At 45.4% G+C, this 108,768-nt stretch overlaps 1 protein-coding gene across 5 annotated transcripts; it reads right to left on the bottom strand.

The window, feature by feature from the left end:
• Positions 1-11,010: 11,010 nt before the first annotated feature.
• Positions 11,011-95,919, bottom strand: Itga6 (integrin subunit alpha 6). 5 transcript variants are annotated; one of them, XM_063282995.1, is made up of 28 exons: positions 95,258-95,919; positions 90,174-90,321; positions 82,510-83,239; positions 49,881-50,005; positions 48,086-48,165; positions 46,463-46,718; positions 44,067-44,198; positions 42,049-42,165; positions 40,562-40,772; positions 39,610-39,803; positions 39,385-39,473; positions 38,251-38,369; positions 33,760-33,858; positions 33,458-33,519; positions 29,389-29,549; positions 29,108-29,251; positions 27,107-27,222; positions 26,822-27,011; positions 26,647-26,730; positions 26,469-26,548; positions 26,242-26,319; positions 26,052-26,154; positions 24,697-24,870; positions 22,060-22,158; positions 21,858-21,968; positions 21,674-21,772; positions 19,518-19,643; positions 11,011-13,537 (listed from the first exon to the last, which is right to left on the bottom strand). In XM_063282995.1, the coding sequence occupies exons 3-28, from the start codon at positions 82,689-82,691 to the stop codon at positions 13,379-13,381; spliced, it is 3,390 nt and encodes a 1,129-aa protein (XP_063139065.1). In that variant the 5' UTR covers positions 82,692-83,239; positions 90,174-90,321; positions 95,258-95,919; the 3' UTR covers positions 11,011-13,378. The 5 variants fall into 5 exon arrangements, with proteins under 5 accessions (XP_063139065.1, XP_038960024.1, XP_038960023.1 ...); XM_039104097.2 differs by lacking the exon at positions 42,049-42,165 and adding an exon at positions 15,783-15,912 and having other exon boundaries at positions 13,518-13,537; positions 95,258-95,913; XM_039104096.2 differs by lacking the exon at positions 42,049-42,165 and having other exon boundaries at positions 82,510-83,350; positions 95,258-95,914.
• Positions 95,920-108,768: the final 12,849 nt, after the last annotated feature.

Here is a 108,768-nt window from a genome sequence, read left to right as displayed (position 1 = left end):
ACCCCTGCACTCTCCTTTACAGGAAAACCCAGAGTGCATGGTGATCAGGATTTGTTTTAGGGGAAACGTTATTTTTGTTTTGTTTTTGAGACAAGAGTCTCACTATGTGGTCCAACTGTCCTGGCTTTCACTTTGTAGACCAGGCTGGCCTCCAACTCACAGAGATTCACCTGCTCCAGCTGGGATTAAAAACAAGGACTTCTGGATGTAGATCGCTCCTGAGAGACACAGCCAGAATACAGCAAATACAGAGGCGAATGCCAGCAGCAAACCACTGAACTGAGAATAGGACCCCCATTGAAGGAATCAGAGAAAGAACTGGAAGAGCTTGAAGGGGCTCGAGACCCCATATGTACAAAAATGCCAAGCAACCAGAGCTTCCAGGGACTAAGCCACTACCTAAAGACTATACATGGACTGACCCTGGACTCTGACCTCATAGGTAGCAATGAATATCCTAGTAAGAGCACCAGTGGAAGAGGAAGCCCTGGGTCCTGCTAAGACTGAACCCCCAGTGAACTAGACTGTTGGGGGGAGGGTGGCAATGGGGGGAGGGCTGGGAGGGGAATACCCATAAGAAAGGGGAGGGGGGAGGGGGATGTTTGCCCGGAAACCGGGAAAGGGAATAACACTTGAAATGTATATAAGAAATACTCAAGTTAATAAAAAAAAAGAAAAGAAAAGAAAAGAAAATATGTCGCTTTCCAAAAAGATTTGCATTACACTGGTTATGTGCTTGGCTTTACATTAAGCATGAAATGAGGAATAAAATAATGGGAATAACAAAACAAAAAAAAACAAAACAAAAAAAAAAAACAAGGACTTCTAAACACCTGGCTTTGGAAACAATGTTCTTTATTTGGAGAAAGTACTTTGAAGCAGGAGGGGAGATTCCTAACCCCTATCCCCGACTGCTTCCGACATACAAACTGCAAGGCTGCAGGAAGCCAGCCCCTGAGAAGAATTCACTTCTCTAAACAAAGGGGAACAAAGGGAGACAAAGGTCAGCAGATGGGTCGGTTCTGTAGTGTGCAGTCCTTTTGTTTTGGTTTTAGAGACACCTTCTATGTAACCTTGGCTGACCTGGAACTAGATGTGTAAACCACTACCCAGGACTATGAGCAGTCCTTTAATGTCCACATTGAGTAGTTTAAAAATAAATCAGTTGTTGAGACTAGATCTTTTATGCCTTCATAGATATTGAGAGGAAAAAAAGATGAATTAACCCCTAAGAATTGGAGCCAATAGGGACAAACATGCACATGAGTCTAAGTGTAGGGAGGCAGAGGGGTAATAATTTACAGCTGGTCATAGACACTGTGGACTCTGAATTTAGACACTGGGATTGGTACTGGGAAGAGATACTTTGCGGGGCAAGCACAACACTCAGTGAGTACTGGTCCTTGCTGTCAACTTTGATGAATCCGCAGGATCCACTTCGTGAAAGGAGACAACTGACCCCTGAGAGTTATCCTCTGGCCCTTCTCACGTGTGTTGCATGTGCGCCTGCATGTGTGCACACACTCACACACACAAATAAATAGGTAAATAAGTAAATACATTCAATTTAAAAAATAAAAATGAATACGCTGTAAGTTTGGGCACATTACAAATGTAAAACTTGAGCTGGTAACAATTATGTACTGGACAGCTCCATTAAACGTGCGGCTCCAGGCTCCACAAAAAGACAGAAAGCAAGAAGATATTGATTAAAGTGGAATGCCGCCCTATTCGGTTAATTCCAGGGGAGAGTCTCTAGCTAAAGGTTAATTGGTAGTTATTTTTCTGGACCAGGCCTACCCTTTGTCTTGCTGTTTATCCTGGGTTGGGTTTTGGTTGGCTGCTGGACTTAGGGCTTCCATTGCTGTGCTAAAACAGCAATGTGGAGAAGAAAGGGCTTATTTCAGCTTTCACATCTGCATCACAGTGCATCGCGAGGGGAGCTGATACAGAGGCCATAAGAAGGGTGCTGCTTACTGGCTTGTTCCTCGTGAATTGCTCAGCCTACTTTCCCTATATCACCGGATACCACCAGTCCACGGTCGGTACTGCCCACAGTGAGCTGGCCCCTCCGACATTGACCATCAGTTCCAGGGGATCTGACACAGTCACACAGATACCCATGCAGGCAAAAACAACAATGCACATGACATAAAAAGGAATTTTAAAAATGCTTTACTGTAATTGTCTGGAAGGTAGGTTAGACAAAGATGGGGAAAACTCTGCTTTAGGCCTCAGATGCTGGCTAAGGACACTGTGTAGATTTAGAGTGGGTAGAAGTTGGGAGGTCTGTTCCTGTGTTCCAGAAAGATTGGAATTAGTCACTGGATATCATATTACACTTGGAGGTGGAAATTAAGTAGCTATTTGGGGGGCTAAAAAAATAGCCCAATAATCAGAAGGGTAGCAGGCTGGGGAGTGAGGGGACTGGGGGGAGGGGGTGCATGCCCTTAATCCCAGCCAGGGCTACACAGAAAAATCCTGTCTTGAAAACAAAGAAACAAAACAAAACCTCAAGGTCTTTGGCTCTGGACCTGCAATTTCCACCCTCTCTCCATCACTGTGGTTCAAACCAATCATCTTTTGTAGAGTGCTCAACGAGGGGCGGGGGGGGGGGGGGTCATTTCTTTTCAGGGGATTTAATTAACAGCAGTGAGATCCCATCTCAAAAATACCAAAATAATAATTTAAAAAAATCCAAGTTAAACATACAAAAAAATACGAGTTTGTCCTGAGCCACTAAGATTGCCCATGGCCTAAGAATTTGAGTTCACGTTACCTTTGATACAGAAGTAGCCCTGGAGGCCACTGTAAATGGACCTCACCTCCTGTTTTCCTGGTGAAACTAGAAAGGGAAGCTCTACTACAATTGCCCCTTTATACTATAGGGGAAAAAAAAAAAAAAAAAGGAAGTACCAGGGCTTTGTTGAGGCTAATGAAGGGAAGGCTACCTGGTAAAATGGAAATCTTAGTTCTACCTCTTGCCCTGGGTAGAGACATGACATACTACTGTCTCCTTTAAGAGTTAATTCAGTGGTGTCTCTCTATTACCTGGTCAACAGTCAGACCCCATAGGAAGGCTGATTCACCTGAAGATAGCTAAGGAAATGGGGGAAAAAAAGAAAAAAAACCATTCCCTTAGGGAGTGTACTGGCTGGTAACTTGACACAAGCTGGAGTTATCACAGAGAAAGGAGCCTCCCTTGAGGAAACGCCTCTATGAGATCCAGATGTAAGGCATTTTCTCAACTAGTGATCAAGGGGGTAGGGTTCTTTGTAAGTGCTGCTATCCCTGGGCTCGTGGTCTTGGGTTCTATAACAAAGCAAGCTAAGCAAGCCAGGGGAAGCAAGCCAGTAAGTAACATCCCTCCACGGCCTCTGCATCAGCTCCTGCTTCCTGATCTTGAGTCCTGACTTCCTTCAGTGCTGAATAGCAATGTGGAAGCATAAGCTAAATAAATCCTTTCCTCCCCAACTTGCTTCTTGGTCATGATGTTTGTGCAGGAATAGAAACCCTGACTAAGACACGGAGCTAGTGTACTCATACTTTGAAGATGCTTCTCCCGTGAGGCAGCTGCCTCCAGAGCTCCTGCCATATGGCACTGCTAAGCCTGCCTGCTTTTCCTCATTCTAACTCAAAAACCATAACTTTTCATTTTCCTTTTCATTTCTTCTTCAGCTACTGACCAAATGCCTAAGCATGCTATCCCTGCTGCTCTGGGCATCCTACTTCCGCTCAATCACCTTACTCTCTTTTCAACACACAACTGTTTGCCAACCTCCATGGTGAACCTGCCTGCTCTTTCAGACCTTAACTCAGAAGGCGCGGCCTTTTCCCTTCCTATGTCTCACATCGTCAGCGTGAAATCTTCTGAGGTCTGAATTACCTAGCAGGTAGGACTAGAATGTTTCTCCACGGGGTCAAACAAAACAATCTGCAGAGTTATGAATTATGGAAGAGTGTAAGGCTAGAATATGCTTCCCCATAAAACGATGGAGTGCTGAATGGAAGAAAGCAATGCACCAAGGCCATCCATGTGTTTGCCTAAGGAGGAACGGATCTCAAAGCCATGGCTCCCTTCGCCTTCTCCAGGGGAGAACAAAGGTATGAACAGAAAACACAACTTTGACCCAAAGGGAGCAAGAGTTTGTTTATTCTGAGCCAACTATGAGCTTTCAAGGTCCAGAACATGGATTTACCGTGCCCCTGAGTAAAGTACTCCTCTGTGACAGCTGCTATATAAAATTTCATAGTTATAGGACAAAAGAAAGCCATAAATCAGTGTACTTACTGAGTGTGTTAATGAGCGCTTCAGACAAGAGGGCCAGAGCAGAGTAGAACAATCTCAGCAAGAGATAGTTTTCTAAGGTGGTGGAGGCTAGAGGCTAAATGTAATAACAGATTCCAAAGTCTTGCCAATGTCCTGTAAGGTCATATACAGGGCACCCTGGGCATATACGGGACCTCCTGGTCCTGGGGTATATTAGAAAGCAGACTGAGCAAGACTTTACTGATTAACTTGGCATTTCCCCATGGCCTCTGCTTCAGTTCCTATCTCCAGATTCCCGCCTTGCTTAAATCTGCCTTGGCTTTCCTCAGCAATAGACGATGATGAGGACATGTAAGCCATGTTAAGTCTTTCCATCCCAAAGTTGCTGCTGATCATAATGTTTATAATAGCAACAAAAGGCAAACTGGGGGGGAGGGGTCAAGGAAGACACTGATGTAAAGGTTGGGCTTCCACCTGAGGCACTCATATGTGAATAAAGACTCTCACTCAGGGTAACTGGCTCGGTCTGCCACATCCCAAGTCTCCACAGTCTAGATGTTCTAGCCCCTTAACCAGCATGCGGAGTCTTCAAAACGGAAGTGGATTTAAAACCAGTTTTCTTGTCTTACCAGCTTGGAGGCGTTCCCCGGGGGTTCTGTTCACAAGCTTTACTAACTGAACTTTCTCTGTGCTCTGCACAATTGCCATGTCCAGACTCAAAGCCTTTCTCTTATGTCCTCTGTCTTCTGAAAAAATTTACTGCTTCTTGTTGATAATGCGCTGTTACATGTCCTTGAGAATGCTAGTTTTCTGTCCAACTTTCATTTTCTGTATTGCAAGTACCATGGTGTGTGTATGTGTGTGTGTGTGTGTGTATGTACAAGTGAAACTGCAGTTCATTTCTCACATATACATATGGAATATACATTCTAATAAGCTTGTTTTTTTTTTCTTTACTACTCTACCTTTTTAATCAGGAGTCTATCCATTCCAATCACTCAGGAGTATTTTGTCTTATCTATACTATCCAAGTTCAAGTTGGACCCAGTGCGGTGTGTGCTTATAATGTCAGCTCTCAGGAGTCCAACGATCACAAACTCAATGCTAGTCTGGCTTATATAATCAGTTTATGACCAGCCTGAATTACAGTCTGACTGTGTCTCAAAACACAGCAGCAACAAGAAAGAAAACCACAGACACTCGCAAACCCTTAAACTTTTGGCCGTGTAAACTCTCTTGTCCATCCAGTGTTTTGTTTGCAAGGATGTTGATTTCCTCCCTTTCATTAAGCTCTTTATTAATTGCTTTGCTCATTGCTGTGACCATACCTGACAGGTTTCTGACAGTCACAGGCTACCATGGCCACCAGGGTATCAGAGGCAAGATGCAGTGGCTGAGTTTGAAGCAGTGGCAACATACAGTAGCAGCTTCCGCACATGGTGGCAGACAGAACAAATGGGCAGATGTAATCACCTGGGTATGTCCCGAGTGGAGCCAGGCTCCACATCCTCAAGTTTTCACAACCCTTGGAATGGCATCAGCAGCTGAAGGCCAAGTATCCAGACACACCAGCTCAGAGCACTGTGTGTGCGTTCAAACAGTAACAGTCCCTAGCTGCTTATTTCTGTAATTCACAGGAACTTCCTTAGGCCATGCTATTAAGACAGAGCAAAGAGACCCAATGTTTAAAGGTCCTTGACTGGGGTTAAGTGTCAGGAGTGCTAGCTGCTCATCCAGAGGACCCAGCACCCACATCGAGTGAGGGAACGCTATTTAGGAGACACTCTCCTCTAGCCTCAGAGGGCACTCGTGATAGACTCTCACAAAAACACATTCATAAAAACTAAACCTTCAATATAAAAGGATTCTTTGAAAAACTTTATACGTGTATGAATGTCTTGTCTGCATGTATGTATGTGTGTTACATTGTCTGACGCCCTCAGAGGCCATGCTAAGATCTCCTGGAACTTGAGTTATAAGTGGTTATGAGCCACTATATAGATTCTAGACAACCAAACCTAGGTCCTCTACAAGAACAGCAGGTGTTCTTAGCCACTGATCATCTCTCTAGTCCATTAAAGAAAAGGAAACTCAACAAGCATGCAAAAAAATTTTTTTTGTACATTTCTATTCAGAAAAAAGAAAGCTGGAAGGATCAGCTGTGGCAACCCAGCATGCCTGCTCAATTATCCTGGCCCACTGACATTAATGCGTACCCCAGACCCTAGCCCAGACCCACGTTAAAGCCATTCTCCCAATGGCAAAGTCAATGCTGATATTTAAGCTCCCAGTGATAGGTACATTAAAGAGGCTCAATTACATTTTTGTTTTTAGATTTTTTTTTCCCCTTATGTTGCTCAGGATGGCCTTGAATTCCCAGACTCAAGAGAGCCTCTTGCCTCAGCCTCTTAGGGAGCTGGGGTTAAAGCCATGGACCACCACACTGGCTCAAGTGTGATTTTAACTAGAGGAGGGCACTTGGGTTTTTGAGTTGTAATTGACGACACTCAATAGTAAATCGTGGGTTGATAATGAGAAGACAGAAGGTTTTAGATATAAAAAGTTAGCAGTGTTTCCCCATCTGAAAAGCGATGCCCCCCCCCCCCCCCTGCTCTCTTCCTACGTAAACGTTTTAACTCTGAGCCATAAAAAGTGCTAAGTAAAAATTAGGTCATGTTAATAAGCACTTCCAAAGGGTCGCACTTCCTCCCTGTTAAGTACTGCTGAAAGGAATTCTCTATTTTATAGATGGAGGAACAAGAGCCCAGACCTGACTACACCCCACAGGGTCACGTTAAAGAGGTGAAGCTGCCCCAGCTCTGTGCTCTTAGCTAACACCCACTTGTCTGCATTGAGGATGGCATCTCTAGCTGCTTAGCCAGGTACAGAAGTTACCACAAACAAGAGGCACTTTTTCTTTTTTTTTTTCCGGAGCTGGGGACCGAACCCAGGGCCTTGCACTTGCTAGGCAAGCGCTCTACCACTGAGCTAAATCCCCAAACCCCAACAAGAGGCACTTTTATTCCATGGGCAGAAGACTGAATACACACAGGCCACTTGATGATCTTTAAGGCAGTCTTCACTGTGGCTGAACTTAGAATGGATTACTCTTAGAGCAAGTTTAAGATTCATCCAGAAACAGGACTTGGGAGATGGCTCAGTGGTTAAGAGCACTGACTGCTCTTCCAGAGGTCCTGAGTTTAATTCCCAGCAACTACATGGTGACTCCCAACCATCTGTAACTGGATCCGATGCCCTCTTCTGGTGTGTCTAAAGACAGTGACAGTATACACACATATTTGAAATAAATTAATTAATTAAAAATAAAAGATTCATCCAGAAATTGTGAGCCCACAATTCAACTGTTAGTGTCTTCACTCAAGCTTTTAGTTCTACTAAGTTAATTTAGGAAGGTAGAGACAGGGTGATCATTGGTTCATGTCACCATGAGCTACCTAGTAAAGTCAATGCCAACCTGGCTCTGAGACCCTGTCTCAAAACACAAACAAAACAGTTCTCCTAATCTTATTAATGCTGTATCTTTATTGTTTTGAGACAAAGCCCTGGTTGTTTGGAATTTTTAAATAGTTGAGTCTGGCCTGGGACTCAATAGACCCACCTGCCTCTCCTGAGTGCTGAGATTAAAGGAGTGTCACCATATCTGGTTAATACCACCCATCTCAGTGTCAGGAGAAAAAAAAAACAAAAACAAAAAAACAAAAACAACCCTTTAAATTTAGGAGTTGAGGCCAGACTAGGCTACATGGTTTGATCATCAGAAAGACAGGTGTGGGGATGGTAATAAAGGAGAATTTTAAAAGGTCCTTTAAAAAGGCCAGAGCCAAAATGTTATTTAGGTGTTTCCCAGAACCAAATTTAACATCCATGTGTGTATGAGTGTGTAAATATGTGTGCATATGCATGTGTGTATATGTACACACACACACACACACACACACACACACACACACACACACGTACAAACTTCCAGCTGGCAAATGATGAACCTTAATAGAACACCCACCTCAATCTAATTATTGGTGAATTGAACACTTACCTGCCAGACTCTAATGTAACAAAAGCAGCACATTCTGACCCTATAGGTGAGGACTTGGGGCAGATGTTCCAGAAGGATAGAGAAACTGTTTCCTCCCCCTGGCAGAGGACTAAGATGCATCAGGCCAGGGCAGCAAGAGGAGGCACTTAAGCTTTGCTCAGGGCTACAAAATTACACTTGACTCCTCCACTCCTGAGTAACCCCACTGTGCTCAGCCGTGCCCTTCCAGCGAGCGCCTGGCCTGCAGAGGCACTAGGCTGGACCCGGCTTTCTCCATCTGGGCTTTTCAGTTTGGTTTCCTTTAAAAGCTTATGTTCGGAGTACTTAGCCATGCACCCATCCCCTCATGAATCTTCCTCTAGATGAGGTCTGTGGCCAACACCCCTACAGAGTTGGCTTCAGACCCTAATCAAGGGAGCCCCCTACAAATAAACAATTGTTTTTAAGGGGCCAGCAGCCCATAGAGGAAGTGTGGGATCTGTTTCTAGCACTCCTATCATGTGGCTCATGCCAACTGTAAACACACACACACACACACACACACACACACACACACACACACAAATAAAACAATAAAATTAAGGGGATGGGGGTGGAGTCAGATGGCATAGGAGTAACTTGGTCCCAAGCCTGATGACCTCAGTTTCTGGGGACATGGTAGAACTGCCACTTCTTCACACTGGTGCTGTGGCATACGCATGACCCCTCACGTATATACAGACATACAAGTGAATAAACATAAGAAATTAAATTAGCAAAGGGGAACTCCTACATTCAGGCAACTAGATCAGTCATCTCCACCCCCGCCCCTGGGGAGGCATTAGCAGACACCAAAGTAGGCTTTTTGTATCTGACCATAATCAGGACTGGAGGGAAGGATAGCCTCCTACTAGCTTTTGGAAGCTACCTCTGACATTCGGAAGTCTAGTCTCAACTCTCTGAACGCTGTTTCTTCATCCCAACCCCCTTCCATTCCACTCCCTACCTCCCCACTGGCGACCCTTTGGTCTTCAGGAACTGCCTTTACATTATTTTTTATGCTGCATGGATGATTTGTCATCCTAGTCCTGAGAACACATTAGCCAGGACCTCACCATTTCACTCTTCCTTTAAAACCCCACTCTCTCCTCCCACTGTCCTTCAGTGGGTGTCCCATTAAGACATTTCCTTAAGAAGGCTGATCTCAGTCCTGCTTTCCTGATCTGGATAGAGTTGAAAGCACCTCCCACCCACATTCTCCTCACATTCTGGAATATTAATACTTAGCCACAAGGGCAAAGCATAAACCATGGCTGTGTGTGACCCCTGACATTTGGGGCAAGCAATTTGTGACAGGAATAAAGCATCCCTGCTTGCAACATTTCCTTTATGAATCCCTCTGTGGCAGAGACCCCTGAAATACCACCATTGTTCATGGGCATTCCTGTGTGACTTCTGGCAGCAGAACTTCTGTTCCATGTCACCTGTATCAAACTTTTAGAGAAACCACAACTAAGGGTGGACTCAGTGACTGTGATGGTTGCCTGTTGCTGTAGTAGTTAAGTATGGAATAGCCACAGAATGGATATGTGAATTGAAGCTATGAAAAGACACTGACCTAAGTCATTCTGGGTACCAGTGACATGTTTCATTGGGCAGCAGTACCTGTTTGTTTTCAAAGAACCAAGAAGGGCAAGACTCAATATGTAACAATGGTTACGGAAAAGTTACTCAATGTAGCAGGCACACAACATGTGCCAGATCGGAAATGTATTTGTGTCAGGGTGTGCTACATTGTCTAGACACTACCTACGCACTTAATTTTCTTATGATTGTGATAATCTAGCTAGAGAAATTATAGAAAATCGCTTAATTCTAAATGAAATGGCCTACTGAAGAGAAGTATTTTCTGACAGGTGGATTCTGTCACAAGCCAGGTATTAACTAAATATCCCATCCTAGCTGGATTAGTCTCACAGTCTCCAAGTAGAAGCAACTTGGCTATATGAATTTTCATTTTTTTAAGCCACAGTATCACTGCAAAAGCAAACAACAGGGCTGGAGAGACGGCTCAGCCGTTAAGAGCACTGACTGCTCTTCCTGAGGTCCTGAGTTCAATTCCCAGCAACCACATGGTGGCTCACAGCCGTGTGTAATGAGATCTGGTGCCCTCTTCTGGTGTGTCTGAAGACAGCAACAGTGTACTCATATGAATAAAATAAATCTTAAAAAAAAAAAAGCAAACAACAACAACAACAAAAACCTTACCATGTTTGAGTCTTTGAAGCAGAGTATCAATAAAAAGAGACGGTTCCCATTTTCTAGGTATTGTGAATAAACCACCTGTAAGACTATATTTCTATGTCTTCTTTAAAGAAAACGCTCACCTATTGCCAGCAGGTAAATAAGAGATTCAAAAGAAGATTAAATACAAACAAACAAAAAAAAACGCAACATCTTCAAACAACTCAGGAGGCCAGTAAGACGGCTCAGTAGGTACCTGCCACCAAGCCCAAGGCCCAAGCTTGAAGTTGGGTAGCACATGGAGAGAAAGAGCCAACTCCCAAAAGCTGACCTCAGCATGTGCTCTGTGCCCACACAAGTGTACGCACTAGAATAAATAAAAGGAAAACCCTTTAACCACGTTTACACTGTATCACTTTAGGTTTCTTTCGCTGCTCGGAAAGTATATGGGACACTGAACAAACATTGAAAGCTTTACTTTGGCTGCTGAAATACAAAGAAAGGTAACTCGGGTTGTCATGTATAATCTTAGATTGTGGTTTCACATACATAGTGCTGTGTTAACAAGCGATGAGCACTTTCATAAAAAAATTTATTTCACACTTTTATACAAATATCCACAGGTGTTTTCTAATTATGAAATAATTTTACAATGCTAGTTAGTATAAAAACCTATCAAATGCAAACAGACCAGTGACTTGACTTGAGATGACATTTTAAACAACTCTAAACTCAAACAGCACAACATTCTTGTTTCCTCGTTGTTGAACTCCCTCCTAACCCTTACCAGGACATTCATTTTTTTTTATAACAAAGGTCTACAAACACTGTCAAGATATCAGCTTCCTGGCTGTGTCCTTTAAAGCCAGTGTGCTAGGCTCCAAGATACCCAAGCAAGAAACTGACACTTTACACACTACTAGAACCTGTGGTAGAGAACTTTTGTAAACAAGGCATCATTTGTAAGACCATTTTTTGAGTGAAAAAGCAGAAGTAGGACCAGAATGAAAGTCTTTAATATCTTAAGGTTGTAATGTTTTATGAAAGGAAAAAAAAAAGAATTAAAACTCAAAGCAACGGTGTCACATTTAGCAATGTTTTGTTCTTTTAAAAGATGGAGAAGTGGCTGGGATCTAGCTTGGTTGCCACAGAGTGCTGGCCTGGCATGCACAAAGTCTGGGGTTCAATCCCAAGCACACACCTGCAATCACAGCCCTGGGGTGGGGAGGTATGGGGATCAGAAGTTCAAAACTATCCCAAGCCACATAAGGAGTTCAAGGCCAGCCTGGGTTACTTGAGACCAAGTTTTAAAATAAGATCGAGAACTGCTTATCCAAACCAATTAGCACCAGCTCTCGGTTGCCTTCCATATAACTTAATGATTGTAAAACACAATTTAAAAAAAGTTTTGATAATATATTCAATCTCTGTTGACTATATATAAAAAAAAATAATTGTTTTCCCCCTCCTATCATTTTTACAACCAACCAACCAAGGCGGGCCCAGGCACGCTAGGCAAGCACGTTTGCAATGAGCTAAACCTCCTGCTCCAGGCCTAAAAGTCTTATCGTAGTAGTCACAAGTCACCTGGAGGAATTTAGATTCGGTGAACGATTAGGAAAAAAAGCAAACATGGGGCTTGCTGGTTGAATGAGTCCAATGATATTTAAGAAGCTAGGTGCCGTGCGTGGCATTCTGTCTGTCTGGTACGGCTGTTTTGGCGACAGATGCTCTTCAGTAGTCTCACACTGGATTGGTCTGGATCCACATGGGTACTCACGTCAGGTCCTGAATACACAGTGTTGGCAGCATTGAGCACACAGACCCTAGAGTTCGGTGAGCACGCTCACCTCTAAGAGTTCTGAAAGTTACAGCACGAAGTTCAGAAGTTCCACACAGGGCTCAAAACCATATACCCAACGCTGGGGAAGGACGAAACGTCCTACAGTCAACCCCGCTTCGTCAGACTTTCTGGGTTGGGGGGAGGGCCTGCCAGAAAGGAGATGGTATCATTTACAGGTGAGTTTAAGTTATTCAAACAACCCTTGCATGTTAATAAAGAACTTTTTCTTTTTGCAGTAAATAGTTAAGGTCAGAACAAAAAAAAACGACCTCCCAGGTTCTCTTCTCATTGCTTAATCAACCTGAAGCATCTTTGGCCTACTAGTCAACAGCAAGATGGCTTGAAGAAAAAATAAATATCATATACAAACAAGTGTAACTAGCATTCAAGTCTGTCGAACCTGTGCCTTAGTGACAAGGGAGACAGGAACCTGTGTGCATTTGGCATCAGCAAGGGTCCTCACTTCTAGGAAATGGAGAGAGAAGGCCAAAGGGTAACAACACCTTCTACTGCATATTTAATTTAAGACAGAACTTTCAATAGAGGCAAAGCTATCCATTGGCAGAGTCTTGAGCCAAGAAACATCATCTTGCAGGTTCTCCAGTCTTATGAGAAGGATGCTGTGGGAGCAGGCTGGAATGGCCACTCTGTTAGCACAGATGATGGCGGGGAGAGAACGTCCCGGGAATGCAGATGGGCAGGCCCTGCCCCAGTGTGTGGAAATCAGCCACATCAAAAACCAAGGCAATCCGGAAAGTTAAATTAAGGCAGTTAAAGAAAAATCCACTCTACTAGTCTTAAACTTGGCTGTGCAAAACAGGAGCCTGAGGTGTAACAATATCCACAGTTGAAACTGTAGGTCCGTCCTGGGTGTAGTCAGTCTCATATACGGGGCGCTGAGCAGGCTTTGAAGTCACCTGGATTTCTGAGCTGGGAAAAATAAGGGGGGCTTTGGGCAGTGAGGCTTTCTTTCCTACACCCTCCTCTATGAGTAACTTTCGTTTTCATTCCACTTCGGGGGCCACTTTTTTTCGGGGTTATCAGTGTGTTTCTCGTCGTTGATCTCTCGCTCTTCTTTCCGAATCCGCACCGCATGGTATCGGGGAACACTGTCATCGTACCTAGAGCGCTTAAAGAATCCACACTGGGAGGGGGTGGGGGTGGGGCAGAAAAAAACGAGATGGAAGTTAGTTAATCTGAACACCAGGTGCACTACAGCAGAACATGTAAGCACTCGTGCAGCTAGGTCTATCTCCCGAGTGCTCAGAAAAGACACTGTTTCCTTTAAAAAAAGAAAGTAGCCAGTGGGATATGCAGGGAGAATGGATGTGGACCTGGCAGAACAGCTTCCGCTCTAATTCTTGACTAGCAATTTAAGCATTTTGTGAAACAGTGCTTTAAGAGGAAAAATAAAACCCACCCTATAAGTAAAAGATCAAAATTTCCTATCACTAGATTGTTATAAAACATCTTGTATTTGTGTGGAAGAAACTGGACCTTGCGGTGTAGCCAAGGTCTGCCTCAAACTCATCATCCTTCCAGTCTGAAGCTCCCCTCGATATTAGGCCTGTGCATACCATGATCAGTCTAAGGGCATCCCTCTAAGGGTGTGAAGAAAAAATTACTTTCTATTTTTCACCCATGGATAAACTGTACATCAGATCACAAGTAATTTTACAAACACTATTTGGTATGCCACGTTCTAACGGGTCCCTTTAAGACGAGTCTCTCTTCCCTGGGCTTTACATCCCCTGTCACCAGGTAGACTCACACTGCAGTGCTTCCAATTTAGCAGTTTTGTTAATGAGTTACAAAGTAATTGTGTTGCATAGTAACATCAGTCAGTCATGAATCTCATGGGACTCAAGGACAGCATCACCACACTGAATTGTAGAGCACTCCCCAGTTTCTCCTCTTCCTTTAAAAACAGGAAGGAAAGAAAGGGGGGCGGGCTTTTGAAAGGGAGGGGAAGTAAAGCCAAATTATTAAAACTTATTTACTTAAAAAAAAACTAAACCAAAGTGCATTTTAAAAATATGCCTAAAATTTTTGAAGCGGAATTTTAAAACTTATAAACAAGAATTTACATTTTTTTTCTTTTTTAAAGGAGTCTTTTCAAATTTAAAAATGCAGTTCAGAAGTGGGATCTATGTAGAATGCTCAGTTAATGTCCTTATTTTGTGACAGCAACACGAATATTATAATTATATTGGAGAATGTTGTGTTATAAAATTGCCACGAGGCAAGGCAAAAATCACAATTCCAAGAGTTTTGTTTAGGCCATTTCTCCATGGTCTCATTTGTAATTCAGTGCAGAAAAAGCCACTATACTTATTATAAAATATGACTATTGTCTGTCCCATTTAAAAACAGAAGGAAACGCAGTTGGAAATGTGAAATCAAAATGGCCACATTGGGATCACTGGGTCAATGCCACGGAAAGGAACTGTAGCAACAACTGTAATCCCTCTTGCCCATAGAAAAGAAAGGGGGAACTGCCAACAATTCCTGTTTCCATGGGTTTAAAAAATCAAAGGAGAAAAATATGAACTTAAAATCAGCTGAGAGCCAAGGTGGAATAAAGGGGCTATGCATGTGAAACCCAGTCAAATGCCATTACAACATGTTGAAATAGAACCACCCTGGCACTTGGGTGTTAGAATTTTTTTGCCTGCTGATGATGGTCACTTGGGCAAAGGGCCACATCCTGAAATACTCAAGAAGCCCATATGCTGACAATGACTTTGTTGTAATGGCTTTGGCCCAGAAGAGATAGAGAGGAAAAGGAAGACACATGCTTAGCAGCGCAGGACCACGTCCAAGTCGCAGTAAGCACCCCAAGCCTGGAGCGAGGACGACAGTGAAGACAGAAGAAGAGAGCCTCTTCCCAGGAGACACACAAGCTCTCCCACATGCAGCAGGCTAAGCAGGCAGTGGACAGAGCCTCTGTCCCTGGGAAGTTCCAAGACGAACAAGAAATCTGGGCCGATTTCTCATGCGCTTTTGAAAATTCCGAGCGGGACACAACGTTAGGAACACATGGCTGGCAAACTGGCTGGCAACAGCTCTCTTAAAAACCTAATCAGACAAGCCAGCGTGGCTGCCTTCATAGCTGGGGTGTTGCTCAACAAGAGCACAAAATAACTCACCTGCCACAGAAGATTCTTTGTGCAACAACAACAACAAAACAACCACAACTGAGCTTTCAAATAAAAATAACATAAATCAATCATCAATCAATCAATCAATCAATCAATCAATCCAAGCAAGGCAAGACACCTGGAAACAACTGTTAATGGGACAGACACAGCAAAAGCTGTCATTCTTAAGTTAGCCACCACAACCACAGCAGGTCCCACAGCTAGCGATGAAAAACATTGATCAATTACCAATTAGGGAAGTAGATCAATACTATGCATCGGAAGTAAGCCTCTCTTTATCAGACGGCTGAGTGTGGATCTCAGCCTTGTGGTAGGTGGCATCGTAATGATCTTTCTTATTTCTCTTGAAGAAACCACACTACAAGGAAGCAAGGCATTTAGTCAATTTTACAGCTTTGGGTTTGAAAGCTAAAGAAAAGAGCATCTCAGACTTTAACCTAAGGGAACAGCCGTCACCCTGTGCCAGCATTTAACAGAGTCGGCCACTCAGTGTCCCTACATGAGGACAACACGCACTGACTAACTGACTTTCTATTTACAGCAGAAATCTTAGGGTCATCCCAAAAGGAAAATATACATGCACATCTGGCTGGAACTTAGGTGATTTTTTTTCCTAGCAGGATAGACTCTAAAACGTCAGAACAGTCACATCTGCAGTCTAGTGAGACGAATGACGGGAAACAAAGCCCGTAAGATTCAGTAAAGCCAAAATAAAACATAAATACGGTGTGTTTATCTGCTTCTGTAGTTAAATTTTATTGGAACAACACTGTCTGCTGGGTACCTCTGGACCAACTGCTAGCGTGAATCACAGAATAAATTCCAACGGAAGAGTAACTGATGTCATTTCCCCTGGAATCTGAACCACCATGCAACCCTTAAGCATGAGGAACTCATGTTCCTCCGTTTAGGTCACTCTAGATGAGCATAAAAGTGTAATTCCACTCTCTGCTCTTGCTCCCTTCATTCAACAGTGGGGAATTTTCCTATTCACTTTCATCGGGCTCACAGGCTGTGGAGCTAACATTTGAAATACAACTCGGTCAGTGTGGTGGTTTGAATACGCTTGTCCCAGGGAGTGGCAGTATTGGGAGGTGTGGCCTTGTTGGAGGAGGTGTGTTGTTGTGGACATGGGCTTTAAGACCCTCTTCCTAGCTGCCTGGAAGCCAGTCTTCCTCTAGCAGCCTTCAGAACAGATGAATAACTCTCAGCTCCTCCTGCACCATGCCTGCCTGGATGCTAACATGCTCCACCCTTGATGATAATGGACTGAACCTCTGACCTCGTAAGCCAGCCCCAATTAAATGCTATCCTTAAAAGAGCTGCCTTGATTGTGGTGTCTCTTCACAGCAGCAAAATCCTAACTAATAGCTAAATAAATCTCCTGGCGAAATTGTGCCTCCCAGTCTAGCAACTCATAAAGGAAAAAAAAAAAATCTACATCTGCCTATTGCAGGGTGGGAGCCACCGACTGTACATGGTTACTCAAGCTGAGACAAATTTAAATTGAAAATGCAACTCTTCCACTGTACCAGGCAAAGGTGACTCCTGGTGATCAGGGGATGCTGCCGCTCTAGGACAGTTTCATATTACAGATCGCTGTACTGGGATACAGTGACTTAGCCTATCTCGTGTGTACTTGTGGCTGTGGCTGTCAGGGTGATACATAGCGAACACAGCCAAGTTGTAGTCACAAGAACTAGTAAATAGGGCAGAAGAAAAGTAAACCAGAACGAAGATTTGTTTCTTTTGTTTTTTGTTTGACAGGGTTTCTCTGTGTAGCCCTGGCAGTCCTGGAACTCTCTGTAGACCAGTGGGCCTTGAACTCAGAGATCCAACTGCCTGTCTCCCCAGTGCAGGGATTAAAGGCATGTGCCACCAGTGCCAGGCAAAATGAACAGTCCTAAGATCCCTGAGGACTTTTGTCCTTTACTTCTAAAGGGACTCCTGTGCAAAAGGCAGCATTTATGAAAGAGATAAAGCCAGGATTCCTCTGGTTAGAGTGGAGCTCCCCAGTAGCCTTTGACATTGATGTAGATGGACAAGCTCAGGTTAAAGACTGCTGAACTGTATAGCTTACCCAGCATCCCTCCACAGTGGCGGGGACTGAAGCCAGAGCCTAGCACAGAGTGTAAAGCTTTACTGATAAGCTACATCCTTAAACCCTAGAACCCTTTCTGATCCTTAAATTCCTTGTTTTAAATATGAATAATTTTTATAGAGAAGAATATGAAGCAGTAAGACTGATTTCCATGTGGAGGTTGAGGAAGGTATCTGATCATTTTAGAATCTACTTCAGGGTCTGGAAATTAGAACATCAAAGAAGCCAATGAGATCACTTAGTCGGATCCAATTATTAAACAGCTGAGATCCAGGGGAACGAAAGGATTTGCCCAAAATTGTACACAGCTCAAGTATCTTAACTCTGCGTCTACTGTCATGACTACCCAAGGATTCAAGACCACTAATAAGATCTGCTCTGGGAAAAGACTGGCCTTGTAGCCTCTTCCAGAGAATACAAGAACACCCACAAGTATCAAAACCCCCAATTAATTTTTAAGACCAAATAATTATACCAAGAGCCCTAATACTCATTGGCTGTATTTGACGAAGAAACCTACTGCTTGAGATATAGCTGAACAAAACATTAAAGAATCTGTGTATCAGGAAGGCTACTGGTATGGACGGATGCCAAGCCTCAGAGTATCTCAGCCTGGCAAAGGGGAAGTTGTTTGGAAGAATGGTGCGGGGCAGGGGTAGACTCACTCAAAACAGAACTCAGGAGTATCCTTTATCTGCCATACTCTAGGACACGATGGGAGGAAAAAGGTGGTTTGACCCTATCACATTCTTACTTCACCCCAAACAAACCTTCTGGAATAGACAGACACACCGGGAAGCACTCTACACGTAATGGCACTGCAATTCATGAAGCCAAATCGTAAGGCTGTAAATATCGTCCCCTCACATCGTATCAGGTTCTACCAAGTCAGTCATCAAGATGTCAGTTCCCAGACATTTCTGTAATCCGGCACTGCCCATAAGGACAATAGACCTCCATTACTCCCTGGGACTCACATGAGACCTACAGAGGCTGTAATCTATTGACCAATGCTCATAACTATTTCCTACATACTCTTTTGATGGCATAGACTCTTCATGGGGAGGAAGCAGGGAGAGATTATCGCGCGCTGTGCAGTCAGAAGATCGGGGTCTAATGAGGAACACCACATGGAGCCTGGATGTTCTCCATGTTTGTTACATGCGAAAAACCGTGAGATGGAGTATTACTCTGCCATCTTTTCCTACTACTAATCTAGAGGTGCGGGTGGTGATTCCCCGTGGCTGACATGAAGGCTTTTACGGAAGGGGGAATTAGCAGGAATTTATATTCGGATCGAACTGTTATCTGTCACTTTGGCTTAGATTTAGGGTTTGATCTTAGATACAGAGAATGCTAAATAAAGTAGTAAAATTCAAACTGTCACTTATCAAACAAGCTGAATTATATATAAGACATTAAATGTATTTTAAGAAACTTTTTACACACAAGTAATCTTTAAATGTAAATTATTATGTAGATGTGTGGGTAATTCCTGTAAAAAGTCTCCCAGATTTGCCATAATTTTATGATAAAATGTTGAGAAAGGGGGCTGGAGAGATGGCTCAGCGGTTAAGAGCACTGACTGTTCTTCCAGAGGTCCTAGGTTCAATTCCCAGCAACCACATGGTGGCTCGCAACCATCTGTAATGGGATCTGATTCCCCCTTCTGGTGTGCATGAAGAGAGCAGTATACTCCCATACATTAAATAAATAAATAAGTAAATAAATAAATATTTTTTAAAATGTTGGGGAAAAGAGAAATAATGAAAAAAGGAACTACAAGCATGTCAATATGAATCCTCGTCTATAAAAAACATGAAATTTATATCCCAAACTCAAAAGTGACAAACATGACTTACCTTCCACAGTAAAAACACTAATAGAGCCAGCATCAAAATCCCGGCAAGCACAGCCAGGAGGATGATCCACCACGCTATCCCTGAATACTGAGCTACCGTCTTTGAGGGAAACACCGTCACTCGAACCTGCAGGGCACACAAGAGAGGCCACTATAAACCAGATGTTCACACAGTGGGCACACAAGAGAGGCCACATAAACCAGATGCTCACATCAGTGGGCACTGACAGCTGCTGTTCTGCTCAACTCTGCTCTTGTACATGTTCTGAATGAAGTGTTAAGGACAGACAAGTCACTTCCTTTGACAGCCATTTCTCACAACAGAATACTGCTTCAATGGTCTCCCTCTCTCTCTGAAGATCTTACCCAGAGCCTGGGTGTGTGTGTGTTTTAAAGAAAAGTAGAGAAAACTATACAATGATGTACCCATAATTCCCTTTTGAGTCTGAACAGCTATCAGCAGCTAACTGTGTTTCACAATTACTTGGTTTGGTTTTAAATCTTGCTGTCCCACATGTGTAGTAAACATTCTATCTCCAAACTCTGCCTCCAGCCTTCAACCTGCATCCTTTTGAGAAGGATCACACTTTTAGGCAATTTTCAGCAGCGGAAAGGAAAGGGCAGGTTTGGGTGCAATTGTTCTACAAAGCCCAGATTCCAAAGACACTGAAAATGAGGGGTGAGCTTCGTAACAAAAGGGAGACATTCATTTTTTTCCCCTGGGCTATCAAACTAAAGGCCCTCGTAACAACACAATTTCCTAAAATGACTTGCTACCATGCTCTTAAAACAATATGTATGGACAAAGTAGGTTCCTTCAGGTGTAATGCAGACTCAAACTGTAGCAATGAGTAGTAACATAGTCTAAGCATGTGATCACTGGCAAACACCCATCAAAAATGCTTACCCCCAAACCTAAAACATCTTCTCAGCGATTTGTACTGAATGTCTACATTTCTTTACAGTTTTTTTGTTTTTTTGTTTTTTTGTTTTTTGAGCTGGGGACCAAACCCAGGGCCTAGTGCTTGCTAGGCAAGCGCTCTACCACTGAGCTAAATCCCCAACCCGGCTTTACAGTTCTTAATAACTTTCCCCTTTGGATTCATTAAGCTTTATGCATTTTCATGGGAGTGGCTTTCTATAGGTGTCTCATTCACCGTGTGCCAAAGGCAGAAAGGGTTCACACTCTACTGGTACAGTGAGCAGTACAGAGGCTACGTCAGCTTGCCAACTGTCAAAACATGTACCCCAATTTACATTGTAAAGCCCCCTTTTATTGAACAACAGTATAAATCACCTGGCGAAGGGATTGTCACGACTTTTATAAAACTTAGTATCAAAGGCACTATGCGCCCCATGCACATAAAAGCCCATCTTATAAAGGCAAAGGAGTGATGGTTTGTATATGCTCGGCCCAGGGAGTGGCACTATTAGAAGGTGTGTCTCTGTGGGTGTGGGCTTTAAGACCCTCATCCTAGCTGCCTGGAGGTCAGTCTTCCACTAGCAGCCTTCATTCAGATGAAGATGTAGAACTCTCAGCTCCTCCTGCACCATACCTGCCTGGATGCTGCCATGTTCCTGCCTTGATGATAATGGACTGAACCTCTGAACCTATAAGTCAGCCCCAATTAAATATTGTCCTTACAAGAGTTGCCTTGGTCATGGTGTCTGTTCACAACAGCAAAACCCTAACTAAGACAACACGTGTCTGAAGTTCTCTGAATTTGAAACCCCTAGAACGAATATCTCATTGCCCAGAGAGTGCCGTACTGACTTCCACCTGGTGTGTGTGTGTGTGTGTGTGTGTGTGTGTGTAGCACTTGGGATTGAACCTAGGGTGGTGGCAGGAGGCATGAGCCACATGCCCCCTTTAAACATTTTATTTTGGAACAGGGCTCCACTAAATTACCCAGGCGTGCCTTGACCTCACTCTGAAATCCACACAGACTAAAATAGTGACCGTCTTAGCTTCCTGAGTGGGTTAATTTTTTACTTCCAACAATTCTATTAAAATACAACCTCAAACGGCAGAACCTCAAACCGTCCCTTAAGGAGCAACAGGACCTGAGGGGTATGAGTACCAAAGAAGATGACGTCAGGTCGTAGCCATCGTGTAGCGAAGTGGCCAGCCCTGAGTCTGAGGGAACCGGATCTCACCTGAGTGCCCGCATGAGGGAGCTTGATATTCTGAGCGGCGGCGGTCACATCTATGGACGCCCTCACGAGGATGTCCAAGTAGTTCAGTTTGGAATATTCCTACGGGCGACGAGAGAGGTGTTAGGAAACCGACAAATGTCCTGCCATTGGCAGTAGCAAATTCCTCCAGGAGGTAGAGCCACACCTCTAGAAACGTGCTGTTCCACAGCCTGGAGCGTAGAACGAGAGAGGCCTTGCTGTCCAGCCCTCGCAGTGGACACCTGATGTTCACACACCTCACGTTGACGCTGCAGTTCTAAAGAGGAGACTGGTGGTCAGAACCCACGCTTCTGGGAAACCATCCCTTGTTCGCACAGGGCACATCCACGGCCTGGAAAAATACTCACGAGGGTCTGGTATTTTCTTTCGGAAAATAGAGAAAACTTCCTGCTGTCGTCTATCTGTTTTTCAGGAAGTTCCCGCTTCTTTCTTGAGTTGTGAGACTCCTAAAAGTGATATCCAAAACAGACAAATGCTATGTACATCTGCCTGTTATATAAGCCTCCCAAACAAAGCCAAATTTATAGCATTGGTAGTATTCAGTCCCCTCCCTCACTGTGTGGCCCACTTCAGTGCCAGCAGCCCACAGGCATGGAGGCAATGGTTAGGAGCTACGGTTTGTTCTAGCATGGGGCACTATGAGAGTATTCACCTTCTCATGCTTCTTTTCCTGTCCTGTGATAAGACACCCTGACATAAGAAGAGGCGTGATGGTTTGTGTACACTTGGCCCAGGGAGTGGCACTGTTGGGAGGTGTGGCCTTCTTGGAGTAGGTGTGGCCTTGTGGGTATGGGCTTTAATACCCTTGTCCTAGCTGCCTGGAAGCCAACATTCTGCTAGCACCCCTCAAATGAAGATGTAGAACTCTCAGCTCCTCCTGCACCAGGCCTGCCTGGATGCTGTCATGTTCCTACCTTGGTGATAATGGACTGAACCTCTGAGCCTGTAAGCCAGCCCCAGTTAAATGTTGTCTTCTTAAGAGTTGCCTTGGTCACGTGTCTGTTCACAGCAGTCAAACCCTATGACAAGGGGCTTGTTTTGCTTCAAGGTTCCATCATGGTGGAGGAAGGTGAGGAGGTGAAGGCAGCTGGACACATGGCATCCACAGTCGAGAAGCAGGGAGTAATGTATGCTTGGCTAACTTTCTCCTTTCCATACATCCAGGATCCCAGACCAGGGATTGGTGCCATCGACTCTAAGGGTGGGTCTTCCCACCTCAAGAATCATTATCAAAATAATCCTTCACAGGCATGGCCGGAGGCTAAACACCCTCTAGGTGTGCTTAGTGTCTCAGGGTCTGCGGAGGCTACCACCATTAACCATCCCATCTTCCCTCCCATCATCAAAAGCAGAGAAAAGGTAAAAACCAGCAAGTATTACGGCCATTTTAAGTTCATCAATGGGGAATCACAAGTCTGTTTATTTAAGTAGTTTTTCCTAGTGTGATACTGAAACTCAGAGAAAGAAAAAGATACCTCTTCTGATCTTGTTTCTCCACTCAACCACAAGTACATCAAACTGTTAGTCTACTGAGACCAGACCTACCCCACCCCAGCACTCAGTGTCTGCCAGAGGAGACAGCACATATGGAATGTGGAAACCCATGAAGGACAATAGGAAAGCACAAGACCCTTTGTATGATCAACTCAGAGAGGAGCATTGAAAATTGAAACAGATAAGAACTTTTAACATCATGTCCTCCGTATGCAAGCCGAGTTTCTCTTATTAGCAATGTTTAGAGCATTTTGGATTTACAATTGCTGCAAAGGGACAGTCAGCATGTAATGTAAGAATAGAAGTAACAGGTCATTACGTTTCTCAATGTCGGTGAGTCAAGGAGCATGCTGTAAGCTCCCATAATACCCAGTCACTTCAGTATTTAAAAAAAGAAGGCTGGAGATGCAGCTGAATTGGCAGGATGTGTGCCTAGAATACATGAAGCCCTGGATTTGAGCCTAGCATGCATGGCCTAGCATGTACAGGTGTAACAGCACACGCTGTAATACCGGTACTTGGGAGGTAGTGGCTGGAGGATCAAGATGTAAAGGTTCACGGCCAGCCTGGGCTATATAAGATCTGCCTCAAAAACAGCCAAGCCAGGCACCACGGTGCATGCCTTTAATCCCAGCCCCTGGGAGACAGAGACAGAGGGATCTCTGAGTTTGAGGCCAGCCTGGAGAGTTCCAGGACAGCCAGGGCAACACAGAGAAACCTTGTCTCAAAACAACAACCCTCAAACCCCAACCAAACAACAGCCAAACCCCTGAGAATCTAAAAGACAAGTGACAGCCATCAATGGACAATGGAATCATTGTGGGGTAGGGGACAGTAAAAACTATCTCAAATTTTTCTCAAGAGAATACACATAGTGCTCAGTCTGGTAGTGTCACACAGTAAGGGACTCTATGAACACTTACTTTTTTTTTTAAAAGATTTATTCGTTTACTATATATAAGTACACTGTAGCTGTCTTCAGATATACCAGAAGAGGGAATCGGATCTCTTTACAGATGGTTGTGAGCCACCATGTGGTTACTGGGAATTGAACTCAGGACCTCTGGAAGAGCAGTTGGGTGCTCTTAACCACTGAGCCATCTCTCCAGCCCAACACTTACTCTTAGTAAGAATGAAAGTGTTCAAGGTCATCTGCCTCGGTACAAAGGCCTCGGCAGTGCCTTCCTAACGCTCTGTGCAATTTACGTCCACTGCCTCGTTCCCAGGGGATGTTCTCCTTACTTAGCTTATTGGGTCGTAACACTTTAGGAACCATCCTTCATCTCAACAAGTGGACAAGTGGGTGTCCTTAGTCTGACTGGCTTACTCAGCTATGATGAGAAAACTGTGACACCCAGAGAAAAAAAGTCAACACGCCACAGTGTGGCTTCCCTAGCAGAGTCAAGTCTACCCCACGCTCTCCGGGGTGGGGTTGGGGCTGGAGGTGAGGAAGGGGGACGCGCAGGAAACACGTCAACCCGTCAACATACCTTCAGCTTGAGGAAGTTTATTTCATTGTGTGGCTCACAGACAACCTGCTCCAAACCTTTGGATTCGACCTTCATCAAATAAAGCAACCATTTGCCATTGCTAATCTCCTTGGGCCACTGGATATTCAGGGTTGCCGTGCCGAGGTTTTTAAGAGGTTTACCCAAGTTAATCACCTGTCAGGAAACAACATACATCGCTACAATATCATCCTTTTAAGGCAAAGTTAAGTAGTGCTTCCTACTGCCTACAGGCTCAATACCCGGCATAATCCTACAAATCCCGCCAATGGATCAGGAACAGAGTGTGCAAAATAGACAGCTGTACTTAGAAGACTCTTGTCATATAAACAGGAGGGGGAAATGGTCAAAGAGGAAGGAATGCTAGCTCAATCCACGAGTATCTTGTTTCACAAACTCCACAGTGCAGATGCTATAGTATGTTCCTGTCAGCACAAGGAAAGCCCTGGGCGCACGTGTGAACTCTTCAGTGAGCCGAGGACAGAGCCTCTGCTACGGCCAAGGCACCCATAACCCCACTTCTGGAAAGCCTCCCTACTGTGCAAATGAAGTTGTCTCTGCCATCAGCCACATAGGGAAGGCTATGGGGAACCGCATGACAGCTCAGAGCCAGTGCTGGGAGTCGAGCAGCTTTGTACAACAGGGGTCCAGAGTGAGCAGGCAAGAGTGGCCTGCCTGTACTACCGAGCAGAGTTCTAATCCCCATCTGACAGACTACAGAGCTCGTGTCAGCCAGCATTCCTTGAGAGACCGTGCCTCTTTAGCGTGCTGGGTTAGGGACATGTCCACTCTTGCCATTTCGGGCTTTAAGCTCAATGCCCACCAGCATTTCAGGAACTCAATCTGCACCACGCTGACCTAAGTCCACGTTCAGTGTGTTAAACTGGACCCGGAGTCGCTGTGGATGCCCACCCTGAGCCCGCCATCTGTCTGCCTCCTTTGCTGGCAGATACCAAGTCTCCTCCCACCACCACAAAATTGGGCCTGCAAGAGGGAAGTAAATGGGACTATTCCTTCAGACAAGAGCATCAGAAAGATGACTTTCTAACAAAGAAAGAAATGAATTGCACATTCTGAGGTCAACTACAAATTAACTTAGAACTTTTTCTGTTCTATAGACTCTGAGGGAAAAGAAATTTTAAGGGTTACTTCTTGTCCATACTGCATGCACATTACAACTCCCAAAAGTTACTACTCTTTACTTGGGAGGATAAGGTTTCCACTGTCTCAAAACAGGCAAACATTCTCAACTGAGTGTTTCCTTAAGATGTTTGCGACTGATCATTGATTAAAACGACATGTCGACATCGTGTCTGGGACCGATGGGTCGACCTTACCCTGAATTCATACTCTATTAAACTTCCTACTTCATCTTCAGACTTCATGGCCTGCTCACCAACAACTGTACCTCCAAAATACACCTGCGAAGGCTTAGCGACTCTGTCAAATTAAAAAAACACCCGTTTCAGTGAGAATTATAAATGGTTCTTTCAAACATTGATTTGTTATGCCAAACACAACACTTACCCAGAGACCGATAAAAGCAATTCAATAACCACTTTTGCTTTCGCTGTAATTGGAGCCAAATTATCCTGATTGCTTGTTCTGAAAATGAAAGGGGAAACAATGGGGTTTTATTTGAACAGTCAGCTTTCTCATTACAATTACATTTCTTTTATGAGTTAGATCAGCGCTAATTCAGCAGCTCTAGGGTTCTCCCAAAGTAAGAATGGAAGGGTTGAAGTAACTCTTACGTTTCCAACTTCAGATTAATATCCAGATCTGTGGTGTCAAAGGTGACCTCGGTGGTACTTAAAATCAGATAAAAAGTAACCTGAAAAATACATGTGAAGAGTTGTTACCCAGGGCTGGGCCTCCGGGCATAGCACTGGTATTCGGAACAGTAAAGCGGGGTGTGGAGGCATCACCTACACTGGAATTTCTCTTGAAAGGATTTCCGAGCTCACAGTCAGCTTGGGAGCCATTCTGGTTGGCAACACAGCTCAGCTGCTTCTCCTACGGCAGAAAAGGCTTTGGGGTCATGGCTTGTTCCTGTGCTCTGTGATACTGGTCTTTCCCTCCCTGCTGCTTCCTCAGAAACACTTACAGGGAAAGCCCTCAGCTCTCTGTAGGCGGAATATGTCAGGGTGTCTGGAAACGTTGCGATGAGTTTGGCTTCGTGGGCATCGTCACCATCTTTCCGGGGATTCCTTGGATCAGAAGGGCCGTTGGTCACCGTTATTTCCAGAGCTATATCTTTCTGATCTTTTAGGACTAATTCTGGGATGCCTTTCTGACTATTAAAAAGGAAGAGAAAGAGACAATCAACCCACGTTCGGTTCCTTTTGTAACCAAAGTCTAGAGGTCTATTACTTCTGCTTGTGATTCTTACATTGGAAGGTAAGAGAATTTGTCTTGATTTCCTTCTCGGGTACCAAATTTATACTCTAGCTTAAGGTTGCTGTTACAGACATTGTCGTCTCCACATCCTTCCTTTAAGAAGTGGACCTGGAGGGAAGCAAACACAAAGATGTAAGTTCCTAAAGGTCTTCACAGTCTGCATCCCTGTGGTCTTTTACCCTCCTTTGTCAAACAGCCTGGGTCCTACTCTATCAAAGTGACATTGACCAGGTCAAGGCGGTGGGGTGCAGCAGAGCACAAGCCCCCACCAAGCCTCGGGGAATCTGAGTTCCAAACCCACCTCTGACACCTGCTGGGCTGTGTGGCTTTAGACACTTTTCATTCTGGCTTGATCAGATCATGGTCTCACGTAGGGGAGCCCTTGAAGGGGAGCTGTTTCAGTATCACGGCCCTATGCTCCCTGAAGTGAGCTATATATTTTAACTCATTTAACCGTCACAACATTCTACAGAGACCCTATCCTTCTGAGCCCATTGTACAGATGAGGAAAACCTAATTAGGAACAAGTTCTCCTCTTCCTGTTATGTTTAACTTGGCTCAGGAGCTGGAATTGTGCACAAGAACTAGTAACACAGTAACAGTGTTTCACATCACAAGACACGAAGGGTAGAAAAACATGACTAATCCTAACTGGTGACCAAACAACCAACAAAGGGTAGCGTTAGATTGAAAGCAGTGAGTTCTTTTTCAAAGCTAAGGGTAAGGAACTGTACCGGGGCCTCAGTTACCATTTCAGCAGTAGCTGGATTTTTGTTGTTGTTGTTGTTGTTTCGGTTTGGTTTTGGTTTTTATGAAGACAGTGTGTCAGGTAGCCTAGGCAGGCCTTAAAGTTGCTATATAGTCAAAGATGGCCCTGAATTTCTGGTCCTCCTGTCTCTACCTCCCAAGTGTGGGCATTACAGGCATGGACCACCTTGCCATTTTTATGTGGTGCTGGGGATGAAGTCAAGGCTTTGTGCCAGGCAAGCACTCTACCCACTCAGCCACATCTGCATTCACCAACTGGATCTTGACAGCTAGCACGTGGTGTCACAGCAAACGTGCTAAGCATTTGGGAGGCCCTGGGTATAATTCCCAGCACCAAGACAGTGACCAAGATGATGCTAGTAATAGCCAGGCTGTGGAGGCACACGCCTTTAATCCCAGTACTCAGGAGGAGGAAGAGGAAGGTGGGTCTGAGTTCGAGGCCAGCCTGGTCTACAGAGCAAGTTCTAGGACAGCCAGGGCTACACAGAGAAATCCTGTCTCAAAACAAAATAAAAAGATGATGACGACGATGACAACAACAACAGCAGTAATAACAACAACAATGCCGGATCAAGATGTCATACTTCACTAGGCTCATTTCTACTCTGTCCTAGCGCACACATCCCATATCATACGACATATCCAGCAGGCCACGGAATACACGTTCCTATAATGACTAAGCTGCATTAGACACTGAAGTATTTCGTTGTGATTGGGTTTTTTTGCTTTGCTAAGTTTTACTCTATTCCTTAATTTTAATAATAGACACGTATCATACTGTGTTGTTCTCAGTAGAATAAAGTATGTCAACTACAGGAGAATGAAGTTTGGTTAATTATAGTCTCGGTAAGTACCAGGGACCAAAAACAATGAAGAAAACAATGAAGAAAAAGAAATCTGATCCCCAAAACCCATCTTAGGTTTTTAATCTTCACTGCCAATTTGAGAGACAACTTCTCAGAGGCCAATTATGTGCATAGAAATAAGAAGAAGTGTTTTTGTTGATTATTTTTTCTTAAGGTCTCACCTTGCACCCTGGTTGGTCTGAAATTTGCTGTGTAAATCACACTGACCTTGACCTCACAGAGATCCTCCAGCCTCTGCCTCCGAGTGCTGGGATTAAAAGCACACACACGGCCACCACACCTGGCCATACATACCTGCCACAGGAAGTGGCCTGCAAAACAAACCCAACACTGGCAAAAGAGAAAGCCAAGAAGCTCACATCTGTCTGCACTGTTTTGGCTTCATTTGAATTCAAGATGGGAAGAACTTCTGGAAGTGAATTCACCCGCCGTCGAGAGCTGGGCTCCTGGATCTCCACAGAAGCCGTGATGGGGATGGGGCGCAGCTTGTCTCTGATGTTTTCCTGCAAAGGGCGCAGTGACACAGTCAGTGTGCTCAAATGCGAACGGACCTCCAAAACGATGTCAGCGCAGAGATGAAGGTTCAGAAACCAAGCGTCCCCCAGGACACCCGAGCCCTGGTCGGGTGCCACACACTCACCTGCAGCCAGAGCGTCTCCTCCATGCATGCCCGCTGCTTCTGCCTGTTCAGGGTCAGCTCCTGAGTATACTTTGGCTCAGAACCTTGGTTTCGAAACTGAACTCTTGACGACAACCCTGACTTTCTTCTTTCTTTTTCAGCTTCAAGAATACCCAAAATTGCTAGGTTGGGATGAACAAAATGGTGTTAGCTTAAAGGGCATCTACGCACCCCCTGAGCAACAGATAACGAGTTCTTTTACAGCGCTCCGCCCCATAACCTTTGCTTCTCAGAATTTGGGGACCTTTGAGGTGTTTAATCCAACTTGTTTCTTCCCAACGCTGTTACTATTTTAAAGTTAAATTCTCACTGGACCACCTGGGGGAGCTCAAGAACAAGCTAGAACCTTCTTCTGCTGAAGCTAGGAACCAATCACTTTCTGGCTGAATTTCAGGAACTCAAAGAGTACTAAAGATAACTGGAAATAGCCAATGTTCCTGCCTCAGGACTCTTTCAGCCTGTCCTCCACGACCTTAGGTCTTTGCTATTTGAAAAGGTGTCTGAGAAAGCAGGCTCCTACAAGCTGAGCTGGTTGGTATTTGCATTTTACAGAGACACCTGGGAACAAAGGGAAGGACTGCCATGAAATCACAGCTAGCTTCAGCTACAGTGTGAGTCTGTCTGGAAAAACAGATAGAAAGGTGGATAGATAGATAGATGAATAGAGAGATAGACAGACAGAGAGACAGACAATAGACGGATGATAGATGACAGACAGATGATAGATAGACAGATGGACAGACAGACAAATTGGACTGACATTTCTTTCAGTAGCTGGAAGCCAGGTGTTTAGCATAACCCAGCTTTCATACGTAAGTCTGTAGCCTGCAGCAGAGGTGGCTGGCTGCTCAGTGCCTCGGATTATGCAGCTTGGAGGCAGGCCAGATCTGGCCGTCAGAAGCTCACTTCTGGACTCTGGAATGCATTCCTCACTGGGTCACTGGATGAGGCTACTAATTATGCTTCTCATGGGCCAATACTTCAATCACTTACATTCATTAAGCACTTGCTAAAACCATCAGAGGAGAGAAAGCGCAGGAGCGTGCACAGGAGCGTGCGCAGGAGCGTGCACAGGAGCGTGCACAGGAGGTCAGGCACAGCAAACAGCCTCCAGGAAAAACTCTGTTCCAGAAAATGGAGACAGCAAGCATTCTACCATTCATGCTAGGGTGAAAGAGATCTTGTTGAGGGTTTGTTGCTTGTTTGAGACAGATTTCATGTAGCCCTGGTTGCCCGGAACCATTTCTCCTTCCTGCACATCCTGGGTGCTAGAGTTACAGGCATGCACCATCGCACCTGGTTTTATACAGTGCTGGAGTCGAACCGATGCTAGAGTTACAACAGGACTCTGTGCACACTAGGCAAGCACTCTACTAAGGGAGCTACCTACACTCCTGCCCATGAGGCTGTGTGTGAATGTCCTCTTCGTAAGCATCGGAACGGAAGTTCAAAACCATGTAGCAAGGGTCAGCAGCATCCACAGCTCTAAGTCTCTACCTGACACACAAAAGCTGACTGCTTTATACTGAAGCTTGGGGGCCAGTTCTCACTGTCCTTCCCCCTCTGCACTGGTCCCTCTCCCCCTCCTCTCTACCCTCCCCAGCTCTGCCTAACTAAGCCCTAATCCCTCTTCAGATCTTGACCCAGGCTTTATCCAAAAAGCCTGCATGGCTCCTCCTGAGTCACTGAGAAAATTCTGCCTCCAAACCCTCAGAGACTACTACACTGAGACTTCCTGTCCTCCAGTGTAGAGAAACTAAGGACAAAGACTGCATCATTCTTGTTCACCACCAACTACTACAACACTTGATGAAAATATCTACAGGACAGGTGGGTGGAATGAAGTACCTGGCCCCTATGCCACCCTATGCAGGGTGTGACTGATGCATGTGCATTTGCACACACAGTGTAATGATGTAATCTATTCACATAGGTAAGACCAAAATGTAGAAGCACTGACAGTTTCAATAGCAATTTCTCTGTCCATCTGAGATATTGTTAAATGTCACGGCTGCCAAACGGAATGCTTCTCGTTGTTGGCCTTCTGCAGCCTTGACATCATCCATTTATCACTGACCTGCAAACTTCACAATGAACCAGAGATGAAAGCGCCCATGCTGAGTGCCCCTCGTGGCAAAAGTACAGGAGGGTGTGGGTGCATTAAAACCGTTTATCTACCAAACCCACGCTGACCTTCTGTAACCTCCAGACAACTCACATCATCTTAAAATCCTTGCAGGTCACCTGTGCTGACCTTCTGAGGATCAAGCCAAGAAAACTCATTAAGGCTCAATTATAAATATCTGTATGTGACGTCCCACAAGAGGACGGCCAAGCTAAAATATCACGGTCCAACAGTAAGCCTACTTGTGGGATAGTGGGGTATGATTCTGAGTGTATTACACTTCTGCAGTTTACTTCGCTGTAAACTTCCTATTACTGTGGAGGTACAATGAGAGAGCTCCTCCAAGTGAAGTGGTCCACCCATCACAGGCATCAACGAACACCCAGGTAATGGAGTGGCTGCATACTATAAAAGAGACACACATAGTGTCAGATGTTGCAGTAGGGCTAGGAGAAAGCTTGTAACTCTCTCTATAAAGGCAGTTGTTGGATGAGCACACCAGTGAGATCTGACACCTATCCTCAAACAATGGTTTAAGGGGGGGAAACAGGAACAAAAAAATGTTTTCTCAGTTCTTCTCCCAGCACGAGAATCGAGTTTATTTTCATTTCTTGAGTTCATTACAAACGCAGGTAAAAAGCATCGAGGTGAAGAAGGTGTGTGTTTGCTTATCATTAGAAAACATACAACTGGGGGTTGGGTAAATGGCTCAGTTTGTAAAGTGCCAAGAAAACATGAGAAATGAGGACCAGCTAAATCTCCAGAGTATTGATTTTAAAGTCAGACACAGTGACATGCCCGCCACCTCAGTACCAGGGAGGTGGGGATGGCTCCAATCACAAAGTGTCTACTGTATAATCCTTAGGACATACGTTTGGATCCCCAGAGCCCATATGAAAATCCAAGAATGGTAGCCTGTGCCTATCAGCCCAGCCCTGGGGCTCACCTACAGCCAGCTTTCCTAAAGCAACGAGCCTCACTTTAATAAGAGATCTATCTCAAAAAATAAAAGTGGACAGCCAGCAATTACAGAAAACACCTGCAGATGATTCTCACTTCCACACACATGTGCACACATACTTACACACGCATGCACATGCTGTTCATCATGTAAGTACATGCATACACACACACACACACACACACACACACACACACACACACACTCAAATGCACATATGCACCAATGCAAATCCTACACTGAGTACCAGAGAAAGGAAGTGGAATCATTTAAAAGACAAAGTGCCTTCCATCTGCTTTTCTCCTTGATCAGCTTCATAACCCTAGACAATGATGACTTAGGGGCATCGTTTTAACTGACAGGAAAATTAAACCCAAGGGCCAAGGACTTGTCCTTTGCTGTGAGTCAGCCAGAGCTGAAGCCAGAAGCAGCAGCCAGGTCTCTGCTCCTTTGGACAAGCCTTCAGGCCCTCAAGGTCCTGTACTGAGCACAGCTTGGGTGATGGGGCAGCAGCCTCTGTGGGAGGGGCAGCGAGGCTGGTTAACTTGGCACGTGTGCCAGCTGCAGCTGCGTTCTGGCTCCCAGAGCTATCTTTCCACAACTGCCTCCCACCACCTCACACAACCACACAACCAATTTTCCACAGCGTTCTTCAGAGACTGAAAGGAAGAAGCTGTTGTGACAGCAGACAAGTGTTTTCCCAAGGCATTCCGTCCCAGACCATCTGCTCTGGAAAATTCGATGGGGACCAAGTGGAGAGCCTCCCTTCTCTCCTCATGCCTCGCCCGCCTGATTAAAGGGGAGACCACAGACAGACTTCATCCTCTAGACAAGACTTCACAAGTTCACTTTGGCCATTGCAGTTTTGTTTTCCTGTTATTTATACGGAACTTTCAACCTGGCAGAGAGAAAACGTTTTGTTTTTTAATGCACTGGGCACTTACATATTGGAGGGTTATAACCGGAGGGCTTCGCAGTATATTCAAAACAGGCTTTAACCTTGAGGCTGCATAAAATCAAACACATATTTCTTAAAAGATGCACTGTAGCAGTGGAAGACCCCACCCTGTCTGTCCCCAGCCCTCCAGTGTCCCCACTGCCCACTGGTGAGTAAACAATATGTCCGCCGGACAGCATCTCGGCTCACCCCTTTGTCCAGCACACCTTCTCAGTGGCTCGTCAGGTCAAACAAGTCATCACAAAGCTGAGAACTGAGCTGGCCCCCAGAATCACAAGAGGGACTCACCATATCCCGCTAGGTGACCCACACATGGATTTCTGGCGGAGGTCAATTCTGCTAGGAGTCACTGTGATGGTTTTCAGAATGTTAATCACTGGCCGGGATCTGTAAACAAGAGTGAAAACCCACCAAGGCCTTTTGTTATCTTTTGAGTCATTCACACATCAGGCAGTATTTGCAACAGCCCTGCCTCTTTAAAACCACAGAAGAAAGATGTGTGTAGGTTTGACTTCTTCCCCTACTATGGGAACCAATCAACTAATGGGTATAAACAATATTATAGTACTAAGACTGTACTATATTTAAAAACCATACTAATGCATGCAATGTCTTCAAGCAAATACTTTTCCATTAAACACACTCTCACCCCAGTGATCGTGCAAGTTCTTTTCAGACATGTTATCTGTTTCTGTTACGAAAACCGCCTACTGTCAAATATAAAAATATATTCTCAAATAGGAGCTTTTTTTTTTTTTTAATGTTAACTGTTCTTTGTGGAAGTATGTCTCATTCATTAACATCTGGGGGAGGGAACTCGTCCTAACATATAAATATGATTCATTACCTGTTGTGATGCTTAACTACGACAATGTAATGGCCTCTATGTAATCAATCATCACCAGTAGCCATGCTAACAACACTGTACAGAAATCCGTTTACACTTGAGTTTACTTATGGATAAATCCCCAGCAGCAGAGCTTCCACGAACATGTGTGTTCAAAGCCTCAGGAAGCAGAGGCTGGAAGGATGTTATAAACTCCAGGCTAGTCTAGCCTATATATGGAGTTCCAGGCCAGCTAACAAGAATCTGCCTCACTACATAGATAAACAAATTACTTTGTTTTATTTAGTTTCCAAAAACGGATACACACATATATAAACGTATACAAAAGAGCCAGGCATAATGGCACAAGTTTGCAATTCCAGCAACTTGAGGCAGGACTGTAAATGTGAAGACTTCTTGAACTATACAAGTTCAAGGCCAGTCAGTGAGACCCTGTCTGCAACTCGATACGTACCAATCCACCTCCCCTCCTCTCCCTCCCAGCTCCCACACCCAGCCGAACTGTTGTTCAGGGATTTTAGATTGCACCCGTGAGTGAGATCATGTGACACTGTCTTTCCGTGCCTGGCTTGTTTCACTTAACACAGTGTCTAACCCCATCACACCATAGGATGACAGGACTTCTTTTTTTGGTTCTTTTTTTCGGAGCTGGGGACCGACCAGGGCCTTGCGCTTCCTAGGCAAGCGCTCTACCACTGAGCTAAATCCCCAGCCCCGAGGACTTCGTTTTAATAGCTGAACTGCGTCCCCACTGTGCATACGCACATTGTCTTTATCCGTCAGCTGACGCTTAGGTTGTTTCCAGAAACGCTGTAATTAATAAACATGGAGGTGTGGGAATCTCTTGCAACTTTCACTTCCTTAGCTGATGTATCTGCTGGCTCATAGGAAGTTCCTTTACTTTCTTTAAAGAAACAACCTCCACACTGCTTTCCAGGATGGTTCTCACCAATGTAAGCAACGCCTTTGTCTACACTTAGGCCAGCGTTCACTACCTCTGTCTTTCTGGGAAAAGCTATTCACTGGCGTACGGTAATACATGTGTTTTAATTGCACATTTTTTTTCCTTTTTCTCCCCTTCCTAGTGAGTGACAGCTACCATGGGAGGCAGGGAGCCCCAGCCTCAAGGACAGAGCAACTTCCAGGTCCCCAGCCTCAGGTGTGATTCAGCTACTGTTGCCGTTGCAGTGTAAGCTGACTTAATGAATTCCTTAACATAGACACATTCCTCCCACTGGTGCTGCTTCTCTAAGGAACCCTAGATAATACAAACATGCGCCTTCCTTTTCCCCCGTGTGCCTTCCATATCTTTCCAAATTAATTCTCGGCATTTGTGGGCTTCTATGTCAGGCTATGAGCATTTGTCACTTTATCCGTTACTGGGATAAAGTAACACGACAAAAGCAACCCAAGCAACGTATGCTGGCCCACAGTTCAAGAGGATCATCCCACCACAGCTGGGAAAGCCACAACGGGGCGTGGGGTGGGGTGAATGCACATGTTTTAATGAAAAATAATTTTAATAACCTCCAAAGATTTATACTGAGACACCTAACATGTGGCTGCTAACAGGTGTTTTCCCTGTGTTGGAATCTTCCGTTCTCCACCTTAAGAACAGATTAACATCTGGGTATGGTGGCACACATCTGCTATCTTGGCCGTTGGGAGGCTGAGGCCATCTTGGGCACATGGTTAGACTCTGTCTTTAACAAAGCCCCACAGTATCTCTGCAAACAGAAACGTGAACCCTTAACCATTCCTCATCTCTGCTGTGCTTCAAACCCACAAACAATATTCTAAGTCCTACCCTTCGGTTCTGCTCTTTACCTGAAAACAGCTTTCTCCCTTATGCTCTTCTCTGGCTCTGGTGTAGACAGAAGAAGACAGCAGAGGCTTTGGCTTGAGCCTGTCATAGGCACAAGGAGCACCAGCGCCTGGTGGCTGTGTGCATGGAGGGAGAGGGGCAGGATGGGAAGAGTCTGGCTCACCTCTCACCTTCACTGCTCCCTCCAGAACTAAGAGTGAGTATATCGTTTCACTACCATGAGGATCCAGCCAGGTCCCTGGGGAGCTTGTTTTTAATAGGAAAATGCTCTCCAAACCCCAGATAGCTCTCTCAACCCTCTGGAATCTATCTATTGGTAGCTGGAGAGGGTGCAAGCCCATTCACCGGGAAGGCAGGCACCAGGAGCATTGACTACTCCTACATACCCCATCTCCCCACGTTTCCTAGTGACCTTATCCTATCATACATTCAGACAGCTGTGGATTTCCAGGACACTGACTAGATGCACTCTTGAGTTTTGACAGCACACTATATCTTTTTACTTATTGTACTTATTCATGCATTTTAAAATAAGTTGCCATCCAGGGTTTTGCATATCATAGTATTAATTTGTTCATTAGGACGTACATTTCAAAATATTTGAACACACTTGGCTGTGAGTCTGCTTTAATTTCCGTATTTAAAACATGTAACACCTACGGGACATGGCGCATAAGCACGACAGAAAGTGTGTCTTTTCATGCACAAGGCAAGACTGATTGGCTTATCTGTCACATGGCTAATTTCAAAGATACTTGGGAGGTTCAGGTTGGAGGACTGTCTGAGCTGAGGAGTTTAGGACCAGCCTGGGCAGCACATCAAAAGCATGTCTCACCCCAATGAAAGTATCCTATGGTGGGTTTCTTCTCCTGGGGCGTTTTTGGAGGAAGATGATATTTTAGTTGCAGAGGCTGCCTGTACACCCATAGGGCAGTGGCAGCTCTGAGCCCACGACAGGACACTACATTGCACCTTATTGCCTGTGGGACCATAAAAGGCTCCCTGGTTCCTGGTTGAGGAGGTGTGAAACCCCTGTGACCTTGAAAGGGACGGTAGGCGTTTTGCCTGACTCTCAGGAAAACAAGTCGGTCACTAGCATTCAGCCCTCCATAGATTTGTGACCACCAGTCACATAAGGGCAATGCTCCAAGCCCCACAGGTCACGTAGGTTCAAGACAGATCTCCGTTATAATGAGGTACCTAAAGGCCTGGAGGTTTAGTCAATAACCTGTCCTTCCCAGACACTCCTCCCGGCAAAAGGTTATTTAATCTCAGGCCCACTCTGAGAAGTGGGGTTCTCAGTTTTAATCATCTACTTTCCACCATGACAATAAATGCCTTAAAATTACAGACCGCCTCTTTTCATTGGGATCCGCTGTGGGGAGCGACAGAGGAGGCCTTCGTCTACAGAGCTGCAGTCTAATCTGAAGAAAGCCATCTCCACCACCAAGCCTGCAGCCTGCAGCTGCCCAGCCCCTTGGGCCCTCACTCCGTTCTCAGCTCTTCTGTAGCATCCCAGAAGTGCCTGGGTGCCCAAGAGTCTGAGAATCCGACCACCCCAGACTCCTTGTGGGGACCCACCACATCAGCTCTGGCTGTGTCCAGTCCTCGGACTGCACTTCCCTACCCAAGGCTTCCTACAGCTCGACACCTGCTCAGTGTGGACTCAGAGTAACCCAGAGATTCCTTGATTACACTTTCAATTAAACCTAGAGCTACCTAAAGGCTAGAACTACTAGCCAGCTAGTTCCAGGAATCCGTTCCAGGGCTGGAATTACAGGAGGGGCTGCTATGCCTGCCCAGCAGTGCCAGGCAAGTGACTTGAAGCCAGAGTCATATCCCCGAGACTCGAAGAAAGGTTTTAAAGATATATTTAGGAAGCAACACTTTCCATTAATTCCAACACATTTTTACTCCAAATCAGTTCAGTATTAGCAAGAAATTACATAATTTTTATCATTTACTGTTATATCCCGTCCAAAAAAAAAAAAAACCTTCAAATTTATACAAGCCTTTGCCTCGATAAATAGGTAAAAATGAATAAACAAAAACAACAGAGTAAGATCATTTTGAAGCTTGTTTAACCAAAGTCAACGGCAGCACACACCTGAAAATAGTTACTGAGTCTGAGAGGGAACCCACAGCAACGTCAGGGTAGGAATTCCTGTCCAGGTCCATGTTCCCAGCGATTGAGTAGCCGAAGAAAGGCGTTGTACCCTCAAGAACCTGGAACGCATGCACAGGCATTAGAATGAACGCTGGGCCACTAACTGAGCTGCCTGGCTACAGCTGAGAGAAAAACACAAAGGCGCCAGGGAGGCAGCTCCGCGGTACAGCACTTCCCCAGGACGGACAGAGCGGGGACTGGGGTCCCTGTCACCACCAGTAGTAACAAAGAAAACAGAGAGAGAACAAGATAAAGTTCATTTAGAACAAAAGCTGATGAACATAATTATTATATTACGTTGTAGGTGTACAGATCCATGTGATTTGTTTCACCAAAGCCATCTGAGTCACCCAGTATTCCAAAGGATAAAAGCCTGGTTTGTTTATTAAGTTAATCAGTGTAGTTTAAAACCAACTCTAACTGCCCCCTCCAGTCGTATTTTCAGAACAAGTTAGAACCCTTGGGGTCTGAATTCTCTGTGTAATTACGATGTTCTATTTGTTTCAATCCTGTTTCAATCCTGTTCAAGCACACTGCTAAGGGAAGCAGTACAGGTCACCTCCTCCCGATCTCTGGGTCGAACGGTCTTCACTCCGGGTTACCCTGATTTCCTAACTTAGCTGAGACCTTTTAAAACAAGCAGGTCACTGCCTCTGTGTGAGTGTGTCAGAGCCTTCTTCCAGGGATACTGTGCAGTTGACGCCAGGCTTGAGGGATGGCTCAGTGGTTAAGAGCACAGACTGTCCATCCAGAGGACAGAGGACCCCAGTATTATTCTTCCCCGCCTTCCCCACCACCACCAGGAGGTTCACAACCACCTGCAGCTCTAGTTCCAGGGGATCTGACACCCCCAACCTCCTGAGTATTCCCTCCCATTACCCATCTCTCCCCTCTTCCCTTCTCCCCCTCTCCCTTCCCTCCTCTCTCTCATACACATAATTAGAAGTAAAATAAATAAATATTATTTTTAAATTCACACTATTGAATACTTGAAACTGAAATGTGTCTGAAGAGTTACCTAAAGCTACATACAGGCAAAAGGCTGACACTATTTTAAAGAGGTCATCTGGTTACCTGTGTTGGCTTGGTAATTATGCCAGTCGGGGATCCATGATAGATAAAAACCTTCCCCAGATCGTCATAGGGAGCTCCAACAGCAATATCTATTGACATTACATTAAAAACAAGTTATTATTTAAAAAAATACTCCAGCATCTTAAAGTAAGATGCTGTGAGTGCTCATTAGGCACACCCACCCACTTTCTACGAATGGTAACCACTTCATAACCTATCACCCACCCGGATAGCCATCTTGATTAATATCGCCGATATTTTTCACTGCGATTCCAAACATCGAGTCTTTGGTCCCATTTAGACGAACTGGCTTCACATTACTCCATCTGCCTTGCTGGTTAATGTAGACGTACACCGCACCCCCGACTTCGCCATCCCTGTCAAAGTACTGTGGCGCTCCGATAACGATGTCTTGCCACCTAAAACACAGCAAAGGGGAGAGCTAGGGACCACTGCTAAGGTGCCAAAAGGCATAGGGAAATTACTACCAATATAGGCTCCAAGGAACACAGCACAACAGAGAGGGCCTCCAATCAGGGACTCGCGTGTCATCAATCAAAATACTGAACAGAAGATCTGTGATAGGCCAAGGAAATGGTGAGGGTAGCGATTTAAAGGTAGTCCCTCGAGTCAGAGGCACAGTACAGGAGCACTTCCAGAAAGGATCTGCCATTCCATTACCATTTCCAGCTGGCCTCAAGAACTAGGAGTCCTCTAGGCAGTGACGGTCACCACTTCCAACTTTCTGTGAGACACTTGGGATGCTCGACAGCTGCCCCCTTCCCCATAAGAAACCACAGACTGTCACGTAGCTGATGCTGATTCCCTAAGTGATTTCTTCTCCAAATTTAAATCTTTAAGAAACTTGGGGTTGGGGATTTAGCTCAGTGGTAGAGCGCCCCTGGGTTCAGTCCCCAGCTCCGAAAAAAAGAAAAAAGAAAAAAAAAAAAGAAACTATGATTCCCCAAGTGAACTCAGGTGAAAGTGTAATTTTTAAAAGGTCATTATTCTGTGTCACAAGGGTGGGGGTGGGGGGGATGAATGTCAGCTGTCAATCAATGATGAAGACTGGACAGGATAGTAAGGCATTTTTTTTTTAACCAACTAATCCACAGTCCTTCTCTAGAAGCCAGTCACCAGCAACATTAGCTGGACATAGTAACAAAGATCCGCTTACCCATCTGCATTGAGGTCCACCACCGCCACGTCATAGCCAAACGAAGAAGCCAGGCCTTCACCATCAAATATATACTCAAGGAGAAGATGTGCTGACTTCATGTCTCTTTTTAGCAAAACTACAGCCCCACTGTGATTGGCTCTTGGAGCACCAGATACAAAAGTGATGTCATCTTTAGAAACAATACCCTTCCCTGAGTCCAGAGAAAAGCCTAGAAAAACAATAGACTCATATCAACCCTGAACATTAGGAGGATACCAATGTGGTAAATAATGTTTCCCTCTGGATCCCCACACACCTCTCCACACAATCTCCCATCTACATCTACATTTACTACAGGGGTCACAGTGCTAAAGGACTTGACAGGTCAAAAGCAAAGTGCTATAGCACTTTTACTGCTTTCTATAGATATGAAGACTTTTAAAAAAGTTTTACGCTATTTAGCACTTGTATAGCTTGAATTGTGAACTATTCAACCATCTTAAGAATCAATTCAAGAGGCTGGAGAGATGGCTCAGGGGTCAAGAGCACTGACTGCTCTTCCAGAGGTCCTGAGTTCAATTCCCAGCAACCACATGGTGGCTCACAACCATCAGTAATGGGATCTGATGCCCTCTTCTGCTGTGTCTGAAGACAGCGACAGTGGACTCACATAAAAGAAATAAATACATAGACTAAGAAAGAGTAAAAAAACTCTTTAAAAAATCAATTCAAATCCTATTTTGATATTAAAACTATGACAAAGAAAGAGAAAGCCAGATACTGAAGTCCCCTGGGAATGCTACGTCATATGCTCAGTACGTTACAGGGTTCTTCGTTGACCAGTGATTTACATGAACAGCATCTATACTTTTCTGTCTAGTTGGTAATCAGGCAAGAGCAAATGCTAACACTGCTAACACATAATAGGTAGCATCTCATTACTTTGGACCAAGTCAGTTCTCAGGCACAAACATGCAAACAAACCATGCATGGTGATTCAGTCATTTGAGAACCTCGCATCAACAGTAGAGGTGAGTAAGCTGTCACTTGGATCGGTGACATACTGTTCAATGGGTAGACCGCATTGGAATGCCCAATTATAATGCACAAAGCAGCACTCTGGGTGACACTGAGGTTTGCTAGGAAAGCAGACAGAACAACTACCCATTGCCAAAACTCTTCAAACGGATCCATCTCCCTCTATGAAAGTGGCCGGTGTTAACTTCACCCCTTTTGCTGGGTTTTATTTATCAAAAGCATCACCACTACTGTTGCAGTTCTCAAATTGTGAGGTGAACTGAAAATATGATGAGCCCCAAGTTCAGAGCAGGGAGGACATAACTGAACCCAGCGCTGAAAACCACCTGGCAAGTCGAGCATGCTTTTCGTATGTGTTTCACTTGAAATGGGAGAGAAAATAAGAAGATTTATGCTCTGTATGGACCAAAAACGATTTTTAAATGACCACGAGCAAGGCAATTCATTTGTCATCTCAGGTCACAAACCTAAGTAGCTATTCATCATCACATCAGGGGACGTGTCAGGCCGCTCCCTGGGAGGCCGTGTTTTATAAACAAACTGATCGGGGTCTGTATAAGAAAGGCTGGTCAAAAACAGCAGGCCTGGTCACGTGCATGGCATAGGAGAGATTGGAGAAAAACCATTAAGCTTGGTGAGAGCTGGACCGGGGCACTGTGTCCATCCGACAAGCGGCGCTCCTTGCTAGCTGGTACAGGCTCAGGCGGATGGATCACTGCCCCCGACACCCTCTGATCTTTTAAAATGAGAAACCTCACAGACCAGCATATATATACATTTGACTTCTTTCTCAGACTTCTACTTTTGAGGAAGCCCATTCCAAAGGAGGCAAAGGTGTCTGAGAACAAAAACGAAGTGGTTCATATCCCCCTGCGTTCTACCAGGGGTTGTGTTTATAAACCCCAGGGGCATCTGAAGGACCAGGCTGTTGGGTTGTTTACCAAAGCAAGTAATATTAGATGTACCCCATCAAAAAATAATCCCTAAATAGCACACATCCCTAAATAGAGCTTGCTGCCTAATATATGCCCATGGCAACTTTTAGTTTGCTGTTATTTTCCTTGAAGACCATAGCTCAGTGTCTTGTCCCACAAGGTCACTAACAGACCTCATGCACCCAGCCAATATCCAGCCATCATCTGGATTCATCATTTTCCTGAGTATTTCCCCCTTGCTTGGGAAATTATGAATGGCATGACCTTGAGGTAGAAAATTAAGCTCCCTCAGTAAACACAGGGAGGGGCGACAACAATCTTTAATAATACTATAGATAAGTAAAACACTGTCCATAGAATCTGACTCATAGAATGGGTGTTTTATAACCTGCTGCTATAAACGTTCTCTTTGATGCTGTCTTATCTAGTTTGTACAGGGGGTGGGAATGGTGTATGAATCAGTAAGGGTTTTTTTTTTTAAAGTAACAGTACTGTTCATGTGTATTTGCACAATTAGAATAGCTTACACGTATGTTTACTCTAGCATACTGTTTAGATGTGTTTATTCATAGCAGCTTTTTTCCCATTTTTTTTTTTTTTTTTTTTTTTGGTTCTTTTTTTCGGAGCTGGGGACCGAACCCAGGGCCTTGTGCTTCCTAGGTAAGCGCTCTACCACTGAGCTAAATCCTCAGCCCCTTTTTTCCCATTTTAAAACCTTCCATTGTTCCAGTAATATCTCTAGAATGTGTGTATTCCCCCACCCATCACTTTTTAAAAATAGGTTACTATGTAGCTCTAGAAGATTTTTTACATTTTTCCAAGAAATGTACAGTAATTATTCTTTATGTCAACTCACACCAAGAATTAAAGCTTTTAAAAGCCTTTGTGTAATTACCATAATGTGCAGGAATAATTTAGGACACCATTAGTAATGCAAACAAGCCTCAGGAGTTAAGGAATTGGCACTTAGACACAATCTGGGTGTTCTCCAAGCTGCGTTAGCGGGTCCTGGTTGGCCTCATCTGGGGAGCCCTGTGCCACCCACAGGGCCCTCTGACATGGAGCCTCACTCCAGTCGCAGGGCCAGGCCTCAGAGAATGGCAATCACCAAAGGAGGATCTGGAAGTCCTGACCTGATACTTAAAAGTAACTTTGTGAGTGGAGCTCTTAAGTGTTTGTCTAAAAGAGGCCCTAGAGGCTGAGGAAGAACCATTCGGCCTACCCTGAACACCCAGATATTTCCTCATGGCTTCATGAAGGGCCCGCTGCAGGTTACACAGGCTACCATCAACTCAGCAAACACAGCTCCCTTCCAAATGCGAGCGAGCATGATTTTGGGGTGATGGCAGATTCTGCCCCACTTTGCGGAAGCTCAGACCAGAGGAGTCAGTCAGCAGGCAGCCTGCTTTCCCATGAGCACATTATGTCAAGCTGAAGCAAATGCGACAAGGCCCCTGGCTCCCGCCTAGCGCATTCCCAAGGCTACGGGCCCTCAGAAGGAGAGTCCCCCAGCGTCTGAGGAGACAGGTGTGGTACTTGCTTGCTCCTACCTAGATAACTGTTAGCAGGAACGGGCACGAGACTTTCGTCATGATCAGTCTCTCCACCAACTTCATAGGGCCCATCTTCAAAGATGTTCATGTCAAAAAAAGTGTTATTCTTTTGTTCTACACGAACGATCCCTAAAGGAATGAAATGGAAAACAACAAAAAATAAAATAAAATAAAATAAAATAAAATAAAGATGAGGCAAAATAAAACAGATGGTTCTAACAAACATCCCTCATGTTGTCAGGGAGAACAGAAAGAGAAATGTAGAAGGAGAGACAGAGAATGAAGAGGTGATGTTTAAGATTCTTCAACATGGTCATACAAGTTTTTTCTTTCTTTTTTTTTTTTTTTTTCTTTTCTTTTTTTGATGGTGGTAGTAGGGTTTTGAGACAAGGCTTCTCTGTGTAGTCTTGGTTGTCCTGGAACTCACTCTGTAGTCAGAGATCTGCCTGCCTCTTCTGAATGCTGATGTTAAGGGTGTTTACCACCCGTGCCTGGCTTTCAGATGGTTCATTTTCAAAGAAATGTAAGTCAAGAGGTAAGATCACTTAAGTAGCAAAAATTAGATTTAACGCTGGTACATGCTGGGATTACCACCCAGCGACCATGTCTTTATGTGAAAAAAAATTGTTCTAAGAATCTTAAAAAATCACCCATGCATTCTAATAAACTATCTTTATAACACCAAGAAGCTAGATGAAAAATGGAATGTTTGTAATCACGTGGGAAACTAATGGCTGACTTGAACTTGGAATAAATTATTTTGTTTCCTATAATTGTCTATCAAAGTCTCCTTTTCTGTAGTGTGAAGTGAAATTAAGATATCCATCTTGGGGTTGGGGATTTAGCTCAGTGGTAGAGCGCTTGCCTAGCAAGCGCAAGGCCCTGAGTTCAGTCCCCAGCTCCGAAAAAAAAAAAAAAAAAAAAAAAAAAAAAAAAAAAGAAGAAGAAAAAAAAAAAGATATCCATCTCTTCAAACTGCTTTAACAAAAATTTCATCTTTAGGAGATTCTACAATCCTTAAAAATACTTCATTCTATTAAGCCCAAATCACAATACGACCTTTTAAAAAAAATAAAATAAATAAATTAACATCTTAAGTCAGAGTTGGTAAGTCAGAAGATATATTTTCCATGAATTAAAATGGACCTAACTGGTGTTTTTATTGTCCTGTTTTACAATATAATGGTCATCTGCTCCTGACAAAATAAGACTATTTCTGGATACAAATGTATTTCTGGATACGAAGTGTTCTTTCAGTGAGGTCAAACAGCTCGATGGGTTTGGGTCTATGAAAGATTCTATCACAAAGGGAATGACTCCCCAGTGTTATAAAGAATGGCATACACGAGGCTCAAGGACCACTTTTAATAACGGTTGGGACTAGGAGAGTGTGTGTGTGTGTGTGTGTGTGTGTGTGTGTGTGTGTGTGTGTGTGTAGTTACAGGCAGTTGTGAGCTGCCCGATGCAGGTGCTGGGAACTAACTAAGCCTGGGTTCTCTGCAAGGCTGGTATGTGCTCTTAAGCACTGGGCCATCTCCCAGCTCCTACCCAACTCCTGCACACACGCTTTATTCTGAGGATCTTCAGAAAGTGCCAGGGCAAGCCTTGGATTTTTGATTTTCAGGCCTCAACCTTCCACATAGTAAACTTTTCCTGGCTTATGGAAATATTATGATTTATTTTTATTTCTCGAAATGTTTTATTCCCAAACCAGATGTAGTTCTCATCATTGTGGATTGCGGCTAGGCTGCCTTATTATACGGCAGTTTGTCCTAGTCCTAAGTTTTCCAGAGAAACTGATGTTTATTAAAGGAATCCACCAGACTCAATGTGATCAGAACCATGGGTAATTCCTGCCCCTTCCAGTGTCTCCTTTTCTTACCATAATATAATACCTCCAACCAGCATTGCCTCAAATTGCCTCCAATTTTTGCCTCAAAATCCCCCATCTGCCAGTCACCTGCTCTTTTAGCTTCCTGTGCTTTTCTTTTAGCAGACCATGACCTTCTAAGATAATATACAATAAAACATCCACGTTAGCACAGGTCTTTGTGTATACCATCTACTTCAACTCGGAGTTCAGAGTGAACAGTTTCACCTTTCAAGTAACAAACATAAAACAGCAAAACAAAACAAAAAAAGAAAAAAACCAACAACAAAAACCAAACCCAATTAACATTCTTTCAGAAAAAGATTAACAACTTTCACAGACAGAAGAAAAACCCCCAACCCTAAAACATTTGTGTTCCTGTTAAAATCCACAGTAGAGATTTTGTTTTAATATTCTACCCGCCTCCATAAACACCTTACAGCCCATTTAAAATGAACTAAAGGATGGGGCATATTATAGAAACTTCACTGCTGCCGTGTTTCTGTAAATACAGAGGCCATACCTTTCCAGTTGTAAGTCCCTGGGGCTCCAAAAACAATGTAATGAAAGTCTTTAGTGAAAGTAGCCGCTACTCCTTGCTGACAAGAGCCAAATTTTTCATGGCCCCTCAATCGGCCATCACAGAAACTCCAGTCTCCTCCATCCATATCATCTTCAATTCTGAGATTCTGACTCAGGACGTAACACCTTCCGAAGATGTCCCGGGACTCCTGCTTCGTGTTAACGTGCTGCCGTTTCTCGTATCGATGCGCACACGTCTGCCAAAAAGCACAAATGGTAAAGCCTGTTATTTAAAACTTGACAGAACTGGGGGGCTGGAGAGATGGCGCAGCGGTTTAGAGCACCATCTAAACTGCTCTTCCAGAGGTCCTGAGTTCAATCCCCAGCCACCACACGGTGGCTCACAGCCATCTGGAATGGGATCTGATGGCCTCTTCTGAAGACAAAGACAGTGTACTCATACATAACACAGATAAATAAATCTTTTTTAAAAACTTGACAGAACCGGATCGCTGAGCAATAATAAAAAGGATGGTTCTAAATAAGATGATTAAATGTGTCCTCATCCTGGGAGAGGATCCCAGAGCACACCAATCACCCCCCACCCCAAGAGGCCATCAACAAGACAAGACCCAGGGCTTCTGCCTTACTCTTAGAGAACAGAGCCCCATTCCAAGTATTAAAACATCAGTTCATACCCACAGGCAATTCGTCTGTAAATTCACCTGCCACAGAAACACGGGCAACACCATCTTAATTGAATTGGCTTTGAGTGGCTGTAAATAACTACGTTCTCACAGAAGCATGGACGGTATTTTCTTAGGAGATAAAGCAAACACAGCGAAAGCAAAGGTGTTCTCTTTCTCCTGGTACCATCTCCTTCCTGGCAGTTGAGTCCCAGTTTGTATTCTCTGCTCTCAGACCGTTCCCTATTACTAAAAGGCAGAATTACCTGGTCCAGAAGGACAGAATATTCTCTGTTTCTACAGGGTCTCCACCATTACCCTCCATGGAAGCCAGTCTGGGTTAGTTACAGGAAGCCCAGTCTATATTCTGTCCCGGGCCCCTGAGGTGTACTCAGTGTTCACTCAGATTCTCATTGCTTCTGTACAAACTTTATTAGAGCAACTGGACTGTGAAGGACACAGGGTTCACCCTATTCCAGCCTCACGTGCTTCTAGACCAGTCTACCCAACGAGCTGCCTTCCACCCGAAGAGGTTAGGGGTGAGAGTAAAAGCGATGTTTTTATCCACGATCATTCCCGCACAGCACAGAACTTTTGTCTCTAAAACCTCGAAGGGTTCCTAGGGCAGAAATGGTGGCTTTTGGCTTTGCTTTTTTTCTTTGTTTGTGTCTGAAGAGCAGTCAGTTTTCGGGATGTTCAAAAAATGTTAAGTAAGTTCTTTGGATCTGGATATTTTAAAGACACACAGATTGCACAGCCATTTCATAGTCTACCAGGCATCATGGGAGACTCGAAACTTTGGCTCATTCTAGGCACCAGGCCCAGTGTTAGAGCAGGGTGTTTCTTGCTAAAAGGTAAACGGAGGCAGGAGTTTGGTGTCCACTGCAGTGAGCCCATAACCAGCTAACACGGAGGACGGAGCGCTTTTCCACACTTACCACCACTTTGCCCCCTGGACCTTGACTCTGGACAGTGACTCCCATCCACTGGTCTTCCTTGCTTTCTGACATAGGATCAGCTGTGGAAGAACATGGGTAACACAAGCAGACAGTTAGTGTGCCCAAGTGACCGAAAGCCTACACAGACACACAGGGTAACAAAAACCTAAGAACAGGAAACTCGGTTAATCCAGAACACTGATTTCTCTGTCAAGGACACAGAGACACAGTCGCCTGAATCTTTTATAAAAACTCTATACCTGAGACGTTTGAAACTTGTGTGACTGAGAGGCAGATGCCTCTGATACAGCATTGTAACATACAGTGTCTAAACCAACAGAGTGGGTATTTCTCTGTTCATTCCTCAATGTTTTATAGAACAGACTCAATTATTGTCTTCTTAACTGGAGAGAGAGAGAAGGCACAGAAACATCAGCATTGATCATTTCATTATCAACTTAAATCGACCACATAGCCCATATTTGTGCCTTCCTTAATGAGAATAAAAGTTAAGGTGCTATCTAGATACTAAGATTAGTTTTGCCTTTGTTCTCTTTGCATGTATCTGTGTATTTGTAAGTTTTCTGCAGTTACCGTGTAGCATTTCCTAATCAGTAACAACATGTTATCCCTAAAGGATACAGACAACAATGTGAACACAAGTCTGCCTGTCTGCTTAGGCCAATAATCAAGTTTGGTTTCCTTCAAGCTTCTCAGAACACTAATGGCTCTGCCCAGCTTACCGGAAACCAGGTGAAGTAGCTGGCGGCACATTTGGACTCCACTTCCAGCCATCCAGAGGCTTCGTAAAATGGGATATTAAAATGAAAGGGAAATAAGCTTGCCTTTCAGAGGTGGCAGGTTAGGTAAGGGTAAGGGTCTGGAGCTTAGAAGACCCTTTTGGAAGCTAGAGAGATGGCTCAGTGGTAAAGAGCACCGGCTGCTCTTCCAGAAGACCTGGGTTCAATTCCCAGCACCCACATGGCGGTTCATAACTGTTTGTAACTCCTGTTCCAAGGGATCTGACACCCTCATATAGACATACACGCAGTCAAGTCACCAATGTCCCTCCTGAAGATTTTTGAAAATTATTTTGGCTGCACCCTAGCTCATCAATTCATGTACCATAGCCTATAGGGGAGATTTGATCCATTCTGACCCATTCTCAAAGTTTTTCAGGGCCAGAGATGAAAACTGATGCTAGGGTACTCGAATAGGGATACACAAGACACTGGGTAGTCCTGATATCACAAAAACAGACAAAATAAATATACGAATAAAATAAATAACAAAGAAAAGTAAACAAAATAGTCTTTCTCCCTAATTGTTTGTTTGTTTGTTTGTTTTTGAGACCGATTCCCTGTATAACAGAGTTCTGGCTACCCTGGACCTTCTCTGTTGACCAGGCTAGCTTCAAACGTACAGAAATCCACCTGCCTCTGCCTCCTGCATCCTGGGATTAAAGGTGTGCGCCACCACCACCTGGCTTCCCCCCAAATACTTTAACAAGCAAGTGATGTGACTCCCCCCAACCCTCGAACTGCTTCTTCACAGCTGTGAATTCAATTTTGCAACAGTATCAACAGACCACTAGGTGGCAACATAAACACATCATTTTAGTTTAACTGGGATTAAACAGAAGCAGCAAGTATTTTCAGGACAAATAAACAGTCCAGCCTGAATTAAAAGTGGCCGTCTCTGCAGGAATAAGTGCTTGGGTCTCCTGTCCTGTCTGGTAGCACCTGAAGCGTGGCACAGACAGGCTGGCCAAATGAACAGTGAGGGCAGAACGCACCATCATTATCAAATACAATTCGTGTGCAAGGTCCCCGGGAGGTGATGTCACAGCTGTACAGGCCCCCTGTTCTGTTCGCCTTCTGCAGGGGAAGTGCTTCTGCCCGAGGTGCCCCCACAAGCAACCTGGTGACAAAAGAGTAAGAATTTAGAGACTTGAATGTTACATACTTTAAAAGTCTAGCCAGAACCCAGAGCTTTGGGCACCCTTCTCTGCCATGCAGCCCAGCAATCCTTCAAGCTGCTGAGGGGTGGAAGAGAACAAAGGCCCCACAGGCCTCACAGCTATGGCAAATTGACACCCGGTACCAAACAGAGGGGGAGTGGGCCGGTCCCTCCCAGAGGAGCTGGGTGCAATTATGGTATCTGAAGACACACTTCCTAGAACAAGCATGGAACACGAGACTCAACAGAACAATTCGCTCTCCCAACTTTGGGAGGGAAGCAACCCTCATGTCCTGTCTGGTAGGCACACACCCGTTTCCAAAGCTGGACCCCACTTAGGTATTGTACTGGCTGGGTTTGTGTGTCAACTTGACACAAGCTGGAGCTAACACAGAGAAAGGAGCCTCCCTTGAGGAAATGCCTCCATGAGATCCAGCTGTAAGGCATTTTCTCAATTAGTGATGAAGGGGCCGGTGGAAGATGGAGAGGGCCTCGTCCATTGTGGGTGGTGCTGTCCCTGGGCTGGTGGTCTTGGGTTCTATAAGAAAGCAAGCTGAGCAAGCCAGGGGAAGCAAGCCAGCATGTTAACATCACTCCATGGCCTCTGCATCAGCTCCTGCTTCCTGACCTGCTTGAGTTCCAGTCCTGACTTTCTTTGGTGATGAACAGCGACATGGAAGTGTGAGCTGAATAAACCCTTTCCTCCCCAGCTTGTTTGGTGGTCGTGATGTTTGTGCAGGAATAGAAACCCTCACTAAGACAGGTATCCTCCAGGGGACACTTTGCAACAGTGTATCTAGTTTTAGAATCCCACTCCTGCCTATGACACAATTCATCTCTTCCCTTTTTCTTCTTCTTCTTCAGTTCTATTGAGCATCTGACAAGGGGAAGCTGCATTCATTTAAAGTTCTGTCTCACTGGTTCCTGACACAAGCTCCTCCCTATCAACCAGTCTCCCACAAAAGATGTGAGACTCCACCCCAGACTTTCCCTATGGAGCCGCTCCTAAGCCTAACTCACGATCCTCAGAGTTCTGCTTTCACCAGCAGAGGGGCTGACTTGTCACATGGTTTACAACCTCTAGGGTCAGCCTGACTAAGAAACAAACAATAGAGACAGAGAGAAAGAACACACAGCAGACCACACAGAAAAGTGGAGGCCAGAGCTTTGATACCTTGCTTCTGGAAATGGAAAAACAGCTGAGAACAAACAATAAACCCTCTGAAGGGAGAGCGAGGCACACTGGGCCACACTGGGCCGCAAGAAGCCTGCAGAGTCAGGTGCAAACGGAACAACAACAACAACAACAAAGGAAAAAAAAATTATCTAACATCCCCCCACCTTTTCCTTGCTGGAATGGATCCCGTTAAAAAAAAAAAAGTCAATACCCTTACGGATGTGCTGCTGCAGGTGCAACAAGAGGGAAGGGAAACACATCTGCTCAGAAGAAACAGGAGCACAATGGTGGCTTCCAAGGAGACAGTGGCTGCTCTTCCTCCCAGAGGAACGGCCCCACCCCCACCCCCCACCCCGCCTGGGGCAGTTGGCACTGCCCACATCTCTCTCCGTGTCTACCCTGGAAACAATGAACCCGCACACACCAGGACAACAAGAACTGAAGTGGAGACTTATGGAAGCAATCCCCCCATCCCCGCAAATTTCTCAATCAATGGGGGTATAGGGAAGCCAGGCTGCAGGGGTCTGCATAGGCCAGGTATCCAAGTCCTGTCCCTGCAGGAGCTCATAATACCTGAGAGTTGAGCTGACCTAGAATATGCATTGAAGGGGTTTAGATGCTTGGCGATGTGATATGGACCCTGTGCTGGGTGCTGGAGAACCAAGCAATGAGCTGAACCCTAGGTAAACAGAAGCTAAAGAGCCTGCACCCTCTGATTTGAGGAAACAGAGGCCTTGACAGAGGTTAATTATGAAGCCTTGGGACCTCACAGCTAGGTGCCAGTCAGTACAAAGATTACCTACAACAGTGTGTCTCTGTCCCTGCATAATGAAGGCTCCCCAAGAAACAAAACTCAGCACTTACGTTTAGCAGAGGAGCCAACCTATAACAATGGCACACTGACATGAGAACTGCTGGCCTACTGACAGATTTAGACTGACTCCCAGCAGGCCCAACTGGAGCCAGTAAAGGTAACCAACTGCCAAGAGGCCGTTCAAAGGGCAGTTCAGACAGCCTAGACAGCTTTCCCTCCCTCCTCTCTAACCACTTCCTCTTACACACACCCAAGGGGGCTGCTAAGAGTGGCAGGCTGCTTCCTGTTTACCAGGCTCCTCCTCCAGCCGCTTACTCCTTCAACAAACATTGCCCACAGGAAGCATAAGGGATGGCCTCCCAGGTAGCTTCCACCTCTTAAAACTCCTGGAGTTTTTACCCGATCCCTAAGTAGCTCATAAAAGGACTTGGAGGGAGAGTTATCACTGAGCAAGTGCTTTGTGGAGAGGGTCACCAGAAAATGACAGCAGAGCCAACATAGGAAAGGCAGCACAGAACAGGCAAGACTGGCTTTGCTTCCCGGGCAGGAGCTCGGCAGTGGGTTTCAACCTTCCTAATGCCCTGACCCTTCGGTAAGGTTCCTCATGTTATCGTGACCCCTCAACCATAACATCTTTGCTGCTACTTCATAACCGTAATTGTGCCACTGTTAGGAGCCATAATGTAAATATCTGACATTTGAACCAGGTGAAAGTGTTGTTTGACCCCTGAAGGGGTCACGACCGAGAGGTTGAGAAGCACTGAGATAGCAGATGTGGGTGAGTGGGGTCTGGTGAGGTGGTAAGTGGGGTTGGAGGTGGACAGCCTGGTGAGAAGACTGGCTCAGGGGAGAGGTAGGAGAGGAGGCCCACAGAGCCTCAGGATGCAGCCATCCCTTGAGCCTTTCTGAGTCCCTGCATGGGATAGGCACTCCAAGGTTTCCTGCAACATGAACAGCTGTGCAGAGGCTGGAGGGATGACTCAGTGGTTAGTGCACTGCCTGTTCTTCCCCAGAAGAGCAAAGTTCAGAGTCTAGCACCAAGTCTAATGGCTATTAACTCCAGCTCCCGGGGGATCAAAGCCCTTATCTAGTTTCCATGGGCACCAACACACATGAGGCATGGCGCGAGCGCACATACACACACACACACACACACACACACACACACACACACACACACACGTTTAAAGAACAGACTACGTACGGGGTTGGGGATTTAGCTCAGTGGTAGAGCGCTTGCTTAGGAAGCGCAAGGCCCTGGGTTCGGTCCCCAGCTCCGAAAAAAAGAAAGAAAAAAAAAAGATAAAATGAGCTAATAACTCAGCCAACCAAGGATCAACAAAATTCCAAACACTGGTCCTGCACTGAACACACACAGACTTGAATCTCTGGCCACTGTTCTCTACCCAACACAATAAGAACTACTTAGACAGGTGTGGTGGGACATGTATGTTATCCCAGCACTGAGGAGAAGCGGAAGAAGGATCACTGACGGTCAATGTCACCCTGATATACACACCAAGTATCAGGCTAGCAGAGCCAAATGGGGAGAACCCTGAATCGAAACAAATAAGATAAAAATTCAAAAAAAAAAAAAAAAAAAGAACAGACTATGGAGGTTACTCCGTGCACAGCCGTAGGTCTTCAGAGCACAGGGCTTTCTCTAACCCTTTTCTCCTCCATCCCTGGAGTGGGACACGCGTTGGACAGAGAAGGAAGTGGACTTCGTAGAATAAAGGAAGGAGCAGGGCTGTCAGGGAAAAAAAAAAAACAAATCTAGAGAGAAACCACAAAATAAGAGACACTCATCTATGGAGGACAATGCCAGTTGAAAGGGTGCCTACCCGGGGCTTTGCCCGCACAAGTCACACAGCGTTCTATCCCCATTTCGGATACATCCTGGGAGGGAGGGAGGGAGGGAGGGAGGGAGGGAGGGAGGGAGGGAGGGAGGGAGGGAGGGAGGGAGGGAGGGAGGGAGGGAGGGAGGGAGGGAGGGAGGGAGGGAGGGGATCCGCACTAGCGAATCCCGGGGCGGCTGCAGGAGTGGGCCGCTACAAGAGAGCCGCCTGCCAGCAGAGGGCGCCTTCTGCACCGCTCTACATTTCAAGGATACACCATGCTAATCCAATACAACACAGGTCCCAGAAACAGATGAGTAAAGTCGCCCCAACACTCAGCAGCTGTGGGGGGCACCATTTTCAGTCGCCCTGGTTCAGAGATTAGCAAAAAGGCTCTTAATCCCGCTTGGGCCTTAAACATAAAAGGTCACAGTCCATTAGCTCAGGCTATGTCTGTGAAGAACAAATAAAAGAGCAAAACTAGGCCAGTATGCAAACATCGACACCGGGGGCAACCGTCTACTTCTAATCTAAGTCATTTTAGGTCACGGTGTAGGTTAAATGCTAAACACACGTTGACTTTTGAGCTGCCAGGTGCCTGTAGGTACCGGAAGAATAGCCCATTCCAACCAACCCCTCAAAACTCGTGCCAAAATCTGGCTTTTGTATAAATCCGAAGCTTCCTCCTGGTTCCTCACAGGAAGGGCTGGGCGCCCGGCTGCCCAGACGGGTTTAGTGAGGGAACCAGGTGCTCAGTGTGCATTACTGCTTGCTTTGTGGGCACCAGATCAACTCCAAGGACCAGGGGTGCAGGTATCATGCCACTCTGTCTCTCTGCTGCCGCCGCCATACTCTCACAACTGACTGTCTCTGTCTCTCTGTGTGACTGTGACTGACTGACACACACTCTCTCTCTCTCTCTCTCTCTCTCTCTCTCTCTCTCTCTCTTTCTCTCTCTGAGACATCTCTGTCTGTGTCCCTTTCTCTCCCTCTCCCTGAGACAGGGTTTCTCTGTCTAGTGTGTCAGCCTTGAACTCAGAGACCCGCTCCCCTCTGCCTGGGATGAAGGTGTGTACCACCGCGCTCTAAAGCAGAAGCCTGAACTACAGCAGCAGCTTTGCATTGGGACAGACAGTCTGGGGTGGGAGTGGGAAGTGAGTCAGGCCTTGTAGGGACGGAAGTAGTGGAAATGAACAGAACTGCATCCAAAAACCTGTTCCCATCTCAGGTCCAAAGGAGAGACTACAAACGCCCAGCAAGTGTCTCGAGGTTGGCACTAGGAAAAGCTACTTTTCAACTGCTTGCCCCAGAGCCACTAGACAGCTCCTTCTACTGAGTTTTATTATTTTTCCCATATTGAGAGGTTGGGGGGTAGGATTTCTGAGGCAGGAATTTCCTCTAATTCACCATCTTTCTTCCCTCAGCCCCCCCCCCCCCCCCCATAGCTGGATTAGAGTTGAGCCACCATGGTCACCGTCCACCGAGTTGCAAAGTTGTGCTGGAATCACTCCCTGAAGAGTTCAACATTTTGGGAAAAAATTCAAGATAATAAGACACGAGAGGCTGAGGAGACGGCTCAGTAGTTAACAGAGCTGCTCTTCCAGTGGGCCCCATGTTTGGTCCCCAGCACCCAGACTGGTGGCTCACAACCATCCATAACTTCAGTTCTAGGGGATCCAAGCCCTCTTCTAACCTCCACAGACACTAGGCACACATGGTACCCATTGTACATATAGACAAAAAAATAAATAAATAAAAAATGACTCAGGACCTGCAAAACCGCCGCATCTTTAGCAGCAAGAAATAAACACTGTCACAGTGAAAAGCAATGTCAAAAAAACACGGCAGTCACTCAGAGTGTAAATTGAGGTCTTCAAAGGAAACCCTGATTACAGGTTGAGGGCTCTGGACTCACTGCCATGGTCTGAACAGGTGATCCTAAAATCCACTGAGTGACCCACACCACCTCTCATATTTGCACACCGCCCCAATAGCCGCAATAGCCGCTCGACTTTTGCACAGCTATTTCAATCAAATGTCCTCAGCACAGTTGCTCTCTCTAAACCTTAAAGACAATAGCAGCTTTGCTTCATTGTCTTTGGCAGTAACTCATTTCCTTCAGGATTAAAGAGTGTGCCTCTAGCTACTCTGTCGTGGCAAATGTGAACCATTGCTTCATTAGAACAAGGGCGCTATTATTGCTTAATTTAAAACACGGTCTTCTGGGCTCATTTGAATGAAGACCTGAAAAACCAGGACCATGGCATTATCCAGGAAACTGTCGCTCTGATATCTGAAGCCATCCTCAAACTCTTATCTAATTTTTTAGTAAAAAAATAAATAAATAACAATGGTAAGAAATAAAAAAAAATAAAGAACTTAGGGTAGAAGTAACAGATTCTAGACTCACCCCAGGCTACAGAAACGAGGCAACTCTCTTACTTATTCTAGGCTTAACTTCTCTTTAATTATAGATTGTGATATTTCTTAATTAACCAATGTTGGCCCTATCATCAGAAGGGGAAGACAACAAGCCACTCGTTGCTTTGGGTCATATCGGCTAGGCTACGTTTTTAAATTCCTGAACTATTTTCTTTTCAACATTTGATAAAAATGTCAATTCCTCAATGAGTGAGATGAAGCTGCACGCATTTTGACCCTTCTTCCCAGATGTTCCTCTTCACTGTCCCAAGTCTTACTGTGCCATCTTCCATTCTTTCATACACACTTAGAGCTAAGTTGCCTTTTGTTAACCACAATTTGTGCTCCCCCTCTCTCCCCCCCTCTCTTTCTCTCTTACAGTCCCAGGTATGTAAGCATTATTCAGTGAGAGGATGCTTTGCTGAAGCAGACACATGAGAAGGCGTGTGATGTTTTGCTTGAGTGGAAGCTGGAGAGGGTGCATGATGTATGGAACCCCATAAACAGTGAGGGGTCACTCTTGCATTGGGACGCAGCACACCACTTAGGTCTCGCTGCTTCACTCGTCTTCACTTTGTAGAGAGAAATGCACCAAAGAACTTCTTGTGGTATATTCCAGCTGATTCTGGCTCCTTCCATTGACTAAAGCCAATTCAGAGGAGCCTTGCAGTTTCTGCTGGATCGAGTGTCCTCTACTGATTCATGTTTGGTGTTTGCTATTGGACTGGACTGCTGGTTATTTTGACAACAATGAGTGGAATTGCCCATTCCAAAGAACTACTACTAAACAGGTCCACAACCCCCTTTTCTTATTAACCTTCTTTCTTCTCCCCCATCTCTGGTCAGTGACTTAGAAGCAAGGTTGAAGAGTTTAAGAACACTAAATAAAGGTTTGGGGGAAAGTCTAAGCCAACAATCAATGTATCGAGGACTGGTACCAGAATTAGATGTCAGTTTCCTCAAAATGTTGAGGTCAAACACACTTGCTTCCCTCGAGTTCTATCATGTGGTGGGATTCATGTTCAGACCATGACCTTTGTTTTCCCTAGTGTTTCTATGGCCTTTCATTTCTGGTTTCATTGCACTTTGTCTTGACTCTTAAACTCCCAACCATGCTTTGTATTAGATCAAGACCTGGCTCTGGCTTAGACTCCTGTTTACCTGTCAGGCAGCTAGGCCTGCTCTATAGGCTGTGCTTGACCTCCCTTCACTGCTACACTGGGTGATATGCTCTGACCTGGGGGCCCATGCTTTCCTCTTAGTTGGGTTTTCTTACTGACCTAACAGTAGGTGATGGATAAGGCAAGCCTGAGTATATAGACTGTCTTTATTTTCTCTCACCTCAGGGGGAGTCAAGGCATTCAACTCACCTCCTGAGAACCCTGACGGCAGTGCTGACATCCAGACCTGCGTTCCTTTGAGGGTGGTTCTTCTACTCCCCACTTTATCCCAGGCATCCTGGAATGCCTTGATCTGTATAGAAGCCTTTATCAATACGTGAGTTCTATACAGCCTCGCTCACACTCTGAAGAACATGTTCACCCCTCCTAGGACATGCCTCCTATCACACACAGACCATTTGAGGCAGCCTCCTCTCCCAGTCTCTTCCTGGAATCCCTGCTTCTTAGGTGTTGGATACTTGGGGTAATCAACATTTTTCTCATAAGTTCTTCTCTTCTCTGTGGTTTGGGTAGCGTCCAACTTAATTTCCAGTTCTTCTACGGACATCTTATAATTCTGCAGTCATGTCTGCAAACCCCTGGAAACTCATTCTCTTCTAAGTGTGCTTTTTTACATAACTCTATTTTGTGCATTTGGTATGTCCTCAAAATTCTGTGTTCCATCTACACATTCTCCTGAGGCTCCCTTTGTGCTTCTAGAGGCTTTTCTTTTCTTTCTTTCTTTTTTTACTTTTTCCATTGCTTTCCTCCACCCACTTTAATGCTGCTAGTATAAAGTGCATCACAAGAACATTTAGGTTTTGCTCTTTGGCCCTCCTTACCTCTCTAAGACCCCTTGTTTGGCCATCTCCTATTCCGTGAGTATCAGCCATTGGCTACCCACACTTCTGCCGGCTCCCATTACATCATGGCTACCACCCCAGATTCTCATAAAGTTGAAGATCACCAGAGAGAACCTAGAAGTTCATCCGGCATCAGTCAGACTGATATATAAAATTAAGTGTAGTAGGACTTAGAGGTACTACCCACAGGGTGCAGAGACTCAAGGGTCAGATCTCGAAGCTCAACCATGGTCCTGGGGGCAACAAGACAACAAAACCCAAGCTGCATGCCCAGAAGCTTCCAGAAAGTCCTGCTCTACAGTGGCCAGGAGCTAGAGGCAGTCTTGATGTGCAGTGAAGCTTTGCTGATACCAGTCACACTTCCTCCAGGACCCACCAAGCCATCATGGGAAGGGCAGCCTAGCTGGCCATCAGTCACTAATGCCTGTGGCAACAAACAAACTGAAGAGATGGCTCTTGGTAGAACATGTACAGAATACTCTCCTCCTGCAGCCACTCTTAGTAAAATGATAGGGGTTTTCTCTGTTAACCACTCATAGCTAAACTTTGCATAGAACGGGGAAGGATGGTGACATTTGGCATTCACAGATTCTGACTCCTCATTCCCAGTCCTCTCTTATGTTATCATGTCTGGTGTCAGGGAGGGTAGTTAGAGAGCAGACGATCTTCTTCCTTTGACCAGGCTGCAGCTATTCAGGGGCAAAGGGAAAACATCTTTCCAAGACGTTTCTATGACCTCCCCAACTGTGGGCAGGTGTGTTAGGAAGGGGTGGGGGAAGCACTATACCTTTCCACATAGGCCACCTTGTATTGAGTTCACTTTGCATCCCCACACTATCCCACAAAAGAGTTCTGCTCTTAGGCCTTACCATGACTGGCTGTAGCCTAGGTTTCACCAGGGCAGGCCTTGCTCTCACCTGTTGCCTGAAAGCTCAACACCCCCATTAGAAAAGTCCTAGGTTGAAGACTAGTGATAGTTAACCCAGCCTCAGACATAAAGCTGGCTGAATGTGCTCCATGCAGCATCTACTCCATAGTGAGCACCAAACACATGCTACCCTGTGTGGTGGCATTTGTCCTTGGTGCACAGGCCCTGGAGAGCTAGCTTTGCCCAGGAGTCCTATGGCCAGGCTTCCTCATGGGTAATCTCTAGCCACTAAAGCTCCACCAACCCTACAAGTAACCCCACTTCTCCTCAGCTGGGACTCTTCAGGAGTCCAGTGAGAGAAGAACCAGTGGCTAACAAAATGGCCCCATTCTTCACCAACCCCTGGGCTTGTCAGTATGTACACTAGCCTAGTCAGATCAATGGGAAATGTGGCCTTTACTCACCTCTCTAAAATTAATTTACTCTGCTGCTCCTCCCTCCCAAGGCCTTCCTTACCCAGGGAGAAATAATGGAGCCACTAAAGCTTGCCCACACCAAGCCATGCACCCCTGCACCGGCTGTTGGACTCACAGCTCACATTGCTTTTAAGTTATTTTTAATATTATAACTGGTTTCATGCTAACATTGTCAGGTACACATCGCTTTACCTTGTCATATCTCCCCCCATAATTTCCTATTCCTATTCCTGGGTCCCTTTCCTACCTTGTCATATTTCTCCCCATAATTTCCTATCCCTATTCCTGGGTCCCTTTCCTCCCTCCAAATAGTCCCCTTTCTGCTTCCGTGTGTGTGTGTGTGTGTGTGTGTGTGTGTGTGTGTGTGTGTGTGTGTGTGTAGGTTGATGTCTATATGGAGGTGAAGGCTGCCACAAATTAGGTCAAGGCTCATGATTGGACAGTAAAAGGTAAGGTGGGGACAAAGCTTTTGTAAGGCAGGAGAGAAGGGGAAGGAGAGGGAATTAAGAAGGAGTTAGAGAAGGACGACCCAGATCCGGGTGATCTTCAATGGTCCTAGGTAGTTATGTATATTTCTTAAGGATGGATTTCTATAGGTAGATTTATCTTATCTAGGTGGGCAGTTTATATATCAATTGGCTGTGAGTTTATTGTGTGGGTGTATTGTGGATTGAGAATTTAACATATAAACCTGATCGATAAATTACAGCTTATTGAGTCATGCTTTCACTGGGTAGTTGGGCGTTTATACTTTAACTACCAGGGGGTGGTTGTTGGGAGTGTGGGCAGAGTCCTTGGCAGGGAGCCACAATAGGTCAGCCCCATGCTGGACTTTTAGAGTCCTGATAGCTTGAACCAGAGAGTTCACGGATAGAAGAAAGTCGCCGGGAGAGATACTAACCAGAGATAAATTATGGTGAGTTTCATATGGCCCTCTGGTGCTGGAACTAACTCCAGGGAGCAGCATGGCCAGGTGCCACACTGGAATGTCTTGCAGACCACCCTGATCTGGGGGCATCGTGGGGCCACTGAGATAAAGATACCCCGCAGTGCCATGTGGCCCTATGGGTGCTGTCACTAGCGTGGGATAAAAGGTTGCCATCCTTTTTTTAATAATTACTGCAATATGTGTGTGTGTATTGCACATATACATATACACACCATATACATATATACATATTTCATTTATACATATGGTCATGTTTTTTTAATCTAGATTTCTCTTTTTTTTAAGATTTATTTATTATATATAAGTACACTTGTCACTGTCTTCAGACATACCAGAGGAGGGCATCAGATCTCATTACAGATGGTTGTGAGCCCCCATGTGGTTGCTGGGAATTGAACTCATGACCTCTGGAAGAGCAGTCGGTGCTCTTAACCACTGAGCCATCTCTCCAGCCCCAGATTTCTCATTTTTAAATGGGCTACAAAGTCCATTTTGGTGACTGTCTATTTGGTGGTCTGAAATTACATTCGAGGACTCTGCACTCGCAGAAGCATATCCAATGGCACAGGGCTGCACTCCAGCAAACATTATCCCATTTGGTGTGTCCTGTTTTATCAGCCCTACGAGACAGCTTCAGAGGAACTAAATGCAAGCATACTGGCAAAACTTGGGTTTTCCTCCAGGGAAAAGCCAATGCTGTCCTCAGGTGTGATGAACACTGTTAGAGATGGCACACAGCTCTACCTAACCCCACTTGCCGCCCTTGGCATGAGTCAGGCTACCACGTGCACTCAAGGGAACACTGAGTTGCCTAGGAGTCTGTTTTCTACAGGGCTGTAACAAGTTGCCAAGGCCTAAGTGGCCTGAAGCACACCTGTCTTGCCCTTTCTGTTTCCTACGCTGCCACCCTCCTTGCTTGATGGCCCCTCCATTTGTAGCATCAGCAGTTCCAAATCTTTTTTTGCCCCCATCTGCCCCATCATGAAGATCCATCTCTGCAATCCCTGAACCCATCTGCATCATTTCCCTAACTACTAATCCGAAAGCATTTAACAGAGCATATTCACGGTCTTGAAGAGCCAGGATATGGACACTGTAGAGATCATTCTACCGTCCTGGGTGCAGCAGAGAATCCAAAATGGTCACTTTCCCAGATTCACTCTGATTTAAAAAAACAAACAAAACAAACATTCCGGGCTGGGCACTTCTAAAGGGCATGCTTCAGGTTGAGCCTTCCCTCACTCTGTACTCCAACCTCAGTGGGCTTGCCTCACACTCCAGCAGCCAACAGCTTTCTACTAGCCCCAGACCTCTGCCCTGCCTCCTCCCACAGCTTCCAGTTCTCTGCGTAATCTGTCCTGTGCCTGCCTCTGCTTTCTCATTTGCCTGTCCTTCATTTGCAATAACCAGGGACAACTTTGCCCATTGACCTCCCTCAGCACAAATCCTCCAGAAGCCAGTGTCCGGTACCCAAAGGATGCTCAATCAAGAGCGAACTAAACCAAGTAAGTTAAACAATTAGAACAAAGTCCAGGTTTAGTAATTGACAGATTGTAAAACTCTGAGAAACGTTTATGAAAATGCCTCCCTTTACCCAAGGATGGGGAATCCCACCTCAAAACCTAGTAAAGACTGGTTTTGTCTAGATTATGTAACTGGTTGTGTGACTATGTTTAAACACTGGCGGGACACACACACACTTCACTGTCTCAGCACTGGCAAAGCTGGTCTGCTACGGGCAATAGTTCATAGAAGTAGCAAGGCCTAGTCTACATTTTTTGGCTTTAACTCTGTTTAACTTTTCTGTTATCTAAAATGCTGCCTTTTGCTTACAGAAAGGCCGTTTAGTGCAGTTTATGGCACAAAATCAAATAAATTAATCCATTAAAAAAAGAAAAGGGGAACAGTAGCGTATTAGGTGTTTGCTGCAGCTCGGGAGTAGTGGCAAACCTCCCCACCCCCAAAAACAAAACATGACCTGGTGGCCAGTGGGGAACCCTGGTGGCCAGTGGGGAACCCCGCTGAAGGTGGCATTAAGAGCAAGCACTGCCAGGGCGTGGCTTCACTGCGGCTGTTTCAACTGGTAACAGAAACAAACCGATTCATTCTGTGTCCCCTTCTCTAACGCAAAGCCTCGATAGCTGTCATGAGAATATCACGCCCACTTTGATCATTCCTACTGTGCCCCATTTGAGAAGAGGTGAGACCTACAGATCCGTCCTTCACTTACAAGTGAGTTCAATTTGACCTCATAACCCAATTCAATTAACTCACTTCCCCTCTGAGTACAGTCTGCGCTTGACACAGTATCTGGCCCCTTCTCATTGGTTGCTTTGCTATGACAGAGATCCGAGCTACCCGAGGGTCATACCTGGACTTTAGCAGAATGGTTTGAACTAGTCCGTTTGTCCTCACCTTTGCCCTAACCCCAGCTCAACACCCACGGAGAAGCCTTGTTCTTCCTATGCCTAGTTATGTAATATTACTGATCTGTCCTCTAAAGGCTTCCACGGGGGCTTCAAGGAGTCTGTAAGCAAGCAGCCCTTCTGCCCTTGCAGCTCCAAGGACCTGAGGTGAGCACTGCTTCTTTGTGGACCACCTCATTTATTCTCAGTTCTCAGCTTTGTGAGAAATGCCTTTGGATACCTCAGGACAAATCCAGTACCCCTCCTCAGAGGATCCCTCCTGCATGGCTCTGGCCAGTCTCTCCCTGCCCCTCCCCCACATCTTCCTGTTGAATAAATAAATCATGCCACCCTTCCCGGTACTGAGATGACATCATCCATCTTTCTTGTACTAGAATGCCATCAGCTACCCGATGCAGGAACTCTCGTCCCTGAATATAGCACCCAGGGTGGCCCTGAGCATCTCCTTGGCATCCAAGATCAATGTAGGCACATGCATCTCCCGCATCTCTGTGACTTTTCTAGGTATGGCTGGCAGAAAGCCCAAATAATGCACCAACTGTCCACATCTGTACAGCATTCGAGCATCACATACATTCTTATCGGAGCATCTCTAAGCAGCTGGAGGACAGACATCTCCATCTGACAGATAAAGGACCCAAGACTCAGACATTCCTGACATGGGTAGGTCTTCAAGCCCAAGGCTCTTCCTGCTGAGCCATTCGCTTCCAGCTACAACTGGGAGCCATCCCTCTGTGTTGGAACCACACCCTGCCATCCACCCTAGGCACCCTGCTCTCTTCAATTCCTAGGCACACCCAAGCAGTGAACCTCTGCTTGATTCCGGATATCCAGCACCCCAATACACACACAGGAACTGCTTCTTCTAACCACTCCCAGGCTGCAGGCCTTACCTGTGAGTCTACCTTTCACACCCCATCTTCTCAATGTGAGCTCTAGCATCTCCCCACCCCAACTTAACTCACTATCACCTCCTTGAGGGCAGGAATCTGGGCCCAGTTTTTTAATAACCTCTAGGGCCCAAAACAGCAATTAAAACCAGAAAAGGAGAAGGAAAAAAAAAAAAAAAAGCTGTCTTTAACATGTTAACTGGCTGATCCAGTTGAACAAGTATGAGCTCTTGTGGAACAGCAAATCTGTTCACCTCTACCAGGTTTTCACGTTTCCGCAGAAGCTGATAAGTCACGACCTCCATTCCAGACACCACCCACCAAGAACAAGCAGACCACCACCAAACAAGGGCAATAAGCTATTCCGGGCGCTAACGACACGAGCTATCCTGTCCATGCTCCTGGAAGGCAATCAGCACTCTGCTCTGACCCAGTGGACACCACCAGTACCTCCCACTTCCCTGAGGTGGACCTGAGGTTAAAGAGGACAAGAACCTACCCAGTCACATGGCTGGATAAACAACACTGTGCCCAGCACTCCCCAGCAGTCACATCATGTGCCGAACCACTAAATCCCTAGTCTACTTTTTGCTTGGTTTGACAGCATCACTCCAAAAATCCCCGATTAATATTTATTTACCAGAGGCGATTATAATTAAGGCCTACTAAGTGCCTAATTCTCACCAGGAGCTCCAAGAAATTGCCTGTTGCCTTTAACTAGATCACAAGACCAGTAATTTGGTAGTGGCCTTTTCACAAATTAAGAGCCTTTCCCCCTTCTCTCTGGAAAAGCATGCTGGAACTAGCCCCAGGTGCCGGTGACCACGGAACACGTGTACCGACTAAGCCGGCGGGTTCTAGTTCTTACCTGACCTGCGGTTTCCTACAGGCATGTCTCTGACTAACAGAAATGGAGCTCAGAGGAAAGGGTCACTCGAGGCCAAACATGTTTCTATGAACTATAATACCCAACTCGGCAGTCAGAAACCTCTACCTCACACCGGGGTGGGCTTTCACACCACGATCACAATTAATGAGTCACATGCCACTGACTCACAATTAAGGGAATGTCTGTGCAAGTGGTCAGACTAAAATGGAAACGTGGCTGGGGGACAGAGTTCTGGCTCTACCTCTGTTTTTGATGTGACCTTGGGCCACCAACACTTGCTTCTTATCTCCTGACAATCAGGACTTTTGTCACCTCTCAGGGATACCAACATATAAGAAAGTCAGAATAAACACTGGCCATATTTAAAGATTTGTTTATTTATTATATATGAGTACACTGTAGCTGTCTTCAGACACACCAGAAGAGGGCATCGGATCCCATTACAGATGGTTGTGAGCCACCATGTGGTTGCTGGGAATTGAACTCAGGACCTCTGGAAGAGCAGTCAGTGCTCTTAACCGCTGAGCCATCTCTCCAGCCCATATTTAAAGGGGGCAAGAATTCCACTTCCACTCAACACAAACGTCAAAGTGTAAATCTAAAACTAGTCCCCTTAAAAACGATTCATTTGTTTATTAGCTTATTTATCAGTTTATTAAAAATGATAAACTGATCACTGGAAAGTGTGTTCCTAGATGACAAAGTCAACTCAGAACAGCAAGACACCTTCCAAGGGCGGAGATCAAAACTCTGACTTCAGAAAAGGGAAGATAGGATTGTAAGGACTGTCTCCAGGCAACAGGGATTTCAGATTCACAGAGTGGCTGCCAGAGCCGTCAACTGTGGAATTGAATCATGTCCTAGACTTGTGAGAGATCAGATGCCTGACTTTACAGTCCTCGGATCGCACTGGTCTTTTACATGAGCCCAGTCTCTGAATTTTCCTTTCAAGGAACCAACCTGGAAAGCTGTACCAGTGGCCTTCACTCTGACACATGGCGGCAGCCTAGCAAACTTCAACTAAGGGAATATGTCATTTATAACTACTTATCATTTGTAGTATTTTTATGTCCAAGTATGTAATGACCAGGACATTTCTTCACAGGAGCAAGACGATCAGTGTTAATCAAGTTTTCCTAGTAGATGTTGACAACAGATCATATTTCACTTGCAAAGGAGAAAATAACTAAGTTTCATCATTTTTCAGTAAAACGTTTTTAATAAAAACCAGGAAGAGATAAAATTATATCTAACACGCCCACAGCCGGCTGAGTGCCATACCCACTTTACTACCTTTTAGAAGCTTAGGAAATCCATATTTTTCAGTGTTTTAAAAAGGAAATTAATGGGGCCACATAGCTTATTTTCTAACTGTGATAACAGAAGCAATTCAGTTAGCAGCGCTGCTAGGGGCCGCCGGCCCATGCCAAGTACAGACTCCCTCTTTTTCCATGGTAGAAGGCTTCTAGCTGGACATAGCCTGCCCAGAGGACAAATCCTCTAAGCCCCCTTTCCCACTGGGCAGGCCACACTGGGTCCTGCTATGAGGCGTCCATGACTGCTTCTGAGAGCCTTCCTTAAGAGGTAGCATGGTGGGCACACACCTCTAGCTTTGTTCTCTGTTTCTGTCACCCCCTGCTGGGAACATACACACTGCCATCTTGGATAGTATGTGTGAGCCTCCGGTGATGGGATGACTAGATAGTGAGTCCCAATACCAGAGACCAGATACTCAAGCTTTGGTAGACCGGGAAGGCACCCAGCAAAATAGAAAACTCAAGAGGGTTTGGGGGATTTTTCTTTTTTGCTATGCTGAGTATCAGGCCTTGCACACAGCAGGCAAACGCTCTGCCACTAGGCTACACCCCCAGCTGGGTCTCTTTCTCTTAAACCTAGGTCTAGAAGTAGAATGCTGTGACCAGAAACATAAGCAGATTTAAACTCTCCGCCAGCGTGACAAACACCAAATAAAGTCATCTAAACAATTACACTGCTTACTACTCTACCACACTTGGATAGTTACAAAGTATTTAGACACCAGAGTGGTTTAGGAACCGGTTAGCCAGCACAGAGGCTACCTACTGCAGACAGATGATTTCCCCTTAGCCCCTGGGTGGTGGGGGTCAGAGTTTCCCATGAGGAGTGGACACAGCTGTGTAGAGGGACACTCCAGCTGTCCGGAGCAATATTTACTGGAATGGAAGCACTCCCATATCTTCACACCTAGTACTACTCACTCATATATCCTGGGTTAGTTGTCTGTGGGCCTATTATTACTGAGATAATGTGGTACACGCCTGCAATAGCTACTATTTCCAGAAAACCTGCACCTTGTCATCTGTACCGTAACAGTCAGGTAGAGCAAGACCATAATCAGAAATACTTAGGGAGTTCCAAGAGCGTATGTACTGTTGGCTAGATATTGACACAGATCGTGTGAAGTGATCTAAACGCTTTAGTGGGGAACCATAGTGACCCAAGTGAAATAATGCCTGATTGCCCTGCAGAGGGCCACACTCTTAATACAAGTACCCTTGGGGACAAACCACATCCAAACCATGTTTTTTGTTTTGTTTTGTTTTGATTTTTCCTTTACAGGAAACTGGTAAAACAATGGCCGCCTCTAGGACCAGCAGGGTGGCTATACACCAAGCATCGCCTCTAGGACCAGCAGGGTGGCTATACACCAAGCATGGGACTGTGACTTTCACTTTACAAACTCTTTGTACCATACAACTAGGATGCATTAAAAAAAATGTAATTTAAAATATACTGTCTGTCAACAGACACAGAGTCGCTGGAAATCTTATAAAGAAAATAGCACAGGCCGTGGAGGGAGGTAAACCTTATAATTGAATAAGACAGGCTTATACTTGCCATCTCCATTAAGTCAGCTCCAGGCAAAAAAAAAAAAAGTCACAGATTAATTCTTATGGGCCATCCCAGAGGCATGACAACCCACTAAGCGCATGTAAACACGTCCCTACTGTGCACAGGCACTGTGCGCTGACAGCCTGGCCCTAACAGTAAAGCACACATGCAAAGCACAGTTTGAAAGATACTGAGAAAATAAATGCTGGTGCTTTAAGAGGCAGGCATCCCAATGCTGTACCACAGTCAAATGAGGCAAAGCGCAACCCAGCACTGGAGAGAGGAGCTCACTTCTGAGTGAGTCGGGGGGCCCTCAGTAGCACTCTGGGGAGCAGCTAAACTGTGGATGAACATTTGACACAAGGTCCTCGTCTCTCACCTCCCCCTTTATAGGAGAGTCAGGCAATTCATGGAGCTCTAGTTTTTGTAGGCAAAGCTTGGCAAGTACTTTTCTGTGGAATCCTAAAGTTGTCTTTGAAAACCATGGATACTGCCCAAGCTGCCTGGGTCATCACTTCCCATAGGAGGAGCTGACTTTACTGAGCACAGAGTGAGTCAGCTTCTGAGTCAGGCCTCACCTTTGATCTAATCTAAAGCTATGTGGGGAGGGGAAGACTCCCTGATCAGAAAGGTATCAGAGGGCATGGGACCAACAGGACAGACACACTTGGGACTTCTGCATTCCTCATCCTAAGGCAAATCCAAGCCTACCTCCTAAGTAGGAAACGCCTGTCACCCCACAACTCTCAAAGAGAGAGAAGTTTATCGGGGCTTGCACAGATCTGCTTAAATGTACAGTGACACGTTATAAAGGCAGGGCACAGAGGTTCAGTGTGCCTCTGCTGAGGGCTGAGGGTGGGGTAAGGGCCTGAGTGGGAAGTACACTTCCTATTGTCATAAGGTTCATTTTAGCATTTTAAGTAGGGCATAAGAATCATCCCCAAAAATCTGTCATCCCATTCCTAAGACTGAATGCCAAGGAGGTTGTGGGAACAGTTCTGTTGGAAGCTATGATGACGACTTCGAAAAGCCGTAGGCCTCCATTTCTTCATAAGGGCAGTGATTCCATTTTAGAGCAGACCCCAAGTTCACCACAACTTGTGCAGGTGGTAAATAATTCTAATGGCAACAAGCTTTCCTCAAAGCATTATCAGGTAACAGTACTAGGACATGTCTGCTCAGCATACAACAGGACACCCTGGCCTTGCACCTTGGGCTTCAATGTATCTGAAGCTACGTTTTCATTTCTAAGGAGCAACAAGTGTCAAACTCCAAGTCAAGGTTCTAAGAAAACACAGAAAAGCCTGAGCCCAGCCCATCTTCAGAGTTCCTCACATTCGGAATCCTTGATGTTCTTCCTGACAGAGTCCAATGGCTTCTGAGAAATCAGCCTAGGAGAACCAATGGATAAAGAAAGAGAGCTCCTCCCAGGTAATAAATGAACACAGCCTACAGGAAGTAGGGTGGGGCTGGTGAGTAAGAAAAGCGCTTGCTAGACAATCTAAAGATGCCTTATTGAGAGACAGCTGCTAGAACCCTGAAGAAATAGGTACTTTCTCTCGACATTTGACCCCCTAAGTTTGTCCCTGTCACATTGCATAGCTTAACACTGAGTGTGCAACTAAATGTACTCTCAGTTTCATTTCAAAGCCACCAAGAGCCAGGAAGGCATGGCGGCAAGATATGACCAACCAGCTGCTAAGATGGCTAGGTTTTTTTAATCAATGCAATTTTCTCTTCAACACAATTAAAAACTTGTCGAGACATAATCTTCTAGCTTCTCAAAGGACACTGGTGTCCTCCACAGGAAGGGCCAGACACACAATCCAACCAGTACCATTATCAATTAGGCGGGACACATTATCAAGTATGAGACTGAATTCCAACTTCTACTATAAATGTATTATTAGGTGGAACTGCACGGCCACTATGTTGGACACAGTAGCAGATAAGTAACTCGACACCCTATCCTGAATTAAAGTTTAGCTTGCTAATACCGTATGGTCCTTGTGGTCATTCGTCATCTCTAAACACCTGGTACAAAAAGTACCAGGGTGGAGGAGCTGGGAGACAGCTCAGCAGGTAAAGTGCTTACTGCTCAATCATGAGGACCTGAGTCCCGATACCCAGCACGCACATAAAAGCCAGGTACTGTGCATTCCAGCAACACCATCGGAAGTGGGGGAGTGGAGACAGACAGCTCCATTATGGCTCGCTAGTCTGGATTAAATGGTGAACTCCAGGTTCAGTAAGACCTTGACCCAAAACATAAGGTAGAAAGGAACGGAAGACCCCCACAGCAACTTCTGTTCTCTACATACACATCTGCATGTATACATACACCATGCGTGTGTGTGTGTGTGTGTGTGTGCATGCGTGCATGCCCACCCAAATACACATGAAGTATACAACAGCGTGAATATACTCGACACTACCAAACTGTACTTAAGAGAGTTAAGGTGAGAAACTTTTAGTCATGAGGTTGTTCATTTTATCCTTTTAACACGCGTATGATGCTCATTGGAAAGATCTGTCATTCCACTCCTACTTTCTAGGAGCCATGGATGTTTATAAGGAATTAAATCAACTCAAAGCGCCCTAGAAATACCTGCTCTTTCTAGGGTCACAAATTAAGTGACATATACGCCCAGGAGACATTTTCAGAGTACTTCCATACGCAAGGGATTTGGCCAGGGCAAGCAAATGGTGAGTGTTCTCTTCTGTGCAAACACTCCACACTAGCAGAGGCTGGACCAGTGTGAGCCTGAGGAAATTCTACGACTCAGCAAAGTGCCGTGGCTGCTCGGAATTCTGCCAATCAGCAGAGGAAAGAAAAGGCGAGTAGCCTGTGCGCCTGCGCTCCGTTCTAGGCCGCCATGTGGGGACATTTTAAGAACTAAGATATCACTCTAAAGGTCTGATTATAAAGTCTACATTTAATTCTCAAGATTGGCTATTCCGTCAGAAGGCAGGCAGTGGGTCAGATGGATGAGGCCTCAGGCACCTAACTTACGGCTCATTACTGCCTCCTGCCACTCACTGGCTTTGGGGGAGGGGTCTTCGCCATCTGTCTTCAGAAAAAGGTTACACTGGCCAGTGCATCTGAAATCATTTCAGGAAAACACTCAATGACCCAACGATGAGGACAGGTGAACATGTGTGGTTAACAGCAGAGAGTGAGGTCAGGAGCTGGAAGTGCCACTAAAAGCTTCACGTTTCCCATTTAAAAATTCACACAGTCCATCCTGCACTTTAAGGATACTGGGTTTAAAAACTTAAAACCAACAAACCAGCATGCCACTGGTTTCCATATCTTGTGTTGGACCCAGGAGAATGGATGCCAATATCCTGATTATTCATTACGTAATCCAAAGACATTATCTCTTATTGGATTACTAATGGCCCGTTTCAATAAAGAGGTTCAAAATGACAGCAGGAGGCTGGGTGTGGTGGCCATGCCTTTAATCCCAGTATTCAGGGGGCAGAGGCAGGCAAGTCTCTGTAGTTTGAGGCCAGCCTGGTCTACAGAGAAAGTTCCAGGACATCCAGGGATACACAGTAGAACCCTGCCTTAGGAAAAAAAAGAAAATTACTGCAAGACAGAACCAAAGTGCTGGTTCGTCCTCATTTTCCACCTCTCTGGCAGCTCAACAAGGTCACAAGCCATTTTAAAAGGACAGTATGCATGCAGTCAGCTCCCCCAAGGGGGAAGGGGAGGTTTTCAATGTGCTAAGCAGCAGTGAGTGTTGGGTAAACTGATTACCAACTGGGCCACGTAGCCCAGGAAGCAAGGCCCGGACTGGCCTGGTCACAAAGGGTTACCATACTCACTTCTACAACGCAAGGTATGTGACTACCATTGTACATCCTGGTACCACCTCAGCTTGAAGGAACCATGCAGACTGTACAGTGCCAGAACTCTCTAGCTACAGCCACGTCCATTCAGGAGGAGTTCTCCCTACACCTCAAATGAGTCTCTCTCTGTAAGTCAAATATAGCATAGGGAAATGAAGACCTGCAAACATGTTTAACCTGTCCCTATTTCTCCATCTTTCGAATCCTATATTTCCTCCTGCAGACACTATGGTGGTTCCATCTGCCTGTGAACTCTAACTATAACCCTACCCAGGCAACATAACCTTTAGCCTCATCCCCAAGGCCTCCCCCGTAGAAGGACTACATCGAAACTTTAAGGGAAATACAAGACTGGTGTTCACTGGATAGGAGAGAACCTCTATGAAGAGCTCCAGTATTCACAATCCTAGAGGCAACGTGACCAGGACTACAAGTGATGGATGAAGACAAGTCGAGAGAGACCAACAGAAAGTCAAGGCGCTAGAACTGAGTCTGTGTCCCATCAGCCTCTACAACGTGGGCTTACTCTTACCAGGGTCCTAGTTTGCCTTCTACTGCTGTGATGAAGACCATGGCCAAAAATAACTTGAGGGTCTCTTTCAGTTTATGGTTGTAGTCCGTAATAGAGGGCAAGAACTCACGGCAGAAACCTGGAGGCAGGAACTAAAGCAGAAGCCGTGGAGAAACAAGGCTCACTGAGCCTTCTTTCTTATACAAACCTGGACCACCTGGCCACAGGTGGCCCTGCCCACAGTGAGGACCTTCCCTCATGAATCATTAACCAAGAAAATGTCCTACAAACTTGCCTTTAAGACAATCTGATGATGGAGGCCATCTCTCAATTGAGACTTCTTCCCACATATGTCTAGGTCTGTATCGAGTTGACAACACATCAGGCAAGCTTCCCTGTTAAGTATCGAGTAACCCAGGCTCATGGGCCCAAGGAGAAATCCATGCTTCCCAGACCCCTTTCCACCTACCTGCCCCTTTGCCTTTCACTCTCCTTTCCTTTCTTACTGCAAGGAGCCACAGATGTTCCAATTACAAGGCCAAGTCCCCCAACCACAGAGCGACCCCCTGCTGGCAGGCATCACAGCTGCAATCTGCCCTCCCTCATTAACTTTCATTTTCTTCTGAACCTTCCTCAGCAAACCTGCACACTCTAGAGTTCTCAAAACAAAACAAACAAAAGCCTCTCTGATGCCATTTCCCTGAGGCCACGGGGCTCTGCTCTCCTGTACAGCAAACCTCAGTCACCCAGCTCTCTCAGACCTGCTCTAGCCGCCCACCACCCAAATCTTGCACCTGAACTTCAAATTCACTCAACTGCTTACCCGTAACTACATGTGCTTGTCTAGAGATCTCACACCCAACACAACTCCTGTACTGACCCGCAAATCCATCCCTCCGTCCTCCCCACACCTTTTCATCACCGCATTCTCCCATCTGCTCATAAACCTGGGGTACAGTCTCTCCCAATCTGTGCCTCTACTCACATTCTGTCCACATGGAACCCTGCTGACTGGACTCTCAACTTAAAGGGAGAAACTATCCACTTGTTTTTGTTTCCTTGCTATGCAGCCCAAGCTGACTGCAACTTGGCAATCCTCTTACCTCAGTCTCCTGAGTGCTAGAGTTCAGGGATGTAGCACTCTGGTCAGCTCCAGCTCTCTGTTTTCACTGCTAATAGGCGGGTCTGAACCGTCATCTCTCGTGTATTATTTCAGAGCCCTCCTAATCAGTACCATTTCTTTCCATTTTTGTTCTTTTTGTCGTTTTGAATCAGGATCAACATAGCCCAGGCTCCCCCTGAACCATACAGAAGCTCCTGCTTCAACCCCCTTAGAGCTGGGATTACAGCGGCGTGCAGCCACGCCCTTCTTCATCCTCTATCTCACCGAGACCTTACTCAAGGCAGCAGCCAGAGATGATCATTTAAAACCTTCCTCACAGTGCTGAATGGCCTCCTACTTCACAAGAATAGACCGATTCCTGAAGCCCCGAGACAGGCTTCCAAGCAGACTAGTGTTCCCCTGGCTTTTCCTGAACATGCCAGGCATGGGTCTCTTGCCTTTCTCTCCCACTCCCCACCTCCACCCTCCCAAGCTATTCTTTCTAGCATCTGCTTCAGTGAAGTTATGCCTGACTGACCTACTACCACCATTCCCTACCTCATTCCCACTCCCAACCCCCTTTCTCCACTTTATCTTGTGTTGCCGCCTACCATAAAACACCTTCTTACGTTGTCTATTGTTTATCTTCTCCAGCAGAGGATGGACAGGGACATTTGTCTGGAGCAGCTCCATTACTAGAACAGTGCCTGATACACACTAAGTTTGTAGTGACTTTCTATTCAATGATTCACAGCTATAGAAAAACCAGCATGGGTTGGCCATGATTACTCTGACAGGTCCAGAACATATTCCCATTCTGATGATACCTATGATACTCAAAACACACACACACACACACACACACACACACACACACACACACACACACACACAAATGACCTCATTTTCTTATCCTGGGGCACTGAAAAATTTCTTCAGTCTTCTGCTAAGCCAGAGGTATGGTGACTCTGTGTGTGTGTGTGTGTGTGTGTGTGTGTGTGTGTGTGTGTGTAAGAGAGCTGGACCAACCTCTCTCCTGCTTCCCTCTTGGGTGCACTAGCTGAGTGGTAGGATGGCTCTTCAGCCCCACAATTCTTTCTCAGCAGCAGCCTGGGCCCTTTGTAAACACAGTGCAGGCATTCAAAAAGACTTTTCTTCCTAGGCAGCCTTATCTCACAGGAATCTGAGCTGACCTTACCATGTCCTTGGTATCAGGATGCCTCTCAGATCTCTAAGAGGCGCTCTGCTGACCTCTGGAGTATCCACTTCTGGAAGCACTTCTGCTCTTGAGCCTCTCTAGAAGGGCTCTGAAGGGTTCAGACCCATCTCTGTATTTCCAGGCTCATGAATGGTACAGTTTGGATGGTAAATGCCCCAAGATCCAAAGTTTTCTCCTCTCTACCTTCGGTCCCTTGGTAGTTTTGGAAAATTGCTTTGACACCTTTGTTCTACAGAAACAAGCACTGTATATCCTATTAGCAATAGGTTAGGCCAACATCTGACAGATTTATCAGCAGCAGGGAGGCTTCGCTTCAGCAAAAGCATTAACAGAGGAGCCTCATACTCAACCCACATTCCACACATCTGCCTCTAAGTCACGTGACTGAGGGCCTCTACTTCACTTCATATCATGAGTTAGAAGAAACATAAAGGCTGCTCTTAATGGAAGACAGCATGTCCTGAAGAGAACAGGTAGTTGGCTGAGGAGTCTTAGAGTAACAACATCCCCTCTGAGTCTGAGGCGTTTATCATGTCTGACAGTCAGCGCTCAGATAATGAAGACAATCCAAGCACCAGTGAATAGGCTTGTCAGCGAGGAGAAACCGTGGTGACGTCGTGACGTGGCATGGGTATCGGCAAGCAAAGCAAGCAGATTTGGTAAACGGGCAATCCTGTGCTTCCCTCAGTGTCTGCTCTCCACGTAGCTCGCCCAGCCGTCCTTCTAAAATTACCTACGGATTGCTTTCCCTTCTACTCTCAAAGGTGCATTTCTCTCTGAAGCGTTTTTCCTATTCTGTGTCTGATGTGGGTTGTTTGCCTTTTCTGAAGTTTCAGATGGTAGGACACGAAGACGTAGCCACCCGGTTGGTAGATAAGCACGAGAACAGCCCTCCTGGGCCTATCCCCTCTGGCCCTCTACACACATCTCCAGTGGTCCCTCTCTCTACACCCTGAGAGCAGAGCAGTTTTCTTTCTTAATTAACGTCCTAGGTTAATTAACTTCCTAACGGATTAGAACGTTTTCTCAGCAGTCTTGCCATGTGAAGGTTTAGAAACGGCTCCTGTCTGTTGGGGATTTAACGACATGACCAGAGAGTCAGACACTAGGACACAGGTGAGGATGATGTGAGGAGGGTCTGCTCCCATGAAAGCCGATATCCTTGGAACACATCGGCACAGGATCACCATGTAGATTTGACTATCTTCCCTTACTTATGACAGAAGACCCAGACTGGGTGAAATGCTAGTTATCACATCCTGCCATTAGGCGGACAGGGACTAAGTAGGAACTGGGCCCAGTTACCTGCCCCTGTTGTTAACTCACTCACAATCAGCCTCTAAGTTCTAAGAGATCGCTGCTCGAAAACACCAAATTCCAGGTTAACAAACCTCAGAAAATGCAGCTTCCTCACCTTCCCATGCATCCTTCAACCTTGCGTTGACAACAATTAGATGCACCATTTGTACAAGTTCCTTCCTAGCAAACGTTCAATAAACGTGAGGGACTCTGAAACACAAATCAGCACTGGCAAGAAGGGTGTAAATGGCTCAGGACCCCCACCCCAAATAGGGAGGGGCATTCACAGTCAGAGGTGTGACAAATCCTGGCCATCAGACAGCCAGCAATCCTAATGAGCCCACCCCTGTTGCTCTCCAAGGGTGTTCTCCGCAGTCACCTGGCTGTGCTGGAGCCCTTCATGCCTTCCCACACATCTGCCCACTTGTCTCCTAGGAGGACTGAGACCTCACAGAGATTTATTGATGGCATCACGGCTACAAGACAGCACTTCTGAGGAAAACAGTCCATCCAGTGCATAGTAACTGATGAACAGGAGGAAAGGGGAATGAACACACCAACGCAAACCAAATCAAAGCCAAAGGATGCACGCTCTCCCCACAAGAGGTAGGACTAAGACCAACTTGCCACACTCACCTGGGTTTCCAGGTTTATTTAGCAAACTCGATGTGTTTCCTCTGGCCAAAACTGATGTAAGGTGCCCAAGACTGTCCTTGCCATTATGAGAGAGAAAGGTTAAAAATCCTACACAAGGGGGTTGGGGATTTAGCTCAGTGGTAAAGCGCTTGCCTAGGAAGCGCAAGGCCCTGGGTTCGGTCCCCAGCTCCGAAAAAAAGAACAAAAAAAAAAAAAAAAATCCTACACAAGGCCATAGTAGCAAAGGACAGAACAGGATATGATTCCAACCAGCCCCAGGCTCTGTTCTTCTCCGGCACCTCACAAACTACCTTCAAATACATAAGGGATGTGTCTCTAGTTCAAACCCAGAGCTCTGTGGGAACAGAATCTGGGGTCACAGGTATGGAAATTGATGCCACTGATCTGGGACAATCTCAGGAGACTACTTTGTATGGAAGAACCCCCAGGAGTTACCCTGATGACCAGACACTGAAGAACCACAATGATCAAGTTATTTGACTCTAGGGCTGTACCCAAACCCACGAGGAAGATACAGTGGGGACCCAGCTGGCCACATACCCCATCCTCATAGCACACAGTCTTCCCACTCATCTCAGAGCCTGCCAGAGCAGTGTTAACCAACCCCAAGACTCCCATTCTCTGACTCTTGGGCCCCCAAAAGATTAAACAGGTAGTTAACAGTGCATCTAATAAGTTAAACATAACCAAGAATTAAATGGAAACTTCTAGTTCTTTGGGAAGTTAGTTATGGCGAATGGTGGTTTGCTGGGGCACACAGGTGAAAGGATATCTTGCTAAAGCAAACACATGAAAGGTTCTTTTCCTGAAGCAGACACTGGTGAAAGGACAGTTTGCTATAGCAAACATGTGAAAGGACGCTTAATGAAGGAGTATAAATATGACCTCACAGACAGTGGGAGACGAGCACTGAGCTTTGGTTTGTTCCGCCTTGCTATTCTTTGCTAAAGACACGCATGTATTGCATAGCATTGTTGAGCTCAACTTGTGGTAACACCACCATTGAGAGAAACTCACCCAAGCGAGGTTCCTGCTGCCTCTTGCTGCCTCTGCGGCCTCTCCTTAGGCAAGTTGGTGAGCCTAGTGGTTTCCTCAGGATTGATACAGCTTGCCTGGTGTCCGCCTGCCTAGAGAACTGGTCTGCAGCCGCTGAATCGTATTTAGTGTTGGCTACAGGAGAACTGCTGCCCAAGAAGGTTGAGCTCTCCTCCAAAGAACTATTGCTAAATAGGTCTGCTTCCCCCATATCCTAATTGTAGGATGATGTCAACTTTTCTCTTTTACTACTTCTGCTGGTGGTGGGCTAGAGGAGAGGTTGAATCCTATTAAAAGTAGGTTGCAAAAAACGTCTATCTACACAAGACCACTTGCCTCTCCTCACTATCAATTCCCAAGTACCCCGCATGCATTCCCATTTGGTTCCCCAGTTATTTTCAGGAGCTTGATTCTAGTTCTGTCTCTGGCTAGACTCATACAACCAGGCAACTTAGGAAATTCTGTGTAACCACTATAGCTCAGGGCAGCTTGTCTTCAGAGGTTAAGTTCCAATGCCGGCCTTCAGGGCAAAAGACAAGTGTAATTAGAAGAAGAAGGGCTGGAGAGAGGGCTCAATGGTTAAGAGCACTGGCTGCTCTTCCGAACGAAGGTCATGAGTTCAATTCCCAGCAACCACATGGTGGCTCACAACCATCTGCAATGGGATCCGATGCCCTCATCTGCCCTCAAGGACAGCAGCGTACTCATATACATGAAATAAATAAATAAATAAATAAATCTATCTTTAGGGGGGAAAAATCACTGACAAAAAAAAAATCTCTTAGCTGGGGACTTGGTCACTAAACTGAAAAACCAAGAACCTCCATGTCTCCCTGCATCACGCCTACATGCCTATAGTTTCCCTTTCCCTAGGGACTGCAGACCCAGACCCCTGAGCAAGGAATGGCATGGCAGGGCGCCGCCCTCCTCAGCCCCCGCCACATTTAGCAAGAATAGTTGATTTCACAAGTTAAACTGAGTGTATGGTTTGACTCCTTTGTATTTGGAGGACACAGATAGGTGCTGTCTGGCAAAGAGGGCCCTCACAGAACCTATAGCCCAGTTAGAGATTACATCATCCCCTCAAGATGAATAAAGCTTAAACCTCAGAACTGCCAGACATGTGCTGCCCACATTCAAGAGATGAAGAAATTGCTCTAGGGTAGAATAGTTCTTGGGATTTTTTTTTTTTTTTTTTTTTTTTTTTTTTTTTTTTTTTTTTAAGATGGGCTGACTCAGTGCAAACCAGTGTTCTGGGCGCACCTGGAAGCAAATATTATTTGTTTTGGCTCCGCTGTTCCTAATTAAAGCACAGAACTCATTGCTATATTGGTCTCAGAAATATGTTAAATCCAGGTTTTGGGGGCCACGTACCATAGAATCTTAAATGGAAATGTATTGTTCCTAATATTTCCTCTAAGACTCCTTGACGACTGTGGTTTCTTCTCCCTACTCCGGGGACTCAAGGTGACACAGAGGTTCTTAGAAGATGGCCCCGAGCCACATGGCACTCATTCTGTTGGAGGGAATGAGCTCAAGGAAGCAAATGGCTGGGTGCACTGCCTCTGACCCCCGGACAGAGGCGGTCACAGTCATTCAGTTAGGAGGAGCTTGATCCATAGCCAGTTGGAATGGGGGTAAATAGGAAGAGAGTCCGTGTACAGATACTTAAATAGATAGCCCTGACCTACATGGGAGGCAGTTCAATGAATCCACACACTAAAATACATTTCCAACTCAGCGGCTTGCCAATTCTTCCCCATCTGAAGGTCGTTTCTGATGTTTCCTCTTACGAATGGCATAAACACAAGCCAGAAATGCCACCTTCATAACCTGACTTTGATTAAGATTCCGCTTAAGTAGCTGTAAGACTTCAGGAAAGGCATTTCATGACCTTCAGCTTCTGTCTCCCCATCTACAAAGGGGACAAAGGGACTAGGTGATCTCTAGCTACATCACAAGACTGAGTAAAACCAACAATCAACACCAAGGGAGAACAGAAGTAACAGTAGACCTGGAACGCTCTTAGACAATAGCGAGGAGACCTAAGGACCGAAAGGAGGAAATGGGGATCAGGAGTGAAGCAGGCCTCGCTCCATAAATGCACCTCCTCCCAGGTGATCATACAGAGATCCACTCTTTCCCAGAAGAGAGCTAGGTGAGTGAGTCACAAGATAGATTTTATTCAGTCATCACCACATAACTTCCATGGAGGCGACTGGGCCCCACCTAGACCGGAGGATTAAAGTGCTTATCCCCAACCCCAGTCACTCATCTGTCTGCTTAATAATTGCTGGAGTCTTATGTAATTTATCTCAGGAAACCTGGAAATTTTAAAGTATCTAATTCAATGTGACAGTCCCCAAAGCTTCAACAACACCCAGTGCGTCTTGGGGCTCTCAGACACCGTATTCTTCCCTATAGAATCTTAACTAAAGGTGTTCCTGAATATATAGATGGCATTATAGAAAGTTTAAAATCCAAAATAAATAAATACATAGAAAAAAGAAAGAAAAGGAAAAGAGCCAAACCCTTATGCTATGGTAGGTTCTCTGTAGCTGTGCATTTATGTAATGGGCCCACATATCTTCTGCCTTGAAGTCAGATGTTCTACAAGTTTGATTCTGCAATGAATCGTAAGGCTGAGTAAAGTTAAGTGGCTCTGGAGTTCATAAACGTGACCGAAGAGTTTAGGGTATAAATTTAAAACAAGAGCCTTCGGTTTTAATACGAGGCAGTTTAAGAATCACAAAATGCTTACAACACCTGTATGGCGCCCGGCATCTAACACTGTCATCCTAGAGATTCTACTTTTAAATGGTCACCATCGACAGCTTCCATTTAACCAGCAGGTGTCCATGCCAGGTAGACACTGAGCAGTTTGTATGTTCTTTTAATCTTCACAACAACCCAACTCAGCAGAAACACCTCCATTCTACAGAAGAAACCACAGCTCAAAGCAAACAATTATCAGAGTCCCATCAGTCTCACTGGCTGTCACTTAGACCCACATCCTTCTCTGTAAAGGGAAGCCATGGGCTTGATGTGGGCTGTGCAAGCTGACTCTTCTGAGACGATCAATGCTATTCTTGAACCTGAGAGAATTTAAGACAAGGTGAGCCCCACAGATTCCTGGGATAGATTCTGCCTCTGAGTTCTAGGGTGTGACACAGTATCCCTTGCCATGGGTCTCTACTTATCTGAGGAGTCTTCTCCCAACCATTGGCCTCTATGGCAGTGGCTCTCAACACTCCTAGTGCTGCAACCCTTTAATACAGCTCTTTATGCTGTGGTGACCCCCCCCACCATAAAATTATTTCATTGCTACTTCATAATTAATATCGCTACTCTTATAAATCATAATATAGATATCAGATATGCAGGGTATCTGATATGCGATCCCTGTGAAAGGGTCACGACCCACAGGTTGAGAAACAGTGCTCTATGAACTTTTTTTTTTTTTTTTTTTTAAAGAAAGGCCTTCATCTCAGGAGGACCTGGAGCAGTTGTAAGAGAAGAGACGCCCTGAAGTAGTGACAAGTTTTAGCTTGCCTTAATGACAACAGAGATTCCTGGCTAAAGGCACAATTTGAAATCACTGTCCCCAGGACATTTCTTGCCTCAGTTTTCCCCCATTACAGTGTCTGTCCAGGAAGCCAGTCTCTGTAGTCTCTGATACTGACAGAATGCTAAAGGCAAGAATGCTTTCCCTCTGTCGGCCCACATTCACTTCTACAGAAGTAAATTCAAATCCTCTGTGGGTAAATGTGTGTGTCTCTCACATAGGGTGTGAGACTTGAAATGTCATCCGTTTGAGTTGACAAAAACCAACTCTCACTTTCAGATTTACAGCTGACCAACAATTATTTTCGGGAGAATGCAGAGGCTGGCCAGGCCTGCAAAGTCAGGTCCCCTCCCTGCCTGGGACAACCCCACCCACAGTAGACTTCTGCTTCACCTAGCCGGTGTTATCAGAAAAATCTGACCTTAAGATTCTGAAGTCCAAAATATGCACAAACCCTAAAGTTGTTAAATGGCCGAAATGGGGGTTTTCTCCAGTTTAAAATCATTCTGGCCTCTCCTTTCCCCTGGGCTGGACTCTGTTCTCTCCGGTCTGTTGGTCCTGGAAGGACTTGGGTTCAACTCAAGGCCTGGGTGGAGAGGAGGACCTTTTGTTGTGAGAATGAGCATGGATCAAGAATGTAGCCCCACTGTGACTGGGCGACTAAGCTCCAGAAAATCTTTCCTGATCAAAGAACTGGGTCATGTGGGAGCCAACACTGTTTAAAAGGGAGAGCCGCCCGCTTTCTCCTGGAAGAAGCACTTGTGGGTTGACTGTCACTTCCAAACCTTCTTTTCTACGTCACTTCTCAGAAGGGGCACTTTGCTCTAACTCCCCCGTGGGACCCACCCAGCACTGGGGCCGAGGATCCTTGGATGTTGCGGCTCTGAGCTGGGAGGGGGAGCTAGCACACCGACTTCAAGAAGCCTGTTTTCACAGCTGATCTAGTAATTCTGAGGAACAGGTGCTTTTAAAGAAGCATGTGAAAGAATCTCCTGCAGGAGAGCTCACTCTGCAGGGAAAGTCACGCAGGAGAGCGAAAAGTGGTTTCCCAACTTCCACGCGGCGCGCGAACCGGGGAGGGCACAGACGGCCGAAGAGTTTGAGAAAGGCCTGCATCTCCCTGAAAGACTTCCCGCAACCCTATGTCCCACCACTATCCCAGGCGCACACGTGAGGCTCAGCAAAGCGTGCCACCTGCCGGGGTCCCTGCAAACTAAACCCGGAGTGGAGAACGGCGGAAAACACTTCGGGGGAGGAGGAGACACAAGTCTCCTGGGGCCTGGCCTGGGGTCTATCCCTTCGGCTCTCCTCGCTTCTCGGAGGCGCCGAGTGCAGGGCGCAGCGAGCCCGGATCTCAAAAGTCTTGGGCCGAAGAAGTGCGAGCCGACAGGGAAGGGCAGGGCAAGGCAAGGCAGGGCAGGGCAGGGCAGGGCAAAGCAGAGCCAGGCAGAGCAAAGCCGAGCCCCGCCAGCCGGCGGATAGGCTCTGGGCACGCGGGACGGGCGGCAGCAGGGCGCGCCCTCGCTCTCTCTGGCGCGGCGTGGCGCCCCGGTGGGGATGGGAAGAGTCGGGGAACTCACAGCCGCTTGTCCTCCGGCTGCAACTGCCAGTGCATGGCGAGCGAGAAGCCGAAGAGGCTCCCGGGATCCCCCGATTTCCGGATCACGTTGTCCTCGCGGGTATCCAGGTTGAAAGCTGTGCTCAGCCGGGCCAGAAGCCCTGCGGACAGGTAGAGCAAGCACAACTGGCCGGCGACCGCCATGGGCGCGCGCGGTGGGAGGGACCCGCGGAGCTGCTACGGCCTCTGTGCGCGCGGGCTCGGGGCCGGGGCCGGGCTCCCTGGCGCGCCGCTGTGGCCACTTGGCCTGGGTCGCCCCTGCGCGCGGCCCCACCCCCGGCCGGCTCGCGCTCTCTGTCCGGCAGCTCCCCCACGCCGGTAGCTAGCAGCCGCTCAATGAGCCCGTTGTTCTCTGGAGACTCTCCGGCGTTTTATCGAGTGACGGGGACTCCAGCCCCGCCCCGCCCCGCCCCACCCCTCCCTAGGCCCCGCCCGCCACACGCACCTTCCTCGCCGGCCCCGCCCCACAGGGGCGCGCCGGCCACAGCCCTCCCACCTTCCCCGCCACCTGCCCGGAAGCGTCCCGGAGCCCTGCAAGGCTGAGTCTTCCTACCTGTCATTGAAAGGCCGGCCGAGGTTCCTGAATCCAGCAGTTCTCCGAGCCTCGAGGCTGACTTGCAAAGACTTACCATTCTCCAAGAGTTCAAGACGCGCCTAACTGTGCCCAGCTCTTGGGGTTGGGTTGATGCTCCCTAGGGACCCAAGCGCAGAAAACGTTGCGCTGGTACACACTTCCGTAATGCTGTACTACTTAAAAGTACACTCATCTGTTTCATTCAATCCTAGAAGTGGGTTTCTCTTTGCTGATAAGGTAAAAAAAAAAAAAAGTCAACTAAGATTTGGTGGGAAGAACCCCTAGGTAGGGAGCGCTGAATCTTTCTATATTGGGCCCTGGAGCTCAACTATTGTCCCCTTTTCTTACCCCAGATGTCCTACATAGATAAGAGACAGCTAGAGGTCCACGTGGGTGGCTTGAAGGCTTGAGTCTCTCGGGCATGGGGTGGGGCTTTCCAGGGAGGTGTTGGCTTTTGAGACATGTTTATGTTAGGATAGAAAAACTTGTTTCAGGGACAATCAGAATTTGGCTGAGGACAAACAGTGTACATTTTGGTGAACCATTTTTTTTTATTACCCTCTGACTTTAGCTTAGCAGTTTTTTTCCTTATGAATGTAGAGACAGCGAACCACAAAAGCAGGAGACTATGTGTCAGCAACCCAGTTATCAGTAGGAAATATTATTTTCTCTGGAAAAGTTGGTTGTTGCGGATGTTTCAAATTACAGTTGTTATTAGGTAGCCACTCTGCCAGATCTTGATGTATATCAATAAAGAAGCAATATACTATTATAGAAAACATGTTAACATTTTGACATGCTTTAATATAATCAGTTTTCTTCTTAAAATCATGTACAGTTGTGCCTGGGGTCTTGGTTTTCGGTAACTTGATAAAGGGGCTTTGTTCTATTCTATCTCCTATCGATGAGTTAAAACATTCTGACCAAAAGCAACCTGGGGAGCAAAGGGTTTGTTCTATCTTACATTTCTAGGTAACAGTCTATCACTGAGGGACTCGGGACAGGAACCTGCAGTAGAGGCCATGGATGAACACTGCTTACTGGTGTGCTCCCTCTGGCTGTGTTGAGCCAACTCTCTTATACAAGCCAAGACTGCCCAGGGCTGGGTAACAGTCACAGTAGGCTCTACACTCCTGAAGCAGGATAGGGGCCTTTCCTTGGAACCTAACGTCCACACATAGGAAACGGAAGCAGGGTGCAGTCCCAAGGAAGACCCAAAGTGTCCTTCTACATCTGTACCAAGAGAACAGCCGGAGCTGCTCAGAAAAGCTGTGTGAACGTCATATGGGATCTTTACAGGTGGCAGCAGCTGCCAGAGTTGGGTCCCCAGGAGATGTGCCACTTCCCACCAAACACTAATCTTAGTGCTAGCCCAGGGTGAGACATAATGGATCTAAATGCAATCTCGAAGATCACAGAGTATGAACAGCACTTCTGAAGGATGTTGAGAAACCGTTGGAAATGACACGTAGGAAATGTCAGCAGTGTGATTTTTTTAATGCGTGTTAGTCACTGCCGTTTTCTTCTCTCATGTTTAGCACCTACTATCCCTGAGAGACAGGTCGAATGGGTGATGATCGGGCATAATGAATCTCAAGGTCATGGTCACCTTCTTGATTTCAATCCTCGAGTTGACATTTAAGCATTTAATCCCAAGGTAGTTCTCGGCCAGGAGCCAGTGATGTAGCTGCCGTGTTGCTGAAATACTTCTGAGCTGGTTAGAAAAGCTGTGTCTGACAGCCAAGCCCTGCACATGTGTCCAAGATCCATCAGATTCTGCTCAACTCCAAGCCCTGGTACTTCATCTGCTCCCTCTAGGGGGTCATGCTCAAGTCATGTTAGCCAATGGCCATTCTGAGCATGCCTCCTCCTTCTGAGGCTAATTCTAGACTTCGGAGCACCGGTCCGTCTCTTCCTTAGACATATTTGACGAGCAACATATGAATGGTCATTGTTGCCTTCTTGATGTCAATCCTCAAGTTGACATCTGCATTACATTAAATTAAATTTAAGTATTACAAATGCACAGTGCAGATCGAACGATACTTGTAGAGACGAAACGCCGTCTGAAGAAGAGGGACGAGATGCTTGTCCCGGGATGTGCCTGCATTGGGTGAGAAACTATCAGTCATTGTGCTTGCTTTCCACAGTTGTTGTGCCTGTTTCCCACCTGTTACCTGCCTAGGAAGGCAAGCATCCTTGGTGTTGATTCAAATTCTCAGACTCCTAACAGAATCTCTTTGAAGAGTGTCATTGCTTCCTCTGGAAATCACAAGGCTGGCCGTGAACTTCCATAGATAGTTGAAGATGACTTTGAACGCGTTATCCTCTTGACTCCACCACCAAGTGCTTCAGTTACAGGTGGGACTGTGTCACTAATCCCAGCTTTTCTTTCTTTCTTTCTTTCTCTCTTTCTTTCTTTCTCTCTCTCTCTTTCTTTCTTTCTTTCTTTTTTCCTTGAGTTTTTATTTATTTTTATTTATTTTTTATTGGAAATATTTCTTTATTAACATTCCAAATGTTATTCCCTTTCCCAGTTTCCTGTCCGTAAGCTCCCTATCCCTTCCACCTTCCCCATAAGGGTGTTTCCCCCCACCATCCATCCTCCTTTACTACTCCCCCCCAACATTCCCCTGCACTGGAGGTCCAACCTTGGCAGGACCAAGGGCTTCCCCTACCCCTGGTGCCCAACAAGGCTATTCTCTGCTACATATGTAGTTGGAGCCCTGGGTCAGTCCATGTATAATCTTTGGGTAGTGATTTAGTCCCTGGAAGCGCTGGTTGGTTGGCATTGTTGTTCTTATGGGGTTGCAAGCCCCTTCAGCTCTTTCAGTCCTTTCTCTAATTCCTCCAATGGGGGTCCCGTTCTCAGTTCAGTTGTTTGCTGCTAGTGTTTGCCTCTGTATTTGACACGCTCTGGTTGTGTCTCTCGGGTTTTCTTTTTTCTTTTTGATTGTTTGGTGGTTTGGTTGTTTGTTTGGTTTGGTTTGATTTTTTTGGTTTTGGTTTTGAAGCGAGGGTTTCTCTGCGTAGCCCTGGCTGTCTTGGAACTCAGCCTAAAGACCAGTCCTATAGACCTGGAACTCAGAGATCCTGCCTCTCTGATCCCACTGAGCCCAAGTGCTGGGATTGAAGACCTGTGCCACCACCACCTTGTTTATTTACAGTTTTTTAGTCAGCTTGAGACTCAGTTATTATTTCCATTCCAAGACTGAGTTGGATATAATACACTGGGAAGTTATAAAATAGAGGTTAAAGGTCATTCTGTACCCACTGAGGATATTGCAGTCTCTGGGGCCGAGTGATGAAAGGAACTGAGACCCTTAAGAATTATGAGGTAAAAACAGAGGGAGAGAAGCTCTTAGATTTAGTGGGGGAAAGTTGAGACAGAAAGGTCTGTCACTGGTTGCAAATTGATGTAGGAATAGGAGTGCCCAGCCTACTGTGGATGTTACCAATCCTAGGCAGTTGTCCTGTGTTATATATGAGAGCTGGCTGAGAGAAAGAGACAAGAGACAGAAGGAGATAAATAGGTGTACAGACGGAGAGGATGGTGTTAAGATTTCAAACCTCGGGGTTGGGGATTTAGCTCAGTGGTAGAGCGCTTGCCTAGGAAGCGCAAGGCCCTGGGTTCAATCCCCAGCTCCGAAAAAAAGAACCAAAAAAAAAAAAAGATTTCAAACCTCATGATACAGGCTTACTGAGCATCCAGATCAGTATGTGTGAGTGAGTGTGTGTCCATGTGTCTGTGTACATTTCTATAGAAAACATACGCATTGCAAAAAGAGGCTCTGTAAATTTAGTTACCTGAGAAAACTACTTTGTTTAAATGAAGGCTCAGGAGGATTTCTATGAATTGGAGGCCAGCCTGGGCTACATAGCACAAGCCTGTCTCAATCCCTCCCCTTCTCTAAAAAGGCTTAGAAAACAGAAAGAAATATGAGAGTCTAATTATACTATCTTAGAAGAAACTTTTACATACTGAAAATCTTCACTGAAAAGGCAGTGAGCGCTACGAGTAGAGATGTTCACTCAAACGAGAGTTTTGGAATTCTTAGTTTTAGTGGTATCTTAGTTTTACCTGTATACTTGCCAGATAAAAATGTTATTTATTTAATATCTCACCATTGGTAGGGGAATTTTCAGCTATTGCTAAAGTACTGGTCAGCCATTACTTTAGAGAAGAACTGAGACTCTGTGTGTTGTATCCAATATGGTCTCTGCTTCCTGGGAACCTGAATCACTTTGCTTTAGAGAATATCCTATTTGCTGCTTTCATGCAGCATAGAAATCCTCACATGCCAGTGAAACATTTTAACTCAAGCTCACATTTCCTGGGATTCCTTCAAAGTGAGGTCATGTGTCAGAGGTTAGCACAGTCTGTGGGACCCTGTCCTTGCCTCACTTCCTGCCTCTGCCTTATACTAACCATGTGGCCATTTTTCATTTTCTCAGCTGTGCGGGGGGGGGGGGGGGGGGGGATGACCTGCCTCACAGGTACCTTGCTGTAGAAGGGATTAACAGAGTTGAAGAAACATAATGTGTTCATAAGGTCCCACTAGAGCCAACCTCCACTCAGGCTCCCGCTTTCCCATGTGACAGCTTTCAGGAGCTAGGCATCCTGACCCATATTGTAACTTTGTGAATGAAAACTAGACATTGAACCGTTTCAAATGAGGCTATTCTCAGTGACATGAAGTTGTCTCATCGTGCCTTTTTTCTCTTTAGGAAAGAGAAAAGTGTTAGGAAGTTTTCTCTTCCATACTGAACTGTAATACTTTTAAGTTGTTGTATTTGGTATTTTATAGGTTACATCATTCCTTTGTTAAGTGGCTTAGTTACTTATTAGTTGTTATACATTGTATCTCACTGAAACAAACATCTCTTTGGTTGAAGTCAGGAGAATCTCCCTGCCAGCTGTCCCTATTTTTAACACCCAGATCTATTTTAAAGTAAATTGCCCTTGAATGTTTCTAATTCATTTACAATGAGGTCATTAAAATGTTATAGACTGCAGAGTATTTCATGGTGCCATTTTAGGGTGAGAGTCTCCCCCCCCCCCCTCCAGAGAAATTTTCTAAGCCAGGAAGCTACATTTACCAGCTAGAAACAAATTTAAAGCTTAAATGAGCAAGTTCCCAACTCTGAGATGAGATCTCCACATGGCAAACTTGGTTCTCCAGCCCAGACACTCACTATTAGAAAGAAACAGGAAGCTGTAAGTTTCTCGTGTCCTGCATAGTACAATCTTGAAAAGGCTAAGAATGAGTTATTTTGGTTTTAACTCATCGAAGGGAAAAAAATTATTTGCTGGGTGAGTCAGCATCTTGTCTCCATGACAAACTGAGCAAACGGCCTAAGGAAGGATTTATCTTGGTTTACAGTTCAGAGGCTCCAGTCCCTGGTTTGTTGACTTCATTGTTTCTGACGAAGCAGAGCTTTGAGATGCAAGGGTGTGGGAAGCACAACTTTGGACTTCATGACTACCCGGAAGTGGGACAGAGAGGGTCCAGAAGTACCTTCTTGGGAGCAAGAAGTAGCCCCAAGGACAAGTCCCCACTGACCCACTTCTTCTGAGTAGGCCCCACCCCCATAGGATTCTACCACCTCCAAATAACTCCATCGAATTATGAATCCATCAGTGGCTAAATCTGAACTTCAGGACCCCTTTGCTTCTCAATGATTGAACCAGCTGGGGAGCAGGCCTTGGAACACGTGAGCTTCCGAGTTGGAGTCAGATCTAAAGCAATATGTGCTTTCTACAAAAATGTGCTGATGGGAGAGGGGGATAGTAAAAGACGGGTTGATGGTGGGTAAGTAGTCTCTGTCATGTGTGTTAGTTCAGGGTAGGCAGCTAAGCCTCACCCACTGCCCACCTCGGAGCCTGGAACAAACAACCTCTCTAGCTCTCACGTCTCTTCCCTTTTCTCTTCTGTTTTATAATTTATTTTTATTTTATGTGCATTGGTGTTTTACCTGCAGGTATGTCTGTGTGGGGTTGTCAGAAGCCCTGGAAATGTTACAGACTGGTGTGAGCTATTGTGTGGGTGCTGGAAATTGAACCTGGATCCTTGGAAGAGCAACCAGCGGTGCTTAACCACTGAGCCATCTCCTCAGGCCCCAGTTTTCTTTCCTTTTGAGAAAATGTTGGACTTCGGTTTATATTTATTTAAGTGTGTGCTTGTGCACTGTGTGTGTGGAGGCACCTGTGGAGTCTAGATGAGAGGGCCAGGTCTCTGGAGAACTGGAGTTACAGGTGCGCCACCTGACTGGGCCAAAGCCCAGTCTTCTACAAGAGCAGGAAGAGCTCGAAACCCCTGCCTTGTCACTCCCGCCCCTTAAGACTCAGGATTCTAATCTGTAAAATGTTCTGAATGCCTACCTCACCAGATTGTGAGGGAATTAAGTGAGATTCCATATGGGAGATGTGTAGCCCAGCATTGACTCTTAAATACTTGCTGAATACAGCAGTAGCTGTGAAAACAAAGGAACAGAAAGCACCTTAACAAAGAAAGCGGGAGACTTCGATCTTCGGGCTTTAAACACTGACACTATAGGAATGCGATCACTTAGAGCCACAGTTCTCTCCTCTAAACGGACAGTAGGAACCGTTCTCTGTGGTTAGAGCTTGCAAACAGCCCCTATCCTATTCTCGGTGCCTGCGGTTGAGTAGCAACAAGCTTGTGCTTCTCTCTGGTTCTGGACAGTTTCCTCTGTCTCGCCAGTGTTTGTGGAAGCAACAAGGTACACTGAATTTGGCACCATAGATGCGGAGGAGAATGTTGCCCAGGGGAAGAGCGGGCTAGGAGGCCTGGTGGGAGAAAGAGGTGAGAGCAGAAGGACTTTCCCAAGCAACTCCTGAATCTTCCTCTTTTCACAGTTTGGTCAGAGGAAGACTTTATGTGACGAATTGTTCACTGCCAATGGAAAACTCATCGTCGGTCGACATTTTCTTTGGTGATTTATGTTCATAATACACACTGCTGCAGACACTGAAGAAGCTTATGCTACTAAAAGAACGCTCTATTGTGCAGAGAAATCAGACCTCTCACCTTCACATGCCTTCAGGATCTTTGCATCTGAAGCTGGGTGTGAAGACACGGGCCTCAAATCCTAGCGCTCATGAGCTGGAGACAGGAGGAACAGAGTTCGAGGCTGCCCTCAGTAGATAGTGTAAGTCCACTTGGGCTACAAGGGACCCTGTCTCAGAAAACAGAAATTAAAAAAATCAAACAAACAAACAAAAAAACAAAAGAATCTGGAAAGCAAGCCACTTGCTTGTGAGTGATTAAGCACCTACTAGGTACTTAGTGGGTATCTTCTGCAGGCGCCTTAATGAAACATTCAGAGGCAACTCAATGGGTTCTGCAATGTGGACTGCTTAGAACAAGTAACAAAGAGGGAAGAATGGGAGAGCCGGACCACTGGCTAGCTCAGCATGTCCCTGTAACAATGGCTTTGCTGTCCCCAACCACATGACCAAAAGCAGGGCCCAAACGTTTCTATATTAGATGATGCATTTCTGGCCATTCCCTGGTGACAAAGGAGAGAACTTGACTCACTGATGTTTGTATCACGTTTTAGTTTCAAAAATCTGTAGAAGTCAGGGCATAGTGGAGCATGTTTGCAATGCTAGCTCTTAGAAGGTGGAGGCAGGGGGATCAGGAATTCAAGGTCATCCTTGGCTCTGTGACAAGGCAACCCAGGCTAAGTGAGACAGTCTCAAAAGCAAAACAAGGAACAAAAGTCTATAGAAACCCTGAATCTGGTACGTCTGCTCAAGGCCAGTGTCCTCAGCCTATGCCTACAGACATTGACACTGGGATGTCTGTAAAGAGAAGCTGCCTGTATCTGACCAAATTAAGAGCCAGGATTTCCAGACTTCTGACTTCATAAGCCAGCCCACCCCCTCAGGCCCCTCTTCAGCCTTGGCAGTCAAATAGTCCACTGAGACCCCATTTCCTGCTTCCAAACAAGGAGTTGTACTGGATTCCCAAGTGTGATCTTGATCCAGTGTGTTTTCTGACAGGAAATTAAAAAAAGCCACCAGCAACGTGTTAGGTTGGGGCCATTTGCATATAAACGAATGCTCCTCCATCTATCTTCCTGCTCAGAGCAGGATAGAAACTTAGGAAGCCCCATTGGGATGTGTGCCATCCTAGAACCAGAGGGGACTTTTCCAGCCTGGAACAGTCCTAGGAACAAGAGCCTCCAGCCATTGTTCTAGAACTTTACCTTCCTCAAACCATTATAAATGACTCATCTGTAAGTGGGAGTAAAGAACTGGACACAGGGACAGTTACCTCTTTGAGTCTGAAGGGCTAGAATTGCCTTATTTACACTCTGTAAGTGACCAGAATGCCATGTATTTCTTTGAGTTCTAAAAAGGGCTGGCTAGGGCAAGCTAAGGATAGCTCTCAGAGGTTATAAACAATTTCTATCTGGGTTTGTTTGGCTTTTTTTTTGAGACAGGACCTTACTGTGTAGCCCAGGTTGCCTTCATGCTTATGACCTTCCTGAACCTTCTCAGTGCTGGGATTACTGGAATGTAGGAGAGCTGCCATCACACCCAGGCTCCATCTATATTTTTTAAACCATTAAAATTCAGGGAAAAGTGTTATGTATTATTTTATAAATGTATTCCAAAATTCAAATAACTTCAATTAACTATATACACATGTATCTGTGTGTGCACGTGTGCATGTGCGTGTGCGTGTGTTCCAGTTATTTTTCCACCTAGGATAAAAATTCTGAGAGAGCTGGGGGAGGGGTGGCAAAATGCCATTGATCCCAGCACTCAAGAGCAGAAGCAGGTGGGTCTCTATGAGTTCAAGGCCAGCCTGGTTTACAGAGTGAGTTCCAGGACAGCCAGGGCTCCACAGAGAAACCCTGTCTCAAATAACAAAACAAAATAAAAATTCAGAGAGAAAGATCCTCAGTAAGTACACATCCTATCTATCTATCTATCTATCTATCTATCTATCTATCTATCTATCTATTGATTGATCGATCTATTGATCTATTAATCTATCCAATCTCTCCATTCTTAGGTCATCATAGTCCTTGGTACCTCCAGTTGAGCGCTGTGTATCTATTTACGTGTCTTCATGCTATAACCATGTCCGTTTCTTGGAACTGGGGACCACATAAGTCCCATTTGTATCCACAGTGCCAAAAACCAGGCTGGAACATAACAGTTACACCTAAGGCTGAGCAATGATGAGGTTGGTAAGATGCTCGACTGGTAAAAGTGCTTGTCCGGAAAGCCTGAACACCTGAGGTTGTGGTTCCTGGAACCCATGAAAGGTAGAAAGAGGAACTGACTCCCCGAAATTGTCTTCTGGCCTCCACACACACTCGGCAGCAGGAATGCACCCACACACCATGCGCCCACACACAGTAATAACAAACACGACTTTTGAAAATGAGTGACTATTAAGGGCTTTCACTAGTCATTTTTATACGGAGACTCTTGAGTTGGTGGTGGGATTGTTGTCTGTTTCAGGAAATGAATCCCCACTGCATTCTATGCTTAGAGTGGAACATGGCCAACTGTACACTGTATCCGAAAGGCATAGCGTCCGTCCTTTTGGACAGTAGTCCCTAAGGAAGTGGAAAGCCCCAATTCAAGTCAGCCAATAGCATCAGGGCCTTAGTCCTCTGAAGTTATCATCCAGCTAAAAATTAAAAGGTGCCCGGGAAAAAGTGGAAGCAGAGCTAATTATCTGGAGTGGGAATTCTCAGCAGAGAGTTTGGAGAGTTTGAATGGAGAGTAGAAAAGGTGAGGATGCATTTAAAAAAAAGGGGGCGGGCACCATGTCTGCAAATCTAGAAGTCCTTTGAACAAGGCAGCAGGATCCTGGGAGGGTCAGTATTGCTTCTGCTGTCCCAGAGCTCACAGAGCTGCTGCCTCCACTTCCAATCCCATTCCTTCCTCATCACCCAAGGTCAACACATGGAGGCTGGACGTAGGAAGGAAATGGTTCAAATGGTCGACTCCCCAGACGTCCCTCACTGATCACCCTACCCAACAGCAAATCACTGGACCTGTCTGTCACAAGTGCATAGGCCTGAATGGAAGGAAGCTTGTCAACGGTTCCTGGATGGAGATCTGCTGTGAGTCTCAGAGCAATGTGACTGAGGTCTGTGACCTCGAAGGACACTACAGATGGGATTTTCTGTTGCAGTGACAAGACTGAAGGGAACGGGCTTCACGTCCCACCTGCGGTGTGGTACGATATCATTCAATGCCACAGAATCCCGGGGACCCACGTCATAAACAAAGTAGTGGGGCCACAGAAATAAGATGGTGGGCCATGAGGAAGAGTAACAGGGGCATGCAATGTGCTAGTCCCAGAGTTGAAGCCAGACTCAATTTTTTTGGTGATTTACTCAAGGCTGATAGTAACAATTCCAAGCAAGTGTTGTCTATTCCAAAGCTGTGTGGTTACCCTGACTCATGCGTTCGCCTTAATGGATCTTGCAAATGTTACTAAATATTATTAGGTACTTAGTGTTTATTGGGATTAAAAGCCAAGATGTCGGGAAGAGGGGCCTCAACTGACCCAAATTTAGTGCTTTTGTTCTCAGAGAAACTTAAACCAAGCCTGGCAAGAAATACAGAATCTTTTGAATAAGAAACATGCCTTTTCCCCTTGGGGCTATGTAAAGGATTCTTAAGAATTTCCTTCTATCTTTTTCCCATTAATGGGTAAGAGATTTGAAAAGTACTGGATTCTTTTTCTCAGGCCACAAGAAGAGAGCTGCAGCAATCTGGTTGGACACGGATGATACTTATTTATTCTCTGAGTTTCCACCTCTCGTCTCTAACCTGAACTGGCCTTGGAGGAATAAACATGGAAGAAATTTTCTTTTCATTTTCTTTTTTCCTTTTCCTTTTTCGCTTTTGTTTTTGTTTCAAGGCAGGATTTCACTATAGCTCTGGCTGCCACAGAACTCACTGGTAGATCAGGTTGGCCTCAAATGCCTAGAGCTCAGCCTGCCTCTGCCTCCTGAGTGCTGGGCCATTATGCCTGGCTTGTGGAGGAGATTTTCAAGTAAATGGTCTTAAAACTTACACCCGGAACTCCTGGAACACTGAGTCTTAAACTCCAAACCAGCATCTAAGGAGCCCACTTCCCACGGTTGAGTAGATGTAAACAATTCAGAATGGGAGAGACCCCCCACCCCCACCCCCAAGCACAGCCTACCAGTTCTTATTGATCATGCCAGGATCTTGACAGTGGAGCTATCTTGGACCCCATAAGTGTGCCTAGCTACGGACTTAATACCGCTGGGTCACCATGGATGATACTAAACAGATCAGAAGAGTCACCCAGCCAAACCCTACCTGAATATCAGACCCATAGAATTGTAGGGATTAATAAAATGATTGTTTCAAGCCATCTATTTCCAGGGCAGCTTATGATGAAGCAGTGGGTCTCCAAAACAGAAGCAGTCCAGTGTTCCCATAAGGGGGACCTCTCTGTGGGACAGTATCAGCCTCTATTCCATTGGCCACTTCCTCTGCCATTTTCACAGAGGGATTAAGTCCATAGTGCTAGGCTAAAGTAGACTGAGCTGTGGAGCGATGCTGTCCGAGAAATGTTATTGCTTATCCTTGTGAAAAAGTGACTAGAAAGAGTTTGGAGATAGCGATTTCACGGCTGCATGACTAGTAGAATCAAAGCCTGTGCTGATGGGGTAGGCTTTGCTCAGTTTCCCTCAGTCTCTAGCTTAGGGTCGGCTGAGAGAACTGGAGACAAATGCCAACTATGCTCCTCATTGTGTGGTGGGTGACGGCTTCCACAGACCCCCCACAGTGCTACCCACTTCACTTTTAAAGAGTTTTGTTCTTGCCCTTACTGTATCTAAGTCAAGCACATCCATGATCACATGCCAGGGAGATGACTCGGCCAGTAAAGCACTTTCTGCACAAGCATGAAGACCTGAGTTTGAATTTCCAGCACTCACACAAATAGGTAGTATGGCATAGTACATCTGTAACCCTAGTAACAAAGCAGGCTACAGACAGGCAGATCCCTGAAACCCATTACCCAGGCAGCCCAACCCAAGGTCCAGTGAAAAACCCTGTCTCAGCAAGTAAGATGGACACAAAGGGCACAGTGGCACATACCTTTAATCCCAGGGGTTACGGATCAAAGACAAACGGATCTTGGGGAGTTTAAAGCCAGCCTGGTCTACATGGTGACTTCCAGGACAGCCCTGCAAAAAATTGCAGACTTCGTGGTTAACAGGAAGGCAAATCCCCGAATATCATTTCAGCACAGAAACCAAAGAGTGCAGCACGAGGCAGTGGTCGAGAAAACGTCCATGATCCTCACAGAAGCCTCCCTCTTCATTAAACAACTTGTGTGTTTTCCCTCTGCAGCTCTCATTTTGTGAAAGGCTTCGCTGCCTTCTGTGTGCCATGAGCAGACAAGCTTATCGAAATGAACTGTGAATCTAATCAGTTTGGCACTGGGGTTTCGTGGGAGCCATGGAGACAATGGCTGGAGTTGTGTTCAGCTTCACTGACTCCAACTGATTCCCAGTTTGGTTCATTTGTGCAGAACAGTTGGAGATACAAAGCCAAGAGAGCTTCATTTCCAGAGAGCGGCTCTACCAGAGGCATGAGCTGTTGGTTCTCCATGAGGTTCACTGTCCAAGCTCCCACTTCGTCATTTTATCTATGATAAAGCACCTCTTTAGCTTCCTCAATTTCCTTTTATTTCCCCAACAGTCAGTATTTCTAAGGAGGCTCTGGCAACCGTGTTTCGAAACTTGAATCCTAAGGAGACAGAAACAGAGAGCTCGCCTCTACAGCAGCGACTGAAGTGTTGCATATTCATGAAGTGATGAGCCACTTGTTTTTAAGGCGTACACGTAATGCCCCATAATACTTCTGAAAGTGGGACTTGCTTTCAGTTCTATGTCTCACTGGCGCGCATCTACAAAAGCAGCCAGTTTAGAACATGAAGTTCGCTCTCCAGACTGGAAAGTTGAGGAGGCTACAGCGCGGGAGCCCCCCTCGTCCGCAGTCTCCTGAACCGCACACGCTTAGCTTCCAAATGGAAAAATGAATGGCTATTCACCACAGTTCCATCAGGAATGCCAGGTTCCCATCATTCCCCGGTACTGGGAAAAATACTGTGTTAATTTAGGGAACTTTCTGGCCCTGGGCATCTCGTATTTATACTCTAGCGGAAGCCTCAAGCGGAAGTGAGTGGAGCTGATATTCGCCTTGTCTCCTCTTGTCCCTTTTTGTCCACGAGAAGGGGGAACGCGCGTGTTCTTGAAATTAGCAAATGTGAAAACATTTCACGCTAAGCAAAATGCTTACCACCAGTTCTGAGAGACTGACTACAGAGTCAGTGATGAGTCCTTCTGCTATGAACCCTCCGTGAGACGAATATTTTGAGTGTGGCAGAGCCAGGGAGCAGAACCTTTACAACCAAGTCCAAGATGACCACAAGAAGCACCACATTTCATTGTTGAGCAGGCTGTTGACAGTTCCCAAACTTGAATCCAAGAGTTCAAGCTGTATCTATTCTGGCACAGACTTTCCCACCAATAAACTAAACTGACAGCTTCAAGTCACTGTATCTAAAAGTAATGGGAGTGTGTGCACAGAGAATGAAATCATTACAAGATTCAAAACATTTGCTTTGTGAAATACTTCATATTGAATTAGGGACATTTTAACTGGAATAAATTAAATTAAGTCTTCACTTTGGAGGACAACAAAAACCATGCAATTGCTCTCAATTTGATCCTAGGCAGTTGAAAATATTCATATCAGAAAAGTTTCTCATATATATATACATACACACACACACACACACACACACACACATATATATATATATGTATATATATATATATATATATATATATATATATATATATATTTTGCACCTGAACTTTATAAGACTCCCCCCTTTTTTCTTTATGGTATAAAAAAATCCATTTGTATTTTCTCAACAAAGAACACTCCATTATCAAATTCGTGGAATTTGATAATTAAAATTAGTTTAGGCAGTATGACTGACACTCAGTGGTAGAGTATGTACTGAGCACACACACAGTCTTAGATTTGAGTCACATGTTCACAGAAAAGGAAAAGGTTTTAAATCAATTATAATAATAAGAACTAACATCTGTAAGGTTTTTCTGCACAATATATACTGTTCAAAACACCTTAGATTAAAAAAAAAACACCTTAGATTGTAAATTAGTGTATTTTTTAAAATCTCCACATTATCCTGTACTATATACTGTATGTATATATAATATACATGTTAACAACAGTAACATATAACATGTATAGTATATGTAAACATATATGCACTATATATGTAAACATATGTGTATATGTAATATATATGTAAACATATATATATAATATATATGTGTGTGCACTGTTAATGATCTCATCTTATACATTAGAGAAGTGAAGAGCATCAGGGGTTTAAGAGTCCCCGTGGTTCAGAAGCACTGGCGAGCACACACAGCTAAAGTGTACTTTGAAGGAAATTGAGTGGCTAGATCCTTAGTTCTCAACTATTGCTAGTAAAGAGAGAGTTAATGGCAGGAAGCAGGAAGCAGAAACCTATACCAAAGTCTGAGTTTGTTTCAGGAGAAACTTGAAGTGTACATGTCTCTCAGCTCTCCTATAGCCACCCCTGTAAAGGAACTTAGACCTTGGCATATCATGCTATACATAAAATAGAAACATGTAATTAATTATTCATCTACCCGAGTAATAGTATTTAATTAGGTTTTTGTTTGTTTGTTTGTTTGTTTGTTTGTATTTTATTTAAAGATGGCAAAGGAACTATATGATACTCGTGGCTTAAAGTTTTTGATATAGGAATTCTGAAGGTCAGAGAAACTTGCTGCTACCAGACACTACAGAGCTAACATAAAGTCCAATGCTGTGTGTGTTATCTTGAGGAAACTAAGGCCCGTGGAGAATGATGAACAGAATCAGAACCAAGTAGTCCTTCTCCTTCATCTCAGCCAATGTCTTCCCCAGAAAACCCAGTTAGGACAGAAAGTAGCCTTCTTCTCCACAGCAACCCAACCCCTGGGAGCCTGTTGGGTCCTGTAGTAGACAACCGTCATGGATCTATCTGCCCAGAAACCAGGAAGCTGCAGAGGAAATGCTTGGTGGAGGTGAAGCAGCTCAGGGCCAGCACTTAGGCCTCCCCACTCGGGCTGCACTCTCTGCTTTCACAGGATACAGTGACCGAGTTCCTTGCCAGGCAGTGTACCATAATACTTCCCGACCCAGGAGCTCGGATAAAAAGAAACATTAAAACCCAGCCTTCTTGTTCGTAGACAAAGGCTCTCCCTGGTTTGTATTCTCTGGGTCCTCTGGGTCCTCCTAACATCCATCGACTCAGATGGACGTATCCTAATGCGCCTTGAATCTAGTTTAATATTTTTTTTTACAAGTGAATAAAATTACTTTAAAGGAAAACAGTGCTGCTTTGTAAGATATGAGTCACATACTCATTATAAAACAAAGAAACTTGGACAATAGAAGTATCTGAAACAGAAAGTGACATTTTCTACCATGTCCAATACCACTCCCTTGAGATAAGCATTGTTAACTGTTAGATTTACATCCTCTCCTTTGTGCATATCAGAGGATATTTATAAATATTTGGCTTTCCAACTTTGACTGATGTCAAAAAAGCTCCCTCCTAGAAATCGAAAGTCAGACTTCTTCCTTGCAGAGTGTTAAACCCCATTCTGGCGAGCCTACATATACAGACCATAAGTACAGGATGAAGATGGACTGACTAGGCTTCCACAGGTTACCTCAGCCATGCAGACAGCTCAAGTCTGATCACTTAAAAGCAGGACTTAGCTCTTAGATATGTCACTAATACAAGGTATGGAATGTTCTTCCAGTTCTGGCTAGTCTGCTGAGTTTCAGAAGGGCCTCAAGTACAGGGAAGCCGTGTGTGTGTGTGTGTGTGTGTGTGTGTGTGTGTGTGTGTGTGTGTGTGTGTGTGTGTGTGTGTGTGTGTTCGGTACTCATTATTACCGTATTTAACACTCACAAATTGAATTTGCACAACCTCTCTGGTGGCCTATACTCTGGCGATTTCTTTTGGTTAGAACTGTAATTATAGCTAAGGTGATGTTTTCTTGCTGTTTTAGGGAGGTGGCTAGAACTTAGTGTGATGTAAAAAAAAAAATCTCTCCAGTCTCTCTATGACTAAGAGAAGTTCCCACCCAGATACCTGAGGGTTGTGCCTCCACATGCCACAGCTGAGGCAATGTATCCTCAGGTGCTATTTATCTGCAGGGCTCCACAGGCTGCTGAGGGACTTGGGGGGGAAACCAGAAGCTTCCCACGGTAAGCATTTGCCCCTCCGAGAGCCTATAATTAGAAGAGGTAACACCAAGAGGCTTGGTTCTCTTCGTCTCTGATTATCAGCTTCCAGTTGGAGCCCTGTAGTTGAATAGGGAAGGCCTGTGGGGTGAGGTGCAGAAAACCCTGCACTTAGCACAAGTCCCAGATGACGCTCTCCTCACTGTGGCCTGAGATATGAAGACGTTTGATCCAGCCATCCTCACAAAACAGGCAAAGTCAAAGGGGTGGTTTACGTTATTGCATCCAGTACACCATCTTGGGCACAACGTTGACCTCTGACCTGAATCTCATCCCCACTTTTACTGCATCCTCTGTGTCCGCCTCAGTGGATTCACCTTCAGCATAGGGTCAACAACGCTTGTCTCGACAGCAGGCGTAGTGCCAGCAGTTGGTGCTGAAATACAGATGAATTGCTTGTTTGGAACAACTACAAAAGGACCCCCCCCCCCAGTTTCTGCTACTATATTTAGACAAGAAACCAACAAACAATTACTACTTCAAACAAGGTAGGGTGTCATTTCTCAAACTGAGATGAATACGCTCTGAACGAGAGCAGGTAAACCTGGGGCTTTCCTCTGGACCATGATCTAAGAAAAGAAATCCAAGAACGTTCCAGGCCACCGGGATGACCAGCTTGTAACCATATGCCGCCTGGAGTTCATTATCTGCAATTTCAAAAGGAAATTGTGTTAAACTGTTGAAGCCACATTGTACACAGTGTTGTATACGGGACATGCTAAACTGACCGGACAACTCATCAGTAGATAAAAACAGAGTATGGGCACTGACAGCCAGGAAGAGAGCGGTGGCAGTCCGTCAGATTCAAGATCAGAAGAATCAGTCACCGACTGAAGTGTGAAACAGACACGGCTTCCTATTGTTCAACCCCACAGAAGCACTTTAGATTTGAGAGAATGCCATCTGTCACAGTTACATATCGCTCGTTTGAATTTATGGATCCTAAAATTATGAGTGTTTAAAATAGATTTTGGGCTAGGGGCACAACTCGGCAAACGTTCAAAAAATATTTACTTTTATTATTCTATTTGTGTGCGTTTATCTTTGTGGTACGTGCACATATGTGTGTGTGTGCATTCTGCATGTGTGTGGACATATATATGAGTTCGAGTACAATTATCTGTGACTGCATATGGAGACCCAAGGTTGGTGCCAGGAATAATCTTGCGTACTCTTCCAGCTTATTCTTTGAGGCCAAGTCACCCACAGCTCCCCATATGGACATAGATAGTCTAGCCACCTTGTTCTGGGGACCCACTGTCTCTGCCTTGGAAGCTATGATTATAAGAAGGCTGCTAAGCCCACCCAGAATTTTATGTGGGTTCTGAGGATCTGAACTCAGTCCTCACCCTTGCCAAGTGCTTGAGCCTCTTATCCCTTCCCAAGTCATGCAACATTTATTTTAATTAGTAAACACAGTAACGGGTTTCCTAGTGGGGTCAGTTGCAAACTAGTTCGGTGGTTGGGCATTTTGGTTGATTCCCACCAATCTTGCTGGCCACCATCCCTTATCACTCCCATGGGCCCCCCAGCATTCTCTGTTCCATTTTTTATATCACATGTGTTCTATTATCCTCCCCAACCCTTTCTCTTTAAGATTCTTTCCCATCTATCTCCGAGGCTCCTTCCTAGTTTCTTGGCCTCCACTTGCATTCACACCCACGTAAATGCACATGCACAGCAATTAGAAGCAGGGATCTGCATGTGGGCTAGAACGTGCGGCATTCGTCTTTCCGAGTCTCCTTTGATGAGTTTTAAGTAGAGATTTGAAGCTTATAGAGTTCCCTAATATCGGTTTTCTTTTTATTGAACATTTTTCAAATACTCATTTACTTTCTCATCAAACATTATACACCAACTTACGTTATAGGCCTGGTGCAAGTGTTAGGAGTAGCAGTCAATCTATCTGTTTCTGTAAGAATATCATGTTGAGAGTAGCTGGAGAGATGGCTCAGCAGTGAAGAGCACAGGTGCTTTTCCAGAGAACCCATGCACCAAGCATACATGCAGTGCATAGACATACATGCAAGTAAAACACGCATACACGTAAAAGCAAGTAGATATTTAAAAAGAGAGTCCCGGAGCATTGAAAACAAAGTTAAACGAGGGAAAATATATATTTTCCCATGTATTTAAATTTGCTATTACACACACACACACACACACACACACACACACACACACACCCCAAAAACAAAATAAGGAACAATGATGAACAAAATCATTGCCTTTTGCCTACATCTAGGCTGGCACGGCTAAGTGTTGTTTCGTTATATATAGTGTTAGAGAGCCGAAACCAGACCAGCTGAGCATGGTGGTGCACTCCCAGCACTCGGGAGGCAGAGGCAGGCAGATCTCTTGTGAGTTTGAGGCCAGCCTCATCTACATTGTGAGTTCCAGGACAGGCAGAGCTAGATGAGGACGCTGCCTGGAAAAGCCAAATCAACCAAACAAGCAAGCAAAATGCTGTAAACTGGGTGGCTTCCAAACAACAGACATTTCTTTTTCTAGAAGCTAGGGACAAGCCAGGTCCATCATCCGGTGAGAACTTGGTGCTCACAGAACTTGGTGGGCGTGGAGGAGACAGAGAGGAGAGAAATCCAATGGATGGATCTTTATTTTATCACACTTCATATCTTCATATAGAAACAGTATTGACTGACATAACTGATGTCTGCTGCCTATTCATTCCGATAACTGGCTACTTCATAGTCCTTTTCGCTCAAGTCCCTCTAGCAGACAAAGCCAGTTTAAGTGATGTCATCTGTTCAGAAAGGTTTCAACGCACTTATTTTGGTTACACTTGCATTCAATTTTTTAATGTAATGTTTGTCATAATATAAATATCTGGAGATACGACTGACTGGTAAAGCCGTCGTCTCGGAGCGACGTACCTGGGGCGACATACCCAACTACTCCAGGGCTTTCGTCTTAATCTGACGCACGGAGTTTCTCGGTCACTTCTCTCGGTTTAGACAATCTCCTAACAGATGCCTATTATCTACAGAAGAAATTATTTTAAAATTAAATATTCGCACCATACTAAATAGCGTGTTACAGAACAGGAACGGAGGCGGTCGTCAGGCTTTCTGTGGTATTGGTTTCATCAGGCGTCGTGATAACACTGAGTGACAGTGGGCTGTGCCCATCTCCAAACAGTGACAGGTCAGAAGGAATCTGGTCACTGCTCACTGCCGGGGCCATGTCAAGCTTGGCTTTTGGAGCCCGGGAACCCAGGCATTTTTGTTCCGTTTGCTCACTGCTCTGGCCCAAGGAAATGAGTTGGATGATTGCCCTCTTTTTTTTTTTTTTCAGAGATGCCATAGATTAATTTTAAAGACTTTCTTTCATCTACATAACAGAATGAGTTCAGATAGCCTTTTAAGCTATTATCTGCACTTAAGAACTTTGTGCGGGGAAAGTCATACCAGCCATACAAAAGGGGCCTGTTAGGAACACTGAACAATGAGAGCTTGACATTTTTTTCTCCTTCTGCCTCCAGAAGAAAAAAAAACCAAAGCAACTATTTTATTGCATTTATGTCTTTCATAGAAGAATGTGGGGTGATATTTATACACCAGCAAACTGCATGGAAAGGCCTGAGCGAAGGCACTTGTTCTGGGCGAGGAGAAGAGAGGGGAATCCAATGAATGCCTTCATTCCCATTGGGTTGCAGATAACTTTGTGATCTCGTAGGCGCTCAGGCTGCATGCTTATTTAAATGTGAGAAAAATAAGTTCTACGGTATAGGTGAAGAGCATCAGGGAGGCAGACGTTGGAAACGGTGTGCAATGTATTTCACATTCTGGCCGAAAGTGTCGCTGCATATATACATATTTTAAACAACAAAAAAAATTAAATTTTAAGAATGACTTTGCTCTCCCAGGTAAATGGCTCTTGGTTACATTTTCACTTCTGTTTCCGCCCCCGACTTTATTGATTTTGGTTGAGCGTGTGTGCACATTCTTGGAATAGAAATTGCTCTAATTAAAAACCGCCTGAGCCAGAGAGGGTGCCGTGGCTCAGGAAGCCCTACTCTTAGCTCAGCAGAGAGAGCAGTTGGTGGAAGGGTTTCATGTCCTGCTTGCCCTTCCAAGGGAGCTGCGGTTTCTCCAGGACAATCTCTTCTTTGAACGTGACATGAAAACACATTAGTGCTCTTTTAGGAACAAAGAAATATACATAGGAAATAGAGACATTGTTTTATCAGAACCTCATCTTCTACACTGACGTAAGCTGGCTGGAAATAAAAGCGTCCCCTTCCGAGAGGAAGGTGGCTTGGGTCTGGTTTCTCCATACTTACCACTTCTACTAAGTCCACTGGACTTGAGAAATAAGTAGACGCCTGGACCCACTTCTTCCTTGCTTGGGTACAATCTAATCTTTCCTATAACTGGCCAGGTTACAAATGCTAACCACACCATAGGCAGGAATGGCTGCCACATAACTAGAGCTTCTGTTGGTCTCCTTTATCTGCACTGCATGTGACACATTTAACCAGATTGAAATGGATCCAGCCTCGTTCCAAGCGAGGGAGAGTTTTCACTGTTGAAAACAGGAAAGAATCTTCCCTCATCTTGTCCTACAGAGAGAGGTCTGAGACAGCCAAGGATGTCTCTCTCCATCAGTCTACTGACCCTGGTGGTTCATCATTTGCCCGAGGTAACCTCTCTAGCATCCCCCTTCTGAGGCACTCTCTAGTTTCTTTTCTTCTGGATCCTCTTCTTGGATTCCATTTCTGACTCTTTCCTACCAGTGTGGACCCGATGCCACCTTATCCCTATCCTTGGACCAAACACTAGCCCCACTCACTTGTATCAACCACTCTGAGGTTTTGGCTCTAAGTCTCCTTCCGTTCTCCAGCAAAGACATAACTCAGGACAAGAGGACTGTGAAACACAGGGAACACCCAGACTGTGTTCACTGACTCTGGGTTTGTTTTATTAATCTTAAGAGCAGGAAGTCTAGTTGTGCTATTGTTTCAATTGTCTGGAACCCAGGGATATTTAAGGAACATCCAAGCCAAGTGTTGACAAAAGTCACATGGCTTTAATTACTATTAAAAGAACCAAGTTCTGCAGGAGATACAAACAAACAGGAGTGGAACAATCTTCCATTCATCTCCTAGGGAGAGGTATGTTTACAGATCTTTTTCTACACTTATTGACCACCTACTGCAGAATTCAGTAACTGAAATTACTGGTAACAGAAATTAATAGAGGCACAGTCAGTTACCACAGGAACTTCAGAGGAAGTGAGGCATGTCCCCAGATGGCAGTGGGGCATTGAAAGATATGTGTGCCAAGGGTGGCATGGACCCAAGGATAAGCTTAAGAGACACTGAGTCCCCTGAGCATTCTTAGAGACGCTCTATGTATGTTCCAGACACTAAGAACAGAGCTGAAAAGATCCCTGTTTTCCAGCAGTTTCCTAATTACAAGGTTAGTAAAAAAGCAAATAGGCATGTGAAAAAACAAAAACAAACAAACAAACAAACAAACAAAAAACCGTAGCAATGGCCAACAGGGGATAATATGGGTACAATGGGGCTCAGAGTTGGGGTTCAAAGCACATGTGACACTCAAGACTGTTCACTGCCCCACTGGACCAGACTCCCACAGTTTACACAGCCCCCTAAATGGCCGTGATGTTTCTAGGCCAATGTGGACAGTGGGGAGCTTCCTGGAGGACGTGAGGCCTGAGTAGACACTTGAGGACAAGTGTAACCTGGCAAGAAAAAGGCATTTCAGACAGAGATATCAGCACAAGGAGATATTTAGCGATTTGAAAGTCCCAGACACGTCCTTGGGATGTGACATTCCTTGACCACACACCCCTGGGGAGCATACGTTGGGGCTTATCAGAAGCAAGACCCTGCGGGAGCGACGTGTAAAGATAGCCACAACTCAGAACACACACACACACACACACACACACACACACACACACACACACACACACAGAAGCTGTCACTAACCAGGAGCCCAAGACACACCCAGTGATGAAAACCAACAAGGGAGCCAAGGATGAAAAGGGAGAGGAGACTGGTAAGTTAAGAAAAGCAAGCCAAGAACAGAGGGTGAGAAGAAGAAAGACTGCCTCAGGAGATTTCCTACAAATCAAACAACAAACTGCTCTGTTCTTGTGAGTGATGTGGCTGAGCACATGTGACCAGGGCCGCCTAACAGAGAGCTGACGACCCCCTTCACCCCTGGGGCTTGCTGCAGTCTTCCTCAAGGGAGCATTTCTTTCAAGGAATAAGGGCAAAAGATGCAGGGCAGGTACAGGACTGTGTGTCTCCTTTTTACCTTTCGTATGCCACCTGTGGGGGATGGTGAAGTGCACATGGGTTGGCCTCAGGACTTCCTGGTGGAGGTGTACAGGGGAGTTCTTCTGTACCTGGCTTGCAACGCCCTAACAACCATTGTCTCTGTCCATGAGAAATGAAGGGCTCCTGGATTCCCCTGTCATTTGAGCTAATTCACATTTTTGCTTCGGCTGAAGTCTTCCCAAAAGGTCCCCCTTAAGCCAACAAAATCTTTCAGCTACTAAAATAATGGTTTTAAGTGACTGGCATTCTACTTGGTTACTAAAGGCTTCCTTATATGGTCAGATCCTACATATATATGCTGAACCCTCACAAACAGAAATATTGTAAGGTGGGGGTGAGCCAGCTTTCACAGAAAGCACTCAGTTGTGGCTTATTAAGGAATTTCTGGCTCAAAGTTCATGCTAACAAAAATGCTGTTTTTTTGTTTTTTGTTTTTTAAAGTGTCTCCCAGAAATATTTTACCTGAGCCAAAAACATTGCCCAATTTCTTCTTTTATTCCAGAAACATTTATTGAGCAAGTCCAGGTCAGGCACCTGGTTAGTTCTAGGGCAAAACAGCAAAGCAACATCCCTATGTGAAGAAACTCGTGGTCCTGAGGGAGACCGACATGAATAGATCCACTTGCAGAGAGCTAGAAGCTAGGAGATGTGAGTGCCCAGGTGGTCCCTAGGCAGGCAGACCTCTGCCTGCAAGAAGAAGCAGAAGTCGTCTTTCCAAGTCAGGGATGAACACATCTCCAGACACACAGGTCCACAATCTATTACAAGTATAAATTAAGGTGAAAAGGACTCCCGGAGCTTCAAGGCGTTTCCCTACTTTGGGGCAGCAGACAGGACTCCTACGCTAGGCACTGTTGCATGCTCCATGTTAACTCAAAGTTCTGAGGATGGAGCTCAGGTCCTGAGGGCCCGTGGGAGGCATCTTTACTCACTGAGTCATCTCTCGGGCCCTTAGTTCTTGCCTTGCTATATCAAGGAATTGCTTAAGGACTAGAAAACAAAGCTGGCGGGAGCTCAGCATCACTGCAGCCAAACCACTAGAGATGGAAGCTGGTGGTGGTCTGAAAGCTATCACAATTTCTGTACCAACTGGAAGCTTTCCAGAAAAAAAAAATCTATGTCCAGTTAGTGTGGGAACTGGAGGAAAAGTTCATTGGAAAGCGCGGAGTCTTGACTGCTCTGAGGAGATTTCTACCTAAGCCAGTTTCAAAGAGCCATATGAAAGATAGGCAAAAATGCCCCCCAGAGGCACACCCTGACGGTAGTACATGACTCTTTCCAAGTGAAATTGTGGGTGAGAGGATCCTTGTGAAATTGGATCTCAGTCAGCTGGTAAAGGTTGTTTTAGACAGAGTACCAGGGAACAATGTTACACAGAAGGTCGAGACTATTTCTGATGTGTATGAGAATTCCCTAAGCAAGGGCATTAATTTTGAATCCCCAGGGTTTCAATTATAAACAGAAACAATTAAATAAAGTAACATTAACAGTTTAAAAGAAAGGACTACAAACAAGAAGGGTTTGGGGGTCCAGTAAAATTTTCTGTATATTTAACCAGGTAAGTCTTCTCACATTGGTTTTTATTTGCATTTGTTTTAGGAAGTAGAGAGCTTCTAGGCCTTTTCTGTGATGTATGCTGAATGACACTTGGTTATCTCTGAGGAAAAATAAAAATGTTATCCTTCATGCACTACAGCATATAACACATGTATGTGTGTTAACTCATTAAAAAAAAAAAGCTTTGTTTTAAATAATATAATTCAGGGGTTGGGGATTTAGCTCAGTGGTAGAGCGCTTGCCTAGCAAGCACAAGACCCTGGGTTCGGTCCTCAGCTCTGGAAAAAACAACAACAACAACAACAACAAAAATATAATTCAAAAAGTTAAAGGATATTTGTATATACTCTATTTAACATGGAACTTTTTTATTATATATTTATAATATATATATAATAGTGAGCATGGTTAACACAGTTTAAGCATTGTAGGATTACTTCCACATAGAAGCCTTTGAAATCTTATTTGCAAGACTCAAAACTAATGTAATCAAAATTGTTACTCAGCAACAAACGTTAGCTCTGGCTCTAAAGATGAAGTCAAGTGCTTTCCCCTTACTGCTCTCTTAATACCTAATGGCTCTTTATATTTTGACCTTCAGGTCTCACTTTTCCTGGAAATGACTAAAAGTCCATCATGTAGTTCAAGCAGGCAGCCATTCAGAAACACCCGTGGCATGCTCAGAACTTCACACAGTTAATTGCCAAGGGCTCCGTTCTGGACCTTCCGATAGTTACTAAGTGAGAAGTACACAAACACAAACAGATGAGCCTCCACTTTCGACAGGGCTGTGTGCCAGTAAAATCATCATTAACTCAAAATCGCATCCAATACTCTTAACCTATTAGGAACATACTTAATCCTGGCCTAGCTTAGTGTCCCCACAACACTTAGTCTGTGGTTGGACAAAATTATCCCACATGTGGTGGTTTGAATATGCTTGGCCCAGGGAGTGGCACTATTAGGAAGTGTGGCCTTGTTGGAGTGGGCGTGGCCTTGGTGGAGGAAATGCGTCATTGTGGGCTGTAGGGGGTGGTTCTGATGCTTTGTTCAGGAATCTTCGAGTAAACACCGAAGGTCCTGTTCCCCAATGAGTTCTTGATCCACCAACAAAGATGCTAGTGGCCAATGAGTTGGTTGGAATAGGCAGGACTTCCAGTCCCAAACCCCATCCTCCACCCCTTCAGACAGGCTAGCAGACCCAAGGGAGGAGAAGAGGATTGACCACACTTCAGAATGAGAAAGAGTCGTTAGTCGTGTGAGATCTAGGGCAGAATGGCCATTGGCTGCTTCCCCAACTGGGCCTGGGGTAGCAGGTAGAGAAATTATAAACACGACTAAGCTGAGGGTA

Source organism: Rattus norvegicus, chromosome 3 (assembly GCF_036323735.1).
Source record: "Rattus norvegicus strain BN/NHsdMcwi chromosome 3, GRCr8, whole genome shotgun sequence".
In the NCBI taxonomy this organism is placed as follows: domain Eukaryota; kingdom Metazoa; phylum Chordata; class Mammalia; order Rodentia; family Muridae; genus Rattus; species Rattus norvegicus.
This window is presented reverse-complemented; position numbering and strand designations above follow the sequence as displayed.

Excerpts from the sequence above, each read along its gene's own strand:
- Itga6 (XM_063282995.1), bottom strand. The coding sequence starts at position 82,691 with ATGGCGGTCGCCGGCCAGTTGTGCTTGCTCTACCTGTCCGCAGGGCTT. Across the intron at positions 44,199-46,462 it reads AGGGACTTACAACTGGAAAG|GGATCGTTCGTGTAGAACAA; the intron begins GTATGGCCTCTG and ends TCATTCCTTTAG. Across the intron at positions 40,773-42,048 it reads GATGATGAATAGCTACTTAG|GCTTTTCTCTGGACTCAGGG; the intron begins GTTTGTGACCTG and ends TTGTTTTTCTAG.